The sequence below is a fragment of the Callospermophilus lateralis genome, chromosome 6 (assembly GCF_048772815.1).
Source record: "Callospermophilus lateralis isolate mCalLat2 chromosome 6, mCalLat2.hap1, whole genome shotgun sequence".
Classification (NCBI taxonomy): domain Eukaryota; kingdom Metazoa; phylum Chordata; class Mammalia; order Rodentia; family Sciuridae; genus Callospermophilus; species Callospermophilus lateralis.
Window position 1 is genome coordinate 2,291,371 of NC_135310.1, and position 144,179 is coordinate 2,435,549.

The window sequence follows — 144,179 nt, forward strand, 5'->3', positions numbered from 1 at the left end:
ACTATAATTATAAAGAGGAGGCTGCCTTGTGGAAGGCTTGGTTTTGAAAGGTTGGAGCTATTACTAATACACCTGCCAAGGCATGTACTCAACAGGGAACAAATACCCTGACCTCTCTCCTCACATATCCCAATCTTTTGTGAGTGATTCCTCAACTAAGCTGAAGTGAATGTTAACCAATAAGGGAAAACAGGAGATGTGCTCCCTGGGGGTCAGCCTTCTGTTGACAGAAAGAGGCAAGAGAAGGGAAAGATGGAGGGACATGGGGTGGGGAGAACTACAGTAAAATAGCTATCAACAAAGGTAGCTATCTCACATGTCATCTCATTTTATCCTTGTATGACTGGTATCAGTTTCCCCACATTTTATACAGAAAATTCATTAGTCAACTTCTTTTACTATAACAAAATACCTGAAACAGCATACAGGATTTATTATGGCTCATGGTTCTGGAGGTTCATATCCAAAATTGATCAGTTCCTAATGTGAAAATTTTTAATTTCTGGAGAAAATGGCACATAATGATGTAAGCATATGCTGAAGTAAGTGTTAATATCTCAAGGTGAGAAGCAGAAGGAAAGATGACAGGTTGAGGTCAGAACAGTGACTCAAATGGCTCCCATGAAACATTACTTCTTGAAGATCCATATCCCCTCCCAACACTATCGCTCTGGAAACCAAGCTTTGACCCCTTGGGGACCTTCATCATCCAAACTATAGCAAAAAGTGAGGGTTAAACTGGCTAAGTTATTTAAGATCACATACCTAGTAAATGGTCAAGTCAAGAAGGAAACCAGATTTGTCTAGTACATAGTTATATATCTTTCTCTGCTTTACCATATCATGACTTCAATATTTGGTTTTGACCATGGAAATTAAGGATAATGGAAATTGATGAAGTTGGAGATAGAAAGGCAAAAACAAAACTTATACTTTTAACATTCTTGAAACAAATAATTTTAAATTTTTCTGTGTGTGTGGTGGTGCTGGGGATTGAACCCAGTACCTCAAGCATACTAGGTTAGCACTCTACTGCTGAGTTATATTCCCAGTCCAACACTTATTTTCTTAATAGAACTTATCACAACCTGAAATTGTTGACAAATTTATCATCTTTTTTCTTCACTAGAATGTAAGGTTCATGAAGGTTTTGTTTTTCTCCATTTTTGCTATAATAAAAAACGCTTGCTAAACTAAAAAGAAAATGAATAAGTAAATGAAAGGGTAAAAACATATGCATCTTTCTTTAGACACGTTAGAGCATAGAATTATATCCTAATATTTTAATTTGCAAATAAGCTTGAAAACCATCCAACTTTTCCTGAGTATTTCCTGGAAAAGAGATATCAAGTATATAGGTATCTATTCCCTTGTTAAACCATCAGTAATAATAGTTATACCTATACAAAAGACAGTTGATTCTGGTTTTGTTCCAACTTTTGGCCTCAATAATAGCAAAGATAATAACCGGACTGCAGTTATCTTTTAAAAACTTACTAAGAAACATCAAATAATCATTATCTCTATTATTTAAGATAGAAACCTTTTATTTTTTTTTCAATTTTTCTTCATATAAACAAGTTTCCAATTAAGTCATCTTTTTGAATGTCTTTTTTCTGTGTATAGTTCAAATTTTTAATAGTTTTCTTAAATTGTTAAAAGTTGAGGACATAACCTTAATGTAGTACTTCACACTGACTTATCAAGAACAAATTAGGATAATTGTTTCCTTTATTTGAGGAAACAGCTTTCTATTAATAAATGTTTCAGTAAAAATAATTATCTATTCATAGTCATATTCTGTTGTTGATTCAAATTGAAAAGAGAACTAAACAGGCCTGTAGGTCTTAAGAGGAATCATAGATTTGTGCTTGCTTTCATGAATTCCTCTAAGCCACCTTGAGAATGTGCTTTGTGTAGCTTCTGGATTTAGGAGTATGTGTATTCATACAGAGTCCACTTGAAACGATATAAGGCTGGGACCAAGCACAGCCCAACTTCAGCTTGCAGCAGTCACCCCAGACAAACCACAGACACAAGGAAGGAAAAGCAAATACTTTGGGCTACAATGCATTAAACTTCCGTATAGTTTGTTCTAGTCACTATAGCTGATTATGGAGTTACCTTGGATTTGGGGAACAAAATACATGCCAAAAGAAGAGATAAGAAAAAACAAAGTTTAGAGTGATGTCAGGATAGATGCACAGGAAAAAACCTCTCTTTTTAAAAGTTGAGGGAGGATGAAAGTCATTAATAGAAAACAGTGTTCCCTTTGCCTTCAGTTCCTGGAAATCTGTCAAACACTGGATTAAATTCATAGTTATCTACCCATACTAAAATTTTAGTGTTTAGGGTGTCCATTAATGTGACTAGGAAATAAAAGCTATCTAGAGGCAGAGGAATAGTCTATTTTTCCTAAAGAACATTTGAGAGATGAAGGGTGGGAATGCATGGGCTGTGATTCAGTCCGCATGAATCACTCCTTCTGGTGAAAGTCTGTGTGCCCCTCAATCAGGTTTCCATGTTAGAGATCCATTTACAGAGTATAGTGTATCTGGTTTTTATATTCCAATCACGTGCCATGGAAAAATAATATAAACTTGGAAAAGAAATAAAAGGAAAAGATCTTGTCTTGGGAAAAAAAAAAGTTTTCTGCACTGTACTGTGAGAAACCTTCACTGTGAGTTATCTATTTGTTCCCATCCTGACAGGAGAAGCTGAATGGAAGATCTAATCCACTATTTTTAAAACTGGGAAATTAGAAAGTTACTGGTCAATGCTTTCATGGATGTATAGCTAAGGAGAAATAAATTCAGTTATATTCTTTAACTCCTGCCTCCCCCCAAGAGTGATGGCTCTAATTTAGTGTGACCTGCTGTCAGCTCAGGAAATTTCCACCTTGAGATTTTCCTAGCAGAGTCAAAATCAGTCACAGTCAGAAAAAGAAAAAGATTGTTTTTATGAGAGTGCCTGAAACTGCATTTAAATTCTGTCTTAAAAAGTTGCAAAGTGCTTGGCTAATGATTTTCCATAGTGTCATTTTTAAACTATTTTGGCATGCTCTATGAATAGTACATACATTTACTGTTCAAAAACTAATAAAAAAGCATTATAATTCTTGGAATAGAGTGTCTTTGAGAAAGCAAAAATCTATCCCAGGATGCAGACATTATCCAGCTTATTAGGGTGACAGATAGGCCTGTATAGACCCTGGCAGGGCAATAGATTAGGAATAAAACAGGAAACAGGCTGGTCTCTCAGGCAAAATAATGATATGGGTTCCAGGTGGAAGGAACACTGGGTGGGTTTTAGAAATGTCTCCACACCTTTCCCCAGCTGAGTTAATAATACATTCTCCAAAGATGTTCTTTCTATACAATTCTGGGGCTAATATAAGAAGAGTCTCAGGATCCATCTATTCTCTTTTTATTTATTCCCCCTGGTTCTGGAAGACTGTCCAAGGAAGCCCTGTAAAGTAGCAAAGACAACCATTTTGGTGAAGGAGTTGTAAAGGAGATATGAATTCATTATTAATTACATGGTGGTATGATTTGGATCTGGAATGTCCCCCAAGGCTCACATGTTAAGGGCTTATTCCCCCACTGCAGCAATATTTGGGGTAGAGATTTGGGAAAGTGACTGGATCATAATGGTTTTGACCTCATCAGTGAATTAATCTAATGCAAGATTCACATTTGATGGCATTATTGGGAGGTGGTAGAAACTGTAGGAGGTAGGACCTAGTTGGAAGATGTAGGTCACTGAGGATATGCCCTGGAATGGTATATCTTGTTTCTGGCCCTTACTCTTTCTCTCTCTCTCAAATTTTTTTTTTTTAATATATAAAGACAAGAGCTAATGGTCTTTGGTGGTAATGTGTGTGTTTGTGTGTGTGTGTGTGTGTGTGTGTGTGTGTGTGTGTGTGCGCATGAGGATCAAGAGTAGTGGTGGTGGAGAGATGTGGAATGTGCATTCAGTAGGTTACTTACTTTTTGAGTCATTATACATAATTAAACTGGCAGTTTATGCAATTTATGCAGCCATATGCAACCTGAAACTCTCTCAATGTTGGGCATGGGCATTAAGATACAGCTCCCAGCTACTTGTATCATCACAAGGGCAAACAACCAATACTCTGTAGTGTATTGTGTTGCTAAGCTTGACTGTTGGTAGATGCATTGTATTAAATACTTTGTCTTATGATGAGAAGATTTTAAACTTATGATGGATTTCTCAGGAAGCGATTTCATTGTAAATCAGGGGGCCTTTGTACATGGAAAATTATATGAGGAATTGGGAAGTGTAAGGGAAGGTACCAAAATGATATATCCTGATGGTACTCTACAGTGTAAAGATTTCAGGAAGGAGCAACTGAAGGAAGGAGATCAACAAGGAATCTGATAAAGAAATTCAGTAAGAAAAAAAATGAGGATTTGAACCAAGTCAGTAGAAATGAACATTAAGATGTTGCCAATGAGATGAGATGACAATGAGATAGGAAGGACTCTTGGGCTTCTTGTTGGAATATCAAGGGAAACACAGAACACAGGAGGAAGAACAGACTGTGAGAATGAGGGTATTGGAGGAGCTCAAGAGATATCTTTGTACAGTGTAGTTTCATGTGTCTATGGCATAGCCAACTGGAATTATTTATAGGAAATGAAATGTATGACATTGGAATTTAGGGAAGTGATAGGATATGGCCAAAAAGAAATGCATGCCTCTTTGAATTGATCATCAGGTAATTAAGAAGGAAATGGCTTGTTAAGGATATTTACCTTCTTAGGAAATATAAAATAACTAATATTAGGGCCCAAGCATCATATATGGAATGAGCTAGTAAAGAGGAGACTGGGGAAAATGTCAGGGAAGGAGAATTTTAAGGTGAAGCCAATTTCAGAGAAGATGGGAAGACATCTGTTTTATATCAGGAAACAGGAGGTCATCCAAAAGATCTGCTAAGAACAATGCAATTTTGTTTTTCTTTGATGAGCAAGGAGATCAAGTGTCGGTGTAAGATCTATGTCATGCTTTTATTCACTGAACTTCCCAGACTAGTAGTTATAATTCCAAACTTCCCATTTCAAATCTGTTCATTCCAAGAACATAAAATAAGAAGTGTGTCAAAAAAGAATGTAAGAGACTAGGGAAGCTTGGTGGCGCACACCTGTAATCCCAGCAGCTCAGGAGGCTAAGGCAGGAGGATGGTGAGTTCAAAGCCAGACTCAGCAAAAGTAAAGTGCTAAGCAATTCAGTAAGACCCTCTCTCTAAATAAAATACAAAATAGGGCTGGGAATGTGACTCAGTGTTTGGGGGGGGGTATTATTGCCTTAAGATTAAATAAACAGCATTAAAGAGATTCCGTGTGTGTGTGTGTGTGTGTGTGTGTGTGTGTGAAGACAAAGAAAACATTTTATATTAGACAAAGATTATTCACAAATATCCTAAAGAAATTTACTAGCAGCTTGGAAAAAAAATTTTAACTCTTAACCTTATATATTATGTCCACATTAATTTAGATGATTAGAAACCTTAAATTTCTTTTAAAGTATAGAAATTAGAAAAAAGTATAAAGGTAAATAAATGATTGGCTAATTTTAGAATTTTTAAGTATATCCAAAGGTCAAAATCAGTGAAAGAAGCCAAATGAAAAAAAATACTTTTAAACAAATAACTTCATGAAATGTATATCAAAAGAGTTAGTTAACATTTTCAAACAAATTTTGAAAAAATAACATATTAGAAAAAAATCTAAGAAATAGTACAAATGGAGTGAAAACCTCATCAATAGAAGAGGATTTGTAGAAGATGGTGGAATAAGACATCTGAATTATATCACCCTCTAAATTCATACACCGAAGCCCTAAGCCTCAGTGTGATACATTGGAGATATATTTGGATATATAGTTTAGAAGAGATCATTATGAGATTAGTATTCTTATTTACAAAAAAAAAAAAAAAAACAGACACTAGAGAGCTTGCTCTTTTCCTTCATCACATGAGAGAATAATCTGTAAGCCAGAAGGAGTCCTCAAGAGTGCTTGACTGTACTGGCACCCTTATCTCAAACTTCCAGTCTCCCGACTACATGAAAATTTATTTATTAAGCCACACAGTTTAGGCATTTTAGTATAGCAGACCAAGCAGCTAATACAGAAGAAATTTAAAACAGCCCTCTGTGCTGTATTAGTGAAATCATGAATTTGTTTGTTACTGTGCAACATACGAATACATTTTAAAACAATTTATTGAACACTTTATTTTATATTTTCTTCAAAAAGCAAAGCAGAGTATGTCACCAGGGTATTCTGGAGACCATCCACTCTAAGGAGATTATTTCCATGTTATATTTATAAAGGCTTTAAAAACCACAAATTGTCATTTTGAAAGATTTTCACTCCTCAACTTTCTAAATTGTACCTGATGTGAAGATAAACAATCACTCCCAGGATTGCTTCAAAAAGAAAAATATTGGAAAGTAGTGAAACCAGTCACTATATTGGGGTTTTCTATTTCTTGATCATTTTAGCATGGTATATGTTAAAATAAAAATATTTCATTTATCTATAGAGCATGTTCAGTAGAAGGCCAAACTATTGTAATCTGAGATTCTGTGGTGATAGTCTGACTTGTAGTGTGTCACAAAGAATTACTTTAAAAAATTCTAATAACTATATTACTTACTTATTTTTAGACATGACAAAATAGATACTTCAAACGAGACTTCATTTGTATGAAAATGTAAAATACATAAGATATTTACCATTAAATAAAGTCAAGCATATTGTGAGGAGGGAAATGAACATTCTTTTTTTTTTTTTTTTAAGTTTGCAAAGTTGATTCAGAAGAAATTTTTGTCCTTCTAAGAGATGTTTTTGGTAAGAAAACTGGGTTATCACCAAACATTGAAATAATATTATGAAAAGGGTTGACAGCTCTGATAATTCAGAAAAAGATAAATTCCTTAAAAATATTCAGTACTCTGTTGAGATGCTGGTTCTTGTGGATGAGAATCCTAGGTTACTCAAGTGTGGCACCCTAGCCTATCAGTGCTAATTCATCTCTTCAATCAGTATGTATTTTTTGAATGATTAACAGGTGTTTTGGTACTACTAAGACAGAAGAAGTAGGCTGGGAAAAGTAAAAAAGCCCCAGATAGCTTAAAAGAAGGCGTTTAAATGGACAGAGGAGACTAGAATTTTATTCCCTACCCTGGTAGAAAACTATTATCTATTTGGGGACTGTGTGGTTTGAATGATCATTGTATAATTGAATTCAAGTGTATTAACTGATTTCTTATTTCGAATACTGAAATCAAATAACTGTTTAAGAGATAAATATATTCAAAGTACACTGAAAATGCCATTTGCTGATTTTATTTTTTATTGACATTGTTACCTAAATATTCTGCACTTGGTCTGCTTTATAAAATTTCTCCTCAAAAATTAAGGTAATCTCAGATTTACCTCTGAGTCACCCTACCTTTTACATAAAATTTATCCTAAATTTTGGTAGAAGAGGTCTTGAATTATGCATCCTACCCATAGAAAAAGGATCTCAAAGTCCTCTTTTACTTTTGTATTCTCCCAGATTCTTTCAGTCCAAGCTGGTGTGGTTCTTTTAGAAAACTTCAAAAGTTTTGTATGTCAGTTTGTAATAGAATCCTTTATTTAATTCACCCAGAAAACTCTTTAAAATAAATCCTTGTTTCTTGCAATCTTTGTAAGCCTGCAGAAGGAACATCACCTCTAAGATTCTCAGATATCCTACTGTGTAGTCACAGAGGTAGGATAGACATGACCTTAAGATCCTTACAGGGGCTTTTGCCTCTGAAAGGATCTGTGAGATGTCCTTTTTAGTTATTTGGGAGTCTTCATATGAACTTCATCTTTTTTTCTGTTTAATTATTTATTTATTCTAATTTGTTATACATGATAGCAGAATGCAATTCATTTCATATTACACATACAGAGCACAATTTTTCAAGTCATTGATTGTACACAAAGTATTTTCATACCATTCGTGTCTTCATACATGTGCTTCAGGTAATGATGTCTAACTCATTCCACCATCATTCCTACTACCTTCTCCCCTCCATTTCCCTTCCTCCCCTTTGCCTTATGTAAAGTTCCTCCATTTCTCCCATGCTCCCCCCACATCGTCATTATGAGTTTCATATCAAAGAAATCATTAGGTCTTTGGTTTGGGGGATTGGCTTGCTTCACTTTGCATTATATTTTCCAACTTCATCCATTTATTGGCAAATGCCATTATTTTATATTCAATGTTGAGTAATGTTTATTGTGTGTATATAAACCAATGTTTCCTTATCCATTAATCTCCTGAAGGGCATCTAGGTTGATTCCAGAGCTATTGTGACTTGTGCTGCTATAAATATTGATGTGGCTGTGTCCCTGTAGTCCTTTGGGTATAAAGCAAGGAGTGAGATAGCTGGGTTGAATGGTGCACATAAACTTAATCTTTAAACTATGTTTTCCTTCACTATCTGAATTTGATCTTTGTCCAAAGCCATTTCTTAATTTTAGAATCATTTGCTCTCAGAGAAAAAAACCTGAAAAAATTAAAAGTTATTAATTTATTTTAAAACTTACAAGACTTGGCATCTTTAGATTAAATGGTTTATTCCTTATCTTCTTTTTTTCTACAACATAATTATTGTAGACAGCAAGAAGTCAGATGATATTTTCGATACTCCTCCTGTTACTATGATATTCTCATTTATAATGTTAAATTGCATAAGCATGATTCATTTTTTAATTGATCTTTTTGAAAGCACAAAATTTTGATGTTGTTGAACAAGCCTACTTTGTTTTGATTTAATAACATTAATAACCATTTTACTTTTAATTTATCTTGAACTATATCTTATTGTCTTTTTTTCTGAGTTATCTCCCTCAGAGCATTTAGTTACAAAATTTCAGTGGGAAACCATTTTGTCACACTACTTATTTATTTTAATAGTTTATAAATATAATTCTCCAATTTTGAGATTACCAAAAGAAATTTGTAACTTTTAATTTTTATTGAACTGTTGAGAATGTGATATTTATCAAATGTTTCTTACAAATAAAACTTCTAGGTACATAAAATACATTTAATAAATTGAAAAACTTGCAGATAAATTACACTGTATTATATTCTAGTCCATATCTTTTTTTAAAGCATTCAAATTTGACAGCTCAGCCAATAATGTTTAATTCTCATTTGAACTTTTTAAAATTGATTTTTAATTAATATATAACAGCAGAATGAATTAGAATTTATATTATACATATAGAGCATAAATTTTTCATATCTATGGTTCTATGCAAAGTTTATTCACTCCAATTCATATTTTCATATATGTACTTTGAATAATAATTACCATCACCTTAATTTCCGTAAAAAAATTACTTGTAAAACTTGTAAAAATATTAATAGTATTTCTTAGGTCAACAAATGTTGCATACAATACAGGATAGTAGTGCAAAGAAAAGGGAGGTCTTAGAAACAAACCGTCTAGTTTTGAATCTTAACTAAGTTATTATTCATAACTTGATCTTGGGTAGATTTCTTGACTTCCCTAATCTGGAGTTAATTCATCTGTAGAGCTCAGTGTCATTGTAAAAATTAACTATAGTAAATATAAAATGCCTGGCACTTTATAGCTTGTAGCTCTTATGCTTTTTCTAAGTTCTCACAATAGGTACAGCACTTTAAAATCATGTGTTATATTTACCTGGAATTTAAGCCTCTGGTTCTTTTGCTCTCGTAATGTAGACATAGAATGTGCAACTATATAGGGCCAATATTATTACCTTACTCCAAAAGTATACTTTTAACACTGACAACGTTCTTGGTACTATCTTAGCAAAGGACATCGTGAGGAACAAACAGACATAAGTTCTGTCCAATTAGAAAACTAATTTAGAAGAAAGAAGAATAAGTGAATAACTAGATGAATAAGTACATATTATAAAATACACTCTACTCAAAATGTACAATTACTGCAAGGAAGCAGAACTGAAATGCCTGCTTTGCAATAGATAGTCCAAGAAGAGTCTGAGTCAATGAAATATCATCTGTTTCTTGAAGCATAAGTATGCTTAAAACGTACATTAGAAATTATATTAGAATTAGAAATTATATTTTATTTCTGTCTTACTGTAAATCAAGTTCAAAGCAAGAAGTGTCACTTTGATATCCGTAAAACAAATTACTTGTAAAATTGTAAAAATATTAATAGTATTTCTTAGATCAACAGATGTTGCATACAATACAGGATAGTAGTGCAAAGAAAAGGGAGGTCTTAGAAATAAAACGTCTAGTTTTGAATCTTGACTAAGTTATTATTCATAACTTGATCTTGGGTAGATTTCTTGACTTCCCTAATCTGGAGTTAATTCATCTGTAGAGCTCAGTGTCATTGTAAAAATTAACTATAGTGAATATAAAATGCCTGGCACTTTATAGCTTGTAGCTCTTATGCTTTTTCTAAGTTCTCACAATAGGTACAGTGCTTTAAAATCATGTGTTCTATTTATCTGGAAAATAAGCCTCATAGTGTTCCTTTGCTCTCCTAAAGTATACATAGAATGTGCAACTATATACGGCCAATATTATTACCTCACTCCAAAAGTATACTTTTAACAGTGACAAGGTTCTTGGTACTATCTCAGCAAAGGAATTCATGAGGAACAAACAGACATAAGTTCTGTCCAATTAGAAAACTAATTTAGAAGAAAGAATAAATAAGTGAATAACTAGATGAATAAGTACATATTATAAAATACACTCTACTCAAAATGTACAATTACTGCAAGGAAGCAGAACTGAAATGCCTGCTTTGCAATAGATAGTCCAAGAAGAGTCTGAGTCAATGAAATATCATCTGTTTCTTGAAGCATAAGTATGCTTAACACGTACATTAGAAATTATAATTAGAAATTATATTTTATGTCTGTCTTACTGTAAATCAAGTTCAAAGCAAGAAATGTCACTTTAATATCCGTAAAACAAATTACTTGTAAAACTTGTAAAAATATTAATAGTATTTCTTAGATCAACAGATGTTGCATACAATACAGGATAGTAGTGCAAAGAAAAGGGAGGTCTTAGAAATAAAACGTCTAGTTTTGAATCTTGACTAAGTTATTATTCATAACTTGATCTTGGGTAGATTTCTTGACTTCCCTAATCTGGAGTTAATTCATCTGTAGAGCTCAGTGTCATTGTAAAAATTAACTATAGTGAATATAAAATGCCTGGCACTTTATAGCTTGTAGCTCTTATGCTTTTTCTAAGTTCTCACAATAGGAACAGTGCTTTAAAATCATGTGTTCTATTTATCTGGAAAATAAGCCTCATAGTGTTCCTTTGCTCTCCTAAAGTATACATAGAATGTGCAACTATATACGGCCAATATTATTACCTCACTCCAAAAGTATACTTTTAACACTGACAAGGTTCTTGGTACTATCTCAGCAAAGGAATTCATGAGGAACAAACAGACATAAGTTCTGTCCAATTAGAAAACTAATTTAGAAGAAAGAATAAATAAGTGAATAACTAGATGAATAAGTACATATTTTAAAATATACTCTACTCAAAATGTACAATTATTGCAAGAAAGCAGAACTGAAATGCTTGCTTTGCAATAGATTATCCAAAAAGAGTCTGAGTAAATGAAATATCATCTGTTTCTTGCAGCATTAAGTATGCTTAGCAGGTAAATTATGAAGAAATTTACAGTTGTAGGCAAAGAAAACTGATGTGTGAACTGTATCAGGAAAGAGTTTTTTTCTGCATTGACAAACTGAAACAAGACAGGTGGATTGGAACGTCAGAATAAGGGGAGGCAGATCTGAGATCCCAGTGGAGGCTGGGGGAGTGGAAAAGACAAGGCATCAAAGGCATTTAGAGTAGCTTAGGTTTAATGTTTTTTTTTTTTTTTTTTTTTTTTCTGGTATATAGGATTGAACCTAGGGCCATTAAACACTGAGTCACATTCGCAACCCTTTTTTAACTTTTTCTTTTGAGACAGGGTCTTTCTAACTTGTATAAAGACTCACAAAATCGAAGAGGCTTTCTTTGAACTCCTGATGATCCTGTCTCTAAATAAAATACCAAACAGTGAGATCCTGTCTCTAAATAAAATACCAAACAGGGCTGGGGATGTGGGTCCAGAGTCCCTGATTCAATCCCTAATAGCCACTCCCCCCCCCCAAAAAAGACATCTGCTCTCTTATCTATTATGTAAATGCTTAGTATAGTGACATAAATGTTATCTGTTGTTGTTTAAACAGTATAAAGGATACATAAATTTTGGCTTCTATCTCAGAGCTGAGAGTGTTAATCTGTAATCCAAATAGAAAGGTGAACAAAACACAGGTGAAGGGTAACTTGCAGTTGGTGGCCCAGGTGGCTCCACAGAAAGGTGAATTGGATCATGAGGTCAAACCTCATCAGTGGATCAATCCACTGATGGGTTTATAATTTGACAGGATTATTGGGAGTTGGTAAAAACTGTAGGCAGTAGGGCATACATTTGTTACCAACTCCCAATGGGAGGGTAGGTCATTGGAGTTGAATCCCTAGAAGGGGACATCTCATTCCTCAGATCTTTCTTTCCCTCACTGGTGTGTTTTTTTATCTCTATGAGATAAGCAGCTCTGTTTTGAAGCCAGGCTCCCTGGCTTGTTGATGTTCATTTTCTCCTGGTGTCTTTAAATATTCTTTCCCTTATACACATCTATATTCAAATTTCACCTTATAAGATTTCCAATCCTAGCAAATTAGAAGTCATCCTAATAATCTCGTGTTAATTTAATCCTCTCTTTAAAATGTTCTCTACAGATACCTTCAGAGGCACTGGGGATTAGAACCCCAACATATTAATTTGGGGCAGGGACACTCTTCAGCTTATCCCAGAAGAATTTTTCTGATTATCAAATCTCAAATGGGAAAGAAAAAAAAAAAAGTACTCTAAAGGTAACTGATAAAACCGTTATGTGCAATGTCTGGGGCTGGTTAGTTATTAAGTAACAAAGACATGCAAATACATACATAGAGTACACAATAGATACAACCATTTTCATTAGCCAAAAGCACATCGCCTTATTTAGAGAAAATGATAGAGCAAATGAACAAAATGTCCTGAGTAACTTTTATGTATAGACCATTGCTTTCAACTACTATCTCTCCGTCTTTCTCTTGCTTTCTCTTTTCTAGTCATGAATTTGAATTATCAAGAAAATATTTAAAATAGTTCAGAGAGTTAACCCTTCTGAACCACAGAGATCATTTCTTTTTTTTTTCAATTTTTAAGGAAACATTAAGCATTTTACAATTTTGTCTCTGTCTACTCTATTTTAAGTCTCTTAAGAGCATCAAATATATTTTATGTGTCATGGACTCCAAGAGTCTTATACAGTGCTAGCTTAGTAAAGACACATGAGTGCTAGTAAATATTGGTTGGATAAAATGATGAATAATTTCAGGTAAGTTAAGTCAGTCATTCAGGAGAATTATCAGGAGATTTCAAAACACAATTTTGATTGCTTTCAGGTGAGCATTTGATTCCCCTACACTGTTTACTTACATTGAATTTTTGAGTCAGTAGTTTTCTTTGTGTTATGAACTAAAAGTGAAAAGGAGAATAAAGAGAAGTCACTTGAACAATTAATCCTATATAAAGACATGTGCTTAGTCATCTTTTCTTACTTTCCGACTATAATTATTATGATATTATTATTATTATTATTATTATTATTGTTATTATTATTATTACTGGTGCTGGGCATTGAACCCAGGGCCTTGTGCATGATAGGCAAGCACTGTACCAGCTGAGCTATATCCCCAGCCACTTTCTGATTATTATAACCATATTCATTACATGATATTATTCTATACAGATTTACCCAGAAAAAAAATTATAATCCTTTCCATTGTATTCTACTACAACTATAATCTTACCTATTATTTTAAAATTTGAAAAATGTTATGTAATTGTCTGTTTCACTTTGTTTGAGAAATTTATATTATTTGTATCTTTGGCAATTTGAAAGTGATTCTTAAATTTTACTCATAATCATTAACTATAGAATGGTATATATACATTGTAATTTTATTCTATACACTTCCTAGGGTATCTTGCTAAAGGGTCCTCTGTAGGAAAACTAACATTTAATTTTAAAATGCTCTTACTACTTGAAGAAATCACTTGGTGCTTGGCAATAGCACTCGGTACCTATGAATATAGTTAAAATAAGAAGACATATAGTTTTTTTGAAGACGATATAAAGATGACTATAACGATCTGAAAAGATGTTGGAAATCATTAGCATTAGGGAGATGCAATCTGAGACCATCTTGAGGCATCATCACACTTCATAGGTTAAACAAAGATAACCAAAGTGGTAATACCAGATACAGATGATACAGGATGCAGAGAAACTGGATCTCTCATACCTTGCTGGTGAATACTGAGAATGGTACAGCCACTCTGAAAACAGGTCACTAGTTTCTTAAACAAGTAAACCTACCCTTATCACAGGGCCCAGCTCTGACTCTGGTGGATGTTTATTCCAATAAAAAGGAATGAAATGTTCACCCATGCAGCAACTCAGGTGAATCCCAAGGATATCATGCTGCATGGAAAAAGGCCAATCTCAAAAAGTCATATAGTGCATGATTCCATTCATAAAACATTCTTGAGATGACAAAATTATGGAGAGGGAGAAAAAGTTAGTGGATAGTGATGGGGGTGGTGTTGGCAGTGATGTTGTAAAAGGGTAGCAAGAGGGAGGAGAACTGGAGGACATTATATTAAGCAAAACAAGTCAGGCACAGAAAGACAAATACTGCCTGTTCACACTTACATGTGGAAACTAAAGGTGATCTCAAAGAAGTACAAGAAAGAATAGTGGTAACAGAGCCTGGGAGAGGTGTGTGTGGGTGTGTAGGCAGAGAATGATTAATAGGTGCAGGGGTGCAGATGGATGGAATGACTCCTTATTTTGTGTAACATGTAGGATAACTACGGCTCACAATAAGTAATATTTCAAAACAGCTAATAATGAGAATTTTGAATGTTCCCCACACAAAGAATTGGCATGTCCTCTGTGAGAGATATGCCCATGACATGATTATTATACATGGTATTTATATATTGAAATGCCACTGTATACATATATTACATGCTATGATTACCATATGTAAACTCTACACATACACACAGACATACACACAACAGAAAATAGAAAGTGGAAAGAGAAATTTTAGTGGTAATGGAATAGTTCTCTATCTGGTTTGTATTGGTCACTACACAGATGATACAATGTCATAGAACTACAACACATTGTTCTAACATTGGTTGGTCTTCCTAGTTTTGATATTGCACTACAGTTGTATAAGAAGAAACCATTGGGGAAACCGAGTGGAAGGTACATACTACTGTTCTATACTTCCTTGAACACTTTCTGTGACTCTATAATTTTTCAAAACAACAAAATCCCTTCACTTATTTCTTCCCATCTTGAATTGAGTTCTAAAAGAGGCAATACACTATTTTCTCTTTCTTTCCTCAATGCAATTTTCCATTATTTTATGTTACCATTGTTACGTTCTGGTGGGTTTCAAAACTCACTAGGATTGAGCTTTCTCAGCAATGTTTTCTGCTTTTGTAACAGTAAATACAATGTTATGAAGAAAAAGTTTTGCAATCTCTGTACTCAAGCATAAGGCTAATTAATACACAGAACATAGTATGTTCATTCAGGAAACAGATATGCTTACATAGAAGGAAAATTTATTTTTAAGATAAACATTCAAAATATTGTATCAAATAGCTGAAGTAGTGATAGCTATCTATTTTTAGAAATATATAAATCCTCGCTTTTGACAAGTTGGTTATACTCAAGACATTACCAAATTGTAACTTGCTTTCATATTCTATATCACATATTTAATGTGAACAGAAAAATAAACAGGAATAAATTTTCAATTTATTCCCCAATCAAATGAAACACTATACAATGAAATGCTTTGCATTTTCATTTGTTGCACAGATGTGTCTGGAAGAAACTTGACTTGAAATCTGGGATATCTAGCCATCAATTATTCTCAGTGTGATACAGAGGATATACTTTTTAACTACTATTTTTACTGCTAAAGGATCCTTGAAAGCACTATTCAGGGATGATTGGGAAAATTTTTGAAATAAACAGTGAGATATTTATCCACTAGAGATACTTGGCTTAGGTCACAAGTTTAGAGAATAAACTATCAACTGTATACCAAGAAATCTAATTAATTTATGATTTTTCCTTATAAAGCCTAAGGGATCACCTTATTTGTCAAAATTCTTTCAGTCTCTCACAAAAACTAAAAAATCAACATCCCAAGGAGAATTCTGATAGAACACTTAAATTGTTAAACATTTCTGCATATGAACATTTGCTCTAAAAAGATTTTTATACTTCTCTCTCTGTATAGATTTGTTAAATGTCTTTATGAGATAAAATATAAAAAGTGTTCCTGTAAGAAACTTTTTAAAACTTATTAAGGCCCCTTTGTATATAATAAAGCAACGTTTATATTATTACTTTTATCATCTTCAATTCTTGGCTATTCTTATGTGCAGAAGTATATATTTTAGCAAAACTATTTCAACAAATACTTTTCCTTTTAGCTTCAAGGGTATTATATACTTTACATGGAGCTTAAAGTGCTGTATTGTTCTTGGAGCTGTTTTTCAGTCTTTCTTTTCATGATATGATATGCCCCTTAATAAATTCCATGAGAACAAAGCTCCAGAGTCCATAATCCTGAGGATGAAGTGGCCTGTATGGGGGATATTCAAGATGAAGTTGCTATTAATTCTGTACCCAAACCATCAAATTCCTTTAGAAGCATTAATCCTGAATATGAAAGGAGAAGAAATGTGTTGCCATGTGACAATACTATTCTTGTAGCCAAGGTGAGCTAAGGTCCTAGGCCAAAGACTACTGTGGTTTAGCCTTCCTTAGTGTGGCTCAGCCTTGCTCACTGTAAGTGCCACCTCCAGCTTCATATGCTCCCTGTGCTCAGCACTGGCCTACTCTTGTATAAAAAAATAAAAGCTGCATTTAGCCCTAAGCCTTACATAAAATAGAAAATGTATTTCTTAACTTAGTGACCCAGATTTACTTTCAATGGGAAGGAAGTAATTAAACTACTGAATGGACATTCCACATCTCTCCACCACCACTACTCTTAATCCTCATGCACACACACACATTACCGCCAAAGACCATTAGCTCATGTCTTTATGTAACCAGCCCTAGCTAAGAGCTGAGATTGGCACTGCGAAATAGATAGAAATATTGGTTTGAAGTCCTGTTGCTTTGGCATTTTCCAGAACATCTTAAAATGTCAGTGGTGAATATATGTTCAAATATTGTTGTCTGGCAAGTTGCCCAGAGCTCCAAAAATAAGATAGAATAAGTCCACATTTCTTTAGTTACTGTGAAATTTCCATCAAGCTTATCAGCTGGTTCTTAAGTCCCATTAGTTAAAGTCACCTGACTAGTTTTTCAGTTGTCAACTCTATCATTTTCCTTGCCTGAAGACCACAAGGTGTGTGTCAACACAGATGGACCCAAGGATTCAATGAAGCACTCCCTCTGCTTGTCAATGAGAGGAACTCTCTGTGGCTCCCACACACATCCTCAGGTGGATGGGCACTCCAGGATTCCATACCCTCATTTGCTTATTCATCTTGATCTGATTTTGTTCTGTATACACATAAATGACTTGGAAACTCTCAGCGTGGCTGCTAGAGAAGTAACTCAAAGGGCTTTCTAAGCCTGAATCCAACTTTGGTCTTTAGAAGCAACAATTGAACCTCTTTCTCTTGCTCTACCAGGATAGGAAGGATACAGCACTATTTCCAACCAGTTCCCTAATTAAAATACCTTCAGAGTTGTCATTGTTTTTTAAAGTAGTTACTAAGCTGACTAAATAAGATTACATAGACTCAGCATCTCTAGGAAACCATAACAGGTAGAATATGGAGTTAGAAATGTTATTTTTAGCCCATATATTACAGCAAGAGATTAGCACTTGTGAAATTAGATTGTTGAAATACTGCCTCATGAGGTTACTGAATTTCTTTATAGACCTGAAGATACATGAATCTCTGCACATACACAGATGAAAGTCCACACATTTTTTGTCAGGACAGTCATTTTGCATAAGATTCATTGGTATCTAAAACTCAAATTCAAATTCATTATGTGTTTGTGCCACTGGTGATTTGAATGACTTTGTGATCAATCTCAATTGCATAGGTTTAAAAAAGATTGTTTATGTGATTTTTGTTTGTTTGTTTAGGTATGGGATTAAACCCAGGGATGCTTAACCACTGAGCCACATTCCCTGTTGTATTTATTTTATTTTGTTACAGAGTGTCTGTAAATTGCTGAGGCTGGCTTGGAACCCCTGGAATTAAAGGAATCTGTCACCACACCCTGCTAAGTTTACAAGATTTTTTTTTTTTTAATCCATGTCCTCATAAGACTAAGCCTTGATAAACAGGTAAAAAGTCCGATAGATAGGCACAAACTATTTTTAAAATAGTTTTCCTAAAGATCAGATTATTTTGAAGTTATAGAAATCATATTATTCTTTTTGTTTCTTTTAGTAACATCATTGTTTGGTGCATTACAATTGTTCAAAATAACGGCCTTTGTTATTACACATTGGTACCTTCACATAACCTAATTTGGGTTATTAGATTTCCCAGTACCTTCTCTTACTCCTCCCTCTCCTCATGTCTGGAAATCACTTATTATCATCCCTGAGAAGGACATGAAAAAAGGAAATAAATTGCTGGATGACAGTTCTTCAGTGCCAAGGATCATTCAAAGTATCACCTACAGTGCATTGCTCCAAAATTGGGGGCAGAGACGAGGAAGCTACTCTGGTTAACTGTTGCAGGGTTTGATCAGTTCAATGGATTTTGGTCTTTGTTATATTTTGCCTGTCCCAGATAAAAGTTTTTCAAATGGACAAGCTAACCAGAAAAGCTGCTCCAGTCCCTTCTGTCCAGTCTAGTCTTTCTTACTCTAAGCAAATCATCCTAATGTTCCTCCCCAGCAACTGAGGAAACAAAGACTGATGATAGACATGAAAGAAAACTCCATTTTTTTATATCATTTGATACTCACTCCATGTCCATAAACTACTAAAGTGTTAGGGTCTGTAAACAAGTCAGGATGGCGCCTGGCATTTTGCCAGAGGGAGTGGTTTGTGAAGGAACGCCAGGGAGCCTTTAAGTGTGGAGATTCCTTATTGGTTGACTGCTGTATCTAGTTTATGTTAATTAAGATAAGCTGTGTGGAATGTATATATACCCCTTCTGTCCTACAATAAACAGCTCCCACTCCTGCTGTATCCATGTACACAAGTTGCTCCTCACACCCCGGTTATTTTGCTGCAGCCGGACTGTGGCACTAAAGGTTTGCAATAAATCATCTCAAATACTATTTCATCTGTGCTCATAAAAAGTAGACACATTTTAATTGTTGGAACGTTTTACCTCTCTTGGGACCGAGGCCATTATTGGTTGGTGGCTGAGGTGGCCTCATGGGTTCTTCCAGAGCATTTCCGTATACATGACCTGGCTGGATTGGTGTTCGCAGGCTTTTAGCCTCTGCATGGGCTTTTGACCTTCGTGCTGCCTAATGGTTGAATCTGAAATCTTCCTAGGCCCCTTAGTGATAGTGACGTACCTGCCCCTTCTTCGTTCTTCCTACTGTCTCTTCCTACTCCCTCCTTCTATCACTATATAAACTTGTCCCTGACAAAATAAAGTTGAGACTGTTGCACCTTCTTGGTTGTCTCCTCTCCCGACTCAGTGTGATTGTGGGCCAGGTTGGGTGGCAGGCCAGGTTGAGATACTTACCCTCTAGCTCAGCCCAGGAGAAGCTAGTGTGCTTCACTACCTCTGTCAGAGGGTGGTTCCCACAGCTGGTGCCTTGGAGAGGACAGGCTGATCCTGCCTGCCTCCCGTGTACCCTTTGTCACAGGGAGCGACATTAATGTGAGACCAAATCAAATCCAGGGATAGACATTAATAGAATATCTCAAATAAGTATTTAATAAAAAGGCTAGCAAATTCAGGGTCTTTAATGAAACTTTAATAAAATTTATGAGACAAGGAAACTGAAAGCACAATATTTTCTTAGGAACTTTTCTGTTTGGTGTTATCTTCTTTACAACATAGAAGCTTTTCCTAAGAATGCAGGGAGTATGAAATTTCTAAGGCTCTCTTGCTGTTTTCTCCATTAAACCCCTGTCTTAAAAATCTTGAATCTATATTAATCTTTGTAATTTTCTGGCTACCTATATAACATATTTTTCTCAAGCATGCAGTGAGGTCGCTGTTTCCAAGAGCTCTTCAATTCTGAAATATAAGAAGTGTGTTTCCAGGCATTGAAACCCAAAGGCTCACCTAGACACAATGGAGTGAGCAGAATACATAAAAATCTCTCCTGACAAATCTGAACTCTGCTTTTCCCAACCATGTGAAGTCTATTGGAAGAAGATTCCAAGTAATTTGGCACGTCGAAGCAAAATATATACTTTGATATTCTTCTCAGGAGTAAGCCATGTTATGTTGCAGGAAGGCAGATTTTAGTGCTGAATTTCTGATTGTATCCCCCCAAAAGTTGTTCCAGGCATATCATGCAAGAATGTAACCTCCAAAAAATAAATTATAAAGGGAGAAAATTAGACTTCAGAAGGCTGGATAATATTTGCATGTTCATGCATTTTACCACACATCAGACCTTCTTCCTTCTTCCTTGCTCTGATGTGAAGCATGTGCTTCCATTTTTCATTTTGGCCTAACATGTTATCACTTAATAATAATTCAGTAAATTTACTTAGAACAAGAAAGTCACCTAATGACTCATGTCTGAGGGATGGTTTCAAAAAAAATTAATTGTGCATTTTGTACCATAGAGTATTCCCAGTGTTTCCTAGAATTGTTGCAACTGATGCTGGAAGCTTCGAAATAGAGCAGAAGGCATAAGGTCTGTGGCTTGTGACCCTTCCCAAAGTATGTAAGATCGGTAGACATTGAATGCAAACAAAAAACTATGCATCATTGAAGTTTTTCCTGTCACTAAAATGCTAGCAGAGCTCAAGGAATTGTGAGTCCCTTTTTCTATAGTACAGGAAAAATAAGAAATTTCAAGACTTGAGTTACCTACAATTTCTGAGAACGTACCTTGGTACTTAGAAGGTTCTCAACTTAAAAACACAAAAAAAGAAATGTCATCATTTTCCATAGCATTTGGAAACTTTCCATAGGTTGGAAACTTTACTATCAGAGGTCATCAGTTCTCAGATATTTATATGTTTTGAATACTTAGCCAATCTGACTTTGGGATGCATCTTCCAGTTGTTGTCTCAGTGATTTTGTTCATGCCTAACAACTGATGGCATCTTAATTTTGGTAAAATAATGTAAATGTTAAGGTGAAATTTAGAAATAAGAAAGGAAAAGCTGATATGGGTAGCTACTGGGTGTTTTGTCTCCCTTTTTTTTATTTTTGTAAAGTGAAACAAAAGATAAACCAAAAGTTTCTATCTTAAGTTAGGTAAAATCAAAGAGGAGAAAAAAGAAGATAATATAGCTAATACTTCACTGCCACCTGTAATTTCTAAAACAACTAAGAGCATTTTTATTAAAATTAACTTTGTTGACATGTATATTAAATTATAGAGTAAATATTAAATAATTCAATCTATATTATATTATTTAAATTTACTTTGTTAAATTGTATTAATTTAAATGAAATTTAATGAATTTTTAAATATAAATCATACTATAATTCAAGTTAATCAACAATATCAGTTAATAAAATAAATGTAAATCAAACAATAGTATTAATAAAAGAAATTTAAACAATACTAATTAATAAAGTAAATTTAAATTCGATTAATTTATATTAAATGATAATATAATTTATATTTAAAAATATATTAAATTTAATTTAAATTAATTTTAATAAAAATGTTCTGAGTGGTTTTAGAGACGACAGGTGTCAGAGAAGTATGTGCTATGCAATCTGCTTTTTCTCTTCTCTGATTTCACCTACTTAAGATAGAAACTTTTGATTCATCCTTTACCTTAATTTATCAAAAGTTTGTAACTACTACTATTTTAAGCTTTTCATCTTTCAAAAACTGTTGTTAGCTTATTTCTCTCCCCAACTTGTTTTGATCTACTGTTGTATAAAATGTGTTTATAAGAATTATTGTAGAGCCCCCAATAGTATGTAGATAAACAGTCCAGATATTTAATGATGCATTCTTACTAATTAACTTTTGCATTGGCAATGGATCATGTGATCCCACTTTGGGGTTGACTCATAAAAATACTCTTCCTTCTGGACATATTTAACATCTGGAAAACTGGATTAATGTGAAGTGACTTTTCTGTAGAAGTGGAAATAAGCAAAATGGATAGGGGTCATAGAATTGGGATTCAAAGCATCTTAGAATTTATCCACTAAGCTTCATGTTTAGGTCCTCCCCGTTGGAATTTTCCCTTGGTAGTTGTACAATGTTATCGTGGATAAAATAAATATTCTCAACTTTTTGCAACATTATATTTGGTTTTCATGTACTCTAAATCTGAGACCTCCTTCTTATGGGTTGGATTGTTCTTGTTTCCTGTAATTACATGTATCATTTTTATCTTAATGCCATTAAATTTAAGAAATATTATTCTTTTTTTAAAAAAAGAGGTTGGAACTAATGGTTCAAGAATGCTGCTCTGTACAGTTGCTCACAAAATTACATCAGAATTGATGACTGGTGATGATTAACTGCTACATTGGAACAAAATTCTATAAACAAAAAGTGCTACAAAAAACAAAACAAATTTTTAAAAAAGTACTATGGCAAAAAATCACAACAACAAGAACTCAAAAAATAAAATAAAATGCCTAGTACCTGTACACTTACATACACCCGCTTTTTTGCTTTCTCTTACTGACACCACCATGATCTTTATGCAACAACTGCTCCATTTTGTCCTTTGGAATGTCCAGAATGCTCCCCATCAACTGCAATACTTCAAGACGTTTGCCTTTTGGTGCCTTGAAATGACCGATCAAAAGGTTTCTCATGAGGACCTTGTCTAGTTTTCCTTCTGTGCTGTTGACCAAAGTGGACAATTTCTGTTGTGCATGGTCCAACATTTCTTTTCGGAGCTCGTTTTGTTTTTTCAGTTCTTCCATCTCTTCTTCCTTGAGATCTAAGTCTTCTCTCAGTTTGGAAGCAGAATCCAACATAGCATTTGCTTCATGCAAACGTTCCTGCAATGATGATACTTCTCCTTCTAGCTTTTCGGCCTTGTTCTTCCATTCAGCTACCAACTGTTTTCCTTTGGCTAGTTCAGCAGAATGCATAGCTTTCTCTTCTTCTTGGGCGTGCTCTAGGTTACTTGATGACAGGGCACACTGCCTTACTCGTTCCTGGCAGAGCGAAAGCTGCAGTGCATTCTCATCCCTCTGTTGAGAGACCAGACTCAACTGTTCCTGCAGGGACTCTATCTGCACACTGGCTTGATGACTTGCCTTAGAAGATGTAGCTAGCTTCTCCTCCAAGAGTGTGACTTTCTGTCTCAGTTGAATCTCTTTGTCTTCCGCAGCCAATATTTCCTGGGCGTAAGACTCTTCTGATTCCAAGAGCTGGCTGCGTAGCCTTTCTAGCTCCCGGTTTAGGCGTAATTCTTGGTCCTGTAAGTGTTGAACCTCTTTTGTTCTTAGGATTTTTACTTTGGTCTCTTGAAAAATATCAGAATTCAATGTTTGAGCATCTCCTCTTTCTCCAGGCAACTGGGCTTTTATTTTTTCAATAGTTGTCTGCAAGTTCTTAATCTCCTCCTCTTTGTCTAAAAGTAACTGGCTATGCGCAGCATTCATCTGCTCATATTGGTACTTCAATTCATCCATTTCCTCCTTCTGCTCCTGTAAAGACTGAAGTAGTTGCATTTTACGCTGGTTTTGATTTTCAATTATATTCAGATGGTCTTCAATTTCATCTTCCAGATGATTTTTGACTATATTCAGTTGAGATACCTCCAATTCTAGTTCTGTGATAGCATCAAGAGCTTTAGGCTCAGCCACTGGTACAGCTTGATTTTGCTGTTCCCTAAGTGTTTCCAGTTCGAATTGCAGATAGTTGTTTTCTGCTTTCATGTAGGTAAGATTTCTGTCCTTTCTTTCAATGACTTGCCTTAAAGTTTCATTTTCTCTTAAGGCCTGAGAACACTTATCTAAATCCTTTTGTAGTTCTGAATTTTTTTCTTCGAGTTTTTCAATAAAAACTTCTTTCTCATTTAGGACTTGTTTCAATTGCTCCTCGTCTTCTATATAAGATGCCAAAATTTCCTCCATTTCTTTTTCATCAGCAGTCATTTGCTCAATATTCTTTTTGAGTCCTGCTATTTCAAAGTCCTTCTCTTGATTGAGTTGCACTACACACTCGTGTTTCAGCTGTAAGGCAGAGGTATTCAAATGATGTGCATTGGAGAGTTCCTGAATAGTCTGCCTGTGATTATTTGCTTCTTCCAACAGTCTTTTTTCTGCCTGGTGAAGTTTGGCTTCTATCTCTTCTTTGTCTCTTTTTAGAGTCTCCATGATAGTGTCTTTTTCTTGAGAGATTTGATTGTTAGCAGCAATAGATTCTTCCAACTTACGCCTTACATCTTCACGTGCTAAAATCAACATTTCATTTTCTGTTTTGAGATCAATAGCAACTTTCTTTAAATTTTCATTGAGCTGTTCTACTTCAGAAAGATTTTGCCTTAAGTTGCCAATTTCTGCTTCCCGTTCTTTAAGCATGTCATCCTTACAATGACTGTTAGAGTCTTCATTCAGAGAACTTCGGTACTTACTCTTCAATCCAGACAGCTCATCTTCAATTTGTCTAATGGGATCCTTAAGCCCAAGGTTTTCCTGCTGGATGTTTAAACTATTTTTTGGTGACTGATTTAGCTGATCTACTAAATCTTCTACTTTACCTTCAAGCTTCTGCTTGGTTAAATGCAAATCACTGAGGCTCTGTGCATTCCCAGTCAACTTCTCCTTCTGCACATGCAACTCTTGGGATATGTTCATTTGATCATCCTCAAGTTGATGAACTCTCTTTTTTTCATCATCTAGTTCTTGTTCCAACTTCTTGATGACAAGGTCTCCTTCATTTTGTTGTTTGGATAGCTCATCTTTTATCAAAATCATGTGCTTTGTAGCTTCCTGATTCGGATGATCCAGTTCTTCTAACTCAGCTATCAGCATTTTCTCTTCATTGATAGTCTCATTCAGTTCTTCCTCCTTTGCCTTCAAGTGAACTTGTAAGTCTAGTAATCGTACATTCAAATTCATGTCTGTTGAAGCTCTGTTTTTCATGACTTGATGGTCACAGCTCAATTTTGACAGTGACATCTGAAGTTCCTCTTTTTCTTGACTCAATGATGACTTTTCTTTTTCTAAAGCTTCAACATGCATTTTAAGTTTCAGATTGTCTTCAGCAAGACGGTTATCCTGGTTTAAGCCATTTAGTCTCATGATTTCCTTCTCAGCATCAGCCAGGGCTTGTTTTAGCCTGAACACTTCTTCCACTGCTGAACTCTGAGGAAGGATTTTTCCCTTTTCTGCCACAGTAGAACTCTGCTCCAAAACTGACATTTCATGCTGATGATCATCTATGTCTGGACTTTGGTTTGGTTGAAGAGTCTTGATAGCATTTTGTACTTTGCAGATTTCACTTGTGTCAGAATGATATTTTCCCTGAGCCTCAGCAATCTGCCTCGAGTGACCAACTTCAGGTTCATATCTTGCAACTTTAATTGACAATCTGCTTGTTTCTTGTCGTGATAAAATTATGTCACTAAAATCCATGTCATCATCACGGAAGGCGGAAAAATGACTACTGATCCCGGAACCGAATGGAGCCAGAGCAGTTGTTGTTGGTACGCCACCAGCTCCTGAAGGTACCCATTGAGCAGCTGCCTGTAGTTGAAACACTTGATTTTGCAGTACAATCTGTCTTGCTTTAAGATGGCGGCTGATCTCTACCTCTTTCTGTTGCAGTTGATATTGGTAACTTACAGACTGATGGTTTATTTGCAGCTCTGATGCTTCATGCTTTTCTTCCAGATCAGTACAATCCTTTTTCAGTCTTTCATTCTCACATCTTAGTGTGGAATCAGTAGTTTCCATTTCCTCTTCCCAGCAATGATGTAATGCTGCTTCTGGGTCTCCTAAGTCATCCAGAAGTATTTCCCTGGTGAAGCTGGAGATATGGCCAGTGAGGGAAGCCAAGCTGCTCCCCACCTGACCCAAGAAGTGGCCCAAGCCTGAGACCAGGCCTCCAAACCAGGACGACATCGCCGCCACTTCAGTGATCCATCGGACCAGCTCCAAACACCGCGTCCATCACCGTCCACTTCTCTGCCCCGAACGTCCTCCAGCGTTGCTAGGGTCAATTATGACCCAAGCGCTCAGAATTCCTCACAGCGCGAGGTTCCTGGGGCTCCACCAATTCCAACTATCCCTCCCTGCCTCTAAACTCAGAAGCCAGTCCTGGGCTTTGACCGGGGGCTGGCAGCCAGTAGCACACTCACCCCCTGCAGGGCCTCTGCTTCTTCCCTGCACTTGCCTGTCAGCTATTGGCTCACAGGATTGGGCAGGGTTGGCTGGGAGGAGCTAGAGATACAGGAAAGTGTCCTAGTTTGAGTCCAAAGGCACTCCCACGAAGAATCAATGTTGTAGTTGAAATCCAAAGGTAGTTCACTGGACAGTTCCCTCTTGTCTGGGAGAGGTGGATTTTTTGTTGCTTTCAGTTGCATTCAGTTGACAAGGTGAGGTCTCGCTCCATTACAGAACGCAATCTATTTAATTAAAAGTCCCCGATTCAAAAGTAAATCTCACCCCAAAACACCAGAGTAATTACCAGAGTAATATTTGGCCAAATATGTGAGCATCATAGCTCAGATGGTTAATTTTATTTAACATATAAAATTAACCATCACAAAGTCTTAATCATTCTCAGAATTCAGATTATAATATGGATTAAATGTCACTAAAGAACCATCTTTACCCTTTCCAAAAATAATTTTTTGCTCTTAATCTATGAATGTTTGAGTTCATTTTAACATTATATGGTCTTTGTAAGTTCTGATTGAAGTTCATTTAAGTGCTCAAAAATTCCACTTCAATTGCACTTAAGAAACTTTGTTTTTGAGCCAAAAAGTTGATGTTCACTTAACCTATTGTTGTTTATCAATGCCAAATATAATCCAGGTTTGAACAGTGCAGAGTGAAATAAAAAGTTGAGAAATTTTCTACTATGGAGGAACAATCCTAAATTTAAATCCCATACCTAAAGTTAAGGATCAGAAGGAGTTAAGATAAGGCCCTGCTTTCCAAGGTGTTTAAATTCCAACAAGTTAATGAAGAGGCAGTTTTGTAGAGTTGGGGACAAAGCAAAGAGATGAAGCACATGGGATGTAACAGGCATACCAATTGGGACCAAAGCAATTTTGGAGCTAAACTGACAGAATGCATTTATAAAACCTCTCTCACTTGCAAGAGTTGAAGAGTAAATGAGAACATAGTGTGTAGTTCTCACCTGATGGCTGGTGCAGAGAAAGTGGCCAACAAATAGAGCCTGCTGCCATTTTGTTCATATTTGCTTTTTGTTTTGTTTAGGATCATTTTCCTTATTACCCTTTAGAAGGGGTTTGGGTTTGCTCCCATTACTCACTTCCCAGAGCCCATATTCAGGAGACTCTTTTCCTTGAGCTCTTCTTTCTATATGTGTATTCAGGGAGCAAATACTCAAGGTGGCAGAAATAAAATTTTAAGAAGGAAGAATTTTAGGAAAATTAATGGTTAAATAGATTCTAAGGATTATATTAATCACCTCATAATGTCTCTTGCCTTCAAGATAGAGCAAGTAGACATAATTCCTCAGATTGCTATCAGAAACTAGTGACTGCATTTGTGTCTTGTGCTAGAAAAGGAAATCTTCTTTGTCTTTCTTATTCATCTCCAAATCTGAGAGAGAAATCAGGCCTGTATTAGTCAATCTTTCTTCATAAAAGACTAATATAAAAATTTAAGCCCCTTTCAGCATCTGCTGAAGTTGAGAATCCACGCTATATCCCAGCTGTGTCTACTGTTGAAGAAGCCATCAACAATACCAAGTATCCTTTTCTCCCTTTTGACCATTCCTCCTGTGTGTGCGTGTGTGTGGGGGGGGTTGTGTTTGGGTGTTGGTGTGTGTGTGTGCGTTTTAGAAGGCACTACATAAAAAAAAATAAAGATGTTGTGTCCAATAAAGGCTAAATAATAAATATTTTTTTAAAAAAGAATTTAAAATGTCCATAAATGTTATACAAACTGTGAAATTAGATGCTTTCGCATCTAGGGACTTTTATAACTAGGACAAAGAATTAAATGTAGTTCTGCTGTGTGTAAAATGATCAAAATAAATCACCAATATCATAAAGAAAGTTAAGTCTTGCCTATGTGGAAGCGATTGTTAAAGTCATGAGGATGGAGGATTTCACTGAGAAAAGAAGGCACATGGAGGAAAAGGAAGCTTCAGTTTTTCAATTGCTTATTATGTTTCAGCATTGGTTTGTTCTTTCCTAGACAGTATTTTATTTATTTAGTATAAAAATTTGGGGGGAATATCTAGTAGAAGAACTGGAAGAAAAAAAAAAGAGGAGAAGGATTTGAAGAAGAAAGAACATGAGAGGAGAAATGGATAAAGCAAAATCATGATATTGTTTGTGATTAAGGCAAAAGGAAAGAGGATGGGGGCAAAGGTTGGTGTACGTGGTCAGATGCTGCATGAGGGGCACATTGAGGATGAAACCTGAGGAAGTTGGTTATTGATGATCTTTGTGGTTCATGGGGAGTGAAAGTGGGATTTCAAGGTAGTCAGGATGAGCTGCTCCAAGGTTCAAGTCAGCATTCAACAAAGATAGTGCCTTTTCCTTCATATCCCCTTCACGCTACAGAACAAGACCTACTTCCCCTCATACTTTATCTCTTGTAACTTTCTCCTTGTGGTCTTCTGTCTCATTTCCTTCCATGTTTCTCTCTCTGAAAAAGAGGACCCTTGGATCCTGGATCCTCATTAAGCACATATTTATAAAATCCATTCATATACTGAATGCTGAAAAGGGAACAATGAAGTATTTTCCTTTCTAGTAGTTCTGAATATTTTCTTTATGTCAGAGACTCTTCCCTTTTATATATGTATAAATTGGTGATTTTGAAAAAAAAATATGTCATTTAAATTGAATCTGTGAAAAATCACTAGTTCAAGACAAGTGTTAATTCTTACCTTGAGAGTTTTTGTTGATGTACATTAAGGTAGTCAGTAATTGATATATGGTTGGGTTATCTCCTGTTTTGCATTGATTTCATGGGTTTATCATGGAACTTTTTCTTAGGCAGATATACTTTATACTGATGCATTACATTTTCTTTGATTTTTCATTCCTAATATTTATAATCTAGTGGGTGCTAGGTTTTTATATCATTTCTTTCTTGCTTCTATTGCCAAACTGCTTATTAAAATACAGGCTAAAAAAATAATGTTATAATAAGAGTGGAATGAGTCTATTGTTTTTCTGAAAATCTTTCTAAGTTGTTCTCTTGGTTTCTGTTTCAATTTACAGCTACAGAAACTAAACAAACAACACCCCTCTAGGGAAGACAGGGATGTAACACACACAATGCTTATGGCCCTGTGAGACACATTTAAATTATTAGACAGGTGAAGAAAGGTCTTAAAGGGAAAGGTTGATTTTTTCCCATTTCTGTCTTGCACAGTAAGACAATGACAGCTCTTTGTGTGATTTTATAGTGTACAAATGTTCCAGTAGACTAGTCACCGATTTAATCAATCATCCAGATGTTTAATCAAACATTCAGATATTTTTGTCAACTCTATGTGAAATAATTTAATGCCCCAAAGTGACTTGTTATTATATTGTATAGAAGAATTGAACTATGGAAAGTATTGAATAGAACCCTTCCATACAACCTTAATAAAGAAATAGAAACTAACACACACCCATCAATTCTTATGGTCATGCTTATTTACAGTGATAATTTGAACTCAACAAAATTTGTTTTGTTCACAGAATCTAAGGCTTTAGTATAAGGTGATATTTTGAATATTTCTTCAGTTGTATAAATTGGAAAAATAATGTGAATTAGTAATTATATTTTATGTCTGTCTAACTGTAAATCAAGTTCAAAGCATGAAATGTCACTTTAATTTTTATAAAACAAATTACTTGTAAAACTTGTAAAAATATTAATAGTATTTCTTAGGTCAACAAATGTTTCATACAATACAGGATAGTAGTGCAAAGAATATGGAGGTCTTAGAAACAAACCATCTAGTTTTGAATCTCAACTAAGTTATTATACATAACTTGATCTTGGGTAGATTTCTTGACTTTCCTAATCTGAAGTTAATTCATCTGTAGAGCTCAGTGTCATTGTAAAAATTAACTATAGTGAATATAAAATGCCTGGCACTTTATAGCTTGTAGCTCTTATGCTTTTTCTAAGTTCTCACAATAGGTACAGTGCTTTAAAATCATGTGTTCTATTTATCTGGAAAATAAGCCTCATAGTGTTCCTTTGCTCTCCTAAAGTATACATAGAATGTGCAACTCTATAGGGCCAATATTATTACCTTACTCCAAAAGTATACTTTTAACACCGACAAGGTTCTTGGTACTATCTCAGCAAAGGAATTCGTGAGGAACAAACAGACATAATTTCTGTCCAATTAGAAAACTAATTTAGAAGAAAGAATAAATATGTGAATAACTAGATGAATAAGTACATATTATAAAATACACTCTACTCAAAATGTACAATTACTGCAAGGAAGCAGAACTGAAATGCCTGCTTTGCAATAGATAGTCCAAGAAGAGTCTGAGTCAATGAAATATCATCTGTTTCTTGAAGCATAAGTATGCTTAACACGTACATTAGAAATTATATTATAATTAGAAATTATATTTTATGTCTGTCTTACTGTAAATCAAGTTCAAAGCAAGAAATGTCACTTTAATATCCATAAAACAAATTACTTGTAAAACTTGTAAAAATATTAATAGTATTTCTTAGATCAACAGATGTTGCATACAATACAGATAGTAGTGCAAAGAAAAGGGAGGTCTTAGAAATAAAACGTCTAGTTTTGAATCTTGACTAAGTTATTATTCATAACTTGATCTTGGGTAGATTTCTTGACTTCCCTAATCTGGAGTTAATTCATCTGTAGAGCTCAGTGTCATTGTAAAAATTAACTATAGTGAATATAAAATGCCTGGCACTTTATAGCTTGTAGCTCTTATGCTTTTTCTAAGTTCTCACAATAGGAACAGTGCTTTAAAATCATGTGTTCTATTTATCTGGAAAATAAGCCTCATAGTGTTCCTTTGCTCTCCTAAAGTATACATAGAATGTGCAACTATATACGGCCAATATTATTACCTCACTCCAAAAGTATACTTTTAACAGTGACAAGGTTCTTGGTACTATCTCAGCAAAGGAATTCATGAGGAACAAACAGACATAAGTTCTGTCCAATTAGAAAACTAATTTAGAAGAAAGAATAAATAAGTGAATAACTAGATGAATAAGTACATATTTTAAAATATACTCTACTCAAAATGTACAATTATTGCAAGAAAGCAGAACTGAAATGCTTGCTTTGCAATAGATTATCCAAAAAGAGTCTGAGTAAATGAAATATCATCTGTTTCTTGCAGCATTAAGTATGCTTAGCAGGTAAATTATGAAGAAATTTACAGTTCTAGGCAAAGAAAACTGATGTGTGAACTGTATCAGGAAAGAGTTTTTTTCTGCATTGACAAACTGAAACAAGACGGGTGGATTGGAACATCAGAATAAGGGGAGGCAGATCTGAGATCCCAGTGGAGGCTGGGAGAGTGGAAAAGACAAGGCATCAAAGGCATTTAGAGTAGCTTAGGTTTAATGTTTTTTTTTTTTTTCTGGTATATAGGATTGAACCTAGGGCCATTAAACACTGAGTCACATTCGCAACCCTTTTTTAACTTTTTCTTTTGAGACAGGGTCTTTCTAACTTGTATAAAGACTCACAAAATTGCTGAGGCTTTCTTTGAACTCCTGATGATCCTGTCTCTAAATAAAATACCAAACAGTGAGATCCTGTCTCTAAATAAAATACCAAACAGGGCTGGGGATGTGGGTCCAGAGTCCCTGATTCAATCCCTAATAGCCACTCCCCCCCCCCAAAAAAAAAGACATCTGCTCTCTTATCTATTATGTAAATGCTTAGTATAGTGACATAAATGTTATCTGTTGTTGTTTAAACAGTATAAAGGATACATAAATTTTGGCTTCTATCTCAGAGCTGAGAGTGTTAATCTGTAATCCAAATAGAAAGGTGGACAAAAGACAGGTGAAGGGTAACTTGCAGTTGGTGGCCCAGGTGGCTCCACAGAAAGGTGAATTGGATCATGAGGTCAAACCTCATCAGTGGATCAATCCACTGATGGGTTTATAATTTGACAGGATTATTGGGAGTTGGTAAAAACTGTAGGCAGTAGGGCATACATTTGTTACCAACTCCCAATGGGAGGGTAGGTCATTGGAGTTGATTCCCTAGAAGGGGACATCTCATTCCTCAGATCTTTCTTTCCCTCACTGGTGTTTTTTTTTTTTTTTTTTTTTTTATCTCTATGAGATAAGCAGCTCTGTTTTGAAGCCAGGCTCCCTGGCTTGTTGATGTTCATTTTCTCCTGGTGTCTTTAAATATTCTTTCCCTTATACACATCTATATACAAATTTCACCTTATAAGATTTCCAATCCTAGCAAATTAGAAGTCATCCTAATAATCTCGTGTTAATTTAATCCTCTCTTTAAAATGTTCTCTCCAAATACAGATACCTTCAGAGGCACTGGGGATTAGAACCCCAACATATTAATTTGGGGCAGGGACACTCTTCAGCATATCCCAGAAGAATTTTTCTGATTATCAAATCTCAAATGGGAAAGAAAAAAAAAAAGTACTCTAAAGGTAACTGATAAAACCGTTATGTGCAATGTGTGGGGCTGGTTAGTTATTAAGTAACAAAGACATGCAAATACATACATAGAGTACACAATAGATACAACCATTTTCATTAGCCAAAAGCACATCGCCTTATTTAGAGAAAGTGATAGAGCAAATGAACAAAATGTCCTGAGTAACTTTTATGTATAGACCATTGCTTTCAACTTCTATCTCTCCGTCTTTCTCTTGCTTTCTCTTTTCTAGTCATGAATTTGAATTATCAAGAAAATATTTAAAATAGTTCAGAGAGTTAACCCTTCTGAACCACAGAGATCATTTCTTTTTTTTTTAAAATTTTTAAGGAAACATTAAGCATTTTACAATTTTGTCTCTGTCTACTTTATTTTAAGTCTCTTAAGAGCATCAAATATATTTTATGTGTCATGGACTCCAAGAGTCTTACACAGTGCTAGCTTAGTAAAGACACATGAGTGCTAGTAAATATTGGTTGGATAAAATGATGAATAATTTCAGATAAGTTAAGTGAGTCATTCAGGAGAATTATCAGGAGATTTCAAAACACAATTTTGATTGCTTTCAGGTGAGCATTTGATTCCCCTACACTGTTTACTTACATTGAATTTTTGAGTCAGTAGTTTTCTTTGTGTTATGAACTAAAAGTGAAAAGGAGAATAAAGAGAAGTCACTTGAACAATTAATCCTATATAAAGACAAGTGCTTAGTCATCTTTTCTTACTTTCCGACTCTAATTCTTATGATATTATTATTATTATTATTATTATTATTATTATTATTATTATTATTACTGGTGCTGGGCATTGAACCCAGGGCCTTGTGCATGATAGGCAAGCACTGTACCAGCTGAGCTATATCCCCAGCCACTTTCTGATTATTATAACCATATTCATTACATGATATTCTTCTATACAGATTTACCCAGAAAAAAAAAAATTATAATCCTTTCCATTGTATTCTACTACAACTATAATCTTACCTATTATTTTAAAATTTGAAAAATGTTATGTAATTGTCTGTTTCACTTTGTTTGAGAAATTTATATTATTTGTATCTTTGGCAATTTGAAAGTGATTCTTAAATTTTACTCATAATCATTAACTATAGAATGGTATATATGCATTGTAATTTTATTCTATACACTTCCTAGGGTATCTTGCTAAAGGGTCCTCTGTAGGAAAACTAACATTTAATTTAAAAATGCTCTTACTACTTGAAGAAATCACTTGGTGCTTGGCAATAGCACTCGGTACCTATGAATATAGTTAAAATAAGAAGACATATAGTTTTTTTGAAGACGATATAAAGATGACTATAACGATCTGAAAAGATGTTGGAAATCATTAGCATTAGGGAGATGCAATCTGAGACCATCTTGAGGCATCATCACACTTCACAGGTTAAACAAAGAAAACCAAAGTGGTAATACCAGATACAGATGATACAGGACGCAGAGAAACTGGATCTCTCATACCTTGCTGGTGAATACTGAGAATGGTACAGCCACTCTGAAAACAGGTCACTAGTTTCTTAAACAAGTAAACCTACCCTTATCACAGGGCCCAGCTCTGACTCTGGTGGATGTTTATTCCAATAAAAAGGAATGAAATGTTCACCCATGCAGCAACTCAAGTGAATCCCAAGGATATCATGCTGCATGGAAAAAGGCCAATCTCAAAAAGTCATATAGTGCATGATTCCATTCATAAAACATTCTTGAGATGACAAAATTATGGAGAGGGAGAAAAAGTTAGTGGATAGTGATGGGGGTGGTGTTGGCAGTGATGTTGTAAAAGGGTAGCAAGAGGGAGGAGAACTGGAGGACATTATATTAAGCAAAACAAGTCAGGCACAGAAAGACAAATACTGCCTGTTCACACTTACATGTGGAAACTAAAGGTGATCTCAAAGAAGTACAAGAAAGAATAGTGGTAACAGAGCCTGGGAGAGGCGTGTGTGGGTGTGTAGGCAGAGAATGATTAATAGGTGCAGGGGTGCAGATGGATGGAATGACTCCTTATGTTGTGTAACATGTAGGATAACTACGGCTCACAATAAGTAATATTTCAAAACAGCTAATAATGAGAATTTTGAATGTTCCCCTCACAAAGAATTGGCATGTCCTCTGTGAGAGATATGCCCATGACATGATTATTATACATTGTATTTATATATTGAAATGCCACTGTATACATATATTACATGCTATGATTACCATATGTAAACTCTACACATACACACAGACATACACACAACAGAAAATAGAAAGTGGAAAGAGAAATTTTAGTGGTAATGGAATAGTTCTCTATCTGGTTTGTATTGGTCACTACACAGATGATACAATGTCATAGAACTACAACACATTGTTCTAACATTGGTTGGTCTTCCTAGTTTTGATATTGCACTACAGTTGTATAAGAAGAAACCATTGGGGAAACCGAGTGGAAGGTACATACTACTGTTCTATACTTCCTTGAACACTTTCTGTGACTCTATAATTTGTCAAAACAACAAAATCCCTTCACTTATTTCTTCCCATCTTGAATTGAGTTCTAAAAGAGGCAATACACTATTTTCTCTTTCTTTCCTCAATGCAATTTTCCATTATTTTATGTTACCATTGTTACGTTCTGGTGGGTTTCAAAACTCACTAGGATTGAGCTTTCTCAGCAATGTTTTCTGCTTTTGTAACAGTAAATACAATGTTATGAAGAAAAAGTTTTGCAATCTCTGTACTCAAGCATAAGGCTAATTAATACACAGAACATAGTATGTTCATTCAGGAAACAGATATGCTTACATAGAAGGAAAATTTATTTTTAAGATAAACATTCAAAATAATGTATCAAATAGCTGAAGTAGTGATAGCTATCTATTTTTAGAAATATATAAATCCTCGCTTTTGACAAGTTGGTTATACTCAAGACATTACCAAATTGTAACTTGCTTTCATATTCTATATCACATATTTAATGTGAACAGAAAAATAAACAGGAATAAATTTTCAATTTATTCCCCAATCAAATGAAACACTATACAATGAAATGCTTTGCATTTTCATTTGTTGCACAGATGTGTCTGGAAGAAACTTGACTTGAAATCTGGGATATCTAGCCATCAATTATTCTCAGTGTGATACAGAGGATATACTTTTTAACTACTATTTTTACTGCTAAAGAATCCTTGAAAGCACTATTCAGGGATGATTGGGAAAATTTTTGAAATAAACAGTGAGATATTTATCCACTAGAGATACTTGGCTTAGGTCACAAGTTTAGAGAATAAACTATCAACTGTATACCAAGAAATCTAATTAATTTATGATTTTTCCTTATAAAGCCTAAGGGATCACCTTATTTGTCAAAATTCTTTCAGTCTCTCACAAAAACTAAAAAATCAACATCCCAAGGAGAATTCTGATAGAACACTTAAATTGTTAAACATTTCTGCATATGAACATTTGCTCTAAAAATATTTTTATACTTCTCTCTCTGTATATATTTGTTGAATGTCTTTATGAGATAAAATATAAAAAGTGTTCCTGTAAGAAACTTTTTAAAACTTATTAAGGCCCCTTTCTATATAATAAAGCAACGTTTATATTATTACTTTTATCATCTTCAATTCTTGGCTATTCTTATGTGCAGAAGTATATATTTTAGGAAAACTATTTCAACAAATACTTTTCCTTTTAGCTTCAAGTCTATTATATACTTTACATGGAGCTTAAAGTGCTGTATTGTTCTAGGAGCTGTTTTTCAGTCTTTCTTTTCATGATATGATATGCCCCTTAATAAATTCCATGAGAACAAAGCTCCAGAGTCCATAATCCTGAGGATGAATTGGCCTGTAGGGGGATATTCAAGATGAAGTTGCTATTACTTCTGTATCCAAACCATCAAATTCCTTTAGAAGCATTAATCCTGAATATGAAAGGAGAAGAAATGTGTTGCCATATGACAATACTGTTCTTGTAGCCAAGGTGAGCTAAGGTCCTAGGCCAAAGACTACTGTGGTTTAGCCTTCCTTAGTGTGGCTCAGCCTTGCTCACTGTAAGTGCCACCTCCAGCTTCATATGCTCCCTGTGCTCACCACTGGCCTACTCTTGTATAAAAAAATAAAAGCTGCATTTAGCCCTAAGCCTTACATAAAATAGAAAATGTATTTCTTAACTTAGTGACCCAGATTTCCTTTCAATGGGAAGGAGAATATCATCCCTTTCTTACTGGTTAATGGAAATTGCCAGGTAAAGTATGTATAATCACTCAAAACTCCTAAAGTAATTAAACTACTGAATGGACATTCCACATCTCTCCACCACCACTACTCTTAGTCCTCATGCACACACACACATTACCGCCAAAGACCATTAGCTCATGTCTTTATGTAACCAGCCCTAGCTAAGAGCTGAGATTGGCACTGTGAAATAGATAGAAATATTGGTTTGAAGTCCTGTTGCTTTGGCATTTTCCAGAACATCTTAAAATGTCAGTGGTGAATATATGTTCAAATATTGTTGTCTGGCAAGTTGCCCAGAGCTCCAAAAATAAGATAGAATAAGTCCACATTTCATTAGTTACTGTGAAAGTTCCATCAAGCTTATCAGTTGGTTCTTAAGTCCCATTAGTTAAAGTCACCTGACTAGTTTTTCAGTTGTCAACTCTATCATTGTCCTTGCCTGAAGACCAGAAGGTGTGTGTCAACACAGATGGACCCAAGGATTCAATGAAGCACTCCCTCTGCTTGTCAATGAGAGGAACTCTCTGTGGCTCCCACACACATCCTCAGGTGGATGGGCACTCCAGGATTCCATACCCTCATTTGCTTATTCATCTTGATCTGATTTTGTTCTGTATACACATAAATGACTTGGAAACTCTCAGCGTGGCTGCTAGAGAAGTAAATCAAAGGGCTTCCTAAGCCTGAATCCAACTTAGGTCTTTAGAAGCAACAATTGAACCTCTTTCTCTTGCTCTACCAGGATAGGAAGGATACAGCACTATTTCCAACCAGTTCCCTAATTAAAATACCTTCAGAGTTGTCATTGTTTTTTAAAGTAGTTACTAAGCTGACTAAATAAGATTACATAGACTCAGCATCTCTAGGAAACCATAACAGGTAGAATATGGAGTTAGAAATGTTATTTTTAGCCCATATATTACAGCAAGAGATTAGCACTTGTGAAATTAGATTGTTGAAAAACTGCCTCATGAGGTTACTGAATTTCTTTATAGACCCGAAGATACATGAATCTCTGCACATACACAAATGAAAGTCCACACATTTTTTGTCAGGACAGTCATTTTGCATAAGATTCATTGGTATCTAAAACTCAAATTCAAATTCATTATGTGTTTGTGCCACTGGTGATTTGAATGACTTTGTGATCAATCTCAATTGCATAGGTTTAAAAAAAGATTGTTTATATGATTTTTGTTTGTTTGTTTAGGTATGGGATTAAACCCAGGGATGCTTAACCACTGAGCCACATTCCCAGTTGTATTTATTTTATTTTGTTACAGAGTGTCTGTAAATTGCTGAGGCTGGCTTGGAACCCCTGGAATTAAAGGAATCTGTCACCACACCCTGCTAAGTTTACAAGATTTTTTTTTTTTTAATCCATGTCCTCATAAGACTAAGCCTTGATAAACAGGTAAAAAGTCCGATAGATAAGCACAAACTATTTTTAAAATAGTTTTCCTAAAGATCAGATTATTTTGAAGTTATAGAAATCATATTATTCTTTTTGTTTCTTTTAGTAACATCATTGTTTGGTGCATTACAATTGTTCAAAATAACGGCCTTTGTTATTACACATTGGTACCTTCACATGACCTAATTTGGGTTATTAGATTTCCCAGTACCTTCTCTTTCTCCTCCCTCTCCTCATGTCTGGAAATCACTTATTATCATCCCTGAGAAGGACATGAAAAAAGGAAATAAATTGCTGGATGACAGTTCTTCAGTGCCAAGGATCATTCAAAGTATCACCTACAGTGCATTGCTCCAAAATTGGGGCCAGAGACGAGGAAGCTACTCTGGTTAACTGTTGCAGGGTTTGATCAGTTCAATGGATTTTGGTCTTTGTTATATTTTGCCTGTCCCAGATAAAAGTTTTTCAAATGGACAAGCTAACCAGAAAAGCTGCTCCAGTCCCTTCTGTCCAGTCTAGTCTTTCTTACTCTAAGCAAATCATCCTAATGTTCCTCCCCAGCAACTGAGGAAACAAAGACTGATGATAGACATGAAAGAAAACTCCATTTTTTTATATCATTTGATACTCACTCCATGTCCATAAACTACTAAAGTGTTAGGGTCTGTAAACAAGTCAGGATGGCGCCTGGCATTTTGCCAGAGGGAGTGGTTTGTGAAGGAACGCCAGGGAGCCTTTAAGTGTGGAGATTCCTTATTGGTTGACTGCTGTATCTAGTTTATGTTGATTAAGATAAGCTGTGTGGAATGTATATATACCCCTCCTGTCCTACAATAAACAGCTCCCACTCCTGCTGTATCAATGTACACAAGTTGCTCCTCACACCCCGGTTATTTTGCTGCAGCCGGACTGTGGCACTAAAGGTTTGCAATAAATCATCTCAAATACTATTTCATCTGTGCTCATAAAAAGTAGACACATTTTAATTGTTGGAACCTTTTACCTCTCTTGGGACCGAGGCCATTATTGGTTGGTGGCTGAGGTGGCCTCATGGGTTCTTCCAGAGCATTTCCGTATACATGACCTGGCTGGATTGGTGTTCGCAGGCTTTTAGCCTCTGCATGGGCTTTTGACCTTCGTGCTGCCTAATGGTTGAATCTGAAATCTTCCTAGGCCCCTTAGTGATAGTGACGTACCTGCCCCTTCTTCGTTCTTCCTACTGTCTCTTCCTACTCCCTCCTTCTATCACTATATAAACTTGTCCCTGACAAAATAAAGTTGAGACTGTTGCACCTTCTTGGTTGTCTCCTCTCCCGACTCAGTGTGATTGTGGGCCAGGTTGGGTGGCAGGCCAGGTTGAGATACTTACCCTCTAGCTCAGCCCAGGAGAAGCTAGTGTGCTTCACTACCTCTGTCAGAGGGTGGTTCCCACAGCTGGTGCCTTGGAGAGGACAGGCTGATCCTGCCTGCCTCCCGTGTACCCTTTGTCACAGGGAGCGACATTAATGTGAGACCAAATCAAATCCAGGGATAGACATTAATAGAATATCTCAAATAAGTATTTAATAAAAAGGCTAGCAAATTCAGGGTCTTTAATGAAACTTTAATAAAATTTATGAGACAAGGAAACTGAAAGCACAATATTTTCTTAGGAACTTTTCTGTTTGGTGTTATCTTCTTTACAACATAGAAGCTTTTCCTAAGAATGCAGGGAGTATGAAATTTCTAAGGCTCTCTTGCTGTTTTCTCCATTAAACCCCTGTCTTAAGAATCTTGAATCTATATTAATCTTTGTAATTTTCTGGCTACCTATATAACATGTTTTTCTCAAGCATGCAGTGAGGTCGCTGTTTCCAAGAGCTCTTCAATTCTGAAATATAAGAAGTGTGTTTCCAGGCATTGAAACCCAAAGGCTCACCTAGACACAATGGAGTGAGCAGAATACATAAAAATCTCTCCTGACAAATCTGAACTCTGCTTTTCCCAACCATGTGAAGTCTATTGGAAGAAGATTCCAAGTAATTTGGCACGTCGAAGCAAAATATATACTTTGATATTCTTCTCAGGAGTTAGCCATGTTATGTTGCAGGAAGGCAGATTTTAGTGCTGAATTTCTGATTGTATCCCCCAAAAGTTGTTCCAGGCATATCATGCAAGAATGTAACCTCCAAAAAATAAATTATAAAGGGAGAAAATTAGACTTCAGAAGGCTGGATAATATTTGCATGTTCATGCATTTTACCACACATCAGACCTTCTTCCTTCTTCCTTGCTCTGATGTGAAGCATGTGCTTTCATTTTTCATTTTGGCTTAACATGTTATCATTTAATAATAATTCAGTAAATATACTTAGAACAAGAAAGTCACCTAATGACTCATGTCTTACGGATGGTTTCAAAAAAAATTAATTGTGCATTTTGTACCATAGAGTATTCCCAGTGTTTCCTAGAATTGTTGCAACTGATGCTGGAAGCTTCGAAATAGAGCAGAAGGCATAAGGTCTGTGGCTTGTGACCCTTCCCAAAGTATGTAAGATCGGTAGACATTGAATGCAAACAAAAAACTATGCATCATTGAAGTTTTTCCTGTCACTAAAATGCTAGCAGAGCTCAAGGAATTGTGAGTCCCTTTTTCTATAGTACAGGAAAAATAAGAAATTTCAAGACTTGAGTTACCTACAATTTCTGAGAACGTACCTTGGTACTTAGAAGGTTCTCAACTTAAAAAGAAATGTCATCATTTTCCATAGCATTTGGAAACTTTCCATAGGTTGGAAACTTTACTCTCAGAGGTCATCAGTTCTCAGATATTTATATGTTTTGAATACTTAGCCAATCTGACTTTGGGATGCATCTTCCAGTTGTTGTCTCAGTGATTTTCTTCATGCCTAACAACTGATGGCATCTTAATTTTGGTAAAATAATGTAAATGTTAAGGTGAAATTTAGAAATAAGAAAGGAAAAGCTGATATGGGTAGCTACTGGGTGTTTTGTCTTCCTTTTTTTTATTTTTGTAAAGTGAAACAAAAGATAAACCAAAAGTTTCTATCTTAAGTTAGGTAAAATCAAAGAGGAGAAAAAAGAAGATAATATAGCTAATACTTCACTGCCACCTGTAATTTCTAAAACAACTAAGAGCATTTTTATTAAAATTAACTTTGTTGACATGTATATTAAATTATAGAGTAAATATTAAATAATTCAATCTATATTATATTATTTAAATTTACTTTGTTAAATTGTATTAATTTAAATGAAATTTAATGAATTTTTAAATATAAATCATACTATAATTCAAGTTAATAAACAATATCAGTTAATAAAATAAATGTAAATCAAACAATAGTATTAATAAAAGAAATTTAAACAATACTAATTAATAAAGTAAATTTAAATTCGATTAATTTATATTAAATGATAATATAATTTATATTTAAAAATATATTAAATTTAATTTAAATTAATTTTAATAAAAATGTTCTGAGTGGTTTTAGAGACGACAGGTGTCAGAGAAGTATGTGCTATGCAATCTGCTTTTTCTCTTCTCTGATTTCACCTACTTAAGATAGAAACTTTTGATCCATCTTTTACCTTAATTTATCAAAAGTTTGTAACTACTTCTATTTTAAGCTTTTCATCTTTCAAAAACTGTTGTTAGCTTATTTCTCTCCCCAACTTGTTTTGATCTACTGTTGTATAAAATGTGTTTATAAGAATTATTGTAGAGCCCCCAATAGTATGTAGATAAACAGTCCAGATATTTAATGATGCATTCTTACTAATTAACTTTTGCATTGGCAATGGATCATGTGATCCCACTTTGGGGTTGACTCATAAAAATACTCTTCCTTCTGGACATATTTAACATCTGGAAAACTGGATTAATGTGAAGTGACTTTTCTGTAGAAGTGGAAATAAGCAAAATGGATAGGGGTCATAGAATTGGGATTCAAAGCATCTTAGAATTTATCCACTAAGCTTCATGTTTAGGTCCTCCCCGTTGGAATTTTCCCTTGGCAGTTGTACAATGTTATCTTGGATAAAATAAATATTCTCAACTTTTTGCAACATTATATTTGGTTTTCATGTACTCTAAATCTGAGACCTCCTTCTTATGGGTTGGATTGTTCTTGTTTCCTGTAATTACATGTATCATTTTTATCTTAATGCCATTAAATTTAAGAAATATTATTCTTTTTTTAAAAAAAGAGGTTGGAACTAATGGTTCAAGAATGCTGCTCTGTACAGTTGCTCACAAAATTACATCAGAATTGATGACTGGTGATGATTAACTGCTACATTGGAACAAAATTCTATAAACAAAAAGTGCTACAAAAAACAAAACAAATTTTTAAAAAAGTACTATGGCAAAAAATCACAACAACAAGAACTCAAAAAATAAAATAAAATGCCTAGTACCTGTACACTTACATACACCCGCTTTTTTGCTTTCTCTTACTGACACCACCATGATCTTTATGCAACAACTGCTCCATTTTGTCCTTTGGAATGTCCAGAATGCTCCCCATCAACTGCAATACTTCAAGACGTTTGCCTTTTGGTGCCTTGAAATGACCGATCAAAAGGTTTCTCATGAGGACCTTGTCTAGTTTTCCTTCTGTGCTGTTGACCAAAGTGGACAATTTCTGTTGTGCATGGTCCAACATTTCTTTTCGGAGCTCGTTTTGTTTTTTCAGTTCTTCCATCTCTTCTTCCTTGAGATCTAAGTCTTCTCTCAGTTTGGAAGCAGAATCCAACATAGCATTTGCTTCATGCAAACGTTCCTGCAATGATGATACTTCTCCTTCTAGCTTTTCGGCCTTGTTCTTCCATTCAGCTACCAACTGTTTTCCTTTGGCTAGTTCAGCAGAATGCATAGCTTTCTCTTCTTCTTGGGCGTGCTCTAGGTTACTTGATGACAGGGCACACTGCCTTACTCGTTCCTGGCAGAGCGAAAGCTGCAGTGCATTCTCATCCCTCTGTTGAGAGACCAGACTCAACTGTTCCTGCAGGGACTCTATCTGCACACTGGCTTGATGACTAGAAGATGTAGCTAGCTTCTCCTCCAAGAGTGTGACTTTCTGTCTCAGTTGAATCTCTTTGTCTTCCGCAGCCAATATTTCCTGGGCGTAAGACTCTTCTGATTCCAAGAGCTGGCTGCGTAGCCTTTCTAGCTCCCGGTTTAGGCGTAATTCTTGGTCCTGTAAGTGTTGAACCTCTTTTGTTCTTAGGATTTTTACTTTGGTCTCTTGAAAAATATCAGAATTCAATGTTTGAGCATCTCCTCTTTCTCCAGGCAACTGGGCTTTTATTTTTTCAATAGTTGTCTGCAAGTTCTTAATCTCCTCCTCTTTGTCTAAAAGTAACTGGCTATGCGCAGCATTCATCTGCTCATATTGGTACTTCAATTCATCCATTTCCTCCTTCTGCTCCTGTAAAGACTGAAGTAGTTGCATTTTACGCTGGTTTTGATTTTCAATTATATTCAGATGGTCTTCAATTTCATCTTCCAGATGATTTTTGACTATATTCAGTTGAGATACCTCCAATTCTAGTTCTGTGATAGCATCAAGAGCTTTAGGCTCAGCCACTGGTACAGCTTGATTTTGCTGTTCCCTAAGTGTTTCCAGTTCGAATTGCAGATAGTTGTTTTCTGCTTTCATGTAGGTAAGATTTCTGTCCTTTCTTTCAATGACTTGCCTTAAAGTTTCATTTTCTCTTAAGGCCTGAGAACACTTATCTAAATCCTTTTGTAGTTCTGAATTTTTTTCTTCGAGTTTTTCAATAAAAACTTCTTTCTCATTTAGGACTTGTTTCAATTGCTCCTCGTCTTCTATATAAGATGCCAAAATTTCCTCCATTTCTTTTTCATCAGCAGTCATTTGCTCAATATTCTTTTTGAGTCCTGCTATTTCAAAGTCCTTCTCTTGATTGAGTTGCACTACACACTCGTGTTTCAGCTGTAAGGCAGAGGTATTCAAATGATGTGCATTGGAGAGTTCCTGAATAGTCTGCCTGTGATTATTTGCTTCTTCCAACAGTCTTTTTTCTGCCTGGTGAAGTTTGGCTTCTATCTCTTCTTTGTCTCTTTTTAGAGTCTCCATGATAGTGTCTTTTTCTTGAGAGATTTGATTGTTAGCAGCAATAGATTCTTCCAACTTACGCCTTACATCTTCACGTGCTAAAATCAACATTTCATTTTCTGTTTTGAGATCAATAGCAACTTTCTTTAAATTTTCATTGAGCTGTTCTACTTCAGAAAGATTTTGCCTTAAGTTGCCAATTTCTGCTTCCCGTTCTTTAAGCATGTCATCCTTACAATGACTGTTAGAGTCTTCATTCAGAGAACTTCGGTACTTACTCTTCAATCCAGACAGCTCATCTTCAATTTGTCTAATGGGATCCTTAAGCCCAAGGTTTTCCTGCTGGATGTTTAAACTATTTTTTGGTGACTGATTTAGCTGATCTACTAAATCTTCTACTTTACCTTCAAGCTTCTGCTTGGTTAAATGCAAATCACTGAGGCTCTGTGCATTCCCAGTCAACTTCTCCTTCTGCACATGCAACTCTTGGGATATGTTCATTTGATCATCCTCAAGTTGATGAACTCTCTTTTTTTCATCATCTAGTTCTTGTTCCAACTTCTTGATGACAAGGTCTTCTTCATTTTGTTGTTTGGATAGCTCATCTTTTATCAAAATCATGTGCTTTGTAGCTTCCTGATTCGGATGATCCAGTTCTTCTAACTCAGCTATCAGCATTTTCTCTTCATTGATAGTCTCATTCAGTTCTTCCTCCTTTGCCTTCAAGTGAACTTGTAAGTCTAGTAATCGTACATTCAAATTCATGTCTGTTGAAGCTCTGTTTTTCATGACTTGATGGTCACAGCTCAATTTTGACAGTGACATCTGAAGTTCCTCTTTTTCTTGACTCAATGATGACTTCTCTTTTTCTAAAGCTTCAACATGCATTTTAAGTTTCAGATTGTCTTCAGCAAGACGGTTATCCTGGTTTAAGCCATTTAGTCTCATGATTTCCTTCTCAGCATCAGCCAGGGCTTGTTTTAGCCTGAACACTTCTTCCACTGCTGAACTCTGAGGAAGGATTTTTCCCTTTTCTGCCACAGTAGAACTCTGCTCCAAAACTGACATTTCATGCTGATGATCATCTATGTCTGGACTTTGGTTTGGTTGAAGAGTCTTGATAGCATTTTGTACTTTGCAGATTTCACTTGTGTCAGAATGATATTTTCCCTGAGCCTCAGCAATCTGCCTCGAGTGACCAACTTCAGGTTCATATCTTGCAACTTTAATTGACAATCTGCTTGTTTCTTGTCGTGATAAAATTATGTCACTAAAATCCATGTCATCATCACGGAAGGCGGAAAAATGACTACTGATCCCGGAACCGAATGGAGCCAGAGCAGTTGTTGTTGGTACGCCACCAGCTCCTGAAGGTACCCATTGAGCAGCTGCCTGTAGTTGAAACACTTGATTTTGCAGTACAATCTGTCTTGCTTTAAGATGGCGGCTGATCTCTACCTCTTTCTGTTGCAGTTGATATTGGTAACTTACAGACTGATGGTTTATTTGCAGCTCTGATGCTTCATGCTTTTCTTCCAGATCAGTACAATCCTTTTTCAGTCTTTCATTCTCACATCTTAGTGTGGAATCAGTAGTTTCCATTTCCTCTTCCCAGCAATGATGTAATGCTGCTTCTGGGTCTCCTAAGTCATCCAGAAGTATTTCCCTGGTGAAGCTGGAGATATGGCCAGTGAGGGAAGCCAAGCTGCTCCCCACCTGACCCAAGAAGTGGCCCAAGCCTGAGACCAGGCCTCCAAACCAGGACGACATCGCCGCCACTTCAGTGATCCATCGGACCAGCTCCAAACACCGCGTCCATCACGTTCCACTTCTCTGCCCCGAACGTCCTCCAGCGTTGCTAGGGTCAATTATGACCCAAGCGCTCAGAATTCCTCACAGCGCGAGGTTCCTGGGGCTCCACCAATACCAACCATCCCTCCCTGCCTCTAAACTCAGAAGCCAGTCCTGGGCTTTGACCGGGGGCTGGCAGCCAGTAGCACACTCACCCCCTGCAGGGCCTCTGCTTCTTCCCTGCACTTGCCTGTCAGCTATTGGCTCACAGGATTGGGCAGGGTTGGCTGGGAGGAGCTAGAGATACAGGAAAGTGTCCTAGTTTGAGTCCAAAGGCACTCCCACGAAGAATCAATGTTGTAGTTGAAATCCAAAGGTAGTTCACTGGACAGTTCCCTCTTGTCTGGGAGAGGTGGATTTTTTGTTGCTTTCAGTTGCATTCAGTTGACAAGGTGAGGTCTCGCTCCATTACAGAACGCAATCTATTTAATTAAAAGTCCCCGATTCAAAAGTAAATCTCACCCCAAAACACCAGAGTAATTACCAGAGTAATATTTGGCCAAATATGTGAGCATCATAGCTCAGATGGTTAATTTTATTTAACATATAAAATTAACCATCACAAAGTCTTAATCATTCTCAGAATTCAGATTATAATATGGATTAAATGTCACTAAAGAACCATCTTTACCCTTTCCAAAAATAATTTTTTGCTCTTAATCTATAAATGTTTGAGTTCATTTTAACATTATATGGTCCTTGTAAGTTCTGATTGAAGTTCATTTAAGTGCTCAAAAATTCCACTTCAATTGCACTTAAGAAACTTTGTTTTTGAGCCAAAAGGTTGATGTTCACTTAACCTATTGTTGTTTATCAATGCCAAATATAATCCAGGTTTGAACAGTGCAGAGTGAAATAAAAAGTTGAGAAATTTTCTACTATGCAGGAACAATCCTAAATTTAAATCCCATACCTAAAGTTAAGGATCAGAAGGAGTTAAGATAAGGCCCTGCTTTCCAAGGTTTTTAAATTCCAACAAGTTAATGAAGAGGCAGTTTTGTAGAGTTGGGGACAAAGCAAAGAGATGAAGCACATGGGATGTAACAGGCATACCAATTGGGACCAAAGCAATTTTGGAGCTAAACTGACAGAATGCATTTATAAAACCTCTCTCACTTGCAAGAGTTGAAGAGTAAATGAGAACATAGTGTGTAGTTCTCACCTGATGGCTGATGCAGAGAAAGTGGCCAACAAATAGAGCCTGCTGCCATTTTGTTCATATTTGCTTTTTGTTTTGTTTAGGATCATTTTCCTTATTACCCTTTAGAAGGGGTTTGGGTTTGCTCCCATTACTCACTTCCCAGAGCCCATATTCAGGAGATTCTTTTCCTTGAGCTCTTCTTTCTATATGTGTATTCAGGGAGCAAATACTCAAGGTGGCAGAAATAAAATTTTAGGAAGGAAGAATTTTAGGAAAATTAATGGTTAAATAGATTCTAAGGATTATATTAATCACCTCATAATGTCTCTTGCCTTCAAGATAGAGCAAGTAGACATAATTCCTCAGATTGCTATCAGAAACTAGTGACTGCATTTGTGTCTTGTGCTAGAAAAGGAAATCTTCTTTGTTTTTCTTATTCATCTCCAAATCTGAGAGAGAAATCAGGCCTGTATTAGTCAATCTTTCTTCATAAAAGACTAATATGAAAATTTAAGCCCCTTTCAGCATCTGCTGAAGTTGAGAATCCACGCTATATCCCAGCTGTGTCTACTGTTGAAGAAGCCATCAACAATACCAAGTATCCTTTTCTCCCTTTTGACCATTCCTCCTGTGTGTGTGTGTGTGGTGGGGGGGGTTGTGTTTGGGTGTCGGTGTGTGTGTGTGCGTTTTAGAAGGCACTACATAAAAAAAAATAAAGATGTTGTGTCCAATAAAGGCTAAATAATAAATATTTTTTTAAAAAAGAATTTAAAATGTCCATAAATGTTATACAAACTGTGAAATTAGATGCTTTCGCATCTAGTGACTTTTATAACTAGGACAAAGAATTAAATGTAGTTCTGCTGTGTATAAAATGATCAAAATAAATCACCAATATCATAAAGAAAGTTAAGTCTTGCCTATGTGGAAGCGATTGTTAAAGTCATGAGGATGGAGGATTTCACTGAGAAAAGAAAACACAGGGAGGAAAAGGAAGCTTCAGTTTTTCAATTGCTTATTATGTTTCAGCATTGGTTTGTTCTTTCCTAGACAGTATTTTATTTATATAGTATAAAAATTTGGAGGGAATATCTAGTAGAAGAACTGAAAGAAAAAAAAGAGGAGAAGGATTTGAAGAAGAAAGAACATGAGAGGAGAAATGGATAAAGAAAAATCATGATAGTTTGTGATTAAGGCAAAAGGAAAGAGGGTGGGGGCAAAGGTTGGTGTACATGCTCAGATGCTGCATGAGGGGCACATTGAGGATGAAACCTGAGGAAGTTGGTTATGGATGATCTTTGTGGTTCATGGGGAGTGAAAGTGGGATTTCAAGGTAGTCAGGATGAGCTGCTCAAATGTTCAAGTCAGCATTCAACAAAGATAGTGCCTTTTCCTTCATATCCCCTTCACGCTACAGAACAAGACCTACTTCCCCTCATACTTTATCTCTTGTAACTTTCTCCTTGTGGTCTTCTGTCTCATTTCCTTCCATGTTTCTCTCTCTGAAAAAGAGGACCCTTGGATCCTGGATCCTCATTAAGCACATATTTATAAAATCCATTCATATACTGAATGCTGAAAAGGGAACAATGAAGTATTTTCCTTTCTAGTAGTTCTGAATATTTTCTTTATGTCAGAGACTCTTCCCTTTATATATGTATAAATTGGTGATTTTGAAAAAAAAATGTCATTTAAATTTAATCTGGGAAAAATCACTAGTTCAAGACAAGTGTTAATTCTTACCTTGAGAGTTTTTGTTGATGTACATTAAGGTAGTCAGTAATTGATATATGGTTGGGTTATCTCCTGTTTTGCATTGATTTCATGGGTTTATCATGGAACTTTTTCTTAGGCAGATATACTTTATACTGATGCATTACATTTTCTTTGATTTTTCATTCCTAATATTTATAATCTAGTGGGTGCTAGGTTTTTATATCATTTCTTTCTTGCTTCTATTGCCAAACTGCTTATTAAAATACAGGCTAAAAAAATAATGTTATAATAAGAGTGGAATGAGTCTATTGTTTTTCTGAAAATCTTTCTAAGTTGTTCTCTTGGTTTCTGTTTCAATTTACAGCTACAGAAACTAAACAAACAACACCCCTCTAGGGAAGACAGGGATGTAACACACACAATGCTTATGGCCCTGTGAGACACATTTAGATTATTAGACAGGTGAAGAAAGGTCTTAAAGGGAAAGGTTGATTTTTTTCCCATTTCTGTCTTGCACAGTAAGACAATGACAGCTCTTTGTGTGATTTTATAGTGTACAAATGTTCCAGTAGACTAGTCACCGATTTAATCAAGCATCCAGATGTTTAATCAAACATTCAGATATTTTTGTCAACTCTATGTGAAATAATTTAATGCCCCAAAGTGACTTGTTATTATAATGTATAGAAGAATTGAACTATGGAAAGTATTGAATAGAACCCTTCCATACAACCTTAACAAAGAAATAGAAACTAACACTCACACACCCATCAATTCTTATGGTCATGCTTATTTACAGTGATAATTTGAACTCAACAAAATTTGTTTTGTTCACAGAATCTAAGGCTTTAGTATAAGGTGATATTTTGAATATTTCTTCAGTTGTATAAATTGGAAAAATAATGTGAATTAGTAATTATATTTTATGTCTGTCTTACTGTAAATCAAGTTCAAAGCATGAAATGTCACTTTAATTTCCGTAAAACAAATTACTTGTAAAACTTGTAAAAATATTAATAGTATTTCTTAGGTCAACAAATGTTGCATACAATACAGGATAGTAGTGCAAAGAAAAGGGAGGTCTTAGAAACAAACCGTCTAGTTTTGAATCTTAACTAAGTTATTATTCATAACTTGATCTTGGGTAAGATTTCTTGACTTTCCTAATCTGAAGTTAATTCATCTGTAGAGCTCAGTGTCATTGTAAAAATTAACTATAGTGAATATAAAATGCCTGGCACTTTATAGCTTGTAGCTCTTATGCTTTTTCTAAGTTCTCACAATAGGTACAGTGCTTTAAAATCATGTGTTATATTTATCTGGAAAATAAGCCTCATAGTGTTCCTTTGCTCTCCTAAAGTATACATAGAATGTGCAACTATATATGGCCAATATTATTACCTCACTCCAAAAGTATACTTTTAACACTGACAAGGTTCTTGGTACTATCTCAGCAAAGGAATTCGTGAGGAACAAACAGACATAAGTTCTGTCCAATTAGAAAACTAATTTAGAAGAAAGAATAAATAAGTGAATAACTAGATGAATAAGTACATATTATAAAATACACTCTACTCAAAATGTACAATTACTGCAAGGAAGCAGAACTGAAATGCCTGCTTTGCAATAGATTGTCCAAGAAGAGTCTGAGTCAATGAAATATAATCTGTTTCTTGAAGCATAAGTATGCTTAACACGTACATTAGAAATTATATTATAGTTAGAAATTATATTTTATGTCTGTCTTACTGTAAATCAAGTTCAAAGCAAGAAATGTCACTTTAATATCCATAAAACAAATTACTTGTAAAACTTGTAAAAATGTTAATAGTATTTCTTAGATCAACAGATGTTGCATACAATACAGGATAGTAGTGCAAAGAAAAGGGAGGTCTTAGAAATAAAACGTCTAGTTTTGAATCTTGACTAAGTTATTATTCATAACTTGATCTTGGGTAGATTTCTTGACTTCCCTAATCTGGAGTTAATTCATCTGTAGAGCTCAGTGTCATTGTAAAAATTAACTATAGTGAATATAAAATGGCTAGCACTTTATAGCTTGTAGCTCTTATGCTTTTTCTAAGTTCTCACAATAGGTACAGTGCTTTAAAATCATGTGTTCTATTTATCTGGAAAATAAGCCTCATAGTGTTCCTTTGCTCTCCTAAAGTATACATAGAATGTGCAACTATATACGGCCAATATTATTACCTCACTCTAAAAGTATACTTTTAACACTGACAACGTTCTTGGTACTATCTCAGCAAAGGAATTCGTGAGGAACAAACAGACATAAGTTCTGTCCAATTAGAAAACTAATTTAGAAGAAAGAATAAATAAGTGAATAACTAGATGAATAAGTACATATTTTAAAATATACTCTACTCAAAATGTACAATTATTGCAAGAAAGCAGAACTGAAATGCTTGCTTTGCAATAGACTGTCCAAAAAGAGTCTGAGTAAATGAAATATCATCTGTTTCTTGCAGCATTAAGTATGCTTAGCAGGTAAATTATGAAGAAATTTGCAGTTCTAGGCAAAGAAAACTGATGTGTGAACTCTATCAGGAAAGAGTTTTTTCTGCATTGACAAACTGAAACAAGACGGGTGGATTGGAACGTCAGAATAAAGGGAGGCAGATCTGAGATCCCAGTGGAGGCTGGGGGAGTGGAAAAGACAAGGCATCAAAGGCATTTAGAGTAGCTCAGGTTGAATTTTTTTTTTTTTTCTGGTATATAGGATTGAACCTAGGGGCATTAAACACTGAGTCACATTCCCAACCCTTTTTTAACTTTTTCTTTTGAGACAGGGTCTTTCTAACTTGTATAAAGACTCACAAAATCGCTGAGGCTTTCTTTGAACTCCTGATGATCCTGTCTCTAAATAAAATACCAAACAGTGAGATCCTGTCTCTAAATAAAATACCAAACAGGGCTGGGGATGTGGGTCCAGAGTCCCTGATTCAATCCCTAATAGCCACTCCCCCCCAAAAAAAAGACATCTGCTCTCTTATCTATTATGTAAATGCTTAGTATATTATAGTGACATAAATATTATCTGTTGTTGTTTAAACAGTATAACGGATACATAAATTTTGGCTTCTATCTCAGAGGTGAGAGTGTTAATCTGTAATCCAAATAGAAAGGTGGACAAAAGACAGGTAAAGTGTAACTTGCAGTTGGTGGCCCAGGTGGCTCCACAGAAAGATGAATTGGATCATGAGGTCTAACCTCATCAGTGGATCAATCCACTGATGGGTTTATAATTTGACAGGATTATTGGGAGTTGGTTAAAAACTGTAGGCAGTAGGGCATACATTTGTTACCAACTCCCAATGGGAGGGTAGGTCATTGGAGTTGATTCCCTAGAAGGGGACATCTCATTCCTCAGATCTTTCTTTCCCTCACTGGTTTTTTGTTGTTGTTGTTGTTGTTGTTTTTATCTCTATGAGATATGCAGCTCTGTTTTGAAGCCAGGCTCACTGCCTTGTTGATGTTCATTTTCTCCTGGTGTCTTTAAATATTCTTTCCCTTATACACATCTATATTCAAATTTCACCTTATAAGATTTCCAATCCTAGCAAATTAGAAGTCATCCTAATAATCTCGTGTTAATTTAATCCTCTCTTTAAAATGTTCTCTCCAAATACAGATACCTTCAGAGGCACTGGGGATTAGAACCCCAACATATTAATTTGGGGCAGGGACACTCTTCAGCTTATCCCAGAAGAATTTTTCTGATTATCATATCTCAAATGGGAAATGAAAAAAAGAAAAGTACTATAAAGGTAACTGATAAAACCATTATGTGCAATGTGTGGGGCTGGTTAGTTATTAAATAACAAAGACATGCAAATACATACATACAGTACACAATAGATACAACCATTTTCATTAGCCAAAAGCACATCACCTTATTTAGAGAAAATGATAGAGCAAATGAACAAAATGTCCTGAGTAACTTTTATGTATAGACCATTGCTTTCAACTACTATCTCTCCGTCTTTCTCTTGCTTTCTCTTTTCTAGTCATGAATTTGAATTATCAAGAAAATATTTAAAATAGTTCAGAGAGTTAACCCTTCTGAACCACAGAGATCATTTCTTTTTTTTTAAAATTTTTAAGGAAACATTAAGCATTTTACAATTTTGTCTCTGTCTACTCTATTTTAAGTCTCTTAAGAGCATCAAATATATTTTATGTGTCATGGACTCCAAGAGTCTTACACAGTGCTAGCTTAGTAAAGACACATGAGTGCTAGTAAATATTGGTTGGATAAAATGATGAATAATTTCAGATAAGTTAAGTGAATCATTCAGGAGAATTATCAGGAGATTTCAAAACACAATTTTGATTGCTTTCAGGTGAGCATTTGATTCCCCTACACTGTTTACTTACATTGAATTTTTGAGTCAGTAGTTTTCTTTGTGTTATGAACTAAAAGTGAAAAGGAGAATAAAGAGAAGTCACTTGAACAATTAATCCTATATAAAGACATGTGCTTAGTCATCTTTTGTTACTTTCCGACTCTAATTATTATGATATTATTATTATTATTATTATTATTATTATTATTATTATTATTACTGGTGCTGGGCATTGAACCCAGGGCCTTGTGCATGATAGGCAAGCACTGTACCAGCTGAGCTATATCCCCAGCCACTTTCTGATTATTATAATTATAATTACCTCCACCCCACTGATCCCCGCACCCCCACAAAGACCCCCGCTTCACCATACTTGAGAGAGACGCTACATGCTTGTAAAGCAAGAGACTAGTGAGTGGCATCTTAACTTCTTTTATAGCATTCGGTGTCAGAAGTGACTTGCCCAGCGTAGACCGTCTGTGGAATACGTGCATTGGTAGAATCAACATTATCATGATGGCATTATTATTAAAAAGTAGTACGATTATTAAATAACATGAGCAATAAAATGTTAATGAGTCCCAAACAAAGCCACTAGGCTCTTAATTGTAATGCTGTTCTTTTGCCCTTGAAGCAACAGCGACACCTTCTGGAAACATCAGGGAACTACTACATAGCCAAGAGCTATAGGTTGTAGGAAGGGAGAGGTAAGGGCAGGCCCAGGAATCCTAGCATGGGCCTGAGGAAGTGTTGGAAGTATCTGTTCCTGACCTTAAAAGCTAGTGCCTAGAAGGGGAGAAGGGTCACATTCAAGCGACGATGCTGGCATCTTGGAGAGAGCAAGGGCATATTGAGGCTGGTAATGGGAAATAGGGAACTGAAGTGGCGGAGGGAACATGTCAAAATTAGTTTGGAACCCCAGGTCAAGGTGTAACATGTTCCCCTCCAGGTACTGGAAGTGCTACTGCCACTCAGCCCAGCTGCCACCCCTACTGGGTCTTGCCTAACTGAAGACCTGGGGGATTTGTCCACATCATGTCCCCTTCCTGGGGCAGCCTGAAGCCAGCTATAGGTCACCAAAGAGATGAAAAGGCCCAGACCTGAGCCCAGATCTGGACAGCTCCGCAGGGTCACCCAACTTCAGATCTCCCTGTAAGGGGGCTGGAGCATCTTCTGCCCAGTTCTGCTTTCCCTTCCCTTCACTTGCTGACCCCAGCAGCTCAACCTGGTCAAGGTCTGTGCCCTAGGACAGTCCTCCTCCCGTGGAGCTGACACCTTAGTGAAGAGCCAGAGGGAAACAAGGCAGTCAGCATGGTCATCCCTCGATTTCCATGGGTTCCGCATCCCGGGGCCAGCCAACAATGGACTGAAAACATTCAGGGAATAAACCTACCCGTACTGAATTGGTACAGACCTTATTATTTTCATTATCCACTAAACAATATTGCAGAACCATTAAGGCTTAGCCTTTGTATTGTATTAGGTATTGTAAATAATCTAGAGATGATTGAAGTATATGGGAGGATGCGCCCAGGCTCTGTGTAAATTCCACACCATTCTACACGGGGGGCTCGAGGGCCCTCAAATCCAAGCATCTGGGAGGGGGATCCTGGAACCAATCCTTCAGGGATGCTGAGGGACAACTTATACTAGGAGGAACATAAACTAAGGTAAATTATTGAGCTCTAACAAGAATTGGATCAAGTGGTCAGGAAGGCCTCTCTGAGAAGACCTTGGGACTAATCACTGAGTGACAGGAGGCTGCCCACTGCAGGAGAGAAAGCCAAGCTGAGTGTGGCATAAGGTGAAGTTAGACGGGGGCCTGTTAGGTTCTGGATGTGAGGTGTCCCCCAAAAGCTCATGTTAGGCAGTGCAGGGATGTTCAGAGGGTGAAATGATTAGATTTTGAGAGCTGTAACTTAATCAGTGGATTAATTCATCCTCTCTCTCTCTCTCTCTCTCTCTCTCTCTCTCTCTCTCTCTCTCTCTCTCCTTCTATGAGCTGAACAGATACACCCTTCCACTAGGTTATTCTTACCTCGGGCCCCAGAGTGAAGTTGGCCAACCATGAACTGAGACCTCAGACACTGTGAGCCAAAATAAACTTCTCCTCTAAATTGTTATTTTCAAATATTTTGGTCACAGGAACAAAAACGGGACTAACAGTATCTTTCCATGAATGAGCTTTCAGGCCATGGTCAAGAGTTTGAGCTTTACTCTAAGTGGGCTGGAAGGCTTTAAGTGCTGAGAGACCTGATCTAATTTAGGTTGTGAAGATCGCCCTTGCCATTGAGCAGAAAGTGACTGGAGAGAAGTTAAGAGGAGATGTAAGATCTCTGCCTTAATCCCCAACACTGCTTCTCTGAGTGTAAGCTGCAGCCTCTTATAGGCAGTAAATCAAATTTTATTTTTTATCATTTGTAAGTTGTAAGTCCGGCTGCAGCAAAATAACCCGGGGGTGACGAGCAACTTGTGTACTTTGATACAGCAGGAGTGGGAGCCGTTTATTGTAGGACAGGAGGGGTATATATACTTTCCACACAGCTTATCTTAATTAACATAAACTAGATACAGCAGTCAACCAGTAAGCAATCTCCACACTTAATGGCTCACTGGCGTTACTTCACAAACCACTCCCTCTGGCAAAATGCCAGGCACCATCTTGACTTATTTACAGACCCTAACATTTCCCCCTTTTGTTTAATTTAAATAACGACCATAATGGTTTTTACACAAACAATCTGCTACAAGCAGAAGGGGAGGATATAAAATGCCACAATACCAAGCCAATTGATGGCTCCATGCAAGAAGCCCTTGGAAAAGTTATACCAGCAATGACACCGTTAGCAAAGATACCGAGTTACAATTTGTTGTGGATTACAGTTTGTTGTCTCAGTCCAGGTAAATCACAGTCCAGGTAAGTTCTGCAGGCAGCTAGCTTAAATCACAGTCCAGGTAAGTTCTGTAGGCAGCTAGCTTGATCCGAAGTCTTGTCCGGTTCTCAGCAACACTGGAAATTCTTCCACCCTCATCCTCATGGGCACTGGGACAAAGACAGGAACTCCGGCAATGCTGGCTAAAGAAAATCCTGTAGCATTCCACTAAGAAAACAACCTTCTGAACAATTTAGTACATTATCTCAAGGTTTTTTTACATTTGAAATAAGCCTTAATGGTGCTCATTATTCATCAGCCTCCAGGTGTGGGAGAACCATTGTAGCTTAGTTATTGGCATTGAAAATGACCAAACATCAGGGACACCGGTAGCGTCTTCTGCCAGCTGTAGTAAGTGAAATAGCCAGATGAGAATAGAATAAAATAGAAAAAAAAATTTTGTACCTGGCACTCTGTAAGAATAAATACTGTTTCATGCCACTTAATGTAGCTTAAACTATTTTTGTATATATTCCAGATTAAAAGCAGACTTCTTCCTATAATTTTTTCTCACCAAAGTTTGAAAGCCACTGGTCTTGTGGTGATTGGTTAGGTGTCAGGACCAGAAAAAGGTGTCTCAAGAAGGAGCTAAGAGCAGCACAGAACAGAGGGAGTGTAATGCCCCAGAGTGTTCAGTGGGTCAGAGACACCCCTAGTTGCAGGACAGAACAGGCTAGACTTTGAGAGACCAGTATGGAGGTTGGAGCATGCTCAGAAGGACAGAGAGCAACTAGAGTCAAGAGCTACCTCAGATAGTTTGGGCTTTGATGCAACATCAACCTCAGCAGAGGTAACATGCTCTGTTTTGCTTTAAAACAACAAACAAAAAGAAAAATCCAGACCCTACCACAAGATGGCAGACTCACATCTAGAGAGGATCCCAGGAGTTGGCAAGCTCAGCAGGAGCATTTCCATGCTTGGCAAGTGCCATGGTTCCCCAGGAAGTTGAAATGCACCATAATAATGTCAGAGCCTTGGAGACCTGGAGGCAGCGTTGGTGCTAACATTCTGGGGAAATCTGAGCCTGCATGGCAGCGGCCATGCAGTCCACGGGGCAGGAGTGCCGCCGCATTCTTTTAAAAAATCTTTTCTTAGTTGTAGATGGACACAACACCTTCATTTTAGTTGTTTATTTGTTTGTTTGTTTGTTTAATGTGATGCCATGGATGGAACCCAGTGCCTCTTGCATGCTAGGCAAGCCCTCTACCACTGAGCCACAACCCTGAGCCCTGCATTTTCTTTGAACTGAAAGTTCTCTGGACACCAGGTGGGGTGACACAGGCCTCTAATCCCAGATTGGGAGGCTGAGGCACAGGAATTACAAATTCAAAGCCAGACTCAGCATCTTAGCAAAGCTCTAAGCAACTCAGTGAGGCCCTGTCTCCAAATAAAATATAAAAAAGGGCTGGGGATATGGCTCAGTGGTTAAGCACCCCTGAATTCAAAAAAAAAAAAAAGAAAGAAAGAAAGAAGGAAAGAAAAAGAAAGTTCTCTGGACATACTGGACATATAAGTCCAGGAAACTTTGGATTCTGTAATCTCTTTTATTATGATTTAAACTCTGTTCCTTAAAAAGGTATGCTGAAGTCCGAGCCCCCAATACCTCAGAATATGCCTTTATGTTGAAACAGGGCCATTGAAGATGTAATTAGATTAAGATTACGCTGTAATCTTAACCAGCAGTGGTGGTTCCAACCCATCGGGCTCTCCCACCTGTCCCAATATGCCAATCAAAGTGAGGAGCCGTGGGAAAGTGCAGGAGAGGAGATGGAGTCAGCCTGGCCACGTTGGAAACAATGGACAAATGGGTCCAGTGACCTGCCTGAAAGGGGCTGAGAGAAACTTTGAAGTTTTATGAAAAGAGGGACATGCCCGGACAAGACCTGGGGGCTTGCATACCTGGGGATTTGCATGGTTGGAAGAGCAAGTCATTGTTATCTCAGGTGGCTCTGGACAAGTCCTTGTCATGTGAGGGACAATCTGGTTCCCAGGAGACCACTGCTCCTGCTTAGGGGGGCAGCTCAGTTCCTGCCGTGGGGTCGGTGCTTCCCTTTAGTGGAGTGAGCGCATCATGGGGTAATCTGTCTGCTCCTGAAATCCAAAATGAAGACAGATGCCAAGCTCTAGCCTGCTTTCAGTTACCCACTGGGCATGTGCACGCCTCAATGATGAGTCAGCGCCTTAGCAAAAGCAGTTTCTAGTTCTCTGTCCTAGGGTCATGTGAGGGCAGAGGCAGAGATTACGGTGGTACAGATAGAAGCCAAGGACCATCCAAAGATTGCCAGTTGTCACCAAAACTGGACAAGGCAAGGTTCTCCTTTACAAGTTTTAGAGGGAACATGGCCCTGTCGATGTCTCGATTTTAGACTTCCAGCTTCCAGAAATGTGAGACAATAATTTTTTTTTTCATTTTAAGCCACCCAACTTGTGGTACTTTGTTATAGTAGCCCCAAGAAATAAATATACATCTCAAGAGTCACTCTGAAAGTCAGAGGTCAGAGTCAAATGTTTCCTCTTCTATGCAGAAGCTAGAGAGAAATGAGGAATTTAAAAAAAAAAAAAAAGATATGTGTAATATGAATTGTAGTGCATTCTGCTGTCACATATAACAAATTAAAATTTTTAAAAAAAGAAAAAAAATGGGCCTGGAGGAATCTCATGACCACAGAAGGGAGATCAAATGGAGTAGAGGAAGAAGCAGGTGGCGGAGGGAGAGAGATGACAAAGGGAAGAGGAGCAGAGTAAGATTCACCAAGCTGTATCATGTGCATGTCTGAACATATCACAAGGGATTCCACTTTTATGTATAAATATAATACACCAATTAAAAATCATATCATAAAAAATTAATATCCTGTTTGCAAAATGTTATCAATTGTGGGAAGTGGGTAAAGGGTAGATGGGATTTCTCTCTATTATTTCAAATAACTGTATATGAATCTATAATTATCTCAAAATTAATACAACTTTTTTTTTAAAGGCTAAAATTAAGATTTCAAAGGCTAAAAGAAAAAAAAAAATAAAAGAATAACAATTTCCCTAAAGTGTCCCAAAGGCCTAAGAAATCAATGGTTGGAGACTCACTGACCTAGAATATTACTTAGAAGAAGTGATCCTAACAAAAATATGTGCTGGTCCCTTTTCTACCCTATTCTTTTGTGTCTACTTATTCCAGTCTACATTCAGGTATCCCTGAAGAAAGGAAGAAGTTGAACACTCAGATCATATTTCAGAGAAAAACCTCTGTAGGGCTCAGACGAAATTAAAATTCCCAAATTGTTTGTTTGTTTGTTTGTTCGTTTGCTTCTCTTTTCCTAATTGCCTGTTTTTCTAGATCCCGATTCCTCCTGCTGAGAATAGAAACTAAGAAACTGCATGGGCAGGTACCAGCCGGGGTAGAAAACCAGAATTCGTGCGTGATTCTCTATCCCAGCCTGGCTGGATCTCCATAGGCATGTTTCCTGCCTTTTGTCCCTCTGTGCCCTCTTTCCTCTCACAAAAGTTGTTCACACCCCAAAGAGCCCCTGAAGTAGAGATTTGGGGCATAAGTCTCCTGTCTTCCTCGGCTGGCTTGAGTACACCTGTTTTCTTCCACCAACTTCCCTCTCCTGAGTGTTGGTTGGAGGGTGAGCAGTGGAACCTTTGATTCTGGCTGGGTACCATCTAAGGTTTAGTTGTCTGTGACGACTTCTTCCTCTCTCTCTCGTCACCTGCCAGTCAGTCAGGCTGACCACCCATTTGTCTGGCAACAGAGAACTCCTCAGACCCTCACCTCACCACCTAATCTGCGTGGAACAAAGGGCCCGAGGGCAGTCTTCTCTCTTTTCTGGAGAGTGTACCCTTGTGAATGGCAGCAGAGAATCCAGAGCTGTCATCCCTTGGATTCCAGCAGAATGAAATTAAGTGGGAGGGCAGCAGCGGGTTCCAACACACCTGACAGAACTGAACTGTCTTTCAACTAAAATGCCTCTGGCTCATCCTTCTGTCAGCTGAATAGGGCATTAACACCAATTGCCACCAGTAAAACTAGGAAGAACAGCGGATGCTAAAAGCATGGTAGTCCCAGGAGAAGAGGAGGGTGTTGCTGAGGACAGGTGGCACTCAGGACTCCAGGGAATGGAGGATGGTGGCTGCCTCACCCAAACAAATCCATTTCTTCACCCAGGTTTGATAAACAGCTTAGATGCTGAGAGTGTATTTCTTTCTTTCTTTGTCCCTTCTTGGTGGATGGGTGGGTTACCATGAAAATTCAGTAATTCAGGAAGCTGAGTCTCATTACTGATGGGGAACAGGTCCATTTGTAGGATCAGAAATTTTGCCAGGAAGGTTACCAAAAGAAATGTGGAGGTGGCTTCAGGTGGTGACGTGAAGTCCAAAGTATCTACAACACCCAGTGTTCAGCCTTTGGAACACCAGCTCTTTGCCCACACTCTGAAATGAATCGCAGGTAAAGCTCGCAGTTCCGTAAGACATAAGGAGATCCCCATCGTCTTGTAATTAGGAACCTTGCCAACAGCCCAGAACAAAGCCAGAGCTTAATTTTGGATTTAAGCAGCACAAATTGCTTAAGGAGGTTTGGGAATACTGAGGGACTTTGATAATTCCCTTATATTGTACTTATGTCTGTAGTTACAGGAAAGAAATGAAAGCTCACTGGAAATTACTAACCTGTAGTCCTAATTCCCATACCTTGAGACATTGGGAGGTGGTGATGGACAGACACACATCCCACCATCAGAGAGCAGCACAGAACTTCAGGGACCTCTCAGGGAAGCCAACTTCCTACTTCCAGTTGACAAGTGGACTTCACCAGCTGCCCAGGCAGATCTAAAACACTGACCATGTCTCTGGACCCCAAGTCAGTGTTCTTCAACTAAATTTCTGTTAGCCACCTTCAGGCTGCATGACCTTGGGCAAATCACGGAACCTCTCCAATCTTTGTTTTCTTATTCAAAAATGAAGATGAGGACAGAAGCTCAGCGTGAGATCCCTCTCCGTAGACAGGACTTCCTTTCTGTGAGTGGGACCCCCTCTGCAGAGAATAAAGACATGACGTAGGCCCCAGCATTCCTGAGTTCCTGATAGAAAGACAGTAGCCAAAATACACAAACTTTGGGTCTTTTTTTAAAAGACCTTACCTTGCCGAGTGTGACATGGTTAGGAATGCCAGGCTGCTGGGCAGCAGATACATCAGAATTGATTCCATCAGTTTTGCTATCAAACTTCCTGAGAAGAAACTTGGCACCACTTCCCTTTCCCCACCTCCAGGAAGCTCCACCCGCCACTAGCACCTGCCTAAAGGCAAAAGAGAAAGCATGGCGGACACAAGGCACCCCCCCCACCACTGTTCCCATTGCTCATCTTCTAGCCAGACTTGCACCTTAACCTAAAATGTAGGAGCAAGGAGAGTTACTTGCTCCTCCTCAGTTCATTTCCCTCTGTAAAATAATCCCAATAGTAGCTTCCATTTAAAACACTTAACAATAAAGAAGCATTATTGCTGGGTCATCTTTTATCCCAAAGCCAGACTGAGAGTGGATTCCCCTTAAACAGAGGAGCTGGGAGTCCCCTGGCGTAGTGCCTGCCACAATAGGCATCAGCAAGTGTTTATCGACAGAATAAATGAATGAATAGGGAGCATTCATGATTCAAATTATTTAGCAATGTAATCATTTATTTAAAAAAATCTTACTTGAAGCCCAAATGAATTACATAGCCAATCTGGTATCTCTCATTTTACTAGAGATTCTTGAGGTCCCTCTTTGGAGCCTAAGAACAGATAGAAAAACCACAGATATAGAACTATATAGAAGTATGAATTAAATCCAGGGGCACTTTACCGCTGAGTTACATCCCCAATCATTTTATTTTCTTTTCTCTCTTTTTTTTTTTTTTTTTTTGAGACAGGGTCTTACCAAATTGCCAAAGATGACCTCCAACTTGCAATCCTCCTGCCTCAGCCTCCAGAGTGCTGTGAGTACATGAATGTGCCACTGTACTGGCAATATTTTTATTCTTATATTTTGCCTTCTATTCTATATGAAAACATCTATTTTTTTTTTTAGGCAGGGAAAAAAGGTCAATTGAGTTTGCTCAAAGAATATTATCTTGTTTATACCTCATACATTTACATCAAATTGGAATGTCATTTCCAGAAATTACCATGCAATCACACACATTTGTATATTTTATCATTCCTTGAAGCTATTCCACCTACTTGCTTGTTAGTGGAAGTAGTTGCAAAAACAAGCCTGAAGGCAAAAGGATCCTATAATGGATCCTGACTGTACCAAGATGGTATAATACTGTATCGATCTAAACCGGGAACAACCTTATGGATCCCATAGATTCCAGGTGCAGCCAGGACTCTCAAGTAGTTTCTTAGTTGGATAAAAATAATTATGTATTTTTGTGTGTATGAGTAGGAAGGTAAAAATATATTCTTGTGCTACTTACTGCATTAGGAAAGGGGTTTCTACAACCAATGAATTTTAGTGTTGGAAGGTGTATGAGTCTGTCAGAGCTGCTATAACAAAATACCACTGCCTGGATATTGCAGAAATTTATTTCACAGTCCTAGAAGCTAGAAATCCAAGACTGAGGTACCAGCAGGGTTTGTTCTGAGGTTTCTCTCCTTGGCTCTTAGAAGGTCATCTTCTCATCATCTCCTCACAGGGTCCTCCCTCTGGGTATGCACATGTCTGCCCAAAATTCCCCTTCCTACAAGGACACGGGGTGTATTGGTCACCCTAATGGCCCTGCTTCAACTTAGTGACATCTTTAAAGGCCCTATCTCTAAATAGTCACATTTTGGAGTGCTGAGGGTTAGAGCTTGACTATATGAATTTGGAGGGACACAATTCAGAAATTAAAGATACTTAGTACTAAGAGAAGGGAACTTAGAGACCCTCAACTGTGTCTCATTCAATGGCACAACAGGAGATCCCTGATGTTTATGTATTTCTAAGTAACAAATTCAGTTTACAGACTATGATTTCCTTTGTAAAATGTGGTAAATTTTTATTTTATTTATTTATTGATTTTGCAGTGCTGGGGATCAAACCCAGGGCCCCATGCATGTGAGGCAAGTTGTCTACCACTGAGCTATACCCCCAGCCCTAGAATGGTAAGTTTAATAAAAAAAAGTGATCTTGTTGGATCCTTATGAATGGTTCTTTCAAGTGAGACAACGGAGGAGATCTGGGCTGGGGATATAGCTCAGTTGGGATAGTGAAGTCCAGTTGCTCCTGCACACCAGTGTCAAAGCAGACTCAGTGTGGCCACAGCCCAGTCTATATGTTGATCTGTAGCCTAATTTTTGATGTCACTTGCAAATAACTTAAATCTCTGGAGGTTATATCTGAGATGAAGGTCCATATATTTTAAATCACTTAGAATCCCACCCAAGGAGAGTCAGTCCAACCATCTCTTTATAAGACACCTTCCATCAGTCAGTGAGTAACTGAGCCACTGCAACCTCACTGTTGCTACCCCCAGAGCAAGTGACATGTTCCTCCCAGAATGATGTTCCAAGGTTCCATGCCTCTTTAAAGGGCAGTGGAGCAAAACTCTGTTCCTGATGCCATGAATGTTTCTCAGCATTTTCCATTACCACGGTGCCTGTCAGTATTCTATTTTAACTGGAGAATTTGAATATGGTATAATTAAATAATTATCAAAAATAAAACATATACCATATACCATCATTACAGTAGAACTGAGAAATGAGAAAGAGCGAGAATCCCCTACTTCTTTAGAAAGATATGGAGCAGACTTTGATTCGGATGAGAATACATTTATATTTCTGGTGATGATAGAGAATGTTTTAGAAAGTTTAAATAAGATTTTATTTATTTAGTTTTTTTTCCAGTCTCTACAAAAGAATTTAAAATAGCTTACCAACAATTTAGGTACAAAGAAATAGTAAAGTCTTAAATACAGGAGGTTGCCCTGTGGTCCCCCAAATAAGGCAGCTTGGTGGCCCTTGGTGAAAACACCAGGTTCTAAGTTATTTTCTGCCAAAACAAATAAAATACCTTACCCAAAGTGTATGAATCCATCTCTACTAGTGCTAGACTTTTTTACAGTTTGCACATTTTTGAAAACAAGTAAGAGATACATGTGACTAAAATTCAAAGGACCAAGAGCCAAGAAATGTATCTACCTTGTCACATGTCCCCTCCCCAAAGGCAAGAATAGCCAACCTCCTGCCTACCCTCTGGAGCTACTCCATGGTCTATGCTCAAATAGCACAGAGGAGGAAGCTGCCTCTCCACCTCCTTTCCTGCATATTATTTTGGTTGCATTTGTAGGAACCAAATTCCAGTTAGTTTGGAGATTTCAAGCATACACACCCTGTCTCCCCTGGGCCTGAGCCTAGAGTCCACAAACACAGAGACTGTCTGGCTTGGCCATCACTCTTGCCTTGCAGAGGACTTGGCATTCACATAAATGCTGAACAGAATGACTGAACGGATGAATGTGCTACGCTCTCTTTTCTCCTCAGTTCTCTGCTCTGCTCTGTCTGTGAGCCCATCTGATTTAGCTTTCACATCTGTCATCTATCAATGAGATAATATTTTCTGCTGCATAATAAAATAACCTTCTCCTTTACCCGTCTTTAAGTTTCCCATCTTAGTTCTTGTAGGTGGCTGCACTCGGGGGTGCTATTTGCTACATTTTGATAGACCCTACAGTCAACCCACCCCTTTCAGATGATTTCCTTCCTTCTTTCTACTAAGGCTTTGTTTTACGTATGAATTATGCATTCCCACCTAGAATCTTGGCTGCTTTTTGACCTCACTTTGGGCTGAAGTCTTAGGGTCATGGGAATTGGAAATCTGAACTGCATGGAATTTCCAGCTGAAGGAAACCAACCTTAGTGTGGAGTCTTGCAGACCACGTGGCTCGACTCCATGAATGGGCTGCTTTGTTTAGTGACTGGCAGGTCTGTGAGGCCCACTAGTGTAATTAACCAGCTCACTCACCCCGTTGATGAGCACCTTGTCAAAGTGGCCGCCACCTGCCAGAGGGTTCTTCAGTCCTCCTACTAGATACCATCAGCCCTCTTCAGGGACCAAACTCACATCACAGAGCTAGCACTGGGGAGACCTTGGGCTAGCTTCTGGAAGAGGTGTAAGGCCAAGCCTAAGTGTCCATAGCCTCAGAATGTCTATTGAAGAGAATTGGATGCAGCTATTTGGTTGGAAGACAGGACCTGAGGCTGAATTTGGGGAGAAAATATCAAATGTCGACATCCTAGAATGGAGACAGGCTGACACTCTGCAGGGCAAGCGAGGTCTCCCCGTGCCCCAGCTCCTGGCCTCCACTGCTGACGCCTCCACGTAACCACCTCAAACAAACCACTGAGTTTTTTGGTTTCACCCCCTCCTGGAATAGTGGTAACTCTTAATGATGACATTGTTATTTTAAGCTTTCAGAATCAACACAATCTTCATAATTCACTTTATTTTAAATAAAGTACATAATAAACATATTTTTATCAGGTGAATACATAGTATTCTAAAGTAGTTAAAAAGTGGGATCTCTATATACATTCCTTCCCTATATATTGGGATGATATATTTTACTTTTTGTGCTGTTTCAGATTTAGCACTTTCAGAAATATTTCTGAGGGTTTTTTTGGTGTTGTTTTTTACTGCTTGTGTTTTATTAGGTTTAATTCCCCCCATCTCTCCCCTTTCCTCCTCGACCCTCTCTGGTTAGTTTGGTCCACCAAAACATGGTTGGAAAACATGAAGGAAACCCTGCTCCTTAGACATCAGTTCACTGAAATCTAAGTCCGAATGTATTCATTTTCACAATTTCAACCAAGATCGGCAGAATGCCAGGGATAGGTTGTCTGTGTTCCAAAGTGAGGAAGATGTCCCATTCAACAGTGAGTAGATAGTCCTCTAGGGCATTTGCTAACCTATCAAAATACATTAAGATTTGCAGACTCTTTTAGGAGGGCCTCTGCTGGAGAACTGATTCTGCAGTTCAAACAAATGGCCACCAGGTGGGGCAAGTGGTACAATCAGGACCAAATCAGGCTGTAACAAAGTTTCTGTGCAACCCTGAAATGTACATTTTATTTTTCCACTGTAGGATTCCCTGTTAGACAATTGACCCTAAATGGTCTTAGTACAGGCTCTCTAAGTAACCTCATTTACCAAAGCTTTGAATAAGGGAAAATAAACGTGAACTTGGAAGTGTGATTATTTGTGCACCTATCTTCCCCATCACATAGGACACCCCTGGAACATCCTTGTGTTCTGAATGGATTGGTGGCACTTAGGAGAGTGCTCACCCTGAAAGGAGCTCAACAAGTACTTGTTGGATTGAGATTTTTGAAACCAAGAATAACCATCTTGCGGCAATCAGATCCTGACTTGATGACACCCTCCCTGATTGAACTCTTTTCTGGGTCCTTCCTTTTGGGGTGTGTCTTCCTGGTCTGGCAGGAGCTGGCATGCCTCCAGGCCTTGTGCTCTGAGAACCTGCCAGCCCAGAGGAGTGGAAAGAATGTGGAGCTGGCAGGGAGAAGTCCTGCTCTGTGGGCCTAGAGCTAGCCATGTGGGCACTAGTCAAAGACAGAGGTTACACTGTGCCCCTTTGGCTTTCAGCATGAAGCCCACCTGTCCAACCAGTGCACAGAAAAAAAAAAAGAAAAGAAATCAATAATAAATAGCAGGCCCAACTGACTGACGTTGGAGGGGTTTGGATGAATTACAAGCAAGTTGAACTCCCAGCTGGGTGAAGGGGCCACAGTTTCAGTGAGGGCCTTGATTAAGAAGGAAGAGGACATTTCCAGTTGGGATGGGAATGTATGGGAAGACCCTGATGACGCTGGGGATCTCAAGCCCCTAAATTCTGATGAGTCTTTGCTGGTGGAATTATTTGCCCCACTTCCAGCAGAAGCAGCTTCCCCAACCCCTGGGACAGGACCTTCCCACCCCAAGTGGGTCAACCTTGCCAGTTCCTCTGAGAGAGCATGGTAATGACCTCTTCAGGTGCCCACCTGTAAGACCCTAGGGATTCTCCTCAGGACCACTGCCATCTCTCTTGGCTTCTAGGCTTGTAACTAGTTCTGGTTCCTCAAGTCCCCAGAGAAAGGTACCAAGTGTGATCCATGATGAGGTGTGCTATTCTGCAAAAGAATGACTTCCTTTTTTTTCAGAGATGGAAACCAGGGAATGAATGTGGGAATGGGCATACTTAGGGGAGGAACGTGAACTTGGATTGGCCAAGTTTACTCCTGTGGGCCCCCAAGAAGGGATTCTGGATTTAGCATCACGGCTTAGAGAGTGGGCAGAGTGCTGACAGTGTGCTTGGTTGGTTGGCTGGAACACGAATCAAAAAGGCCCACTGTGAACTGAAAACACTCATCTCCTTGGGTTTCCTGTAGATGAAGGGATTTCAATGCTTTGGAAGATGGGAAGGTGTGATACCACGGAATGTATATTTAGTCTTTCTCTTGTTTCCTGGCCTGAAACTCTGAACATACTTAGACTCTCCAAAGTGATAGACTCTTTCCAAGTTAACCAGTCAATGAATGGCGGGAAGTCCCTTGGCAACTTCAGGATCATGAATGGCCAAGGATTCAATCAATCGCGCATACGAAATGAGTTCTCCATAGACGCGCAGAGAGCTTTGGATACCTGAAGTCCCTGGAGAGTGGTGAGCCAGAGTGGGTGTGGAAGCTCGGCCCCTCTTCTCCACACCTTGCCCTGTGCGGCTCTCCATCTACATCCTTTATAATAAACTGGTAAACGTGCTTTGCTGCGTTCTGTGAGTCATTCGGGCAAATTAACTGAAATTGAGGTGAGGTTGTGGGAACTTGATTGGCAGCTGTGGGTCAGAAACACATCAAAAGCAACCTGGAGCCTGGGAACAGCAAATGAAGTGTGTATTGTGGGTGGGTGTGGGGGGGACACAGCCCTCAGCCTGTGGGATCTGATTCTATCACCAGGTAGAAGGTGTCAGAACGGGTGTCCACTGCTGCAGAACGGCTGGCTGGCTGGCGGGTGGGAGAAGGCGCCACACCAGTCAAGGTCACAGAAGTCTCCTGTGGTGATTGAGCTGGGAGAGCTGAGGAAACACGGCATGGGAGTGGATTTGTCATGTGAGACCTACTCGCCCACACTGGGAGGGTCCAGAAGGTGTACCTTTGAGAAATGAGTTGTGAGGGGAGCCCCGGCATGCTGGGAGAGCTCTGTAATAACTCTTTTCTGGAGACCAGACCTTCCAGGGGTAGCCACAACCACTCAACTGACAGTTCTAAATGTAATGGAAGTAGTAGATCCGGGTGGCAGGGACAGCACTCAGTAGCCAACAGTGAGGTGGACCTCGATGGACAGCACTCTGGAGAGTCTGACGCACCCACACTCGTGGCACTCGCTAGATGGTGGTGGTGCTGCCAGAGACGAGGTAGATCGGAAGCCTACTAAATCCTTCCTTGATCTCTACAAGCAGAAAGGTTTCAGGTCAAGGGAACCAAAACACAAATGGCACATGTGCAGTTACGACCCATTTAAATGTGTATTTATGTTTAGCAGACATCTGTGTTTTCCTTCCTTTCTTACTTCCTCATCATACAACATAGGATAAAATGACTTTATATCAAAATTTCAGTACTGTAACTTTCACATAAATGACTTGGAAACTCTCAGCGTGGCTGCTAGAGAAGTAAATCAAAGGGCTGCCTAAGCCTGAATCCAACTTAGGTCTTTAGAAGCAACAATTGAACCTCTTTCTCTTGCTCTACCAGGATAGGAAGGATACAGCACTATTTCCAACCAGTTCCCTAATTAAAATACCTTCAGAGTTGTCATTGTTTTTTAAAGTAGTTACTCAGCTGACTAAATAAGATTACATAGACTCAGCATCTCTAGGAAACCATAACAGGTAGAATATGGAGTTAGAAATGTTATTTTTAGCCCATATATTACAGCAAGAGATTAGCACTTGTGAAATTAGATTGTTGAAAAACTGCCTCATGAGGTTACTGAATTTCTTTATAGACCCGAAGATACATGAATCTCTGCACATACACAGATGAAAGTCCACACATTTTTTGTCAGGACAGTCATTTTGCATAAGATTCATTGGTATCTAAAACTCAAATTCAAATTCATTATGTGTTTGTGCCACTGGTGATTTGAATGACTTTGTGATCAATCTCAATTGCATAGGTTTAAAAAAAGATTGTTTATATGATTTTTGTTTGTTTGTTTAGGTATGGGATTAAACCCAGGGATGCTTAACCACTGAGCCACATTCCCAGTTGTATTTATTTTATTTTGTTACAGAGTGTCTGTAAATTGCTGAGGCTGGCTTGGAACCCCTGGAATTAAAGGAATCTGTCACCACACCCTGCTAAGTTTACAAGATTTTTTTTTTTTTTTAATCCATGTCCTCATAAGACTAAGCCTTGATAAACAGGTAAAAAGTCCGATAGATAGGCACAAACTATTTTTAAAATAGTTTTCCTAAAGATCAGATTATTTTGAAGTTATAGAAATCATATTATTCTTTTTGTTTCTTTTAGTAACATCATTGTTTGGTGCATTACAATTGTTCAAAATAACAGCCTTTGTTATTACACATTGGTACCTTCACATAACCTAATTTGGGTTATTAGATTTCCCAGTACCTTCTCTTACTCCTCCCTCTCCTCATGTCTGGAATCACTTATTATCATCCCTGAGAAGGACATGAAAAAAGGAAATAAATTGCTGGATGACAGTTCTTCAGTGCCAAGGATCATTCAAAGTATCACCTACAGTGCATTGCTCCAAAATTGGGGCCAGAGACGAGGAAGCTACTCTGGTTAACTGTTGCAGGGTTTGATCAGTTCAATGGATTTTGGTCTTTGTTATATTTTGCCTGTCCCAGATAAAAGTTTTTCAAATGGACAAGCTAACCAGAAAAGCTGCTCCAGTCCCTTCTGTCCAGTCTAGTCTTTCTTACTCTAAGCAAATCATCCTAATGTTCCTCCCCAGCAACTGAGGAAACAAAGACTTATGATAGACATGAAAGAAAACTCCATTTTTTTATATCATTTGATACTCACTCCATGTCCATAAACTACTAAAGTGTTAGGGTCTGTAAACAAGTCAGGATGGCGCCTGGCATTTTGCCAGAGGGAGTGGTTTGTGAAGGAACGCCAGGGAGCCTTTAAGTGTGGAGATTCCTTATTGGTTGACTGCTGTATCTAGTTTATGTTGATTAAGATAAGCTGTGTGGAATGTATATATACCCCTCCTGTCCTACAATAAACAGCTCCCACTCCTGCTGTATCAATGTACACAAGTTGCTCCTCACACCCCGGTTATTTTGCTGCAGCCGGACTGTGGCACTAAAGGTTTGCAATAAATCATCTCAAATACTATTTCATCTGTGCTCATAAAAAGTAGACACATTTTAATTGTTGGAACCTTTTACCTCTCTTGGGACCGAGGCCATTATTGGTTGGTGGCTGAGGTGGCCTCATGGGTTCTTCCAGAGCATTTCCGTATACATGACCTGGCTGGATTGGTGTTCGCAGGCTTTTAGCCTCTGCATGGGCTTTTGACCTTCGTGCTGCCTAATGGTTGAATCTGAAATCTTCCTAGGCCCCTTAGTGATAGTGACGTACCTGCCCCTTCTTCGTTCTTCCTACTGTCTCTTCCTACTCCCTCCTTCTATCACTATATAAACTTGTCCCTGACAAAATAAAGTTGAGACTGTTGCACCTTCTTGGTTGTCTCCTCTCCCGACTCAGTGTGATTGTGGGCCAGGTTGGGTGGCAGGCCAGGTTGAGATACTTACCCTCTAGCTCAGCCCAGGAGAAGCTAGTGTGCTTCACTACCTCTGTCAGAGGGTGGTTCCCACGGCTGGTGCCTTGGAGAGGACAGGCTGATCCTGCCTGCCTCCCGTGTACCCTTTGTCACAGGGAGCGACATTAATGTGAGACCAAATCAAATCCAGGGATAGACATTAATAGAATATCTCAAATAAGTATTTAATAAAAAGGCTAGCAAATTCAGGGTCTTTAATGAAACTTTAATAAAATTTATGAGACAAGGAAACTGAAAGCACAATATTTTCTTAGGAACTTTTCTGTTTGGTGTTATCTTCTTTACAACATAGAAGCTTTTCCTAAGAATGCAGGGAGTATGAAATTTCTAAGGCTCTCTTGCTGTTTTCTCCATTAAACCCCTGTCTTAAGAATCTTGAATCTATATTAATCTTTGTAATTTTCTGGCTACCTATATAACATGTTTTTCTCAAGCATGCAGTGAGGTCGCTGTTTCCAAGAGCTCTTCAATTCTGAAATATAAGAAGTGTGTTTCCAGGCATTGAAACCCAAAGTCTCACCTAGACACAATGGAGTGAGCAGAATACATAAAAATCTCTCCTGACAAATCTGAACTCTGCTTTTCCCAACCATGTGAAGTCTATTGGAAGAAGATTCCAAGTAATTTGGCACGTCGAAGCAAAATATATACTTTGATATTCTTCTCAGGAGTTAGCCATGTTATGTTGCAGGAAGGCAGATTTTAGTGCTGAATTTCTGATTGTATCCCCCCAAAAGTTGTTCCAGGCATATCATGCAAGAATGTAACCTCCAAAAAATAAATTATAAAGGGAGAAAATTAGACTTCAGAAGGCTGGATAATATTTGCATGTTCATGCATTTTACCACACATCAGACCTTCTTCCTTCTTCCTTGCTCTGATGTGAAGCATGTGCTTTCATTTTTCATTTTGGCTTAACATGTTATCATTTAATAATAATTCAGTAAATATACTTAGAACAAGAAAGTCACCTAATGACTCATGTCTTAGGGATGGTTTCAAAAAAAATTAATTGTGCATTTTGTACCATAGAGTATTCCCAGTGTTTCCTAGAATTGTTGCAACTGATGCTGGAAGCTTCGAAATAGAGCAGAAGGCATAAGGTCTGTGGCTTGTGACCCTTCCCAAAGTATGTAAGATCGGTAGACATTGAATGCAAACAAAAAACTATGCATCATTGAAGTTTTTCCTGTCACTAAAATGCTAGCAGAGCTCAAGGAATTGTGAGTCCCTTTTTCTATAGTACAGGAAAAATAAGAAATTTCAAGACTTGAGTTACCTACAATTTCTGAGAACGTACCTTGGTACTTAGAAGGTTCTCAACTTAAAAAGAAATGTCATCATTTTCCATAGCATTTGGAAACTTTCCATAGGTTGGAAACTTTACTCTCAGAGGTCATCAGTTCTCAGATATTTATATGTTTTGAATACTTAGCCAATCTGACTTTGGGATGCATCTTCCAGTTGTTGTCTCAGTGATTTTGTTCATGCCTAACAACTGATGGCATCTTAATTTTGGTAAAATAATGTAAATGTTAAGGTGAAATTTAGAAATAAGAAAGGAAAAGCTGATATGGGTAGCTACTGGGTGTTTTGTCTTCCTTTTTTTTATTTTTGTAAAGTGAAACAAAAGATAAACCAAAAGTTTCTATCTTAAGTTAGGTAAAATCAAAGAGGAGAAAAAAGAAGATAATATAGCTAATACTTCACTGCCACCTGTAATTTCTAAAACAACTAAGAGCATTTTTATTAAAATTAACTTTGTTGACATGTATATTAAATTATAGAGTAAATATTAAATAATTCAATCTATATTATATTATTTAAATTTACTTTGTTAAATTGTATTAATTTAAATGAAATTTAATGAATTTTTAAATATAAATCATACTATAATTCAAGTTAATCAACAATATCAGTTAATAAAATAAATGTAAATCAAACAATAGTATTAATAAAAGAAATTTAAACAATACTAATTAATAAAGTAAATTTAAATTCGATTAATTTATATTAAATGATAATATAATTTATATTTTAAAATATATTAAATTTAATTTAAATTAATTTTAATAAAAATGTTCTGAGTGGTTTTAGAGACGACAGGTGTCAGAGAAGTATGTGCTATGCAATCTGCTTTTTCTCTTCTCTGATTTCACCTACTTAAGATAGAAACTTTTGATTCATCTTTTACCTTAGTTTATCAAAAGTTTGTAACTACTACTATTTTAAGCTTTTCATCTTTCAAAAACTGTTGTTAGCTTATTTCTCTCCCCAACTTGTTTTGATCTACTGTTGTATAAAATGTGTTTATAAGAATTATTGTAGAGCCCCCAATAGTATGTAGATAAACAGTCCAGATATTTAATGATGCATTCTTACTAATTAACTTTTGCATTGGCAATGGATCATGTGATCCCACTTTGGGGTTGACTCATAAAAATACTCTTCCTTCTGGACATATTTAACATCTGGAAAACTGGATTAATGTGAAGTGACTTTTCTGTAGAAGTGGAAATAAGCAAAATGGATAGGGGTCATAGAATTGGGATTCAAAGCATCTTAGAATTTATCCACTAAGCTTCATGTTTAGGTCCTCCCCGTTGGAATTTTCCCTTGGCAGTTGTACAATGTTATCTTGGATAAAATAAATATTCTCAACTTTTTGCAACATTATATTTGGTTTTCATGTACTCTAAATCTGAGACCTCCTTCTTATGGGTTGGATTGTTCTTGTTTCCTGTAATTACATGTATCATTTTTATCTTAATGCCATTAAATTTAAGAAATATTATTCTTTTTTTAAAAAAAGAGGTTGGAACTAATGGTTCAAGAATGCTGCTCTGTACAGTTGCTCACAAAATTACATCAGAATTGATGACTGGTGATGATTAACTGCTACATTGGAACAAAATTCTATAAACAAAAAGTGCTACAAAAAACAAAACAAATTTTTAAAAAAGTACTATGGCAAAAAATCACAACAACAAGAACTCAAAAAATAAAATAAAATGCCTAGTACCTATACACTTACATACACCCGCTTTTTTGCTTTCTCTTACTGACACCACCATGATCTTTATGCAACAACTGCTCCATTTTGTCCTTTGGAATGTCCAGAATGCTCCCCATCAACTGCAATACTTCAAGACGTTTGCCTTTTGGTGCCTTGAAATGACCGATCAAAAGGTTTCTCATGAGGACCTTGTCTAGTTTTCCTTCTGTGCTGTTGACCAAAGTGGACAATTTCTGTTGTGCATGGTCCAACATTTCTTTTCGGAGCTCGTTTTGTTTTTTCAGTTCTTCCATCTCTTCTTCCTTGAGATCTAAGTCTTCTCTCAGTTTGGAAGCAGAATCCAACATAGCATTTGCTTCATGCAAACGTTCCTGCAATGATGATACTTCTCCTTCTAGCTTTTCGGCCTTGTTCTTCCATTCAGCTACCAACTGTTTTTCTTTGGCTAGTTCAGCAGAATGCATAGCTTTCTCTTCTTCTTGGGAGTGCTCTAGGTTACTTGATGACAGGGCACACTGCCTTACTCGTTCCTGGCAGAGCGAAAGCTGCAGTGCATTCTCATCCCTCTGTTGAGAGACCAGACTCAACTGTTCCTGCAGGGACTCTATCTGCACCCTGGCTTGATGACTTGCCTTAGAAGATGTAGCTAGCTTCTCCTCCAAGAGTGTGACTTTCTGTCTCAGTTGAATCTCTTTGTCTTCCGCAGCCAATATTTCCTGGGCGTAAGACTCTTCTGATTCCAAGAGCTGGCTGCGTAGCCTTTCTAGCTCCCGGTTTAGGCGTAATTCTTGGTCCTTTAAGTGTTGAACCTCTTTTGTTCTTAGGATTTTTACTTTGGTCTCTTGAAAAATATCAGAATTCAATGTTTGAGCATCTCCTCTTTCTCCAGGCAACTGGGCTTTTATTTTTTCAATAGTTGTCTGCAAGTTCTTAATCTCCTCCTCTTTGTCTAAAAGTAACTGGCTATGCGCAGCATTCATCTGCTCATATTGGTACTTCAATTCATCCATTTCCTCCTTCTGCTCCTGTAAAGACTGAAGTAGTTGCATTTTACGCTGGTTTTGATTTTCAATTATATTCAGATGGTCTTCAATTTCATCTTCCAGATGATTTTTGACTATATTCAGTTGAGATACCTCCAATTCTAGTTCTGTGATAGCATCAAGAGCTTTAGGCTCAGCCACTGGTACAGCTTGATTTTGCTGTTCCCTAAGTGTTTCCAGTTCGAATTGCAGATAGTTGTTTTCTGCTTTCATGTAGGTAAGATTTCTGTCCTTTCTTTCAATGACTTGCCTTAAAGTTTCATTTTCTCTTAAGGCCTGAGAACACTTATCTAAATCCTTTTGTAGTTCTGAATTTTTTTCTTCGAGTTTTTCAATAAAAACTTCTTTCTCATTTAGGACTTGTTTCAATTGCTCCTCGTCTTCTATATAAGATGCCAAAATTTCCTCCATTTCTTTTTCATCAGCAGTCATTTGCTCAATATTCTTTTTGAGTCCTGCTATTTCAAAGTCCTTCTCTTGATTGAGTTGCACTACACACTCGTGTTTCAGCTGTAAGGCAGAGGTATTCAAATGATGTGCATTGGAGAGTTCCTGAATAGTCTGCCTGTGATTATTTGCTTCTTCCAACAGTCTTTTTTCTGCCTGGTGAAGTTTGGCTTCTATCTCTTCTTTGTCTCTTTTTAGAGTCTCCATGATAGTGTCTTTTTCTTGAGAGATTTGATTGTTAGCAGCAATAGATTCTTCCAACTTACGCCTTACATCTTCACGTGCTAAAATCAACATTTCATTTTCTGTTTTGAGATCAATAGCAACTTTCTTTAAATTTTCATTGAGCTGTTCTACTTCAGAAAGATTTTGCCTTAAGTTGCCAATTTCTGCTTCCCGTTCTTTAAGCATGTCATCCTTACAATGACTGTTAGAGTCTTCATTCAGAGAACTTCGGTACTTACTCTTCAATCCAGACAGCTCATCTTCAATTTGTCTAATGGGATCCTTAAGCCCAAGGTTTTCCTGCTGGATGTTTAAACTATTTTTTGGTGACTGATTTAGCTGATCTACTAAATCTTCTACTTTACCTTCAAGCTTCTGCTTGGTTAAATGCAAATCACTGAGGCTCTGTGCATTCCCAGTCAACTTCTCCTTCTGCACATGCAACTCTTGGGATATGTTCATTTGATCATCCTCAAGTTGATGAACTCTCTTTTTTTCATCATCTAGTTCTTGTTCCAACTTCTTGATGACAAGGTCTTCTTCATTTTGTTGTTTGGATAGCTCATCTTTTATCAAAATCATGTGCTTTGTAGCTTCCTGATTCGGATGATCCAGTTCTTCTAACTCAGCTATCAGCATTTTCTCTTCATTGATAGTCTCATTCAGTTCTTCCTCCTTTGCCTTCAAGTGAACTTGTAAGTCTAGTAATCGTACATTCAAATTCATGTCTGTTGAAGCTCTGTTTTTCATGACTTGATGGTCACAGCTCAATTTTGACAGTGACATCTGAAGTTCCTCTTTTTCTTGACTCAATGATGACTTTTCTTTTTCTAAAGCTTCAACATGCATTTTAAGTTTCAGATTGTCTTCAGCAAGACGGTTATCCTGGTTTAAGCCATTTAGTCTCATGATTTCCTTCTCAGCATCAGCCAGGGCTTGTTTTAGCCTGAACACTTCTTCCACTGCTGAACTCTGAGGAAGGATTTTTCCCTTTTCTGCCACAGTAGAACTCTGCTCCAAAACTGACATTTCATGCTGATGATCATCTATGTCTGGACTTTGGTTTGGTTGAAGAGTCTTGATAGCATTTTGTACTTTGCAGATTTCACTTGTGTCAGAATGATATTTTCCCTGAGCCTCAGCAATCTGCCTCGAGTGACCAACTTCAGGTTCATATCTTGCAACTTTAATTGACAATCTGCTTGTTTCTTGTCGTGATAAAATTATGTCACTAAAATCCATGTCATCATCACGGAAGGCGGAAAAATGACTACTGATCCCGGAACCGAATGGAGCCAGAGCAGTTGTTGTTGGTACGCCACCAGCTCCTGAAGGTACCCATTGAGCAGCTGCCTGTAGTTGAAACACTTGATTTTGCAGTACAATCTGTCTTGCATTAAGATGGCGGCTGATCTCTACCTCTTTCTGTTGCAGTTGATATTGGTAACTTACAGACTGATGGTTTATTTGCAGCTCTGATGCTTCATGCTTTTCTTCCAGATCAGTACAATACTTTTTCAGTCTTTCATTCTCACATCTTAGTGTGGAATCAGTAGTTTCCATTTCCTCTTCCCAGCAATGATGTAATGCTGCTTCTGGGTCTCCTAAGTCATCCAGAAGTATTTCCCTGGTGAAGCTGGAGATATGGCCAGTGAGGGAAGCCAAGCTGCTCCCCACCTGACCCAAGAAGTGGCCCAAGCCTGAGACCAGGCCTCCAAACCAGGACGACATCGCCGCCACTTCAGTGATCCATGGGACCAGCTCCAAACACCGCGTCCATCACCGTCCACTTCTCTGCCCCGAACGTCCTCCAGCGTTGCTAGGGTCAATTATGACCCAAGCGCTCAGAATTCCTCACAGCGCGAGGTTCCTGGGGCTCCACCAATACCAACCATCCCTCCCTGCCTCTAAACTCAGAAGCCGGTCCTGGGCTTTGACCGGGGGCTGGCAGCCAGTAGCACACTCACCCCCTGCAGGGCCTCTGCTTCTTCCCTGCACTTGCCTGTCAGCTATTGGCTCACAGGATTGGGCAGGGTTGGCTGGGAGGAGCTAGAGATACAGGAAAGTGTCCTAGTTTGAGTCCAAAGGCACTCCCACGAAGAATCAATGTTGTAGTTGAAATCCAAAGGTAGTTCACTGGACAGTTCCCTCTTGTCTGGGAGAGGTGGATTTTTTGTTGCTTTCAGTTGCATTCAGTTGACAAGGTGAGGTCTCGCTCCATTACAGAACGCAATCTATTTAATTAAAAGTCCCCGATTCAAAAGTAAATCTCACCCCAAAACACCAGAGTAATTACCAGAGTAATATTTGGCCAAATATGTGAGCATCATAGCTCAGATGGTTAATTTTATTTAACATATAAAATTAACCATCACAAAGTCTTAATCATTCTCAGAATTCAGATTATAATATGGATTAAATGTCACTAAAGAACCATCTTTACCCTTTCCAAAAATAATTTTTTGCTCTTAATCTATAAATGTTTGAGTTCATTTTAACATTATATGGTCCTTGTAAGTTCTGATTGAAGTTCATTTAAGTGCTCAAAAATTCCACTTCAATTGCACTTAAGAAACTTTGTTTTTGAGCCAAAAGGTTGATGTTCACTTAACCTATTGTTGTTTATCAATGCCAAATATAATCCAGGTTTGAACAGTGCAGAGTGAAATAAAAAGTTGAGAAATTTTCTACTATGCAGGAACAATCCTAAATTTAAATCCCATACCTAAAGTTAAGGATCAGAAGGAGTTAAGAAAAGGCCCTGCTTTCCAAGGTGTTTAAATTCCAACAAGTTAATGAAGAGGCAGTTTTGTAGAGTTGGGGACAAAGCAAAGAGATGAAGCACATGGGATGTAACAGGCATACCAATTGGGACCAAAGCAATTTTGGAGCTAAACTGACAGAATGCATTTATAAAACCTCTCTCACTTGCAAGAGTTGAAGAGTAAATGAGAACATAGTGTGTAGTTCTCACCTGATGGCTGGTGCAGAGAAAGTGGCCAACAAATAGAGCCTGCTGCCATTTTGTTCATATTTGCTTTTTGTTTTGTTTAGGATCATTTTCCTTATTACCCTTTAGAAGGGGTTTGGGTTTGCTCCCATTACTCACTTCCCAGAGCCCATATTCAGGAGACTCTTTTCCTTGAGCTCTTCTTTCTATATGTGTCTTCAGGGAGCAAATACTCAAGGTGGCAGAAATAAAATTTTAAGAAGGAAGAATTTTAGGAAAATTAATGGTTAAATAGATTCTAAGGATTATATTAATCACCTCATAATGTCTCTTGCCTTCAAGATAGAGCAAGTAGACATAATTCCTGCTATCAGAAACTAGTGACTGCATTTGTGTCTTGTGCTAGAAAAGGAAATCTTCTTTGTCTTTCTTATTCATCTCCAAATCTGAGAGAGAAATCAGGCCTGTATTAGTCAATCTTTCTTCATAAAAGACTAATATAAAAATTTAAGCCCCTTTCAGCATCTGCTGAAGTTGAGAATCCATGCTATATCCAAGCTGTGTCTACTGTTGAAGAAGCCATCAACAATACCAAGTATCCTTTTCTCCCTTTTGACCATTCCTCCTGTGTGTGTGTGTGTGTGGTGGGGGGGGTTGTGTTTGGGTGTCGGTGTGTGTGTGTGCGTTTTAGAAGGCACTACATAAAAAAAAAAATAAAGATGTTGTGTCCAATAAAGGCTAAATAATAAATATTTTTTTAAAAAAGAATTTAAAATGTCCATAAATGTTATACAAACTGTGAAATTAGATGCTTTCACATCTAGTGACTTTTATAACTAGGACAAAGAATTAAATGTAGTTCTGCTGTGTATAAAATGATCAAAATAAATCACCAATATCATAAAGAAAGTTAAGTCTTGCCTATGTGGAAGCGATTGTTAAAGTCATGAGGATGGAGGATTTCACTGAGAAAAGAAGGCACATGGAGGAAAAGGAAGCTTCAGTTTTTCAATTGCTTATTATGTTTCAGCATTGGTTTGTTCTTTCCTAGACAGTATTTTATTTATTTAGTATAAAAATTTGGGTTGGAATATCTAGTAGAAGAACTGGAAGAAAAAAAAAAAGAGGAGAAGGATTTGAAGAAGAAAGAACATGAGAGGAGAAATGGATAAAGAAAAATCATGATATTGTTTGTGATTAAGGCAAAAGGAAAGATGGTGGGGGCAAAGGTTGGTGTACATGGTCAGATGCTGCATGAGGGGCACATTGAGGATGAAACCTGAGGAAGTTGGTTATTGATGATCTTTGTGGTTCATGGGGAGTGAAAGTGGGATTTCAAGGTAGTCAGGATGAGCTGCTCAAGGTTCAAGTCAGCATTCAACAAAGATAGTGCCTTTTCCTTCATATCCCCTTCATGCTACAGAACAAGTCCTACTTCCCCTCATACTTTATCTCTTGTAACTTTCTCCTGTGGTCTTCTGTCTCATTTCCTTCCATGTTTCTCTCTCTGAAAAAGAGGACCCTTGGACCCTGATCCTCATTAAGCACATATTTATAAAATCCATTCATATACTGAATGCTGAAAAGGGAACAATGAAGTATTTTCCTTTCTAGTAGTTCTGAATATTTTCTTTATGTCAGAGACTCTTCCCTTTTATATATGTATAAATTGGTGATTTTGAAAAAAAAAATGTCATTTAAATTTAATCTGTGAAAAATCACTAGTTCAAGACAAGTGTTAATTCTTACCTTGAGAGTTTTTGTTGATGTACATTAAGGTAGTCAGTAATTGATATATGGTTGGGTTATCTCCTGTTTTGCATTGATTTCATGGGTTTATCATGGAACTTTTTCTTAGGCAGATATACTTTATACTGATGCATTACATTTTCTTTGATTTTTCTTTCCTAATATTTATAATCTAGTGGGTGCTAGGTTTTTATATCATTTCTTTCTTGCTTCTATTGCCAAACTGCTTAATACAGGCTAAATGAAAATAATGTTATAATAAGAGTGGAATGAGTCTATTGTTTTTCTGAAAATCTTTCTAAGTTATTCTCTTGGTTTCTGTTTCAATTTACAGCCACAGAAACTAAACAAACAACACCCCTCTAGGGAAGACAGGAATGTAACACACACAATGCTTATGGCCCTGTGAGACACATTTAGATTATTAGGCAGGTGAAGAAAGGTCTTAAAGGGAAAGGTTGATTTTTTTCCCATTTCTGTCTTGCACAGTAAGACAATGACAGCTCTTTGTGTGATTTTATAGTGTACAAATGTTCCAGTAGAGTAGTCACCGATTTAATCAATCATCCAGATGTTTAATCAAACATTTAGATATTTTTGTCAACTCTATGTGAAATAATTTAATGCCCCAAAGTGACTTGTTATTATAATGTATAGAAGAATTGAACTATGGAAAGTATTGAATAGAACCCTTCCATACAACCTTAACAAAGAAATAGAAACTAACACACACCCATCAATTCTTATGGTCATGCTTATTTACAGTGATAATTTGAACTCAACAAAATTTGTTTTGTTCACAGAATCTAAGGCTTTAGTATAAGGTGATATTTTGAATATTTCTTCAGTTGTATAAATTGGAAAAATAATGTGAATTAGTAATTATATTTTATGTCTGTCTTACTGTAAATCAAGTTCAAAGCATGAAATGTCACTTTAATTTTTATAAAACAAATTACTTGTAAAACTTGTAAAAATATTAATAGTATTTCTTAGGTCAACAGATGTTGCATACAATACAGGATAGTAGTGCAAAGAATATGGAGGTCTTAGAAACAAACCATCTAGTTTTGAATCTCAACTAAGTTATTATTCATAACTTGATCTTGGGTAGATTTCTTGACTTTCCTAATCTGAAGTTAATTCATCTGTAGAGCTCAGTGTCATTGTAAAAATTAACTATAGTGAATATAAAATGCCTGGCACTTTATAGCTTATAGCTCTTATGCTTTTTCTAAGTTCTCACAATAGGTACAGTGCTTTAAAATCATGAGTTCTATTTATCTGGAAAATAAGCCTCATAGTGTTCCTTTGCTCTCCTAAAGTATACATAGAATGTGCAACTCTGTAGGGCCAATATTATTACCTTACTCCAAAAGTATACTTTTAACACCGACAAGGTTCTTGGTACTATCTCAGCAAAGGAATTCGTGAGGAACAAACAGACATAAGTTCTGTCCAATTAGAAAACTAATTTAGAAGAAAGAATAAATAAGTGAATAACTAGATGAATAAGTACATATTATAAAATACACTCTACTCAAAATGTACAATTACTGCAAGGAAGCAGAACTGAAATGCCTGCTTTGCAATAGATAGTCCAAGAAGAGTCTGAGTCAATGAAATATCATCTGTTTCTTGAAGCATAAGTATGCTTAACACGTACATTAGAAATTATATTATAATTAGAAATTATATTTTATGTCTGTCTTACTGTAAATCAAGTTCAAAGCAAGAAATGTCACTTTAATATCCGTAAAACAAATTACTTGTAAAACTTGTAAAAATATTAATAGTATTTCTTAGATCAACAGATGTTGCATACAATACAGGATAGTAGTGCAAAGAAAAGGGAGGTCTTAGAAATAAAACGTCTAGTTTTGAATCTTGACTAAGTTATTATTCATAACTTGATCTTGGGTAGATTTCTTGACTTCCCTAATCTGGAGTTAATTCATCTGTAGAGCTCAGTGTCATTGTAAAAATTAACTATAGTGAATATAAAATGCCTGGCACTTTATAGCTTGTAGCTCTTATGCTTTTTCTAAGTTCTCACAATAGGTACAGTGCTTTAAAATCATGTGTTCTATTTATCTGGAAAATAAGCCTCATAGTGTTCCTTTGCTCTCCTAAAGTATACATAGAATGTGCAACTCTATAGGGCCAATATTATTACCTCACTCCAAAAGTATACTTTTAACACTGACAAGGTTCTTGGTACTATCTCAGCAAAGGAATTCATGAGGAACAAACAGACATAAGTTCTGTCCAATTAGAAAACTAATTTAGAAGAAAGAATAAATAAGTGAATAACTAGATGAATAAATACATATTTTAAAATATACTCTACTCAAAATGTACAATTATTACAAGAAAGCAGAACTGAAATGCTTGCTTTGCAATAGATTATCCAAAAAGAGTCTGAGTAAATGAAATATCATCTGTTTCTTGCAGCATTAAGTATGCTTAGCAGGTAAATTATGAAGAAATTTACAGTTCTAGGCAAAGAAAACTGATGTGTGAACTGTATCAGGAAAGAGTTTTTTTCTGCATTGACAAACTGATACAAGACGGGTGGATTGGAACGTCAGAATAAGGGGAGGCAGATCTGAGATCCCAGTGGAGGCTGTTGGAGTGGAAAAGACAAGGCATCAAAGGCATTTAGAGTAGCTCAGGTTTAATGTTTTGTTTTGTTTTTTTTTTTTTTCTGGTATATAGGATTGAACCTAGGGCCATTAAACACTGAGTCACATTCGCAACCCTTTTTTAACTTTTTCTTTTGAGACAGGGTCTTTCTAACTTGTATAAAGACTCACAAAATTGCTGAGGCTTTCTTTGAACTCCTGATGATCCTGTCTCTAAATAAAATACCAAACAGTGAGATCCTGTCTCTAAATAAAATACCAAACAGGGCTGGGGATGTGGGTCCAGAGTCCCTGATTCAATCCCTAATAGCCACTCCCCCCCCCAAAAAAAAAGACATCTGCTCTCTTATCTATTATGTAAATCCTTAGTATAGTGACATAAATGTTATCTGTTGTTGTTTAAACAGTATAAAGGATACATAAATTTTGGCTTCTATCTCAGAGCTGAGAGTGTTAATCTGTAATCCAAATAGAAAGGTGGACAAAAGACAGGTGAAGGGTAACTTGCAGTTGGTGGCCCAGGTGGCTCCACAGAAAGGTGAATTGGATCATGAGGTCAAACCTCATCAGTGGATCAATCCACTGATGGGTTTATAATTTGACAGGATTATTGGGAGTTGGTAAAAACTGTAGGCAGTAGGGCATACATTTGTTACCAACTCCCAATGGGAGGGTAGGTCATTGGAGTTGATTCCCTAGAAGGGGACATCTCATTCCTCAGATCTTTCTTTCCCTCACTGGTGTTTTTTTTTTTTTTTTTTTTTTTTTTTTTTTTTTTTTTTTTTATCTCTATGAGATAAGCAGCTCTGTTTTGAAGCCAGGCTCCCTGGCTTGTTGATGTTCATTTTCTCCTGGTGTCTTTAAATATTCTTTCCCTTATACACATCTATATACAAATTTCACCTTATAAGATTTCCAATCCTAGCAAATTAGAAGTCATCCTAATAATCTCGTGTTAATTTAATCCTCTCTTTAAAATGTTCTCTCCAAATACAGATACCTTCAGAGGCACTGGGGATTAGAACCCCAACATATTAATTTGGGGCAGGGACACTCTTCAGCATATCCCAGAAGAATTTTTCTGATTATCAAATCTCAAATGGGAAAGAAAAAAAAAAAGTACTCTAAAGGTAACTGATAAAACCATTATGTGCAATGTGTGGGGCTGGTTAGTTATTAAGTAACAAAGACATGCAAATACATACATAGAGTACACAATAGATACAACCATTTTCATTAGCCAAAAGCACATCGCCTTATTTAGAGAAAGTGATAGAGCAAATGAACAAAATGTCCTGAGTAACTTTTATGTATAGACCATTGCTTTCAACTACTATCTCTCCGTCTTTCTCTTGCTTTCTCTTTTCTAGTCATGAATTTGAATTATCAAGAAAATATTTAAAATAGTTCAGAGAGTTAACCCTTCTGAACCACAGAGATCATTTCTTTTTTTTTTTAAATTTTTAAGGAAACATTAAGCATTTTACAATTTTGTCTCTGTCTACTTTATTTTAAGTCTCTTAAGAGCATCAAATATATTTTATGTGTCATGGACTCCAAGAGTCTTACACAGTGCTAGCTTAGTAAAGACACATGAGTGCTAGTAAATATTGGTTGGATAAAATGATGAATAATTTCAGATAAGTTAAGTGAGTCATTCAGGAGAATTATCAGGAGATTTCAAAACACAATTTTGATTGCTTTCAGGTGAGCATTTGATTCCCCTACACTGTTTACTTACATTGAATTTTTGAGTCAGTAGTTTTCTTTGTGTTATGAACTAAAAGTGAAAAGGAGAATAAAGAGAAGTCACTTGAACAATTAATCCTATATAAAGACAAGTGCTTAGTCATCTTTTCTTACTTTCCGACTCTAATTCTTATGATATTATTATTATTATTATTATTATTATTATTATTACTGTTGCTGGGCATTGAACCCAGGGCCTTGTGCATGATAGGCAAGCACTGTACCAGCTGAGCTATATCCCCAGCCACTTTCTGATTATTATAACCATATTCATTACATGATATTCTTCTATACAGATTTACCCAGAAAAAAAAAAAATTATAATCCTTTCCATTGTATTCTACTACAACTATAATCTTACCTATTATTTTAAAATTTGAAAAATGTTATGTAATTGTCTGTTTCACTTTGTTTGAGAAATTTATATTATTTGTATCTTTGGCAATTTGAAAGTGATTCTTAAATTTTACTCATAATCATTAACTATAGAATGGTATATATGCATTGTAATTTTATTCTATACACTTCCTAGGGTATCTTGCTAAAGGGTCCTCTGTAGGAAAACTAACATTTAATTTAAAAATGCTCTTACTACTTGAAGAAATCACTTGGTGCTTGGCAATAGCACTCGATACCTATGAATATAGTTAAAATAAGAAGACATATAGTTTTTTTGAAGACGATATAAAGATGACTATAACGATCTGAAAAGATGTTGGAAATCATTAGCATTAGGGAGATGCAATCTGAGACCATCTTGAGGCATCATCACACTTCACAGGTTAAACAAAGAAAACCAAAGTGGTAATACCAGATACAGATGATACAGGACGCAGAGAAACTGGATCTCTCATACCTTGCTGGTGAATACTGAGAATGGTACAGCCACTCTGAAAACAGGTCACTAGTTTCTTAAACAAGTAAACCTACCCTTATCACAGGGCCCAGCTCTGACTCTGGTGGATGTTTATTCCAATAAAAAGGAATGAAATGTTCACCCATGCAGCAACTCAAGTGAATCCCAAGGATATCATGCTGCATGGAAAAAGGCCAATCTCAAAAAGTCATATAGTGCATGATTCCATTCATAAAACATTCTTGAGATGACAAAATTATGGAGAGGGAGAAAAAGTTAGTGGATAGTGATGGGGGTGGTGTTGGCAGTGATCTTGTAAAAGGGTAGCAAGAGGGAGGAGAACTGGAGGACATTATATTAAGCAAAACAAGTCAGGCACAGAAAGACAAATACTGCCTGTTCACACTTACATGTGGAAACTAAAGGTGATCTCAAAGAAGTACAAGAAAGAATAGTGGTAACAGAGCCTGGGAGAGGCGTGTGTGGGTGTGTAGGCAGAGAATGATTAATAGGTGCAGGGGTGCAGATGGATGGAATGACTCCTTATGTTGTGTAACATGTAGGATAACTACAGCTCACAATAAGTAATATTTCAAAACAGCTAATAATGAGAATTTTGAATGTTCCCCACACAAAGAATTGGCATGTCCTCTGTGAGAGATATGCCCATGACATGATTATTATACATTGTATTTATATATTGAAATGCCACTGTATACATATATTACATGCTATGATTACCATATGTAAACTCTACACATACACACAGACATACACACAACAGAAAATAGAAAGTGGAAAGAGAAATTTTAGTGGTAATGGAATAGTTCTCTATCTGGTTTGTATTGGTCACTACACAGATGATACAATGTCATAGAACTACAACACATTGTTCTAACATTGGTTGGTCTTCCTAGTTTTGATATTGCACTACAGTTGTATAAGAAGAAACCATTGGGGAAACCGAGTGGAAGGTACATACTACTGTTCTATACTTCCTTGAACACTTTCTGTGACTCTATAATTTGTCAAAACAACAAAATCCCTTCACTTATTTCTTCCCATCTTGAACTGAGTTCTAAAAGAGGCAATACACTATTTTCTCTTTCTTTCCTCAATGCAATTTTCCATTATTTTATGTTACCATTGTTACGTTCTGGTGGGTTTCAAAACTCACTAGGATTGAGCTTTCTCAGCAATGTTTTCTGCTTTTGTAACAGTAAATACAATGTTATGAAGAAAAAGTTTTGCAATCTCTGTACTCAAGCATAAGGCTAATTAATACACAGAACATAGTATGTTCATTCAGGAAACAGATATGCTTACATAGAAGGAAAATTTATTTTTAAGATAAACATTCAAAATAATGTATCAAATAGCTGAAGTAGTGATAGCTATCTATTTTTAGAAATATATAAATCCTCGCTTTTGACAAGTTGGTTATACTCAAGACATTACCAAATTGTAACTTGCTTTCATATTCTATATCACATATTTAATGTGAACAGAAAAATAAACAGGAATAAATTTTCAATTTATTCCCCAATCAAATGAAACACTATACAATGAAATGCTTTGCATTTTCATTTGTTGCACAGATGTGTCTGGAAGAAACTTGACTTGAAATCTGGGATATCTAGCCATCAATTATTCTCAGTGTGATACAGAGGATATACTTTTTAACTACTATTTTTACTGCTAAAGAATCCTTGAAAGCACTATTCAGGGATGATTGGGAAAATTTTTGAAATAAACAGTGAGATATTTATCCACTAGAGATACTTGGCTTAGGTCACAAGTTTAGAGAATAAACTATCAACTGTATACCAAGAAATCTAATTAATTTATGATTTTTCCTTATAAAGCCTAAGGGATCACCTTATTTGTCAAAATTCTTTCAGTCTCTCACAAAAACTAAAAAATCAACATCCCAAGGAGAATTCTGATAGAACACTTAAATTGTTAAACATTTCTGCATATGAACATTTGCTCTAAAAATATTTTTATACTTCTCTCTCTGTATATATTTGTTGAATGTCTTTATGAGATAAAATATAAAAAGTGTTCCTGTAAGAAACTTTTTAAAACTTATTAAGGCCCCTTTCTATATAATAAAGCAACGTTTATATTATTACTTTTATCATCTTCAATTCTTGGCTATTCTTATGTGCAGAAGTATATATTTTAGGAAAACTATTTCAACAAATACTTTTCCTTTTAGCTTCAAGTCTATTATATACTTTACATGGAGCTTAAAGTGCTGTATTGTTCTAGGAGCTGTTTTTCAGTCTTTCTTTTCATGATATGATATGCCCCTTAATAAATTCCATGAGAACAAAGCTCCAGAGTCCATAATCCTGAGGATGAAGTGGCCTGTAGGGGGATATTCAAGATGAAGTTGCTATTACTTCTGTATCCAAACCATCAAATTCCTTTAGAAGCATTAATCCTGAATATGAAAGGAGAAGAAATGTGTTGCCATATGACAATACTGTTCTTGTAGCCAAGGTGAGCTAAGGTCCTAGGCCAAAGACTACTGTGGTTTAGCCTTCCTTAGTGTGGCTCAGCCTTGCTCACTGTAAGTGCCACCTCCAGCTTCATATGCTCCCTGTGCTCAGCACTGGCCTACTCTTGTATAAAAAAATAAAAGCTGCATTTAGCCCTAAGCCTTACATAAAATAGAAAATGTATTTCTTAACTTAGTGACCCAGATTTCCTTTCAATGGGAAGGAGAATATCATCCCTTTCTTACTGGTTAATGGAAATTGCCAGGTAAAGTATGTATAATCACTCAAAACTCCTAAAGTAATTAAACTACTGAATGGACATTCCACATCTCTCCACCACCACTACTCTTAGTCCTCATGCACACACACACATTACCGCCAAAGACCATTAGCTCATGTCTTTATGTAACCAGCCCTAGCTAAGAGCTGAGATTGGCACTGTGAAATAGATAGAAATATTGGTTTGAAGTCCTGTTGCTTTGGCATTTTCCAGAACATCTTAAAATGTCAGTGGTGAATATATGTTCAAATATTGTTGTCTGGCAAGTTGCCCAGAGCTCCAAAAATAAGATAGAATAAGTCCACACATTTCATTAGTTACTGTGAAAGTTCCATCAAGCTTATCAGTTGGTTCTTAAGTCCCATTAGTTAAAGTCACCTGACTAGTTTTTCAGTTGTCAACTCTATCATTGTCCTTGCCTGAAGACCACAAGGTGTGTGTCAACACAGATGGACCCAAGGATTCAATGAAGCACTCCCTCTGCTTGTCAATGAGAGGAACTCTCTGTGGCTCCCACACACATCCTCAGGTGGATGGGCACTCCAGGATTCCATACCCTCATTTGCTTATTCATCTTGATCTGATTTTGTTCTGTATACACATAAATGACTTGGAAACTCTCAGCGTGGCTGCTAGAGAAGTAAGTCAAAGGGCTTCCTAAGCCTGAATCCAACTTAGGTCTTTAGAAGCAACAATTGAACCTCTTTCTCTTGCTCTACCAGGATAGGAAGGATACAGCACTATTTCCAACCAGTTCCCTAATTAAAATACCTTCAGAGTTGTCATTGTTTTTTAAAGTAGTTACTAAGCTGATTAATAAGATTACATAGACTCAGCATCTCTAGGAAACCATAACAGGTAGAATATGGAGTTAGAAATGTTATTTTTAGCCCATATATTACAGCAAGAGATTAGCACTTGTGAAATTAGATTGTTGAAAAACTGCCTCATGAGGTTACTGAATTTCTTTATAGACCCGAAGATACATGAATCTCTGCACATACACAAATGAAAGTCCACACATTTTTTGTCAGGACAGTCATTTTGCATAAGATTCATTGGTATCTAAAACTCAAATTCAAATTCATTATGTGTTTGTGCCACTGGTGATTTGAATGACTTTGTGATCAATCTCAATTGCATAGGTTTAAAAAAAGATTGTTTATATGATTTTTGTTTGTTTGTTTAGGTATGGGATTAAACCCAGGGATGCTTAACCACTGAGCCACATTCCCAGTTGTATTTATTTTATTTTGTTACAGAGTGTCTGTAAATTGCTGAGGCTGGCTTGGAACCCCTGGAATTAAAGGAATCTGTCACCACACCCTGCTAAGTTTACAAGATTTTTTTTTTTTTAATCCATGTCCTCATAAGACTAAGCCTTGATAAACAGGTAAAAAGTCCGATAGATAAGCACAAACTATTTTTAAAATAGTTTTCCTAAAGATCAGATTATTTTGAAGTTATAGAAATCATATTATTCTTTTTGTTTCTTTTAGTAACATCATTGTTTGGTGCATTACAATTGTTCAAAATAACGGCCTTTGTTATTACACATTGGTACCTTCAAATGACCTAATTTGGGTTATTAGATTTCCCAGTACCTTCTCTTTCTCCTCCCTCTCCTCATGTCTGGAAATCACTTATTATCATCCCTGAGAAGGACATGAAAAAAGGAAATAAATTGCTGGATGACAGTTCTTCAGTGCCAAGGATCATTCAAAGTATCACCTACAGTGCATTGCTCCAAAATTGGGGCCAGAGACGAGGAAGCTACTCTGGTTAACTGTTGCAGGGTTTGATCAGTTCAATGGATTTTGGTCTTTGTTATATTTTGCCTGTCCCAGATAAAAGTTTTTCAAATGGACAAGCTAACCAGAAAAGCTGCTCCAGTCCCTTCTGTCCAGTCTAGTCTTTCTTACTCTAAGCAAATCATCCTAATGTTCCTCCCCAGCAACTGAGGAAACAAAGACTGATGATAGACATGAAAGAAAACTCCATGTTTTTATATCATTTGATACTCACTCCATGTCCATAAACTACTAAAGTGTTAGGGTCTGTAAACAAGTCAGGATGGCGCCTGGCATTTTGCCAGAGGGAGTGGTTTGTGAAGGAACGCCAGGGAGCCTTTAAGTGTGGAGATTCCTTATTGGTTGACTGCTGTATCTAGTTTATGTTGATTAAGATAAGCTGTGTGGAATGTATATATACCCCTCCTGTCCTACAATAAACAGCTCCCACTCCTGCTGTATCAATGTACACAAGTTGCTCCTCACACCCCGGTTATTTTGCTGCAGCCGGACTGTGGCACTAAAGGTTTGCAATAAATCATCTCAAATACTATTTCATCTGTGCTCATAAAAAGTAGACACATTTTAATTGTTGGAACCTTTTACCTCTCTTGGGACCGAGGCCATTATTGGTTGGTGGCTGAGGTGGCCTCATGGGTTCTTCCAGAGCATTTCCGTATACATGACCTGGCTGGATTGGTGTTCGCAGGCTTTTAGCCTCTGCATGGGCTTTTGACCTTCGTGCTGCCTAATGGTTGAATCTGAAATCTTCCTAGGCCCCTTAGTGATAGTGACGTACCTGCCCCTTCTTCGTTCTTCCTACTGTCTCTTCCTACTCCCTCCTTCTATCACTATATAAACTTGTCCCTGACAAAATAAAGTTGAGACTGTTGCACCTTCTTGGTTGTCTCCTCTCCCGACTCAGTGTGATTGTGGGCCAGGTTGGGTGGCAGGCCAGGTTGAGATACTTACCCTCTAGCTCAGCCCAGGAGAAGCTAGTGTGCTTCACTACCTCGGTCAGAGGGTGGTTCCCACAGCTGGTGCCTTGGAGAGGACAGGCTGATCCTGCCTGCCTCCCGTGTACCCTTTGTCACAGGGAGCGACATTAATGTGAGACCAAATCAAATCCAGGGATAGACATTAATAGAATATCTCAAATAAGTATTTAATAAAAAGGCTAGCAAATTCAGGGTCTTTAATGAAACTTTAATAAAATTTATGAGACAAGGAAACTGAAAGCACAATATTTTCTTAGGAACTTTTCTGTTTGGTGTTATCTTCTTTACAACATAGAAGCTTTTCCTAAGAATGCAGGGAGTATGAAATTTCTAAGGCTCTCTTGCTGTTTTCTCCATTAAACCCCTGTCTTAAGAATCTTGAATCTATATTAATCTTTGTAATTTTCTGGCTACCTATATAACATGTTTTTCTCAAGCATGCAGTGAGGTCGCTGTTTCCAAGAGCTCTTCAATTCTGAAATATAAGAAGTGTGTTTCCAGGCATTGAAACCCAAAGTCTCACCTAGACACAATGGAGTGAGCAGAATACATAAAAATCTCTCCTGACAAATCTGAACTCTGCTTTTCCCAACCATGTGAAGTCTATTGGAAGAAGATTCCAAGTAATTTGGCACGTCGAAGCAAAATATATACTTTGATATTCTTCTCAGGAGTTAGCCATGTTATGTTGCAGGAAGGCAGATTTTAGTGCTGAATTTCTGATTGTATCCCCCCAAAAGTTGTTCCAGGCATATCATGCAAGAATGTAACCTCCAAAAAATAAATTATAAAGGGAGAAAATTAGACTTCAGAAGGCTGGATAATATTTGCATGTTCATGCATTTTACCACACATCAGACCTTCTTCCTTCTTCCTTGCTCTGATGTGAAGCATGTGCTTTCATTTTTCATTTTGGCTTAACATGTTATCATTTAATAATAATTCAGTAAATATACTTAGAACAAGAAAGTCACCTAATGACTCATGTCTTAGGGATGGTTTCAAAAAAAATTAATTGTGCATTTTGTACCATAGAGTATTCCCAGTGTTTCCTAGAATTGTTGCAATTGATGCTGGAAGCTTCGAAATAGAGCAGAAGGCATAAGGTCTGTGGCTTGTGACCCTTCCCAAAGTATGTAAGATCGGTAGACATTGAATGCAAACAAAAAACTATGCATCATTGAAGTTTTTCCTGTCACTAAAATGCTAGCAGAGCTCAAGGAATTGTGAGTCCCTTTTTCTATAGTACAGGAAAAATAAGAAATTTCAAGACTTGAGTTACCTACAATTTCTGAGAACGTACCTTGGTACTTAGAAGGTTCTCAACTTAAAAAGAAATGTCATCATTTTCCATAGCATTTGGAAACTTTCCATAGGTTGGAAACTTTACTCTCAGAGGTCATCAGTTCTCAGATATTTATATGTTTTGAATACTTAGCCAATCTGACTTTGGGATGCATCTTCCAGTTGTTGTCTCAGTGATTTTGTTCATGCCTAACAACTGATGGCATCTTAATTTTGGTAAAATAATGTAAATGTTAAGGTGAAATTTAGAAATAAGAAAGGAAAAGCTGATATGGGTAGCTACTGGGTGTTTTGTCTTCCTTTTTTTTATTTTTGTAAAGTGAAACAAAAGATAAACCAAAAGTTTCTATCTTAAGTTTGGTAAAATCAAAGAGGAGAAAAAAGAAGATAATATAGCTAATACTTCACTGCCACCTGTAATTTCTAAAACAACTAAGAGCATTTTTATTAAAATTAACTTTGTTGACATGTATATTAAATTATAGAGTAAATATTAAATAATTCAATCTATATTATATTATTTAAATTTACTTTGTTAAATTGTATTAATTTAAATGAAATTTAATGAATTTTTAAATATAAATCATACTATAATTCAAGTTAATAAACAATATCAGTTAATAAAATAAATGTAAATCAAACAATAGTATTAATAAAAGAAATTTAAACAATACTAATTAATAAAGTAAATTTAAATTCGATTAATTTATATTAAATGATAATATAATTTATATTTAAAAATATATTAAATTTAATTTAAATTAATTTTAATAAAAATGTCCTGAGTGGTTTTAGAGAGGACAGGTGTCAGAGAAGTATGTGCTATGCAATCTGCTTTTTCTCTTCTCTGATTTCACCTACTTAAGATAGAAACTTTTGATTCATCTTTTACCTTAGTTTATCAAAAGTTTGTAACTACTACTATTTTAAGCTTTTCATCTTTCAAAAACTGTTGTTAGCTTATTTCTCTCCCCAACTTGTTTTGATCTACTGTTGTATAAAATGTGTTTATAAGAATTATTGTAGAGCCCCCAATAGTATGTAGATAAACAGTCCAGATATTTAATGATGCATTCTTACTAATTAACTTTTGCATTGGCAATGGATCATGTGATCCCACTTTGGGGTTGACTCATAAAAATACTCTTCCTTCTGGACATATTTAACATCTGGAAAACTGGATTAATGTGAAGTGACTTTTCTGTAGAAGTGGAAATAAGCAAAATGGATAGGGGTCATAGAATTGGGATTCAAAGCATCTTAGAATTTATCCACTAAGCTTCATGTTTAGGTCCTCCCCGTTGGAATTTTCCCTTGGTAGTTGTACAATGTTATCTTGGATAAAATAAATATTCTCAACTTTTTGCAACATTATATTTGGTTTTCATGTACTCTAAATCTGAGACCTCCTTCTTATGGGTTGGATTGTTCTTGTTTCCTGTAATTACATGTATCATTTTTATCTTAATGCCATTAAATTTAAGAAATATTATTCTTTTTTTAAAAAAAGAGGTTGGAACTAATGGTTCAAGAATGCTGCTCTGTACAGTTGCTCACAAAATTACATCAGAATTGATGACTGGTGATGATTAACTGCTACATTGGAACAAAATTCTATAAACAAAAAGTGCTACAAAAAACAAAACAAATTTTTAAAAAAGTACTATGGCAAAAAATCACAACAACAAGAACTCAAAAAATAAAATAAAATGCCTAGTACCTATACACTTACATACACCCGCTTTTTTGCTTTCTCTTACTGACACCACCATGATCTTTATGCAACAACTGCTCCATTTTGTCCTTTGGAATGTCCAGAATGCTCCCCATCAACTGCAATACTTCAAGACGTTTGCCTTTTGGTGCCTTGAAATGACCGATCAAAAGGTTTCTCATGAGGACCTTGTCTAGTTTTCCTTCTGTGCTGTTGACCAAAGTGGACAATTTCTGTTGTGCATGGTCCAACATTTCTTTTCGGAGCTCGTTTTGTTTTTTCAGTTCTTCCATCTCTTCTTCCTTGAGATCTAAGTCTTCTCTCAGTTTGGAAGCAGAATCCAACATAGCATTTGCTTCATGCAAACGTTCCTGCAATGATGATACTTCTCCTTCTAGCTTTTCGGCCTTGTTCTTCCATTCAGCTACCAACTGTTTTCCTTTGGCTAGTTCAGCAGAATGCATAGCTTTCTCTTCTTCTTGGGAGTGCTCTAGGTTACTTGATGACAGGGCACACTGCCTTACTCGTTCCTGGCAGAGCGAAAGCTGCAGTGCATTCTCATCCCTCTGTTGAGAGACCAGACTCAACTGTTCCTGCAGGGACTCTATCTGCACACTGGCTTGATGACTTGCCTTAGAAGATGTAGCTAGCTTCTCCTCCAAGAGTGTGACTTTCTGTCTCAGTTGAATCTCTTTGTCTTCCGCAGCCAATATTTCCTGGGCGTAAGACTCTTCTGATTCCAAGAGCTGGCTGCGTAGCCTTTCTAGCTCCCGGTTTAGGCGTAATTCTTGGTCCTGTAAGTGTTGAACCTCTTTTGTTCTTAGGATTTTTACTTTGGTCTCTTGAAAAATATCAGAATTCAATGTTTGAGCATCTCCTCTTTCTCCAGGCAACTGGGCTTTTATTTTTTCAATAGTTGTCTGCAAGTTCTTAATCTCCTCCTCTTTGTCTAAAAGTAACTGGCTATGCGCAGCATTCATCTGCTCATATTGGTACTTCAATTCATCCATTTCCTCCTTCTGCTCCTGTAAAGACTGAAGTAGTTGCATTTTACGCTGGTTTTGATTTTCAATTATATTCAGATGGTCTTCAATTTCATCTTCCAGATGATTTTTGACTATATTCAGTTGAGATACCTCCAATTCTAGTTCTGTGATAGCATCAAGAGCTTTAGGCTCAGCCACTGGTACAGCTTGATTTTGCTGTTCCCTAAGTGTTTCCAGTTCGAATTGCAGATAGTTGTTTTCTGCTTTCATGTAGGTAAGATTTCTGTCCTTTCTTTCAATGACTTGCCTTAAAGTTTCATTTTCTCTTAAGGCCTGAGAACACTTATCTAAATCCTTTTGTAGTTCTGAATTTTTTTCTTCGAGTTTTTCAATAAAAACTTCTTTCTCATTTAGGACTTGTTTCAATTGCTCCTCGTCTTCTATATAAGATGCCAAAATTTCCTCCATTTCTTTTTCATCAGCAGTCATTTGCTCAATATTCTTTTTGAGTCCTGCTATTTCAAAGTCCTTCTCTTGATTGAGTTGCACTACACACTCGTGTTTCAGCTGTAAGGCAGAGGTATTCAAATGATGTGCATTGGAGAGTTCCTGAATAGTCTGCCTGTGATTATTTGCTTCTTCCAACAGTCTTTTTTCTGCCTGGTGAAGTTTGGCTTCTATCTCTTCTTTGTCTCTTTTTAGAGTCTCCATGATAGTGTCTTTTTCTTGAGAGATTTGATTGTTAGCAGCAATAGATTCTTCCAACTTACGCCTTACATCTTCACGTGCTAAAATCAACATTTCATTTTCTGTTTTGAGATCAATAGCAACTTTCTTTAAATTTTCATTGAGCTGTTCTACTTCAGAAAGATTTTGCCTTAAGTTGCCAATTTCTGCTTCCCGTTCTTTAAGCATGTCATCCTTACAATGACTGTTAGAGTCTTCATTCAGAGAACTTCGGTACTTACTCTTCAATCCAGACAGCTCATCTTCAATTTGTCTAATGGGATCCTTAAGCCCAAGGTTTTCCTGCTGGATGTTTAAACTATTTTTTGGTGACTGATTTAGCTGATCTACTAAATCTTCTACTTTACCTTCAAGCTTCTGCTTGGTTAAATGCAAATCACTGAGGCTCTGTGCATTCCCAGTCAACTTCTCCTTCTGCACATGCAACTCTTGGGATATGTTCATTTGATCATCCTCAAGTTGATGAACTCTCTTTTTTTCATCATCTAGTTCTTGTTCCAACTTCTTGATGACAAGGTCTCCTTCATTTTGTTGTTTGGATAGCTCATCTTTTATCAAAATCATGTGCTTTGTAGCTTCCTGATTCGGATGATCCAGTTCTTCTAACTCAGCTATCAGCATTTTCTCTTCATTGATAGTCTCATTCAGTTCTTCCTCCTTTGCCTTCAAGTGAACTTGTAAGTCTAGTAATCGTACATTCAAATTCATGTCTGTTGAAGCTCTGTTTTTCATGACTTGATGGTCACAGCTCAATTTTGACAGTGACATCTGAAGTTCCTCTTTTTCTTGACTCAATGATGACTTTTCTTTTTCTAAAGCTTCAACATGCATTTTAAGTTTCAGATTGTCTTCAGCAAGACGGTTATCCTGGTTTAAGCCATTTAGTCTCATGATTTCCTTCTCAGCATCAGCCAGGGCTTGTTTTAGCCTGAACACTTCTTCCACTGCTGAACTCTGAGGAAGGATTTTTCCCTTTTCTGCCACAGTAGAACTCTGCTCCAAAACTGACATTTCATGCTGATGATCATCTATGTCTGGACTTTGGTTTGGTTGAAGAGTCTTGATAGCATTTTGTACTTTGCAGATTTCACTTGTGTCAGAATGATACTTTCCCTGAGCCTCAGCAATCTGCCTCGAGTGACCAACTTCAGGTTCATATCTTGCAACTTTAATTGACAATCTGCTTGTTTCTTGTCGTGATAAAATTATGTCACTAAAATCCATGTCATCATCACGGAAGGCGGAAAAATGACTACTGATCCCGGAACCGAATGGAGCCAGAGCAGTTGTTGTTGGTACGCCACCAGCTCCTGAAGGTACCCATTGAGCAGCTGCCTGTAGTTGAAACACTTGATTTTGCAGTACAATCTGTCTTGCTTTAAGATGGCGGCTGATCTCTACCTCTTTCTGTTGCAGTTGATATTGGTAACTTACAGACTGATGGTTTATTTGCAGCTCTGATGCTTCATGCTTTTCTTCCAGATCAGTACAATCCTTTTTCAGTCTTTCATTCTCACATCTTAGTGTGGAATCAGTAGTTTCCATTTCCTCTTCCCAGCAATGATGTAATGCTGCTTCTGGGTCTCCTAAGTCATCCAGAAGTATTTCCCTGGTGAAGCTGGAGATATGGCCAGTGAGGGAAGCCAAGCTGCTCCCCACCTGACCCAAGAAGTGGCCCAAGCCTGAGACCAGGCCTCCAAACCAGGACGACATCGCCGCCACTTCAGTGATCCATGGGACCAGCTCCAAACACCGCGTCCATCACCGTCCACTTCTCTGCCCCGAACGTCCTCCAGCGTTGCTAGGGTCAATTATGACCCAAGCGCTCAGAATTCCTCACAGCGCGAGGTTCCTGTGGCTCCACCAATACCAACCATCCCTTCCTGCCTCTAAACTCAGAAGCCGGTCCTGGGCTTTGACCGGGGGCTGGCAGCCAGTAGCACACTCACCCCCTGCAGGGCCTCTGCTTCTTCCCTGCACTTGCCTGTCAGCTATTGGCTCACAGGATTGGGCAGGGTTGGCTGGGAGGAGCTAGAGATACAGGAAAGTGTCCTAGTTTGAGTCCAAAGGCACTCCCACGAAGAATTAATGTTGTAGTTGAAATCCAAAGGTAGTTCACTGGACAGTTCCCTCTTGTCTGGGAGAGGTGGATTTTTTGTTGCTTTCAGTTGCATTCAGTTGACAAGGTGAGGTCTCGCTCCATTACAGAACGCAATCTATTTAATTAAAAGTCCCCGATTCAAAAGTAAATCTCACCCCAAAACACCAGAGTAATTACCAGAGTAATATTTGGCCAAATATGTGAGCATCATAGCTCAGATGGTTAATTTTATTTAACATATAAAATTAACCATCACAAAGTCTTAATCATTCTCAGAATTCAGATTATAATATGGATTAAATGTCACTAAAGAACCATCTTTACCCTTTCCAAAAATAATTTTTTGCTCTTAATCTATAAATGTTTGAGTTCATTTTAACATTATATGGTCCTTGTAAGTTCTGATTGAAGTTCATTTAAGTGCTCAAAAATTCCACTTCAATTGCACTTAAGAAACTTTGTTTTTGAGCCAAAAGGTTGATGTTCACTTAACCTATTGTTGTTTATCAATGCCAAATATAATCCAGGTTTGAACAGTGCAGAGTGAAATAAAAAGTTGAGAAATTTTCTACTATGCAGGAACAATCCTAAATTTAAATCCCATACCTAAAGTTAAGGATCAGAAGGAGTTAAGAAAAGGCCCTGCTTTCCAAGGTGTTTAAATTCCAACAAGTTAATGAAGAGGCAGTTTTGTAGAGTTGGGGACAAAGCAAAGAGATGAAGCACATGGGATGTAACAGGCATACCAATTGGGACCAAAGCAATTTTGGAGCTAAACTGACAGAATGCATTTATAAAACCTCTCTCACTTGCAAGAGTTGAAGAGTAAATGAGAACATAGTGTGTAGTTCTCACCTGATGGCTGGTGCAGAGAAAGTGGCCAACAAATAGAGCCTGCTGCCATTTTGTTCATATTTGCTTTTTGTTTTGTTTAGGATCATTTTCCTTATTACCCTTTAGAAGGGGTTTGGGTTTGCTCCCATTACTCACTTCCCAGAGCCCATATTCAGGAGACTCTTTTCCTTGAGCTCTTCTTTCTATATGTGTATTCAGGGAGCAAATACTCAAGGTGGCAGAAATAAAATTTTAAGAAGGAAGAATTTTAGGAAAATTAATGGTTAAATAGATTCTAAGGATTATATTAATCACCTCATAATGTCTCTTGCCTTCAAGATAGAGCAAGTAGACATAATTCCTGCTATCAGAAACTAGTGACTGCATTTGTGTCTTGTGCTAGAAAAGGAAATCTTCTTTGTCTTTCTTATTCATCTCCAAATCTGAGAGAGAAATCAGGCCTGTATTAGTCAATCTTTCTTCATAAAAGACTAATATAAAAATTTAAGCCCCTTTCAGCATCTGCTGAAGTTGAGAATCCATGCTATATCCAAGCTGTGTCTACTGTTGAAGAAGCCATCAACAATACCAAGTATCCTTTTCTCCCTTTTGACCATTCCTCCTGTGTGTGTGTGTGTGTGGTGGGGGGGGTTGTGTTTGGGTGTCGGTGTGTGTGTGTGCGTTTTAGAAGGCACTACATAAAAAAAAAAATAAAGATGTTGTGTCCAATAAAGGCTAAATAATAAATATTTTTTTAAAAAAGAATTTAAAATGTCCATAAATGTTATACAAACTGTGAAATTAGATGCTTTCACATCTAGTGACTTTTATAACTAGGACAAAGAATTAAATGTAGTTCTGCTGTGTATAAAATGATCAAAATAAATCACCAATATCATAAAGAAAGTTAAGTCTTGCCTATGTGGAAGCGATTGTTAAAGTCATGAGGATGGAGGATTTCACTGAGAAAAGAAGGCACATGGAGGAAAAGGAAGCTTCAGTTTTTCAATTGCTTATTATGTTTCAGCATTGGTTTGTTCTTTCCTAGACAGTATTTTATTTATTTAGTATAAAAATTTGGGTTGGAATATCTAGTAGAAGAACTGGAAGAAAAAAAAAAAGAGGAGAAGGATTTGAAGAAGAAAGAACATGAGAGGAGAAATGGATAAAGAAAAATCATGATATTGTTTGTGATTAAGGCAAAAGGAAAGATGGTGGGGGCAAAGGTTGGTGTACATGGTCAGATGCTGCATGAGGGGCACATTGAGGATGAAACCTGAGGAAGTTGGTTATTGATGATCTTTGTGGTTCATGGGGAGTGAAAGTGGGATTTCAAGGTAGTCAGGATGAGCTGCTCAAGGTTCAAGTCAGCATTCAACAAAGATAGTGCCTTTTCCTTCATATCCCCTTCATGCTACAGAACAAGTCCTACTTCCCCTCATACTTTATCTCTTGTAACTTTCTCCTGTGGTCTTCTGTCTCATTTCCTTCCATGTTTCTCTCTCTGAAAAAGAGGACCCTTGGACCCTGATCCTCATTAAGCACATATTTATAAAATCCATTCATATACTGAATGCTGAAAAGGGAACAATGAAGTATTTTCCTTTCTAGTAGTTCTGAATATTTTCTTTATGTCAGAGACTCTTCCCTTTTATATATGTATAAATTGGTGATTTTGAAAAAAAAATGTCATTTAAATTTAATCTGTGAAAAATCACTAGTTCAAGACAAGTGTTAATTCTTACCTTGAGAGTTTTTGTTGATGTACATTAAGGTAGTCAGTAATTGATATATGGTTGGGTTATCTCCTGTTTTGCATTGATTTCATGGGTTTATCATGGAACTTTTTCTTAGGCAGATATACTTTATACTGATGCATTACATTTTCTTTGATTTTTCTTTCCTAATATTTATAATCTAGTGGGTGCTAGGTTTTTATATCATTTCTTTCTTGCTTCTATTGCCAAACTGCTTAATACAGGCTAAATGAAAATAATGTTATAATAAGAGTGGAATGAGTCTATTGTTTTTCTGAAAATCTTTCTAAGTTATTCTCTTGGTTTCTGTTTCAATTTACAGCCACAGAAACTAAACAAACAACACCCCTCTAGGGAAGACAGGAATGTAACACACACAATGCTTATGGCCCTGTGAGACACATTTAGATTATTAGGCAGGTGAAGAAAGGTCTTAAAGGGAAAGGTTGATTTTTTTCCCATTTCTGTCTTGCACAGTAAGACAATGACAGCTCTTTGTGTGATTTTATAGTGTACAAATGTTCCAGTAGAGTAGTCACCGATTTAATCAATCATCCAGATGTTTAATCAAACATTTAGATATTTTTGTCAACTCTATGTGAAATAATTTAATGCCCCAAAGTGACTTGTTATTATAATGTATAGAAGAATTGAACTATGGAAAGTATTGAATAGAACCCTTCCATACAACCTTAACAAAGAAATAGAAACTAACACACACCCATCAATTCTTATGGTCATGCTTATTTACAGTGATAATTTGAACTCAACAAAATTTGTTTTGTTCACAGAATCTAAGGCTTTAGTATAAGGTGATATTTTGAATATTTCTTCAGTTGTATAAATTGGAAAAATAATGTGAATTAGTAATTATATTTTATGTCTGTCTTACTGTAAATCAAGTTCAAAGCATGAAATGTCACTTTAATTTTTATAAAACAAATTACTTGTAAAACTTGTAAAAATATTAATAGTATTTCTTAGGTCAACAGATGTTGCATACAATACAGGATAGTAGTGCAAAGAATATGGAGGTCTTAGAAACAAACCATCTAGTTTTGAATCTCAACTAAGTTATTATTCATAACTTGATCTTGGGTAGATTTCTTGACTTTCCTAATCTGAAGTTAATTCATCTGTAGAGCTCAGTGTCATTGTAAAAATTAACTATAGTGAATATAAAATGCCTGGCACTTTATAGCTTATAGCTCTTATGCTTTTTCTAAGTTCTCACAATAGGTACAGTGCTTTAAAATCATGAGTTCTATTTATCTGGAAAATAAGCCTCATAGTGTTCCTTTGCTCTCCTAAAGTATACATAGAATGTGCAACTCTGTAGGGCCAATATTATTACCTTACTCCAAAAGTATACTTTTAACACCGACAAGGTTCTTGGTACTATCTCAGCAAAGGAATTCGTGAGGAACAAACAGACATAAGTTCTGTCCAATTAGAAAACTAATTTAGAAGAAAGAATAAATAAGTGAATAACTAGATGAATAAGTACATATTATAAAATACACTCTACTCAAAATGTACAATTACTGCAAGGAAGCAGAACTGAAATGCCTGCTTTGCAATAGATAGTCCAAGAAGAGTCTGAGTCAATGAAATATCATCTGTTTCTTGAAGCATAAGTATGCTTAACACGTACATTAGAAATTATATTATAATTAGAAATTATATTTTATGTCTGTCTTACTGTAAATCAAGTTCAAAGCAAGAAATGTCACTTTAATATCCGTAAAACAAATTACTTGTAAAACTTGTAAAAATATTAATAGTATTTCTTAGATCAACAGATGTTGCATACAATACAGGATAGTAGTGCAAAGAAAAGGGAGGTCTTAGAAATAAAACGTCTAGTTTTGAATCTTGACTAAGTTATTATTCATAACTTGATCTTGGGTAGATTTCTTGACTTCCCTAATCTGGAGTTAATTCATCTGTAGAGCTCAGTGTCATTGTAAAAATTAACTATAGTGAATATAAAATGCCTGGCACTTTATAGCTTGTAGCTCTTATGCTTTTTCTAAGTTCTCACAATAGGTACAGTGCTTTAAAATCATGTGTTCTATTTATCTGGAAAATAAGCCTCATAGTGTTCCTTTGCTCTCCTAAAGTATACATAGAATGTGCAACTCTATAGGGCCAATATTATTACCTCACTCCAAAAGTATACTTTTAACACTGACAAGGTTCTTGGTACTATCTCAGCAAAGGAATTCATGAGGAACAAACAGACATAAGTTCTGTCCAATTAGAAAACTAATTTAGAAGAAAGAATAAATAAGTGAATAACTAGATGAATAAGTACATATTTTAAAATATACTCTACTCAAAATGTACAATTATTACAAGAAAGCAGAACTGAAATGCTTGCTTTGCAATAGATTATCCAAAAAGAGTCTGAGTAAATGAAATATCATCTGTTTCTTGCAGCATTAAGTATGCTTAGCAGGTAAATTATGAAGAAATTTACAGTTCTAGGCAAAGAAAACTGATGTGTGAACTGTATCAGGAAAGAGTTTTTTTCTGCATTGACAAACTGATACAAGACGGGTGGATTGGAACGTCAGAATAAGGGGAGGCAGATCTGAGATCCCAGTGGAGGCTGTTGGAGTGGAAAAGACAAGGCATCAAAGGCATTTAGAGTAGCTCAGGTTTAATGTTTTTTTTTTTTTTTTTTTTTCTGGTATATAGGATTGAACCTAGGGCCATTAAACACTGAGTCACATTCGCAACCCTTTTTTAACTTTTTCTTTTGAGACAGGGTCTTTCTAACTTGTATAAAGACTCACAAAATCGCTGGGGCTTTCTTTGAACTCCTGATGATCCTGTCTCTAAATAAAATACCAAACAGTGAGATCCTGTCTCTAAATAAAATACCAAACAGGGCTGGGGATGTGGGTCCAGAGTCCCTGATTCAATCCCTAATAGCCACTCCCCCCCCAAAAAAAAGACATCTGCTCTCTTATCTATTATGTAAATGCTTAGTATAGTGACATAAATGTTATCTGTTGTTGTTTAAATAGTATAAAGGATACATAAATTTTGGCTTCTATCTCAGAGCTGAGAGTGTTAATCTGTAATCCAAATAGAAAGGTGGACAAAAGACAGGTGAAGGGTAACTTGCAGTTGGTGGCCCAGGTGGCTCCACAGAAAGGTGAATTGGATCATGAGGTCAAATGTCATCAGTGGATCAATCCACTGATGGGTTTATAATTTGACAGGATTATTGGGAGTTGGTAAAAACTGTAGGCAGTAGGGCATACATTTGTTACCAACTCCCAATGGGAGGGTAGGTCATTGGAGTTGATTCCCTAGAAGGGGACATCTCATTCCTCAGATCTTTCTTTCCCTCACTGGTTTTTTGTTGTTGTTGTTGTTGTTGTTTTTATCTCTATGAGATATGCAGCTCTGTTTTGAAGCCAGGCTCACTGCCTTGTTGATGTTCATTTTCTCCTGGTGTCTTTAAATATTCTTTCCCTTATACACATCTATATTCAAATTTCACCTTATAAGATTTCCAATCCTAGCAAATTAGAAGTCATCCTAATAATCTCGTGTTAATTTAATCCTCTCTTTAAAATGTTCTCTCCAAATACAGATACCTTCAGAGGCACTGGGGATTAGAACCCCAACATATTAATTTGGGGCAGGGACACTCTTCAGCTTATTCCAGAAGAATTTTTCTGATTATCAAATCTCAAATGGGAAAGAAAAAAAAAAAGTACTCTAAAGGTAACTGATAAAACCATTATGTGCAATGTGTGGGGCTGGTTAGTTATTAAGTAACAAAGACATGCAAATACATACATAGAGTACACAATAGATACAACCATTTTCATTAGCCAAAAGCACATCGCCTTATTTAGAGAAAATGATAGAGCAAATGAACAAAATGTCCTGAGTAACTTTTATGTATAGACCATTGCTTTCAACTACTATCTCTCCGTCTTTCTCTTGCTTTCTCTTTTCTAGTCATGAATTTGAATTATCAAGAAAATATTTAAAATAGTTCAGAGAGTTAACCCTTCTGAACCACAGAGATCATTTCTTTTTTAAAAAATTTTTAAGGAAACATTAAGCATTTTACAAGTTTGTCTCTGTCTACTCTATTTTAAGTCTCTTAAGAGCATCAAATATATTTTATGTGTCATGGACTCCAAGAGTCTTACACAGTGCTAGCTTAGTAAAGACACATGAGTGCTAGTAAATATTGGTTGGATAAAATGATGAATAATTTCAGATAAGTTAAGTGAGTCATTCAGGAGAATTATCAGGAGATTTCAAAACACAATTTTGATTGCTTTCAGGTGAGCATTTGATTCCCCTACACTGTTTACTTACATTGAATTTTTGAGTCAGTAGTTTTCTTTGTGTTATGAACTAAAAGTGAAAAGGAGAATAAAGAGAAGTCACTTGAACAATTAATTCTATATAAAGACATGTGCTTAGTCATCTTTTCTTACTTTCCAACTATAATTATTATGATATTATTATTATTATTATTATTATTATTATTATTATTATTATTATTACTGGTGCTGGGCATTGAACCCAGGGCCTTGTGCATGATAGGCAAGCACTGTACCAGCTGAGCTATATCCCCAGCCACTTTCTGATTATTATAACCATATTCATTACATGATATTATTCTATACAGATTTACCCAGAAAAAAATTATAATCCTTTCCATTGTATTCTACTACAACTATAATCTTACCTAATATTTTAAAATTTGAAAAATGTTATGTAATTGTCTGTTTCACTTTGTTTGAGAAATTTATATTATTTGTATCTTTGGCAATTTGAAAGTGATTCTTAAATTTTACTCATAATCATTAACTATAGAATGGTATATATGCATTGTAATTTTATTCTATACACTTCCTAGGGTATCTTGCTAAAGGGTCCTCTGTAGGAAAACTAACATTTAATTTAAAAATGCTCTTACTACTTGAAGAAATCACTTGGTGCTTGGCAATAGCACTCGGTACCTATGAATATAGTTAAAATAAGAAGACATATAGTTTTTTTGAAGACGATATAAAGATGACTATAACGATCTGAAAAGATGTTGGAAATCATTAGCATTAGGGAGATGCAATCTGAGACCATCTTGAGGCATCATCACACTTCACAGGTTAAACAAAGAAAACCAAAGTGGTAATTCCAGATACAGATGATACAGGACGCAGAGAAACTGGATCTCTCATACCTTGCTGGTGAATACTGAGAATGGTACAGCCACTCTGAAAACAGGTCACTAGATTCTTAAACAAGTAAACCTACCCTTATCACAGGGCCCAGCTCTGACTCTGGTGGATGTTTATTCCAATAAAAAGGAATGAAATGTTCACCCATGCAGCAACTCAGGTGAATCCCAAGGATATCATGCTGCATGGAAAAAGGCCAATCTCAAAAAGTCATATAGTGCATGATTCCATTCATAAAACATTCTTGAGATGACAAAATTATGGAGAGGGAGAAAAAGTTAGTGGATAGTGATGGGGGTGGTGTTGGCAGTGATGTTGTAAAAAGGTAGCAAGAGGGAGGAGAACTGGAGGACATTATATTAAGCAAAACAAGTCAGGCACAGAAAGACAAATACTGCCTGTTCACACTTACATGTGGAAACTAAAGGTGATCTCAAAGAAGTACAAGAAAGAATAGTGGTAACAGAGCCTGGGAGAGGTGTGTGTGGGTGTGTAGGCAGAGAATGATTAATAGGTGCAGGGGTGCAGATGGATGGAATGACTCCTTATGTTGTGTAACATGTAGGATAACTACGGCTCACAATAAGTAATATTTCAGAACAGCTAATAATGAGAATTTTGAATGTTCCCCACACAAAGAATTGGCATGTCCTCTGTGAGAGATATGCCCATGACATGATTATTATACATTGTATTTATATATTGAAATGCCACTGTATACATATATTACATGCTATGATTACCATATGTAAACTCTACACATACACACAGACATACACACAACAGAAAATAGAAAGTGGAAAGAGAAATTTTAGTGGTAATGGAATAGTTCTCTATCTGGTTTGTATTGGTCACTACACAGATGATACAGTGTCGTAGAACTACAACACATTGTTCTAACATTGGTTGGTCTTCCTAGTTTTGATATTGCACTACAGTTGTATAAGAAGAAACCATTGGGGAAACCGAGTGGAAGGTACATACTACTGTTCTATACTTCCTTGAACACTTTCTGTGACTCTATAATTTTTCAAAACAACAAAATCCCTTCACTTATTTCTTTCCATCTTGAATTGAGTTCTAAAAGAGGCAATACACTATTTTCTCTGTCTTTCCTCAATGCAATTTTCCATTATTTTATGTTACCATTGTTACGTTCTGGTGGGTTTCAAAACTCACTAGATTGAGCTTTCTCAGCAATGTTTTCTGCTTTTGTAACAGTAAATACGATTTTATGAAGAAAAAGTTTTGCAATCTCTGTACTCAAGCATAAAGCTAATTAATCATTCAGGAAACAGATATGCTTACATAGAAGGAAAATTTATTTTTAAGATAAACATTCAAAATATTGTATCAAATAGCTGAAGTAGTGATAGCTATCTATTTTTAGAAATATATAAATCTTCGCTTTTGACAAGTTGGTTATACTCAAGACATTACAAAATTGTAACTTGCTTTCATATTCTATATCACATATTTAATGTGAACAGAAAAGTAAACAGGAATAAATTTTCAATTTATTCCCCAATCAAATGAAACACTATACAATGAAATGCTTTGCATTTTCATTTGTTGCACAGATGTGTCTGGAAGAAACTTGACTTGAAATCTGAGATATCTAGCCATCAATTATTCTCAGTGTGATACAGAGGATATACTTTTTAACTACTATTTTTAGTGCTAAAGTATCCTAGAAAGCACTATTCAGGGATGATTGGGAAAATTTTTGAAATAAACAGTGAGATATTTATCCACTAGAGATACTTGGCTTAGGTCACAAGTTTAGAGAATAAACTGTCAACTGTATACCAAGAAATCTAATTAATTTATGATTTTTCCTTATAAAGCCTAAGGGATCACCTTATTTGTCAAAATTCTTTCAGTCTCTCACAAAAACTAAAAAATCAACATCCCAAGGAGAATTCTGATAGAACACTTAAATTGTTATACATTTCTGCATATGAACATTTGCTCTAAAAAGATTTTTATACTTCTCTCTCTGTATATATTTGTTAAATGTCTTTATGAGATAAAATATAAAAAGTGTTCCTGTAAGAAACTTTTTAAAACTTATTAAGGCCCCTTTGTATATAATAAAGCAACGTTTATATTATTACTTTTATCATCTTCAATTCTTGGCTATTCTTATGTGCAGAAGTATATATTTTAGCAAAACTATTTCAACAAATACTTTTCCTTTTAGCTTCAAGTGTATTATGTACTTTACATGGAGCTTAAAGTGCTGTATTGTTCTTGGAGCTGTTTTTCAGTCTTTCTTTTCATGATATGATATGCCCCTTAATAAATTCCATGAGAACAAAGCTCCAGAGTCCATAATCCTGAGGATGAAGTGGCCTGTATGGGGGATATTCAAGATGAAGTTGCTATTAATTCTGTACCCAAACCATCAAATTCCTTTAGAAGCATTAATCCTGAATATGAAAGGAGAAGAAATGTGTTGCCATGTGACAATACTATTCTTGTAGCCAAGGTGAGCTAAGGTCCTAGGCCAAAGACTACTGTGGTTTAGCCTTCCTTAGTGTGGCTCAGCCTTGCTCACTGTAAGTGCCACCTCCAGCTTCATATGCTCCCTGTGCTCAGCACTGGCCTACTCTTGTATAAAAAAATAAAAGCTGCATTTTGCCCTAAGCCTTACATAAAATAGAAAATGTATTTCTTAACTTAGTGACCCAGATTTCCTTTCAATGGGAAGGAGAATATCATCCCTTTCTTACTGGTTAATGGAAATTGCCAGGTAAAGTATGTATAATCACTCAAAAATCCTGAAGTAATTAAACTACTGAATGGACATTCCACATCTCTCCACCACCACTACTCTTAATCCTCATGCACACACACACATTACCGCCAAAGACCATTAGCTCATGTCTTTATGTAACCAGCCCTAGCTAAGAGCTGAGATTGGCACTGTGAAATAGATAGAAATATTGGTTTGAAGTCCTGTTGCTTTGGCATTTTCCAGAACATCTTAAAATGTCAGTGGTGAATATATGTTCAAATATTGTTGTCTGGCAAGTTGCCCAGAGCTCCAAAAATAAGATAGAATAAGTCCACATTTCATTAGTTACTGTGAAAGTTCCATCAAGCTTATCAGTTGGTTCTTAAGTCCCATTAGTTAAAGTCACCTGACTAGTTTTTCAGTTGTCAACTCTATCATTGTCCTTGCCTGAAGACCAGAAGGTGTGTGTCAACACAGATGGACCCAAGGATTCAATGAAGCACTCCCTCTGCTTGTCAATGAGAGGAACTCTCTGTGGCTCCCACACACATCCTCAGGTGGATGGGCACTCCAGGATTCCATACCCTCATTTGCTTATTCATCTTGATCTGATTTTGTTCTGTATACACATAAATGACTTGGAAACTCTCAGCGTGGCTGCTAGAGAAGTAAGTCAAAGGGCTTCCTAAGCCTGAATCCAACTTAGGTCTTTAGAAGCAACAATTGAACCTCTTTCTCTTGCTCTACCAGGATAGGAAGGATACAGCACTATTTCCAACCAGTTCCCTAATTAAAATACCTTCAGAGTTGTCATTGTTTTTTAAAGTAGTTACTAAGCTGATTAATAAGATTACATAGACTCAGCATCTCTAGGAAACCATAACAGGTAGAATATGGAGTTAGAAATGTTATTTTTAGCCCATATATTACAGCAAGAGATTAGCACTTGTGAAATTAGATTGTTGAAAAACTGCCTCATGAGGTTACTGAATTTCTTTATAGACCCGAAGATACATGAATCTCTGCACATACACAGATGAAAGTCCACACATTTTTTGTTAGGACAGTCATTTTGCATAAGATTCATTGGTATCTAAAACTCAAATTCAAATTTATTATGTGTTTGTGCCACTGGTGATTTGAATGACTTTGTGATCAATCTCAATTGCATAGGTTTAAAAAAAGATTGTTTATATAATTTTTGTTTGTTTGTTTAGGTATGGGATTAAACCCAGGGATGCTTAACCACTGAGCCACATTCCCAGTTGTATTTATTTTATTTTGTTACAGAGTGTCTGTAAATTGCTGAGGCTGGCTTGGAACCCCTGGAATTAAAGGAATCTGTCACCACACCCTGCTAAGTTTACAAGATTTTTTTTTTTTTAATCCATGTCCTCATAAGACTAAGCCTTGATAAACAGGTAAAAAGTCCGATAGATAAGCACAAACTATTTTTAAAATAGTTTTCCTAAAGATCAGATTATTTTGAAGTTATAGAAATCATATTATTCTTTTTGTTTCTTTTAGTAACATCATTGTTTGGTGCATTACAATTGTTCAAAATAACGGCCTTTGTTATTACACATTGGTACCTTCACATAACCTAATTTGGGTTATTAGATTTCCCAGTACCTTCTCTTACTCCTCCCTCTCCTCATGTCTGGAAATCACTTATTATCATCCCTGAGAAGGACATGAAAAAAGGAAATAAATTGCTGGATGACAGTTCTTCAGTGCCAAGGATCATTCAAAGTATCACCTACAGTGCATTGCTCCAAAATTGGGGCCAGAGACGAGGAAGCTACTCTGGTTAACTGTTGCAGGGTTTGATCAGTTCAATGGATTTTGGTCTTTGTTATATTTTGCCTGTCCCAGATAAAAGTTTTTCAAATGGACAAGCTAACCAGAAAAGCTGCTCCAGTCCCTTCTGTCCAGTCTAGTCTTTCTTACTCTAAGCAAATCATCCTAATGTTCCTCCCCAGCAACTGAGGAAACAAAGACTGATGATAGACATGAAAGAAAACTCCATGTTTTTATATCATTTGATACTCACTCCATGTCCATAAACTACTAAAGTGTTAGGGTCTGTAAACAAGTCAGGATGGCGCCTGGCATTTTGCCAGAGGGAGTGGTTTGTGAAGGAACGCCAGGGAGCCTTTAAGTGTGGAGATTCCTTATTGGTTGACTGCTGTATCTAGTTTATGTTGATTAAGATAAGCTGTGTGGAATGTATATATACCCCTCCTGTCCTACAATAAACAGCTCCCACTCCTGCTGTATCAATGTACACAAGTTGCTCCTCACACCCCGGTTATTTTGCTGCAGCCGGACTGTGGCACTAAAGGTTTGCAATAAATCATCTCAAATACTATTTCATCTGTGCTCATAAAAAGTAGACACATTTTAATTGTTGGAACCTTTTACCTCTCTTGGGACCGAGGCCATTATTGGTTGGTGGCTGAGGTGGCCTCATGGGTTCTTCCAGAGCATTTCCGTATACATGACCTGGCTGGATTGGTGTTCGCAGGCTTTTAGCCTCTGCATGGGCTTTTGACCTTCGTGCTGCCTAATGGTTGAATCTGAAATCTTCCTAGGCCCCTTAGTGATAGTGACGTACCTGCCCCTTCTTCGTTCTTCCTACTGTCTCTTCCTACTCCCTCCTTCTATCACTATATAAACTTGTCCCTGACAAAATAAAGTTGAGACTGTTGCACCTTCTTGGTTGTCTCCTCTCCCGACTCAGTGTGATTGTGGGCCAGGTTGGGTGGCAGGCCAGGTTGAGATACTTACCCTCTAGCTCAGCCCAGGAGAAGCTAGTGTGCTTCACTACCTCTGTCAGAGGGTGGTTCCCACAGCTGGTGCCTTGGAGAGGACAGGCTGATCCTGCCTGCCTCCCGTGTACCCTTTGTCACAGGGAGCGACATTAATGTGAGACCAAATCAAATCCAGGGATAGACATTAATAGAATATCTCAAATAAGTATTTAATAAAAAGGCTAGCAAATTCAGGGTCTTTAATGAAACTTTAATAAAATTTATGAGACAAGGAAACTGAAAGCACAATATTTTCTTAGGAACTTTTCTGTTTGGTGTTATCTTCTTTACAACATAGAAGCTTTTCCTAAGAATGCAGGGAGTATGAAATTTCTAAGGCTCTCTTGCTGTTTTCTCCATTAAACCCCTGTCTTAAGAATCTTGAATCTATATTAATCTTTGTAATTTTCTGGCTACCTATATAACATGTTTTTCTCAAGCATGCAGTGAGGTCGCTGTTTCCAAGAGCTCTTCAATTCTGAAATATAAGAAGTGTGTTTCCAGGCATTGAAACCCAAAGTCTCACCTAGACACAATGGAGTGAGCAGAATACATAAAAATCTCTCCTGACAAATCTGAACTCTGCTTTTCCCAACCATGTGAAGTCTATTGGAAGAAGATTCCAAGTAATTTGGCACGTCGAAGCAAAATATATACTTTGATATTCTTCTCAGGAGTTAGCCATGTTATGTTGCAGGAAGGCAGATTTTAGTGCTGAATTTCTGATTGTATCCCCCCAAAAGTTGTTCCAGGCATATCATGCAAGAATGTAACCTCCAAAAAATAAATTATAAAGGGAGAAAATTAGACTTCAGAAGGCTGGATAATATTTGCATGTTCATGCATTTTACCACACATCAGACCTTCTTCCTTCTTCCTTGCTCTGATGTGAAGCATGTGCTTTCATTTTTCATTTTGGCTTAACATGTTATCATTTAATAATAATTCAGTAAATATACTTAGAACAAGAAAGTCACCTAATGACTCATGTCTTAGGGATGGTTTCAAAAAAAATTAATTGTGCATTTTGTACCATAGAGTATTCCCAGTGTTTCCTAGAATTGTTGCAATTGATGCTGGAAGCTTCGAAATAGAGCAGAAGGCATAAGGTCTGTGGCTTGTGACCCTTCCCAAAGTATGTAAGATCGGTAGACATTGAATGCAAACAAAAAACTATGCATCATTGAAGTTTTTCCTGTCACTAAAATGCTAGCAGAGCTCAAGGAATTGTGAGTCCCTTTTTCTATAGTACAGGAAAAATAAGAAATTTCAAGACTTGAGTTACCTACAATTTCTGAGAACGTACCTTGGTACTTAGAAGGTTCTCAACTTAAAAAGAAATGTCATCATTTTCCATAGCATTTGGAAACTTTCCATAGGTTGGAAACTTTACTCTCAGAGGTCATCAGTTCTCAGATATTTATATGTTTTGAATACTTAGCCAATCTGACTTTGGGATGCATCTTCCAGTTGTTGTCTCAGTGATTTTGTTCATGCCTAATAACTGATGGCATCTTAATTTTGGTAAAATAATGTAAATGTTAAGGTGAAATTTAGAAATAAGAAAGGAAAAGCTGATATGGGTAGCTACTGGGTGTTTTGTCTTCCTTTTTTTTATTTTTGTAAAGTGAAACAAAAGATAAACCAAAAGTTTCTATCTTAAGTTTGGTAAAATCAAAGAGGAGAAAAAAGAAGATAATATAGCTAATACTTCACTGCCACCTGTAATTTCTAAAACAACTAAGAGCATTTTTATTAAAATTAACTTTGTTGACATGTATATTAAATTATAGAGTAAATATTAAATAATTCAATCTATATTATATTATTTAAATTTACTTTGTTAAATTGTATTAATTTAAATGAAATTTAATGAATTTTTAAATATAAATCATACTATAATTCAAGTTAATAAACAATATCAGTTAATAAAATAAATGTAAATCAAACAATAGTATTAATAAAAGAAATTTAAACAATACTAATTAATAAAGTAAATTTAAATTCGATTAATTTATATTAAATGATAATATAATTTATATTTAAAAATATATTAAATTTAATTTAAATTAATTTTAATAAAAATGTCCTGAGTGGTTTTAGAGAGGACAGGTGTCAGAGAAGTATGTGCTATGCAATCTGCTTTTTCTCTTCTCTGATTTCACCTACTTAAGATAGAAACTTTTGATTCATCTTTTACCTTAGTTTATCAAAAGTTTGTAACTACTACTATTTTAAGCTTTTCATCTTTCAAAAACTGTTGTTAGCTTATTTCTCTCCCCAACTTGTTTTGATCTACTGTTGTATAAAATGTGTTTATAAGAATTATTGTAGAGCCCCCAATAGTATGTAGATAAACAGTCCAGATATTTAATGATGCATTCTTACTAATTAACTTTTGCATTGGCAATGGATCATGTGATCCCACTTTGGGGTTGACTCATAAAAATACTCTTCCTTCTGGACATATTTAACATCTGGAAAACTGGATTAATGTGAAGTGACTTTTCTGTAGAAGTGGAAATAAGCAAAATGGATAGGGGTCATAGAATTGGGATTCAAAGCATCTTAGAATTTATCCACTAAGCTTCATGTTTAGGTCCTCCCCGTTGGAATTTTCCCTTGGCAGTTGTACAATGTTATCTTGGATAAAATAAATATTCTCAACTTTTTGCAACATTATATTTGGTTTTCATGTACTCTAAATCTGAGACCTCCTTCTTATGGGTTGGATTGTTCTTGTTTCCTGTAATTACATGTATCATTTTTATCTTAATGCCATTAAATTTAAGAAATATTATTCTTTTTTTAAAAAAAGAGGTTGGAACTAATGGTTCAAGAATGCTGCTCTGTACAGTTGCTCACAAAATTACATCAGAATTGATGACTGGTGATGATTAACTGCTACATTGGAACAAAATTCTATAAACAAAAAGTGCTACAAAAAACAAAACAAATTTTTAAAAAAGTACTATGGCAAAAAATCACAACAACAAGAACTCAAAAAATAAAATAAAATGCCTAGTACCTATACACTTACATACACCCGCTTTTTTGCTTTCTCTTACTGACACCACCATGATCTTTATGCAACAACTGCTCCATTTTGTCCTTTGGAATGTCCAGAATGCTCCCCATCAACTGCAATACTTCAAGACGTTTGCCTTTTGGTGCCTTGAAATGACCGATCAAAAGGTTTCTCATGAGGACCTTGTCTAGTTTTCCTTCTGTGCTGTTGACCAAAGTGGACAATTTCTGTTGTGCATGGTCCAACATTTCTTTTCGGAGCTCGTTTTGTTTTTTCAGTTCTTCCATCTCTTCTTCCTTGAGATCTAAGTCTTCTCTCAGTTTGGAAGCAGAATCCAACATAGCATTTGCTTCATGCAAACGTTCCTGCAATGATGATACTTCTCCTTCTAGCTTTTCGGCCTTGTTCTTCCATTCAGCTACCAACTGTTTTCCTTTGGCTAGTTCAGCAGAATGCATAGCTTTCTCTTCTTCTTGGGAGTGCTCTAGGTTCCTTGATGACAGGGCACACTGCCTTACTCGATCCTGGCAGAGCGAAAGCTGCAGTGCATTCTCATCCCTCTGTTGAGAGACCAGACTCAACTGTTCCTGCAGGGACTCTATCTGCACACTGGCTTGATGACTTGCCTTAGAAGATGTAGCTAGCTTCTCCTCCAAGAGTGTGACTTTCTGTCTCAGTTGAATCTCTTTGTCTTCCGCAGCCAATATTTCCTGGGCGTAAGACTCTTCTGATTCCAAGAGCTGGCTGCGTAGCCTTTCTAGCTCCCGGTTTAGGCGTAATTCTTGGTCCTGTAAGTGTTGAACCTCTTTTGTTCTTAGGATTTTTACTTTGGTCTCTTGAAAAATATCAGAATTCAATGTTTGAGCATCTCCTCTTTCTCCAGGCAACTGGGCTTTTATTTTTTCAATAGTTGTCTGCAAGTTCTTAATCTCCTCCTCTTTGTCTAAAAGTAACTGGCTATGCGCAGCATTCATCTGCTCATATTGGTACTTCAATTCATCCATTTCCTCCTTCTGCTCCTGTAAAGACTGAAGTAGTTGCATTTTACGCTGGTTTTGATTTTCAATTATATTCAGATGGTCTTCAATTTCATCTTCCAGATGATTTTTGACTATATTCAGTTGAGATACCTCCAATTCTAGTTCTGTGATAGCATCAAGAGCTTTAGGCTCAGCCACTGGTACAGCTTGATTTTGCTGTTCCCTAAGTGTTTCCAGTTCGAATTGCAGATAGTTGTTTTCTGCTTTCATGTAGGTAAGATTTCTGTCCTTTCTTTCAATGACTTGCCTTAAAGTTTCATTTTCTCTTAAGGCCTGAGAACACTTATCTAAATCCTTTTGTAGTTCTGAATTTTTTTCTTCGAGTTTTTCAATAAAAACTTCTTTCTCATTTAGGACTTGTTTCAATTGCTCCTCGTCTTCTATATAAGATGCCAAAATTTCCTCCATTTCTTTTTCATCAGCAGTCATTTGCTCAATATTCTTTTTGAGTCCTGCTATTTCAAAGTCCTTCTCTTGATTGAGTGGCACTACACACTCGTGTTTCAGCTGTAAGGCAGAGGTATTCAAATGATGTGCATTGGAGAGTTCCTGAATAGTCTGCCTGTGATTATTTGCTTCTTCCAACAGTCTTTTTTCTGCCTGGTGAAGTTTGGCTTCTATCTCTTCTTTGTCTCTTTTTAGAGTCTCCATGATAGTGTCTTTTTCTTGAGAGATTTGATTGTTAGCAGCAATAGATTCTTCCAACTTACGCCTTACATCTTCACGTGCTAAAATCAACATTTCATTTTCTGTTTTGAGATCAATAGCAACTTTCTTTAAATTTTCATTGAGCTGTTCTACTTCAGAAAGATTTTGCCTTAAGTTGCCAATTTCTGCTTCCCGTTCTTTAAGCATGTCATCCTTACAATGACTGTTAGAGTCTTCATTCAGAGAACTTCGGTACTTACTCTTCAATCCAGACAGCTCATCTTCAATTTGTCTAATGGGATCCTTAAGCCCAAGGTTTTCCTGCTGGATGTTTAAACTATTTTTTGGTGACTGATTTAGCTGATCTACTAAATCTTCTACTTTACCTTCAAGCTTCTGCTTGGTTAAATGCAAATCACTGAGGCTCTGTGCATTCCCAGTCAACTTCTCCTTCTGCACATGCAACTCTTGGGATATGTTCATTTGATCATCCTCAAGTTGATGAACTCTCTTTTTTTCATCATCTAGTTCTTGTTCCAACTTCTTGATGACAAGGTCTCCTTCATTTTGTTGTTTGGATAGCTCATCTTTTATCAAAATCATGTGCTTTGTAGCTTCCTGATTCGGATGATCCAGTTCTTCTAACTCAGCTATCAGCATTTTCTCTTCATTGATAGTCTCATTCAGTTCTTCCTCCTTTGCCTTCAAGTGAACTTGTAAGTCTAGTAATCGTACATTCAAATTCATGTCTGTTGAAGCTCTGTTTTTCATGACTTGATGGTCACAGCTCAATTTTGACAGTGACATCTGAAGTTCCTCTTTTTCTTGACTCAATGATGACTTTTCTTTTTCTAAAGCTTCAACATGCATTTTAAGTTTCAGATTGTCTTCAGCAAGACGGTTATCCTGGTTTAAGCCATTTAGTCTCATGATTTCCTTCTCAGCATCAGCCAGGGCTTGTTTTAGCCTGAACACTTCTTCCACTGCTGAACTCTGAGGAAGGATTTTTCCCTTTTCTGCCACAGTAGAACTCTGCTCCAAAACTGACATTTCATGCTGATGATCATCTATGTCTGGACTTTGGTTTGGTTGAAGAGTCTTGATAGCATTTTGTACTTTGCAGATTTCACTTGTGTCAGAATGATACTTTCCCTGAGCCTCAGCAATCTGCCTCGAGTGACCAACTTCAGGTTCATATCTTGCAACTTTAATTGACAATCTGCTTGTTTCTTGTCGTGATAAAATTATGTCACTAAAATCCATGTCATCATCACGGAAGGCGGAAAAATGACTACTGATCCCGGAACCGAATGGAGCCAGAGCAGTTGTTGTTGGTACGCCACCAGCTCCTGAAGGTACCCATTGAGCAGCTGCCTGTAGTTGAAACACTTGATTTTGCAGTACAATCTGTCTTGCTTTAAGATGGCGGCTGATCTCTACCTCTTTCTGTTGCAGTTGATATTGGTAACTTACAGACTGATGGTTTATTTGCAGCTCTGATGCTTCATGCTTTTCTTCCAGATCAGTACAATCCTTTTTCAGTCTTTCATTCTCACATCTTAGTGTGGAATCAGTAGTTTCCATTTCCTCTTCCCAGCAATGATGTAATGCTGCTTCTGGGTCTCCTAAGTCATCCAGAAGTATTTCCCTGGTGAAGCTGGAGATATGGCCAGTGAGGGAAGCCAAGCTGCTCCCCACCTGACCCAAGAAGTGGCCCAAGCCTGAGACCAGGCCTCCAAACCAGGACGACATCGCCGCCACTTCAGTGATCCATGGGACCAGCTCCAAACACCGCGTCCATCACCGTCCACTTCTCTGCCCCGAACGTCCTCCAGCGTTGCTAGGGTCAATTATGACCCAAGCGCTCAGAATTCCTCACAGCGCGAGGTTCCTGGGGCTCCACCAATACCAACCATCCCTCCCTGCCTCTAAACTCAGAAGCCGGTCCTGGGCTTTGACCGGGGGCTGGCAGCCAGTAGCACACTCACCCCCTGCAGGGCCTCTGCTTCTTCCCTGCACTTGCCTGTCAGCTATTGGCTCACAGGATTGGGCAGGGTTGGCTGGGAGGAGCTAGAGATACAGGAAAGTGTCCTAGTTTGAGTCCAAAGGCACTCCCACGAAGAATTAATGTTGTAGTTGAAATCCAAAGGTAGTTCACTGGACAGTTCCCTCTTGTCTGGGAGAGGTGGATTTTTTGTTGCTTTCAGTTGCATTCAGTTGACAAGGTGAGGTCTCGCTCCATTACAGAACGCAATCTATTTAATTAAAAGTCCCCGATTCAAAAGTAAATCTCACCCCAAAACACCAGAGTAATTACCAGAGTAATATTTGGCCAAATATGTGAGCATCATAGCTCAGATGGTTAATTTTATTTAACATATAAAATTAACCATCACAAAGTCTTAATCATTCTCAGAATTCAGATTATAATATGGATTAAATGTCACTAAAGAACCATCTTTACCCTTTCCAAAAATAATTTTTTGCTCTTAATCTATAAATGTTTGAGGTCATTTTAACATTATATGGTCCTTGTAAGTTCTGATTGAAGTTCATTTAAGTGCTCAAAAATTCCACTTCAATTGCACTTAAGAAACTTTGTTTTTGAGCCAAAAGGTTGATGTTCACTTAACCTATTGTTGTTTATCAATGCCAAATATAATCCAGGTTTGAACAGTGCAGAGTGAAATAAAAAGTTGAGAAATTTTCTACTATGCAGGAACAATCCTAAATTTAAATCCCATACCTAAAGTTAAGGATCAGAAGGAGTTAAGATAAGGCCCTGCTTTCCAAGGTGTTTAAATTCCAACAAGTTAATGAAGAGGCAGTTTTGTAGAGTTGGGGACAAAGCAAAGAGATGAAGCACATGGGATGTAACAGGCATACCAATTGGGACCAAAGCAATTTTGGAGCTAAACTGACAGAATGCATTTATAAAACCTCTCTCACTTGCAAGAGTTGAAGAGTAAATGAGAACATAGTGTGTAGTTCTCACCTGATGGCTGGTGCAGAGAAAGTGGCCAACAAATAGAGCCTGCTGCCATTTTGTTCATATTTGCTTTTTGTTTTGTTTAGGATCATTTTCCTTATTACCCTTTAGAAGGGGTTTGGGTTTGCTCCCATTACTCACTTCCCAGAGCCCATATTCAGGAGACTCTTTTCCTTGAGCTCTTCTTTCTATATGTGTATTCAGGGAGCAAATACTCAAGGTGGCAGAAATAAAATTTTAAGAATGAAGAATTTTAGGAAAATTAATGGTTAAATAGATTCTAAGGATTATATTAATCACCTCATAATGTCTCTTGCCTTCAAGATAGAGCAAGTAGACATAATTCCTCAGATTGCTATCAGAAACTAGTGACTGCATTTGTGTCTTGTGCTAGAAAAGGAAATCTTCTTTGTCTTTCTTATTCATCTCCAAATCTGAGAGAGAAATCAGGCCTGTATTAGTCAATCTTTCTTCATAAAAGACTAATATAAAAATTTAAGCCCCTTTCAGCATCTGCTGAAGTTGAGAATCCATGCTATATCCAAGCTGTGTCTACTGTTGAAGAAGCCATCAACAATACCAAGTATCCTTTTCTCCCTTTTGACCATTCCTCCTGTGTGTGTGTGTGTGTGGTGGGGGGGGTTGTGTTTGGGTGTCGGTGTGTGTGTGTGCGTTTCAGAAGGCACTACATAAAAAAAAAAATAAAGATGTTGTGTCCAATAAAGGCTAAATAATAAATATTTTTTTAAAAAAGAATTTAAAATGTCCATAAATGTTATACAAACTGTGAAATTAGATGCTTTCGCATCTAGTGACTTTTATAACTAGGACAAAGAATTAAATGTAGTTCTGCTGTGTATAAAATGATCAAAATAAATCACCAATATCATAAAGAAAGTTAAGTCTTGCCTATGTGGAAGCGATTGTTAAAGTCATGAGGATGGAGGATTTCACTGAGAAAAGAAGGCACATGGAGGAAAAGGAAGCTTCAGTTTTTCAATTGCTTATTATGTTTCAGCATTGGTTTGTTCTTTCCTAGACAGTATTTTATTTATTTAGTATAAAAATTTGGGTTGGAATATCTAGTAGAAGAACTGGAAGAAAAAAAAAAGAGGAGAAGGATTTGAAGAAGAAAGAACATGAGAGGAGAAATGGATAAAGAAAAATCATGATATTGTTTGTGATTAAGGCAAAAGGAAAGAGGGTGGGGGCAAAGGTTGGTGTACATGGTCAGATGCTGCATGAGGGGCACATTGAGGATGAAACCTGAGGAAGTTGGTTATTGATGATCTTTGTGGTTCATGGGGAGTGAAAGTGGGATTTCAAGGTAGTCAGGATGAGCTGCTCAAAGGTTCAAGTCAGCATTCAACAAAGATAGTGCCTTTTCCTTCATATCCCCTTCACGCTACAGAACAAGTCCTACTTCCCCTCATACTTTATCTCTTGTAACTTTCTCCTGTGGTCTTCTGTCTCATTTCCTTCCATGTTTCTCTCTCTGAAAAAGAGGACCCTTGGACCCTGATCCTCATTAAGCACATATTTATAAAATCCATTCATATACTGAATGCTGAAAAGGGAACAATGAAGTATTTTCCTTTCTAGTAGTTCTGAATATTTTCTTTATGTCAGAGACTCTTCCCTTTTATATATGTATAAATTGGTGATTTTGAAAAAAAAATGTCATTTAAATTTAATCTGTGAAAAATCACTAGTTCAAGACAAGTGTTAATTCTTACCTTGAGAGTTTTTGTTGATGTACATTAAGGTAGTCAGTAATTGATATATGGTTGGGTTATCTCCTGTTTTGCATTGATTTCATGGGTTTATCATGGAACTTTTTCTTAGGCAGATATACTTTATACTGATGCATTACATTTTCTTTGATTTTTCTTTCCTAATATTTATAATCTAGTGGGTGCTAGGTTTTTATATCATTTCTTTCTTGCTTCTATTGCCAAACTGCTTAATACAGGCTAAATGAAAATAATGTTATAATAAGAGTGGAATGAGTCTATTGTTTTTCTGAAAATCTTTCTAAGTTATTCTCTTGGTTTCTGTTTCAATTTACAGCCACAGAAACTAAACAAACAACACCCCTCTAGGGAAGACAGGAATGTAACACACACAATGCTTATGGCCCTGTGAGACACATTTAGATTATTAGGCAGGTGAAGAAAGGTCTTAAAGGGAAAGGTTGATTTTTTTCCCATTTCTGTCTTGCACAGTAAGACAATGACAGCTCTTTGTGTGATTTTATAGTGTACAAATGTTCCAGTAGAGTAGTCACCGATTTAATCAATCATCCAGATGTTTAATCAAACATTTAGATATTTTTGTCAACTCTATGTGAAATAATTTAATGCCCCAAAGTGACTTGTTATTATAATGTATAGAAGAATTGAACTATGGAAAGTATTGAATAGAACCCTTCCATACAACCTTAACAAAGAAATAGAAACTAACACACACCCATCAATTCTTATGGTCATGCTTATTTACAGTGATAATTTGAACTCAACAAAATTTGTTTTGTTCACAGAATCTAAGGCTTTAGTATAAGGTGATATTTTGAATATTTCTTCAGTTGTATAAATTGGAAAAATAATGTGAATTAGTAATTATATTTTATGTCTGTCTTACTGTAAATCAAGTTCAAAGCATGAAATGTCACTTTAATTTTTATAAAACAAATTACTTGTAAAACTTGTAAAAATATTAATAGTATTTCTTAGGTCAACAGATGTTGCATACAATACAGGATAGTAGTGCAAAGAATATGGAGGTCTTAGAAACAAACCATCTAGTTTTGAATCTCAACTAAGTTATTATTCATAACTTGATCTTGGGTAGATTTCTTGACTTTCCTAATCTGAAGTTAATTCATCTGTAGAGCTCAGTGTCATTGTAAAAATTAACTATAGTGAATATAAAATGCCTGGCACTTTATAGCTTATAGCTCTTATGCTTTTTCTAAGTTCTCACAATAGGTACAGTGCTTTAAAATCATGAGTTCTATTTATCTGGAAAATAAGCCTCATAGTGTTCCTTTGCTCTCCTAAAGTATACATAGAATGTGCAACTCTGTAGGGCCAATATTATTACCTTACTCCAAAAGTATACTTTTAACACCGACAAGGTTCTTGGTACTATCTCAGCAAAGGAATTCGTGAGGAACAAACAGACATAAGTTCTGTCCAATTAGAAAACTAATTTAGAAGAAAGAATAAATAAGTGAATAACTAGATGAATAAGTACATATTATAAAATACACTCTACTCAAAATGTACAATTACTGCAAGGAAGCAGAACTGAAATGCCTGCTTTGCAATAGATAGTCCAAGAAGAGTCTGAGTCAATGAAATATCATCTGTTTCTTGAAGCATAAGTATGCTTAACACGTACATTAGAAATTATATTATAATTAGAAATTATATTTTATGTCTGTCTTACTGTAAATCAAGTTCAAAGCAAGAAATGTCACTTTAATATCCGTAAAACAAATTACTTGTAAAACTTGTAAATATATTAATAGTATTTCTTAGATCAACAGATGTTGCATACAATACAGGATAGTAGTGCAAAGAAAAGGGAGGTCTTAGAAATAAAACGTCTAGTTTTGAATCTTGACTAAGTTATTATTCATAACTTGATCTTGGGTAGATTTCTTGACTTCCCTAATCTGGAGTTAATTCATCTGTAGAGCTCAGTGTCATTGTAAAAATTAACTATAGTGAATATAAAATGCCTGGCACTTTATAGCTTGTAGCTCTTATGCTTTTTCTAAGTTCTCACAATAGGTACAGTGCTTTAAAATCATGTGTTCTATTTATCTGGAAAATAAGCCTCATAGTGTTCCTTTGCTCTCCTAAAGTATACATAGAATGTGCAACTCTATAGGGCCAATATTATTACCTCACTCCAAAAGTATACTTTTTACACTGACAAGGTTCTTGGTACTATCTCAGCAAAGGAATTCATGAGGAACAAACAGACATAAGTTCTGTCCAATTAGAAAACTAATTTAGAAGAAAGAATAAATAAGTGAATAACTAGATGAATAAGTACATATTTTAAAATATACTCTACTCAAAATGTACAATTATTGCAAGAAAGCAGAACTGAAATGCTTGCTTTGCAATAGATTATCCAAAAAGAGTCTGAGTAAATGAAATATCATCTGTTTCTTGCAGCATTAAGTATGCTTAGCAGGTAAATTATGAAGAAATTTACAGTTCTAGGCAAAGAAAACTGATGTGTGAACTGTATCAGGAAAGAGTTTTTTTCTGCATTGACAAACTGATACAAGACGGGTGGATTGGAACGTCAGAATAAGGGGAGGCAGATCTGAGATCCCAGTGGAGGCTGTTGGAGTGGAAAAGACAAGGCATCAAAGGCATTTAGAGTAGCTTAGGTTTAATGTTTTTTTTTTTTTTTTCTGGTATATAGGATTGAACCTAGGGCCATTAAACACTGAGTCACGTTCGCAACCCTTTTTTAACTTTTTCTTTTGAGACAGGGTCTTTCTAACTTGTATAAAGACTCACAAAATCGCTGGGGCTTTCTTTGAACTCCTGATGATCCTGTCTCTAAATAAATAACCAAACAGTGAGATCCTGTCTCTAAATAAAATACCAAATAGGGCTGGGGATGTGGGTCCAGAGTCCCTGATTCAATCCCTAATAGCCACTCCCCCCCCCAAAAAAAAAGACATCTGCTCTCTTATCTATTATGTAAATGCTTAGTATAGTGACATAAATGTTATCTGTTGTTGTTTAAACAGTATAAAGGATACATAAATTTTGGCTTCTATCTCAGAGCTGAGAGTGTTAATCTGTAATCCAAATAGAAAGGTGGACAAAAGACAGGTGAAGGGTAACTTGCAGTTGGTGGCCCAGGTGGCTCCACAGAAAGGTGAATTGGATCATGAGGTCAAATGTCATCAGTGGATCAATCCACTGATGGGTTTATAATTTGACAGGATTATTGGGAGTTGGTAAAAACTGTAGGCAGTAGGGCATACATTTGTTACCAACTCCCAATGGGAGGGTAGGTCATTGGAGTTGATTCCCTAGAAGGGGACATCTCATTCCTCAGATCTTTCTTTCCCTCACTGGTTTTTTGTTGTTGTTGTTGTTGTTGTTGTTGTTTTTTTTTATCTCTATGAGATATGCAGCTCTGTTTTGAAGCCAGGCTCACTGCCTTGTTGATGTTCATTTTCTCCTGGTGTCTTTAAATATTCTTTCCCTTATACACATCTATATTCAAATTTCACCTTATAAGATTTCCAATCCTAGCAAATTAGAAGTCATCCTAATAATCTCGTGTTAATTTAATCCTCTCTTTAAAATGTTCTCTCCAAATACAGATACCTTCAGAGGCACTGGGGATTAGAACCCCAACATATTAATTTGGGGCAGGGACATTCTTCAGCTTATTCCAGAAGAATTTTTCTGATTATCAAATCTCAAATGGGAAAGAAAAAAAAAAAGTACTCTAAAGGTAACTGATAAAACCATTATGTGCAATGTGTGGGGCTGGTTAGTTATTAAGTAACAAAGACATGCAAATACATACATAGAGTACACAATAGATACAACCATTTTCATTAGCCAAAAGCACATCGCCTTATTTAGAGAAAATGATAGAGCAAATGAACAAAATGTCCTGAGTAACTTTTATGTATAGACCATTGCTTTCAACTACTATCTCTCCGTCTTTCTCTTGCTTTCTCTTTTCTAGTCATGAATTTGAATTATCAAGAAAATATTTAAAATAGTTCAGAGAGTTAACCCTTCTGAACCACAGAGATCATTTCTTTTTTTTTTTAAATTTTTAAGGAAACATTAAGCATTTTACAATTTTGTCTCTGTCTACTCTATTTTAAGTCTCTTAAGAGCATCAAATATATTTTATGTGTCATGGACTCCAAGAGTCTTACACAGTGCTAGCTTAGTAAAGACACATGAGTGCTAGTAAATATTGGTTGGATAAAATGATGAATAATTTCAGATAAGTTAAGTGAGTCATTCAGGAGAATTATCAGGAGATTTCAAAACACAATTTTGATTGCTTTCAGGTGAGCATTTGATTCCCCTACACTGTTTACTTACATTGAATTTTTGAGTCAGTAGTTTTCTTTGTGTTATGAACTAAAAGTGAAAAGGAGAATAAAGAGAAGTCACTTGAACAATTAATCCTATATAAAGACATGTGCTTAGTCATCTTTTCTTACTTTCCAACTATAATTATTATGATATTATTATTATTATTATTATTATTATTATTATTATTATTATTATTATTACTGGTGCTGGGCATTGAACCCAGGGCCTTGTGCATGATAGGCAAGCAATGTACCAGCTGAGCTATATCCCCAGCCACTTTCTGATTATTATAACCATATTCATTACATGATATTATTCTATACAGATTTACCCAGAAAAAAAATTATAATCCTTTCCATTGTATTCTACTACAACTATAATCTTACCTAATATTTTAAAATTTGAAAAATGTTATGTAATTGTCTGTTTCACTTTGTTTGAGAAATTTATATTATTTGTATATTTGGCAATTTGAAAGTGATTCTTAAATTTTACTCATAATCATTAACTATAGAATGGTATATATGCATTGTAATTTTATTCTATACACTTCCTAGGGTATCTTGCTAAAGGGTCCTCTGTAGGAAAACTAACATTTAATTTAAAAATGCTCTTACTACTTGAAGAAATCACTTGGTGCTTGGCAATAGCCTCGGTACCTATGAATATAGTTAAAATAAGAAGACATATAGTTTTTTTGAAGATGATATAAAGATGACTATAACGATCTGAAAAGATGTTGGAAATCATTAGCATTAGGGAGATGCAATCTGAGACCATCTTGAGGCATCATCACACTTCACAGGTTAAACAAAGAAAACCAAAGTGGTAATACCAGATACAGATGATACAGGACGCAGAGAAACTGGATCTCTCATACCTTGCTGGTGAATACTGAGAATGGTACAGCCACTCTGAAAACAGGTCACTAGATTCTTAAACAAGTAAACCTACCCTTATCACAGGGCCCACCTCTGACTCTGGTGGATGTTTATTCCAATAAAAAGGAATGAAATGTTCACCCATGCAGCAACTCAGGTGAATCCCAAGGATATCATGCTGCATGGAAAAAGGCCAATCTCAAAAAGTCATATAGTGCATGATTCCATTCATAAAACATTCTTGAGATGACAAAATTATGGAGAGGGAGAAAAAGTTAGTGGATAGTGATGGGGGTGGTGTTGGCAGTGATGTTGTAAAAAGGTAGCAAGAGGGAGGAGAACTGGAGGACATTATATTAAGCAAAACAAGTCAGGCACAGAAAGACAAATACTGCCTGTTCACACTTACATGTGGAAACTAAAGGTGATCTCAAAGAAGTACAAGAAAGAATAGTGGTAACAGAGCCTGGGAGAGGTGTGTGTGGGTGTGTAGGCAGAGAATAATTAATAGGTGCAGGGGTGCAGATGGATGGAATGACTCCTTATTTTGTGTAACATGTAGGATAACTACGGCTCACAATAAGTAATATTTCAGAACAGCTAATAATGAGAATTTTGAATGTTCCCCACACAAAGAATTGGCATGTCCTCTGTGAGAGATATGCCCATGACATGATTATTATACATTGTATTTATATATTGAAATGCCACTGTATACATATATTACATGCTATGATTACCATATGTAAACTCTACACATACACACAGACATACACACAACAGAAAATAGAAAGTGGAAAGAGAAATTTTAGTGGTAATGGAATAGTTCTCTATCTGGTTTGTATTGGTCACTACACAGATGATACAGTGTCGTAGAACTACAACACATTGTTCTAACATTGGTTGGTCTTCCTAGTTTTGATATTACACTACAGTTGTATAAGAAGAAACCATTGGGGAAACCGAGTGGAAGGTACATACTACTGTTCTATACTTCCTTGAACACTTTCTGTGACTCTATAATTTTTCAAAACAACAAAATCCCTTCACTTATTTCTTTCCATCTTGAATTGAGTTCTAAAAGAGGCAATACACTATTTTCTCTGTCTTTCCTCAATGCAATTTTCCATTATTTTATGTTACCATTGTTACGTTCTGGTGGGTTTCAAAACTCACTAGATTGAGCTTTCTCAGCAATGTTTTCTGCTTTTGTAACAGTAAATACGATTTTATGAAGAAAAAGTTTTGCAATCTCTGTACTCAAGCATAAAGCTAATTAATACACAGAACATAGTATGTTCATTCAGGAAACAGATATGCTTACATAGAAGGAAAATTTATTTTTAAGATAAACATTCAAAATATTGTATCAAATAGCTGAAGTAGTGATAGCTATCTATTTTTAGAAATATATAAATCTTCGCTTTTGACAAGTTGGTTATACTCAAGACATTACAAAATTGTAACTTGCTTTCATATTCTATATCACATATTTAATGTGAACAGAAAAGTAAACAGGAATAAATTTTCAATTTATTCCCCAATCAAATGAAACACTATACAATGAAATGCTTTGCATTTTCATTTGTTGCACAGATGTGTCTGGAAGAAACTTGACTTGAAATCTGAGATATCTAGCCATCAATTATTCTCAGTGTGATACAGAGGATATACTTTTTAACTACTATTTTTAGTGCTAAAGTATCCTAGAAAGCACTATTCAGGGATGATTGGGAAAATTTTTGAAATAAACAGTGAGATATTTATCCACTAGAGATACTTGGCTTAGGTCACAAGTTTAGAGAATAAACTGTCAACTGTATATCAAGAAATCTAATTAATTTATGATTTTTCCTTATAAAGCCTAAGGGATCACCTTATTTGTCAAAATTCTTTCAGTCTCTCACAAAAACTAAAAAATCAACATCCCAAGGAGAATTCTGATAGAACACTTAAATTGTTATACATTTCTGCATATGAACATTTGCTCTAAAAAGATTTTTATACTTCTCTCTCTGTATATATTTGTTAAATGTCTTTATGAGATAAAATATAAAAAGTGTTCCTGTAAGAAACTTTTTAAAACTTATTAAGGCCCCTTTGTATATAATAAAGCAACGTTTATATTATTACTTTTATCATCTTCAATTCTTGGCTATTCTTATGTGCAGAAGTATATATTTTAGCAAAACTATTTCAACAAATACTTTTCCTTTTAGCTTCAAGTGTATTATGTACTTTACATGGAGCTTAAAGTGCTGTATTGTTCTTGGAGCTGTTTTTCAGTCTTTCTTTTCATGATATGATATGCCCCTTAATAAATTCCATGAGAACAAAGCTCCAGAGTCCATAATCCTGAGGATGAAGTGGCCTGTATGGGGGATATTCAAGATGAAGTTGCTATTAATTCTGTACCCAAACCATCAAATTCCTTTAGAAGCATTAATCCTGAATATGAAAGGAGAAGAAATGTGTTGCCATGTGACAATACTATTCTTGTAGCCAAGGTGAGCTAAGGTCCTAGGCCAAAGACTACTGTGGTTTAGCCTTCCTTAGTGTGGCTCAGCCTTGCTCACTGTAAGTGCCACCTCCAGCTTCATATGCTCCCTGTGCTCAGCACTGGCCTACTCTTGTATAAAAAAATAAAAGCTGCATTTAGCCCTAAGCCTTACATAAAATAGAAAATGTATTTCTTAACTTAGTGACCCAGATTTCCTTTCAATGGGAAGGAGAATATCATCCCTTTCTTACTGGTTAATGGAAATTGCCAGGTAAAGTATGTATAATCACTCAAAACTCCTAAAGTAATTAAACTACTGAATGGACATTCCACATCTCTCCACCACCACTACTCTTAATCCTCATGCACACACACACATTACCGCCAAAGACCATTAGCTCATGTCTTTATGTAACCAGCCCTAGCTAAGAGCTGAGATTGGCACTGTGAAATAGATAGAAATATTGGTTTGAAGTCCTGTTGCTTTGGCATTTTCCAGAACATCTTAAAATGTCAGTGGTGAATATATGTTCAAATATTGTTGTCTGGCAAGTTGCCCAGAGCTCCAAAAATAAGATAGAATAAGTCCACATTTCATTAGTTACTGTGAAAGTTCCATCAAGCTTATCAGTTGGTTCTTAAGTCCCATTAGTTAAAGTCACCTGACTAGTTTTTCAGTTGTCAACTCTATCATTGTCCTTGCCTGAAGACCACAAGGTGTGTGTCAACACAGATGGACCCAAGGATTCAATGAAGCACTCCCTCTGGTTGTCAATGAGAGGAACTCTCTGTGGCTCCCACACACATCCTCAGGTGGATGGGCACTCCAGGATTCCATACCCTCATTTGCTTATTCATCTTGATCTGATTTTGTTCTGTATACACATAAATGACTTGGAAACTCTCAGCGTGGCTGCTAGAGAAGTAAGTCAAAGGGCTTCCTAAGCCTGAATCCAACTTAGGTCTTTAGAAGCAACAATTGAACCTCTTTCTCTTGCTCTACCAGGATAGGAAGGATACAGCACTATTTCCAACCAGTTCCCTAATTAAAATACCTTCAGAGTTGTCATTGTTTTTTAAAGTAGTTACTCAGCTGACTAAATAAGATTACATAGACTCAGCATCTCTAGGAAACCATAACAGGTAGAATATGGAGTTAGAAATGTTATTTTTAGCCCATATATTACAGCAAGAGATTAGCACTTGTGAAATTAGATTGTTGAAAAACTGCCTCATGAAGTTACTGAATTTCTTTATAGACCCGAAGATACATGAATCTCTGCACATACACAGATGAAAGTCCACACATTTTTTGTCAGGACAGTCATTTTGCATAAGATTCATTGGTATCTAAAACTCAAATTCAAATTCATTATGTGTTTGTGCCTCTGGTGATTTGAATGACTTTGTGATCAATCTCAATTGCATAGGTTTAAAAAAAGATTGTTTATATGATTTTTGTTTGTTTGTTTAGGTATGGGATTAAACCCAGGGATGCTTAACCACTGAGCCACATTCCCAGTTGTATTTATTTTATTTTGTTACAGAGTGTCTGTAAATTGCTGAGGCTGGCTTGGAACCCCTGGAATTAAAGGAATCTGTCACCACACCCTGCTAAGTTTACAAGATTTTTTTTTTTTTAAATCCATGTCCTCATAAGACTAAGCCTTGATAAACAGGTAAAAAGTCCGATAGATAGGCACAAACTATTTTTAAAATAGTTTTCCTAAAGATCAGATTATTTTGAAGTTATAGAAATCATATTATTCTTTTTGTTTCTTTTAGTAACATCATTGTTTGGTGCATTACAATTGTTCAAAATAACGGCCTTTGTTATTACACATTGGTACCTTCACATAACCTAATTTGGGTTATTAGATTTCCCAGTACCTTCTCTTACTCCTCCCTCTCCTCATGTCTGGAAATCACTTATTATCATCCCTGAGAAGGACATGAAAAAAGGAAATAAATTGCTGGATGACAGTTCTTCAGTGCCAAGGATCATTCAAAGTATCACCTACAGTGCATTGCTCCAAAATTGGGGCCAGAGACGAGGAAGCTACTCTGGTTAACTGTTGCAGGGTTTGATCAGTTCAATGGATTTTGGTCTTTGTTATATTTTGCCTGTCCCAGATAAAAGTTTTTCAAATGGACAAGCTAACCAGAAAAGCTGCTCCAGTCCCTTCTGTCCAGTCTAGTCTTTCTTACTCTAAGCAAATCATCCTAATGTTCCTCCCCAGCAACTGAGGAAACAAAGACTGATGATAGACATGAAAGAAAACTCCATGTTTTTATATCATTTGATACTCACTCCATGTCCATAAACTACTAAAGTGTTAGGGTCTGTAAACAAGTCAGGATGGCGCCTGGCATTTTGCCAGAGGGAGTGGTTTGTGAAGGAACGCCAGGGAGCCTTTAAGTGTGGAGATTCCTTATTGGTTGACTGCTGTATCTAGTTTATGTTGATTAAGATAAGCTGTGTGGAATGTATATATACCCCTCCTGTCCTACAATAAACAGCTCCCACTCCTGCTGTATCAATGTACACAAGTTGCTCCTCACACCCCGGTTATTTTGCTGCAGCCGGACTGTGGCACTAAAGGTTTGCAATAAATCATCTCAAATACTATTTCATCTGTGCTCATAAAAAGTAGACACATTTTAATTGTTGGAACCTTTTACCTCTCTTGGGACCGAGGCCATTATTGGTTGGTGGCTGAGGTGGCCTCATGGGTTCTTCCAGAGCATTTCCGTATACATGACCTGGCTGGATTGGTGTTCGCAGGCTTTTAGCCTCTGCATGGGCTTTTGACCTTCGTGCTGCCTAATGGTTGAATCTGAAATCTTCCTAGGCCCCTTAGTGATAGTGACGTACCTGCCCCTTCTTCGTTCTTCCTACTGTCTCTTCCTACTCCCTCCTTCTATCACTATATAAACTTGTCCCTGACAAAATAAAGTTGAGACTGTTGCACCTTCTTGGTTGTCTCCTCTCCCGACTCAGTGTGATTGTGGGCCAGGTTGGGTGGCAGGCCAGGTTGAGATACTTACCCTCTAGCTCAGCCCAGGAGAAGCTAGTGTGCTTCACTACCTCTGTCAGAGGGTGGTTCCCACAGCTGGTGCCTTGGAGAGGACAGGCTGATCCTGCCTGCCTCCCGTGTACCCTTTGTCACAGGGAGCGACATTAATGTGAGACCAAATCAAATCCAGGGATAGACATTAATAGAATATCTCAAATAAGTATTTAATAAAAAGGCTAGCAAATTCAGGGTCTTTAATGAAACTTTAATAAAATTTATGAGACAAGGAAACTGAAAGCACAATATTTTCTTAGGAACTTTTCTGTTTGGTGTTATCTTCTTTACAACATAGAAGCTTTTCCTAAGAATGCAGGGAGTATGAAATTTCTAAGGCTCTCTTGCTGTTTTCTCCATTAAACCCCTGTCTTAAGAATCTTGAATCTATATTAATCTTTGTAATTTTCTGGCTACCTATATAACATGTTTTTCTCAAGCATGCAGTGAGGTCGCTGTTTCCAAGAGCTCTTCAATTCTGAAATATAAGAAGTGTGTTTCCAGGCATTGAAACCCAAAGTCTCACCTAGACACAATGGAGTGAGCAGAATACATAAAAATCTCTCCTGACAAATCTGAACTCTGCTTTTCCCAACCATGTGAAGTCTATTGGAAGAAGATTCCAAGTAATTTGGCACGTCGAAGCAAAATATATACTTTGATATTCTTCTCAGGAGTTAGCCATGTTATGTTGCAGGAAGGCAGATTTTAGTGCTGAATTTCTGATTGTATCCCCCCAAAAGTTGTTCCAGGCATATCATGCAAGAATGTAACCTCCAAAAAATAAATTATAAAGGGAGAAAATTAGACTTCAGAAGGCTGGATAATATTTGCATGTTCATGCATTTTACCACACATCAGACCTTCTTCCTTCTTCCTTGCTCTGATGTGAAGCATGTGCTTTCATTTTTCATTTTGGCTTAACATGTTATCATTTAATAATAATTCAGTAAATATACTTAGAACAAGAAAGTCACCTAATGACTCATGTCTTAGGGATGGTTTCAAAAAAAATTAATTGTGCATTTTGTACCATAGAGTATTCCCAGTGTTTCCTAGAATTGTTGCAACTGATGCTGGAAGCTTTGAAATAGAGCAGAAGGCATAAGGTCTGTGGCTTGTGACCCTTCCCAAAGTATGTAAGATCGGTAGACATTGAATGCAAACAAAAAACTATGCATCATTGAAGTTTTTCCTGTCACTAAAATGCTAGCAGAGCTCAAGGAATTGTGAGTCCCTTTTTCTATAGTACAGGAAAAATAAGAAATTTCAAGACTTGAGTTACCTACAATTTCTGAGAACGTACCTTGGTACTTAGAAGGTTCTCAACTTAAAAAGAAATGTCATCATTTTCCATAGCATTTGGAAACTTTCCATAGGTTGGAAACTTTACTCTCAGAGGTCATCAGTTCTCAGATATTTATATGTTTTGAATACTTAGCCAATCTGACTTTGGGATGCATCTTCCAGTTGTTGTCTCAGTGATTTTGTTCATGCCTAACAACTGATGGCATCTTAATTTTGGTAAAATAATGTAAATGTTAAGGTGAAATTTAGAAATAAGAAAGGAAAAGCTGATATGGGTAGCTACTGGGTGTTTTGTCTTCCTTTTTTTTATTTTTGTAAAGTGAAACAAAAGATAAACCAAAAGTTTCTATCTTAAGTTAGGTAAAATCAAAGAGGAGAAAAAAGAAGATAATATAGCTAATACTTCACTGCCACCTGTAATTTCTAAAACAACTAAGAGCATTTTTATTAAAATTAACTTTGTTGACATGTATATTAAATTATAGAGTAAATATTAAATAATTCAATCTATATTATATTATTTAAATTTACTTTGTTAAATTGTATTAATTTAAATGAAATTTAATGAATTTTTAAATATAAATCATACTATAATTCAAGTTAATCAACAATATCAGTTAATAAAATAAATGTAAATCAAACAATAGTATTAATAAAAGAAATTTAAACAATACTAATTAATAAAGTAAATTTAAATTCGATTAATTTATATTAAATGATAATATAATTTATATTTTAAAATATATTAAATTTAATTTAAATTAATTTTAATAAAAATGTTCTGAGTGGTTTTAGAGACGACAGGTGTCAGAGAAGTATGTGCTATGCAATCTGCTTTTTCTCTTCTCTGATTTCACCTACTTAAGATAGAAACTTTTGATTCATCTTTTACCTTAGTTTATCAAAAGTTTGTAACTACTACTATTTTAAGCTTTTCATCTTTCAAAAACTGTTGTTAGCTTATTTCTCTCCCCAACTTGTTTTGATCTACTGTTGTATAAAATGTGTTTATAAGAATTATTGTAGAGCCCCCAATAGTATGTAGATAAACAGTCCAGATATTTAATGATGCATTCTTACTAATTAACTTTTGCATTGGCAATGGATCATGTGATCCCACTTTGGGGTTGACTCATAAAAATACTCTTCCTTCTGGACATATTTAACATCTGGAAAACTGGATTAATGTGAAGTGACTTTTCTGTAGAAGTGGAAATAAGCAAAATGGATAGGGGTCATAGAATTGGGATTCAAAGCATCTTAGAATTTATCCACTAAGCTTCATGTTTAGGTCCTCCCCGTTGGAATTTTCCCTTGGCAGTTGTACAATGTTATCTTGGATAAAATAAATATTCTCAACTTTTTGCAACATTATATTTGGTTTTCATGTACTCTAAATCTGAGACCTCCTTCTTATGGGTTGGATTGTTCTTGTTTCCTGTAATTACATGTATCATTTTTATCTTAATGCCATTAAATTTAAGAAATATTATTCTTTTTTTAAAAAAAGAGGTTGGAACTAATGGTTCAAGAATGCTGCTCTGTACAGTTGCTCACAAAATTACATCAGAATTGATGACTGGTGATGATTAACTGCTACATTGGAACAAAATTCTATAAACAAAAAGTGCTACAAAAAACAAAACAAATTTTTAAAAAAGTACTATGGCAAAAAATCACAACAACAAGAACTCAAAAAATAAAATAAAATGCCTAGTACCTATACACTTACATACACCCGCTTTTTTGCTTTCTCTTACTGACACCACCATGATCTTTATGCAACAACTGCTCCATTTTGTCCTTTGGAATGTCCAGAATGCTCCCCATCAACTGCAATACTTCAAGACGTTTGCCTTTTGGTGCCTTGAAATGACCGATCAAAAGGTTTCTCATGAGGACCTTGTCTAGTTTTCCTTCTGTGCTGTTGACCAAAGTGGACAATTTCTGTTGTGCATGGTCCAACATTTCTTTTCGGAGCTCGTTTTGTTTTTTCAGTTCTTCCATCTCTTCTTCCTTGAGATCTAAGTCTTCTCTCAGTTTGGAAGCAGAATCCAACATAGCATTTGCTTCATGCAAACGTTCCTGCAATGATGATACTTCTCCTTCTAGCTTTTCGGCCTTGTTCTTCCATTCAGCTACCAACTGTTTTTCTTTGGCTAGTTCAGCAGAATGCATAGCTTTCTCTTCTTCTTGGGAGTGCTCTAGGTTACTTGATGACAGGGCACACTGCCTTACTCGTTCCTGGCAGAGCGAAAGCTGCAGTGCATTCTCATCCCTCTGTTGAGAGACCAGACTCAACTGTTCCTGCAGGGACTCTATCTGCACCCTGGCTTGATGACTTGCCTTAGAAGATGTAGCTAGCTTCTCCTCCAAGAGTGTGACTTTCTGTCTCAGTTGAATCTCTTTGTCTTCCGCAGCCAATATTTCCTGGGCGTAAGACTCTTCTGATTCCAAGAGCTGGCTGCGTAGCCTTTCTAGCTCCCGGTTTAGGCGTAATTCTTGGTCCTGTAAGTGTTGAACCTCTTTTGTTCTTAGGATTTTTACTTTGGTCTCTTGAAAAATATCAGAATTCAATGTTTGAGCATCTCCTCTTTCTCCAGGCAACTGGGCTTTTATTTTTTCAATAGTTGTCTGCAAGTTCTTAATCTCCTCCTCTTTGTCTAAAAGTAACTGGCTATGCGCAGCATTCATCTGCTCATATTGGTACTTCAATTCATCCATTTCCTCCTTCTGCTCCTGTAAAGACTGAAGTAGTTGCATTTTACGCTGGTTTTGATTTTCAATTATATTCAGATGGTCTTCAATTTCATCTTCCAGATGATTTTTGACTATATTCAGTTGAGATACCTCCAATTCTAGTTCTGTGATAGCATCAAGAGCTTTAGGCTCAGCCACTGGTACAGCTTGATTTTGCTGTTCCCTAAGTGTTTCCAGTTCGAATTGCAGATAGTTGTTTTCTGCTTTCATGTAGGTAAGATTTCTGTCCTTTCTTTCAATGACTTGCCTTAAAGTTTCATTTTCTCTTAAGGCCTGAGAACACTTATCTAAATCCTTTTGTAGTTCTGAATTTTTTTCTTCGAGTTTTTCAATAAAAACTTCTTTCTCATTTAGGACTTGTTTCAATTGCTCCTCGTCTTCTATATAAGATGCCAAAATTTCCTCCATTTCTTTTTCATCAGCAGTCATTTGCTCAATATTCTTTTTGAGTCCTGCTATTTCAAAGTCCTTCTCTTGATTGAGTTGCACTACACACTCGTGTTTCAGCTGTAAGGCAGAGGTATTCAAATGATGTGCATTGGAGAGTTCCTGAATAGTCTGCCTGTGATTATTTGCTTCTTCCAACAGTCTTTTTTCTGCCTGGTGAAGTTTGGCTTCTATCTCTTCTTTGTCTCTTTTTAGAGTCTCCATGATAGTGTCTTTTTCTTGAGAGATTTGATTGTTAGCAGCAATAGATTCTTCCAACTTACGCCTTACATCTTCACGTGCTAAAATCAACATTTCATTTTCTGTTTTGAGATCAATAGCAACTTTCTTTAAATTTTCATTGAGCTGTTCTACTTCAGAAAGATTTTGCCTTAAGTTGCCAATTTCTGCTTCCCGTTCTTTAAGCATGTCATCCTTACAATGACTGTTAGAGTCTTCATTCAGAGAACTTCGGTACTTACTCTTCAATCCAGACAGCTCATCTTCAATTTGTCTAATGGGATCCTTAAGCCCAAGGTTTTCCTGCTGGATGTTTAAACTATTTTTTGGTGACTGATTTAGCTGATCTACTAAATCTTCTACTTTACCTTCAAGCTTCTGCTTGGTTAAATGCAAATCACTGAGGCTCTGTGCATTCCCAGTCAACTTCTCCTTCTGCACATGCAACTCTTGGGATATGTTCATTTGATCATCCTCAAGTTGATGAACTCTCTTTTTTTCATCATCTAGTTCTTGTTCCAACTTCTTGATGACAAGGTCTCCTTCATTTTGTTGTTTGGATAGCTCATCTTTTATCAAAATCATGTGCTTTGTAGCTTCCTGATTCGGATGATCCAGTTCTTCTAACTCAGCTATCAGCATTTTCTCTTCATTGATAGTCTCATTCAGTTCTTCCTCCTTTGCCTTCAAGTGAACTTGTAAGTCTAGTAATCGTACATTCAAATTCATGTCTGTTGAAGCTCTGTTTTTCATGACTTGATGGTCACAGCTCAATTTTGACAGTGACATCTGAAGTTCCTCTTTTTCTTGACTCAATGATGACTTTTCTTTTTCTAAAGCTTCAACATGCATTTTAAGTTTCAGATTGTCTTCAGCAAGACGGTTATCCTGGTTTAAGCCATTTAGTCTCATGATTTCCTTCTCAGCATCAGCCAGGGCTTGTTTTAGCCTGAACACTTCTTCCACTGCTGAACTCTGAGGAAGGATTTTTCCCTTTTCTGCCACAGTAGAACTCTGCTCCAAAACTGACATTTCATGCTGATGATCATCTATGTCTGGACTTTGGTTTGGTTGAAGAGTCTTGATAGCATTTTGTACTTTGCAGATTGCACTTGTGTCAGAATGATACTTTCCCTGAGCCTCAGCAATCTGCCTCGAGTGACCAACTTCAGGTTCATATCTTGCAACTTTAATTGACAATCTGCTTGTTTCTTGTCGTGATAAAATTATGTCACTAAAATCCATGTCATCATCACGGAAGGCGGAAAAATGACTACTGATCCCGGAACCGAATGGAGCCAGAGCAGTTGTTGTTGGTACGCCACCAGCTCCTGAAGGTACCCATTGAGCAGCTGCCTGTAGTTGAAACACTTGATTTTGCAGTACAATCTGTCTTGCGTTAAGATGGCGGCTGATCTCTACCTCTTTCTGTTGCAGTTGATATTGGTAACTTACAGACTGATGGTTTATTTGCAGCTCTGATGCTTCATGCTTTTCTTCCAGATCAGTACAATACTTTTTCAGTCTTTCATTCTCACATCTTAGTGTGGAATCAGTAGTTTCCATTTCCTCTTCCCAGCAATGATGTAATGCTGCTTCTGGGTCTCCTAAGTCATCCAGAAGTATTTCCCTGGTGAAGCTGGAGATATGGCCAGTGAGGGAAGCCAAGCTGCTCCCCACCTGACCCAAGAAGTGGCCCAAGCCTGAGACCAGGCCTCCAAACCAGGACGACATCGCCGCCACTTCAGTGATCCATGGGACCAGCTCCAAACACCGCGTCCATCACCGTCCACTTCTCTGCCCCGAACGTCCTCCAGCGTTGCTAGGGTCAATTATGACCCAAGCGCTCAGAATTCCTCACAGCGCGAGGTTCCTGGGGCTCCACCAATACCAACCATCCCTCCCTGCCTCTAAACTCAGAAGCCGGTCCTGGGCTTTGACCGGGGGCTGGCAGCCAGTAGCACACTCACCCCCTGCAGGGCCTCTGCTTCTTCCCTGCACTTGCCTGTCAGCTATTGGCTCACAGGATTGGGCAGGGTTGGCTGGGAGGAGCTAGAGATACAGGAAAGTGTCCTAGTTTGAGTCCAAAGGCACTCCCACGAAGAATCAATGTTGTAGTTGAAATCCAAAGGTAGTTCACTGGACAGTTCCCTCTTGTCTGGGAGAGGTGGATTTTTTGTTGCTTTCAGTTGCATTCAGTTGACAAGGTGAGGTCTCGCTCCATTACAGAACGCAATCTATTTAATTAAAAGTCCCCGATTCAAAAGTAAATCTCACCCCAAAACACCAGAGTAATTACCAGAGTAATATTTGGCCAAATATGTGAGCATCATAGCTCAGATGGTTAATTTTATTTAACATATAAAATTAACCATCACAAAGTCTTAATCATTCTCAGAATTCAGATTATAATATGGATTAAATGTCACTAAAGAACCATCTTTACCCTTTCCAAAAATAATTTTTTGCTCTTAATCTATAAATGTTTGAGTTCATTTTAACATTATATGGTCCTTGTAAGTTCTGATTGAAGTTCATTTAAGTGCTCAAAAATTCCACTTCAATTGCACTTAAGAAACTTTGTTTTTGAGCCAAAAGGTTGATGTTCACTTAACCTATTGTTGTTTATCAATGCCAAATATAATCCAGGTTTGAACAGTGCAGAGTGAAATAAAAAGTTGAGAAATTTTCTACTATGCAGGAACAATCCTAAATTTAAATCCCATACCTAAAGTTAAGGATCAGAAGGAGTTAAGAAAAGGCCCTGCTTTCCAAGGTGTTTAAATTCCAACAAGTTAATGAAGAGGCAGTTTTGTAGAGTTGGGGACAAAGCAAAGAGATGAAGCACATGGGATGTAACAGGCATACCAATTGGGACCAAAGCAATTTTGGAGCTAAACTGACAGAATGCATTTATAAAACCTCTCTCACTTGCAAGAGTTGAAGAGTAAATGAGAACATAGTGTGTAGTTCTCACCTGATGGCTGGTGCAGAGAAAGTGGCCAACAAATAGAGCCTGCTGCCATTTTGTTCATATTTGCTTTTTGTTTTGTTTAGGATCATTTTCCTTATTACCCTTTAGAAGGGGTTTGGGTTTGCTCCCATTACTCACTTCCCAGAGCCCATATTCAGGAGACTCTTTTCCTTGAGCTCTTCTTTCTATATGTGTATTCAGGGAGCAAATACTCAAGGTGGCAGAAATAAAATTTTAAGAAGGAAGAATTTTAGGAAAATTAATGGTTAAATAGATTCTAAGGATTATATTAATCACCTCATAATGTCTCTTGCCTTCAAGATAGAGCAAGTAGACATAATTCCTCAGATTGCTATCAGAAACTAGTGACTGCATTTGTGTCTTGTGCTAGAAAAGGAAATCTTCTTTGTCTTTCTTATTCATCTCCAAATCTGAGAGAGAAATCAGGCCTGTATTAGTCAATCTTTCTTCATAAAAGACTAATATAAAAATTTAAGCCCCTTTCAGCATCTGCTGAAGTTGAGAATCCATGCTATATCCAAGCTGTGTCTACTGTTGAAGAAGCCATCAACAATACCAAGTATCCTTTTCTCCCTTTTGACCATTCCTCCTGTGTGTGTGTGTGTGTGGTGGGGGGGGTTGTGTTTGGGTGTCGGTGTGTGTGTGTGCGTTTTAGAAGGCACTACATAAAAAAAAAAAATAAAGATGTTGTGTCCAATAAAGGCTAAATAATAAATATTTTTTTAAAAAAGAATTTAAAATGTCCATAAATGTTATACAAACTGTGAAATTAGATGCTTTCACATCTAGTGACTTTTATAACTAGGACAAAGAATTAAATGTAGTTCTGCTGTGTATAAAATGATCAAAATAAATCACCAATATCATAAAGAAAGTTAAGTCTTGCTTATGTGGAAGCGATTGTTAAAGTCATGAGGATGGAGGATTTCACTGAGAAAAGAAGGCACATGGAGGAAAAGGAAGCTTCAGTTTTTCAATTGCTTATTATGTTTCAGCATTGGTTTGTTCTTTCCTAGACAGTATTTTATTTATTTAGTATAAAAATTTGGGTTGGAATATCTAGTAGAAGAACTGGAAGAAAAAAAAAAAGAGGAGAAGGATTTGAAGAAGAAAGAACATGAGAGGAGAAATGGATAAAGAAAAATCATGATATTGTTTGTGATTAAGGCAAAAGGAAAGATGGTGGGGGCAAAGGTTGGTGTACATGGTCAGATGCTGCATGAGGGGCACATTGAGGATGAAACCTGAGGAAGTTGGTTATTGATGATCTTTGTGGTTCATGGGGAGTGAAAGTGGGATTTCAAGGTAGTCAGGATGAGCTGCTCAAGGTTCAAGTCAGCATTCAACAAAGATAGTGCCTTTTCCTTCATATCCCCTTCATGCTACAGAACAAGTCCTACTTCCCCTCATACTTTATCTCTTGTAACTTTCTCCTGTGGTCTTCTGTCTCATTTCCTTCCATGTTTCTCTCTCTGAAAAAGAGGACCCTTGGACCCTGATCCTCATTAAGCACATATTTATAAAATCCATTCATATACTGAATGCTGAAAAGGGAACAATGAAGTATTTTCCTTTCTAGTAGTTCTGAATATTTTCTTTATGTCAGAGACTCTTCCCTTTTATATATGTATAAATTGGTGATTTTGAAAAAAAAATGTCATTTAAATTTAATCTGTGAAAAATCACTAGTTCAAGACAAGTGTTAATTCTTACCTTGAGAGTTTTTGTTGATGTACATTAAGGTAGTCAGTAATTGATATATGGTTGGGTTATCTCCTGTTTTGCATTGATTTCATGGGTTTATCATGGAACTTTTTCTTAGGCAGATATACTTTATACTGATGCATTACATTTTCTTTGATTTTTCTTTCCTAATATTTATAATCTAGTGGGTGCTAGGTTTTTATATCATTTCTTTCTTGCTTCTATTGCCAAACTGCTTAATACAGGCTAAATGAAAATAATGTTATAATAAGAGTGGAATGAGTCTATTGTTTTTCTGAAAATCTTTCTAAGTTATTCTCTTGGTTTCTGTTTCAATTTACAGCCACAGAAACTAAACAAACAACACCCCTCTAGGGAAGACAGGAATGTAACACACACAATGCTTATGGCCCTGTGAGACACATTTAGATTATTAGGCAGGTGAAGAAAGGTCTTAAAGGGAAAGGTTGATTTTTTTCCCATTTCTGTCTTGCACAGTAAGACAATGACAGCTCTTTGTGTGATTTTATAGTGTACAAATGTTCCAGTAGTCACCGATTTAATCAATCATCCAGATGTTTAATCAAACATTTAGATATTTTTGTCAACTCTATGTGAAATAATTTAATGCCCCAAAGTGACTTGTTATTATAATGTATAGAAGAATTGAACTATGGAAAGTATTGAATAGAACCCTTCCATACAACCTTAACAAAGAAATAGAAACTAACACACACCCATCAATTCTTATGGTCATGCTTATTTACAGTGATAATTTGAACTCAACAAAATTTGTTTTGTTCACAGAATCTAAGGCTTTAGTATAAGGTGATATTTTGAATATTTCTTCAGTTGTATAAATTGGAAAAATAATGTGAATTAGTAATTATATTTTATGTCTGTCTTACTGTAAATCAAGTTCAAAGCATGAAATGTCACTTTAATTTTTATAAAACAAATTACTTGTAAAACTTGTAAAAATATTAATAGTATTTCTTAGGTCAACAGATGTTGCATACAATACAGGATAGTAGTGCAAAGAATATGGAGGTCTTAGAAACAAACCATCTAGTTTTGAATCTCAACTAAGTTATTATTCATAACTTGATCTTGGGTAGATTTCTTGACTTTCCTAATCTGAAGTTAATTCATCTGTAGAGCTCAGTGTCATTGTAAAAATTAACTATAGTGAATATAAAATGCCTGGCACTTTATAGCTTATAGCTCTTATGCTTTTTCTAAGTTCTCACAATAGGTACAGTGCTTTAAAATCATGAGTTCTATTTATCTGGAAAATAAGCCTCATAGTGTTCCTTTGCTCTCCTAAAGTATACATAGAATGTGCAACTCTGTAGGGCCAATATTATTACCTTACTCCAAAAGTATACTTTTAACACCGACAAGGTTCTTGGTACTATCTCAGCAAAGGAATTCGTGAGGAACAAACAGACATAAGTTCTGTCCAATTAGAAAACTAATTTAGAAGAAAGAATAAATAAGTGAATAACTAGATGAATAAGTACATATTATAAAATACACTCTACTCAAAATGTACAATTACTGCAAGGAAGCAGAACTGAAATGCCTGCTTTGCAATAGATAGTCCAAGAAGAGTCTGAGTCAATGAAATATCATCTGTTTCTTGAAGCATAAGTATGCTTAACACGTACATTAGAAATTATATTATAATTAGAAATTATATTTTATGTCTGTCTTACTGTAAATCAAGTTCAAAGCAAGAAATGTCACTTTAATATCCGTAAAACAAATTACTTGTAAAACTTGTAAAAATATTAATAGTATTTCTTAGATCAACAGATGTTGCATACAATACAGGATAGTAGTGCAAAGAAAAGGGAGGTCTTAGAAATAAAACGTCTAGTTTTGAATCTTGACTAAGTTATTATTCATAACTTGATCTTGGGTAGATTTCTTGACTTCCCTAATCTGGAGTTAATTCATCTGTAGAGCTCAGTGTCATTGTAAAAATTAACTATAGTGAATATAAAATGCCTGGCACTTTATAGCTTGTAGCTCTTATGCTTTTTCTAAGTTCTCACAATAGGTACAGTGCTTTAAAATCATGTGTTCTATTTATCTGGAAAATAAGCCTCATAGTGTTCCTTTGCTCTCCTAAAGTATACATAGAATGTGCAACTCTATAGGGCCAATATTATTACCTCACTCCAAAAGTATACTTTTAACACTGTCAAGGTTCTTGGTACTATCTCAGCAAAGGAATTCATGAG

At 36.6% G+C, this 144,179-nt stretch overlaps 1 protein-coding gene and 1 long non-coding RNA gene across 2 annotated transcripts; one reads left to right on the forward strand and one right to left on the reverse strand.

Annotated features, from left to right (window-relative positions):
- Positions 1-23,015: 23,015 nt before the first annotated feature.
- Positions 23,016-78,224, reverse strand: LOC143641809 (thyroid receptor-interacting protein 11-like). Its single transcript, XM_077109629.1, has 10 exons — positions 77,514-78,224; positions 69,258-69,386; positions 68,869-68,989; positions 68,583-68,772; positions 62,061-62,217; positions 46,049-46,630; positions 44,072-45,931; positions 43,631-43,774; positions 25,812-26,393; positions 23,016-23,807 (listed from the first exon to the last, which is right to left on the reverse strand). The coding sequence occupies exons 1-10, from the start codon at positions 78,222-78,224 to the stop codon at positions 23,016-23,018; spliced, it is 5,268 nt and encodes a 1,755-aa protein (XP_076965744.1).
- LOC143387738 (uncharacterized) lies at positions 61,253-68,699 on the forward strand. The gene is made up of 4 exons (XR_013089909.2): positions 61,253-61,938; positions 62,830-62,895; positions 63,971-64,048; positions 67,172-68,699. It is a non-coding gene; the product is annotated as an uncharacterized LOC143387738 (long non-coding RNA).
- Positions 78,225-144,179: the final 65,955 nt, after the last annotated feature.

What these genes read in the sequence shown, in the direction of transcription:
- LOC143641809 (XM_077109629.1), bottom strand. Translation starts at nt 78,224, where the DNA reads ATGTCGTCCTGGTTTGGAGGCCTGGTCTCAGGCTTGGGCCACTTCTTG. An exon ending in ATCAGCATGAAATGTCAGTT is followed by an intron (nt 69,387 to 77,513) that starts TTGGAGCAGAGT and finishes TTCTGCTTGTAG; the next exon opens with AGATCAAGGAAGGATTTAGT. An exon ending in ACCATGTCACACTCGGCAAG is followed by an intron (nt 46,631 to 62,060) that starts GTAAGGTCTTTT and finishes TTCTTGGGTCAG; the next exon opens with GTGGGGAGCAGCTTGGCTTC.